Source organism: Elephas maximus, chromosome 4 (assembly GCF_024166365.1).
Source record: "Elephas maximus indicus isolate mEleMax1 chromosome 4, mEleMax1 primary haplotype, whole genome shotgun sequence".
NCBI classification, from domain to species: domain Eukaryota; kingdom Metazoa; phylum Chordata; class Mammalia; order Proboscidea; family Elephantidae; genus Elephas; species Elephas maximus.
The window spans coordinates 170,956,080-171,100,258 of record NC_064822.1 but is presented as its reverse complement, the minus strand read 5'-3'; the positions used below and the strand labels follow the sequence as shown (position 1 = coordinate 171,100,258).

Genomic DNA, 144,179 nt, shown 5'->3' with positions numbered 1-144,179 from the left:
TTAGTACAGAGATTCTGAACTTGGATCCTGGAGCTGGCTGCTGGGTTGGAATCCCACCCAGCTCTACCAGTCTCTGGCGTATGACCATAATCTTCTAAATGCCTCCGTTTTCCTTCTCTGCAAAATGGGGCTAACAATACTGATGGCCTGACAGAGCTAATGTGTACCAAATGCTGATGCCTGGTACTTAGTAAGTGCTACGTATGTCCGAACTGTTGCTGTATTTCATTTGTAAGGTGTACCATTATTTTACGTACCACTAAAAAAGAAAAAGAGTCCTGGTGGAGCAGTAGTTAAGAGCTGCGACGAGCTATGGCTGCCAACCAAAAGGTTGGCAGTTCAAATCCACCAGCTGCTCCTTGGAAACTCTATGGGGCAGTTCTACTCTGTCCTGTAGGGTTGCTATGAGTAGGAATTGACTCGATGGCAACAGGTTTAGTTTTTGGCTAAAAAAGAAAACACTGCCAACCAAACTATGATGCAATGCTTTCTTAGCTCTGAAAATTTTATTTTAGGCTATTGAAAGTACTCTTTTATACTATTTTAGACATAGATCATTATTGCACGTCACCCTTAGGCACACCTACAAAGGAAAATGTGAGTAAAATTAATTGGTTAAGGTATTCCCAACATTTTTTCACAGAGTTTAACTCTTCTTAGTGACTTTTCATCTAAATATTGTCCATGTTCACATTTTTCAACACAAAGTCACCTGCTGGGCCATCAAATGCATTCACGAGGAAGTTCTTACAAGGGTATGACACTCAGGTCTCTTTGGTGGGAAGAACGGGGTTTCTTCCGAGTTGCTGACACCCATCCTGCAAATTGTGTTGCTGAGATTTTCTGGATCTCAGCTTGTGTTGACAGTGATTATAAGATGCCATTAAGGCTTGGTGGTGGAAGGGTTAAGCACTTGGCTACTAATCAATAGGTTGGTTGTTCAAACCCACCCAGCAGCTCTACAGGAGAAAGCCCTGGCGATCTGCTTCTGTAAAGATTAAACCAAAACCAAACCCAGTGCCGTTGAGTCGATTGCGACTCATAGCGACCCTAAAGGACAGCTTAGAACTGCCCCATAGAGTTTCCAAGGAGCGCCTGGCAGATTTGAACTGCCAACCCTTTGGTTCACAGCTGTAGCACTTAACCACTACACCACCAGGGTTTCCCTGTAAAGATTACAGCTGAGAAAACCCTATGGGGCAGTTCTACTTTGTAACACATGGGATCACTATGAGTTGGAATCTACCCACCAGCGCCTAAAACAACATGGATCTTAAGACACAATTATACAGCTGCTAACAACTGTGGGCGTGCTTGTGGAATTGTATCTTTAGAATCAATGAAATATGTTAATATTATTATATTCTCATTCTAGACAGAGCAAACAAAACCTATGAAATGGTTGAATCATCGATGCCCATGCCTTCATGTAATTGTAGGGTTAAGAACTATTAACCTTGGTCAGGATCTCAACCAGTTATTCAAATACATCTTTTGAATATATTACATTGTATTCAGTGAGGGCACAGTTTTCTGCTTGGCTGTTTAATTTTGACCCAAATTACGTTCCTGCAAAACTTCCCGGAAGTTTCTCCTGAAATGTATGGTCACCGTCCAAGCAGCTCTGAAAGGAAACTTCAAGTCATTTTTCACCGTGTGCTTGATCATACATTTGAAGGAGAAAGAAGCAAGCACCATGTTGATTCCGTTCAGTTGGTCTTTTCTCTTTACCTGCTCTGGGCTGTCCTTGCCCATTATTCCAGAGGCACAGGCTTAAATATGCAGTAAGTAGCCCCCTGACTCACGGGAGATACGTTCCAAGACCTCCCATGGATGCCTGAAACTGTGGGGAGTATCAAACCCTATATACACTATGATTTGTCCTATACATAATATCACACGCAAGCAAAATTTTGCTGAAGATCATTCAAAAACGGCTGCAGCAGAATATTTACAGGGAACTACCAGAAATTCAGGCCAGATTCAGAAGAGGACGTGAAACCAGAGATATCATTGCTGATGTCAGATGGATCCTGGCTGAAAGCAAAGAATACCAGAAGGATGTTTACCTGGGTTTTATTGACTATGCAAAGGCATTCGACTTATGTTATGTGGATCATAACAAATTATGGATAACATTGTGAAGAGTGGGAATTCCAGAACACTTAATTGTGCTCATGAAGAACCTTTACATAGATCAAGAGGCAGTTGTTCGGATGGAACAAGGGGATACTGATTGGTTTGAAGTCAGGAAAAGTGTGCGTCAGGGTTGTATTCTTTCACCATACCTATTTAATCTGTATGCTGAGCAAATAATCCGAGAAGCTGGACTATATGAAGAAGAACGGGGCATCAGGATTGGTGGAAGACTCATTAACAACCTGCGTTATGCAGATGACACAACCTTGCTTGCTGAAAGTGAAAAGGACTTGAAGCACTTACTAATGAAGATCAAAGACCACAGCCTTCAGTATGGATTGCACCTCAACATAAAGAAAACAAAAATCCACACAACTGGACCAATGAGCAACATCATGATAAACGGTGAAAAGATTGAAGTTGTCAGGGATTTCACTTTACTTGGATCCACAATCAACAGCCATGGAAGCAGCAGTCAAGAAATCAAAAGATGCCTTGCATTGGGTAAATCTGCTGCAAAGGACCTCTTTAAGGTGTTGAGAGCAAAGATGTCACCTTGAAGACTAAGGTTCGCTTGACCCAGGCCATGGTATTTTCAATCACATCATATGCATGTGAAAGCTGGACAATGAATAAGGAAGACTGAAGAAGAATTGACGCCTTTGAATTGTGGTGTTGGAGAAGAATATTGAATATACCATGGACTGCCAAAAGAACAAATAAATCTGTCTTGGAAGAAGTACAACCAGAATGCTCCTTAGAAGCAAGGATGGTGAGACTGCCTCTTACATACTTTGGACATGTTGTCAGGAGGGATCAGTCCCTGGAGAAGGACATCATGCTTGGCAGAGTACAGGGTCAGTGGAAAAGAGGAAGATTCCTCAACGAGGTGGATTGACACAGTGGCTGCAACAATGAGCTCAAGCATAACAACGATTGTAAGGATGGCTCAGGACTGGGCAGTGTTTCGTTCTGTTGTGCATAGGGTCGATATGAGTCGGAACCGACTTGACGGCACCTAACAACAACATAATAAAGTTTAATTTATAAATTAGGCACAGTATGAGATTTACAACAGTAACTAATAATAAAATAGAACAATTATAACAATACCAAAAACAGAACAAAACCCATTGCCGTCGAGTCAATTCTGACTCATAGCAACCCTGTAAGACAGAGTGGAACTGCCCCCACAGAGTTTCCAAGGAGCACCTGGTGGGTTTGAACTGCCAACCTTTTACTGTAATAAAAGTTATGTGAATGACGGAGCAGGGCAGTGTGAGATTTCATCATGTTACAGACTCATTTAACCTTGGAAATTGAAAACACGCATAAGGGGGAGCTACTGCTGTAGTCACACTAGAACAATGGTGCTCAAATTTGGGTGGCAGCACAGTCACCTGGTGAGCTTGGTTAAGAGTTCAGATACAAATACCCACTCCCGAAGAGGACTAAACCAAACTCCCTGAAAGGAAGACCTGGGAATCGGCATTCTAAAGAGCTATCCTTCTCTCTGTGATTTTGATTTACGCCAAGTTGGAGAATCACAGCTCTGGGGAAAAAAATGGTATGAAAAAGGTAGGAGGGAAAAGAAGTCACAATGCTTAGGGGGCCCTGTGCTTCTGTTAAAGGTGATGGGAACTTTGGGGACACATAGCGGTGATAGTGGAATAACATGGTGAAAGTAATTAATGTCACTGAACTATACATATGAAGATGGTTGAAATGGCAAATGTTTTATTATATATGTATTTACCACCATAAAAATCAAAAAAAATTTTAAGACAGGAGGAGGGATATGGAGGAGAGGGGGACATAAGGAACACATCCTCAAAAAGTGGTGCCTTTTCAATACTTTTCAAAGGTAATATGTTGACTTTATAATGTTAAAATGTGATGAAAGGGTGTGGAAGAAACCGGGGCAAGGTTTTGGGGTAAGATGCTTCCTGCCTCAGTCAAGAGCCCAATCCCAGCCATATGGAACAATTAGGAAATACTACACAGGCTTACCCACAAGGAGGCGGGCAGTTCACTAAGATCATGGTGGACATTGTCCCTCTCTGTCCCTCCACTCTGCCATACACAGCCGCAGCTTCATCCAAACACTGGACCCTCATGGTTGGAGGGTTACTGCCAGTGAAATCAGGGTACTATGCTCCCAAGCAGACCCTGGAAAATGGCAACTACCTGGTTCACTTGCTCAGAAATTATTGTAGGGCATTCTTTAAAAGACAGAAAATATGCTATAGAGTCCACTATAAAGTGCTTTAAGTATACTTTTAATTGTTCATAATTCTAGCATTCTTACACAGTAATTATTTTCATTTATTAATAATGCACTTCCAGTTTTAAGTCATATAAACTCACATGTTTACACAGTTATAATTTATCTATCTATGTATATTGGAGCCCTGGTGGCGTACTGGTTAAGAGCTATGCCTGCTAACCAAAAGGTAGGCGGTTCAAGCCACCAGTCGCTCCTTGGAAGCCCTGTGGGGCAGTCCTACTCTGTCCTATAGGATTGCTGTGAGTTAGAATTGACTTGACCGCAACGGGTTTGGTTTTTTTGTTTATATATATATGCGCACACATATACATATGTATATATGTATAATTTTGCATGTGCCTTTTTCTCTCATATTTTACAGTCACTTTTAATTTTAAATAACAGCATGGCAGTGCTTCGTATTAATACAGTACAGTTTACTTAACTAACCTGTCTGAGTTATCTAGTGCTGCTCTAACAGAAACACCACAAGTGCGTGGCTTTAACAAACAGAAATCTATTTTCTCACGGTTTAGAAGGCTAGAAGTCCAAACGCAGGGCGCCGGCTCTAGAGAACAGGCTTTCTCTCTCTGTCAGCTCTGGGACAAGGTCCTTGTCTCTTTTGAGCTTCTGCTCCTGGTGATTTTCATGTGGCTTGGCATCTATTGTTTCTCATCTCTGCTTGCTTACTCTGTTTTTAAATTTTGTAAGAGACTGACTCAAGACACACCCTACACTAATCCTGCCTCATTAACAAAATGAAGACAACCCATTCTGAAATGGGATTATAACCACAGGCATCCAAAAAAAAAAAAAAAAAAAAAGTTGCCTTTGAGTCCATTCCAACTCATAGTTAGGATTTACAACAGGGCTTCTTGCATTTCTACCCCAGATATACTGAATCGGAATCTACATTTTAACAAGATCCCCAGGCGATTCTTACCCCAGCAGTATTATTATCCCCTGAGAACTTGTTCGAAATGCAAATTCTCAGCAGGGGTTCAAACCAGAACAAACCGGATGGAGGCCCTGATTCACAACACATATTTTTGGTGAACACAATTCAATCCATAACACTAAACTACAAGATTTCTTCCAGTTATTCACTGTTCTAGGCAATGCCATGATGAAACTTTTTTTTTTTGGCTTCCATTTGTCTATTCTTTTTTTTTTTTATTATTATTAACTTTTATTCAGCTTCAAGTGAACGTTCACAAATCAAGTCAGTCTGTCACATATAAGTTTATATACATCTTACTCCGTACTCCCACTTGCTCTCCCCCTAATGAGTCAGCCCTTCCAGTCTCTCCTTTCGTGACAATTTTGCCAGCTTCCAGCTCTCTCTATCCTCCCATTCCCCCTCCAGACAGGAGACGCCAACACAGTCTCAAGTGTCCACCTGATATAATTAGCTCACTCTTCATCAGCATCTCTCTCCTACCCACTGTCCAGTCCCTTTCATGTCTGATGAGTTGTCTTTGGGGATGGTTCCTGCCCTGGGCCAACGGGAGGTTTGGGGACCATGACCGCCGGGATTCCTCTAGTCTCAGTCAGACCATTAAGTATGGTCTTTATATGAGAATTTGGGGTCTGCATCCCACTGTTCTCCTGCTCCCTCAGGGGTTCTCTGTTGTGCTCCGTCAGGGCAGTCATCGACTGTGGCCGGGCACCAACTAGTTCTTCTGGTCTCAGGATGATGTAGGTCTCTGGTTCATGTGGCCCTTTCTGTCTCTTGGCCTCTTAGTTGTCATGTGACCTTGGTGTTCTTCATTTTCCATTGCTCCAGGTGGGTTGAGACCAATTGATGCATCTTAGATGGCTGCTTGTTAGCATTTAAGACCCCAGATGCCACATTTCAAAGTGGGATGCAGAATGTTTTCATAATAGAATTATTTTGCCAATTGACTTAGAAGTCCCCTTAAACCATGGTCCCCAAACCCCCGCCCTTGCTCTGCTGACCTTTGAAGCATTCATTTTATCCCGGAAACTTCTTTGCTTTTGGTCCAGTCCAATTGAGCTGACCTTCCATGTATTGAGTGTTGTCCTTCCCTTCACCTAAAGCAGTTCGTACCATGATGAAACTTTTGCATATGGCATTTTTACATACCTACTGCATAAACTGGAAACCCTGATGCCGTAGTGGTTAAGTTCTACTGCTGCTAACCAAAGGGTCAGCAGTTCGAATCCGCCAGGTGCTCCTTGGAAACTCTACGAGGCAGTTCTACTCTGTCCTATAGGGTCACTATGGGTCGGAATTGACTCGATGGCACTGGGTTTGGGTGTCTTTTTTATTACTGCATAAACTAGTTTTCATCCTGAGGAAGACAGAACTTTCCCAGGAGCCTCCAGCCAACTGCTTCTCAACCTCATTGCCAGAATTGGGTCACATGTCTGTTCTGGAACCAATCACAGGAAGGGGGTGAGCGCGTCTCCTAAGAGCAATCCCAGAGCTACCCAGAACAGTGTCTGGCCCATAATAGGGTCTCAATAAATATTGGTTGAATGAACAAATGGGTTATTAAACAAGACAGACAGCCCAGTACCAGTAAGCAAGTACGTAAGAGCAGCTTAGACTCTTGCGCTCTAAAGTTGTCCCCTTGGTTTCTGGCACACTCCTTGCCCCCCTCCCCAGGCCTCTGGCTATAGGGTACTGGATCTGAGGGAGGGGGGTGTTGAGAAGCCAGGGCTGGAAGGGGACTGTAGCCCAGGTTAGGTTCTTTAGGGCTCTGCCAGGCCTGTCTGGGAGTTGCTGCTTTCTACCTGAACAGGGACTCAGTGTAGGTATTCTTGTCTCAGCAATTGCTCTTTCATGCTTCTAACATCCTGCTGGACCCTCCAGGCAGTGGGCCCCTCTCAAGCCTTTAACACTTTTGTTTGCAGGGAAATCTGAGAAAGAGTTGCTAAACCGGCCAGCCCACAGCTCATGGGGTCCTTGCAGGCTCTAGGCTCTGAAGTATCTCTCACTGAAAGAACAAAACGCCCCACAGAACTGTCTAGCTGAGCTGAGCTGAGCTGCTTGGAGCTGCAAACCCCTCTGTTGGCAGCTGTAAGCAACTGTACGTTCTGAGCACCACCTAGTGGTGCCCAGAGCCCTGGCGTTTGACTTCTTAAATCTGACCTGGAGGAAGGGATTGGTTCCTAAGTCCCTTCCTCTGAGGTCTCTCCAGGCAGAACTGAGTTAGGTGGAGCTAGAAAGCCCCCCAGCCTTTTCTAGCTCCAGGGTGCTCCAGAGAGGCCCAAGGACAGTTGATTCCCCAAAACTCTGTGGGCTTCAATTGGGACTGAGCCATCCCAGGTTCCACCTAAGGGTTAAGAGGCTGGTTCTGGACTGAGGTACACCAAACCTATTGCCATCAAGTCAACTTTGACTCATAGAAACCCTATCGGACAGAGTAGAACTGCCTCAGAGGATTTTCTAGGAGCGCCAGGTGGATTCCAACTGCTGACCTTTTGGTTAGAAGCCAAGCCCTTAACCACTGCGCCACGAGGGCTCCGGGCTGAGGTATAGAATAATGCTTTTTGTCATTTATCAGCTATGTGAGAGCAGGAAAGGCCTGTGGAAGAATCAGCATCCCATTTAAATGTGAGAAGATTTAATAGAAGAAAGTGAATTTTAAAAAGTGAGTTGATCTGCACCCCACTTTGAAGTGTGGCATTTGGGTCTTAAATGCTAACAAGCGGCCATCTAAGATGCATCAATTGGTCTCAACCCACCTGGATCAAAGGAGAATGAAGAACACCAAGGTCACATGATAACTATGAGCCTGAGACAGAAAGGGCCACATGAACTAGAGACTTACATCATTCTGAGACCAGAAGAACTAGATGGTGCCCAGCCACAACCAATGACTGCCCTGACAGGGAGCACAACAGAGAACCCCTGAGGGAGCAGGAGAACAGTGGGATGCAGACCCCAAATTCTCATAAAAAGACCAGACTTAATGGTCTGACTGAGACTAGAAGAATCCCGGCGGTCATGTCCCCAAACCTTCTGTTGACCCAGGACAGGAACTATTCCTGAAGACAACTCATCAGACATGGAAGGGACTGGACAATGGGTTGGAGAGAGATGCTGATGAAGAGTGAGCTACTTGTATCAGGTGGACACTTGAGACTGTATTGGCATCTCCTGTCTGGAGGGGAGATGGGAGGGTAGAGAGGGTTAGAAACTGGCAAAACTGTCACGAAAGGAGAGACTGGAAGGAGGGAGTGGGCTGACTCATTAGGGGGAGAGTAAATGGGAGTATGCAGTAAGGTGTATATAAGCTTATATGTGACAGACTGACTTGATTTGTAAACTTTCACTTAAAGCACAATAAAAATTGTTTTTTAAAAAATAGTGAGTTAAAAAAAAAAACTATTGAGAACACACATACATTTGACATTAGATGAAAGGGACTGCTTCCTTGAAAAACACAAACTACCACAACTCACCCAATGTGGAACAGACAATCTGAATAGCCTTATAAACTATTAAGGAAATTAAATTTGTAATTTAAAAATACCACCTCCCCCCCGCAGAAAAAAAAATCCAGATCCAGGTGACTTAACTAGAGAATTTTAACAAATGTTTAAAGGAGAATTAACACCAATTCTCTTCGATTTCTTCCAGGAAATAGAAGAGAATGGAAGACTTCCCAATTCGTTTTATGAAACTAATATTACTCCAATAACAAAATCAAAGACAGTACAAAAAGGGAAATCTACAGAACGAATATGAACACAAAAATTCTTCACAAAATATTAGCAAATAGAATTCAGCAATAGATAAAAAAAATTGTATACCATGAAAAAGTGAGGTTTATTCTAGGAATGCAAGGCTGGTTTAATAATTGAAAATCAATCAGTGTAATTCACAATATTAACAAGCAAAAGAAGAAAAATCACATGTTTATATCAATTGATGTAGAAAAAGCATTGACAAAATTCAACACGCACTTAGGAGAAAAACTCTCAGAAAAACAGGAATAGAGAAGCATTTTCTTAACTTAATAAAGAGTGTCTACAAAACACCTGCAGTGATCATGGAAGCTCCGCAGACACATCCAAACTCCCTGAGGGACCGAATTATTGGGCTGGGGGCTGTGGAGACCATGGTCTCGGGAAACATCTAGCTCAATTGGCATAACATAGTTTATAAAGAAAATGTTCTACATTCTTCTTCGGTGAGTAGCATTTGGGGTCTTAAAAGCCTGTGAGCAGCCATCTAAGATATCCCACTGGCCTCACCCCTTTGGGAGCAAGGGAGAATGAAGAAAACTAAAGATGCAAGGAAAAGATTGGTCCAAAGGACTAATGGACCACAATAGCCACAACCTTCACCAGACTGAGCCCAGTACAACTAGATGGTGCTTGGCTACCACCACTGACTGCTCTGACAGGCATCGCAATAGAGGGTTCCAGGCAGAGCTGGAGAAAAATATAGAACAAATTTCTAACTCATGAAAAAAGACCAGACTTACTGGCCTGACAGAGACTGGAGGAGCCCCAAGAATATGGCCCCCAGACACCTTTTTAGCTCAGTAATGAAGTCACTCCTGAGGTTCACCCTTCATCCAAAGATTAGGCAGGCCCATAAAACAAAACAAGACTAAAGGGGCACACCAGCCCAGGAGTAAGGACTAGAAGGCAGGAGGGGACAGGAAAGCTGGTAATAGGGAACTCAGGTTCGAGAGGGGAGAGTGTTGACATGTGGTGGGGTTGTTAACCAATGTCATAAAACAATATGTGTACTAACTGCTTAATGAGAAGCTAGTTTGTTCTAATAAACTTTCACCTAAAGTACAATAATAAAAAAAATTATATAAAAGCAAAGAAAGAAAACAGCTACTATGCACCGTTGTTGTAAAAATGAGATAAGATGATAGATGCAGGACACTTTGAAAATAAAAAGTTGCTAGTCAAATGCATGAACTTATTAAATCTTAATTTTCACTTTGTCATTCTGTTATGGGGATGGACATTCTATATAAGGAAGATTTCTGTTTTTGTTTTTGTTTTGCCTGAATTCCATTTTTGGACAAAACAGAAAATAAATGTAAAGTTAATGTCAAGAAAAAAAAAAAAAAATCCTGCAGTTAACATTATACTTAATGGTGAAAAACTGAATGCTTTTTCCGTAATATTGGGAACAAGTCAAGGATATCCTCTCTCACCATTCTTTTGTTGTTGCTGTTATTGAGAATATACACAGCAAAACATACACGAATTCAACAGTTTCTACATGTACAGTTTAGTGACACTGATTATATTCTTTGAGTTGCACAACCATTCTCACTCTCCTTTTCTGAGTTGTTCCTCCCACATTAACATAAACTCACTGCCCTCTAAGATTCCTGTCTAATCTTTCAAGCTGCTCTTGTCAATTTGATCCCATATAGATAGTTCTTAAAAGAGCATAATGCTCAAGACAGGCATTTTTTACTAGTAAGCTAAAATAATATTTGGTTTTAAGATGATTTCAGGGATATTTTTGGTTTAAGGTTTAAAGATTATCTCAGGGCAATAGTTTCAGGGGTTCATCCACCCTCCATGGCTCCAGGAAGTCTGGAGTCCATAAGAATCTGAACATTCCGTTCTTCATTTTTCCCCTTTTGATCAGGATTCATCTATGGAATTTTTGATCAAAATGTTCAGTAATGGTAGCCAAGCACCATCTAGTTCTTCTGGTCTCATGGCAAAGGAGGCAGTTGTTCATGGAGGCAATTAGCCACACATTCCATATGTTCCTCCTATTCCTGACTCTCCTTCCTCTGTTGCTCCAGGTGAATAGAGACCAATCGTGCCTTGGATGGCTACTTATCAGCTTTTAAGACCCCACGCATTACACAATGAATTCAGAGGTAGAACAGAAGCACAAAACATATTGTCAGGCCAATTAACTGGGATGTCCCCTGAAAGCATTACTCTAAACCTTCAAATCAAGGAACCAAATCCCACTGGATGTTTGGTTGTACATAAGCAGACTCGGCAGCTAATCTTTTTTTTTTTTTTGTCATCGTTGTAAATATATCTATCACAGAACTTTTGCCAGTTCAACTTTTTACAGGCACTGTCACCACTCTTATTCAACATAGTGCAGGAAGTTCTAGCCAGTGCAATAAGGCAAGAAAAGGAAATAAAAGGCATACAGATTGGAAAGAAAGATGATATAATTACAGACGATATAATTTCTACATTGCCTATGTAGAAAATCTCAGGGAATCTACAGAAAAATAGCCTAGAAATAATAAACGGGTTTAGCAAGGATGCAGGATATGAGGTACACGTACAAAAAAAATCAGTTATATTTCTATATACTAACAGTGAAGATGTGGATACCCAAATTAAAAATACAATACCAGAGGCGGAGCCAAGATGGCGGACTAGGCAGACGCTACCTCGGATCCCTCTTACAACAAAGACACGGAAAAACAAGTGAATCGATCACATACATAACAATCTACGAACCCTGAACAACAAACACAGATTTAGAGACGGAGAACGAACTAATACGGGGAAGCAGCGATTGTTTCCATAGCCTGGAGCCAGCATACCAGTCAGGTACGGCACAAGCACAGAGACCTGCTCCACCCCCCTGAACTAACCCCGGGAGGGGGACTAGCCGGTTCCACGGGCGGCGTGGGACGCAGCCGTTAGGAGAAGTCCCCGGGAGGCAGTGACTGATCTTGGAGCAGAAAGAGTAGCATCCGAGCCGGGGAACCGTCCCACAGGGATTTGGACTACACGCAGGTACGCCATAAACACGGAGAGTTGCTCCACCCCCTGAACTAACCCCGGGAAGGTGACCATCCGGGTCGCGCAGGCGGCGTGGGACGCAGCCGGTAGGAGAAGTCCCCGGGAGGCAGCGACTGGTATTGGAGCGGGGAGAACAGCGTTCCAGCTGGGACACTCGGTCGCGGCACAAGCACGGGGAGCTACTCCACCCATCTGAACTAACCCCGGGAGGGGGCCCACCTGGTTCACGGGGGCGGCACGGCCACGCGGCTGGAGGGACGAGAAGTCCCCGGGAGGCAGCGACTGATTTTGGAGTCGAGAGTGCACCGTCCCAGTAGGGGAGCCTTGACGCTGGGCGTGGGGCTGGAAGCGGAGGATCTGACCGTGACTCCAGCGGGCCAGACCCCCCGGGGGCAATCTCCACACAGACAGCACACATAGGCGACGCGCCCGCGGGAATCTCAGATATAAGAGTCATTCAAAGCAAGACAAGCAACTCTGGCTATATTCTGAGGTGCTACTCTCCTATCTCTCTGTTCCCTCCCCCACCCTCCCCAGGCGGCTTCATTAACATCTGAATAGCCTGAGCCAGAGGGAGAACTCTGATAGGGATCTGACTGCAGTTTTTTTTTAGCGGATTTTCTGGAAAAACTAGTTTCCCAGTGATGGCTCGGAGACAACAATCCATATCAAACCACTTAAAGAAGCAGACCGTGACAGCTTCTCCAACTCCCCAAACAAAAGAATCAAAATCTTTCCCAAATGAAGATACAATTTTGGAATTATCAGATACAGAATATAAAAAACTAATTTACAGAATGCTTAATGATATCACAAATGAAATTAGGATATCTGCAGAAAAAGCCAAGGAACACACTGATAAAACTGTTGAAGAACTCAAAAAGATTATTCAAGAACATACTGGAAAAATTAATAAGTTGCAAGAATCCATAGAGAGACAACATGTAGAAATCCAAAAGATTAACAATAAAATAACAGAATTAGACAACACACTAGGAAGTCAGAGGAGCAGACTCGAGCAATTAGAATGCAGACTGGGACATCTGGAGGACCAGGGAATCAACACCAACATAGCTGAAAAAAAATCAGATAAAAGAATTAAAAAAAATGAAGAAACCCTAAGAATTATGTGGGACTCTATCAAGAAGGATAACCTGCGGGTGATTGGAGTCCCAGAACAGGGAGGGGGGACAGAGAAAATAGTTGAAGAACTTCTGACAGAAAACTTCCCTGACATCATGAAAGACGAAAGGATATCTATCCAAGATGCTCATCGAACCCCATTTAAGATTGATCCAAAAAGAAAAACACCAAGACATATTATCATCAAACTCACCAAAACCAAAGATAAACAGAAAATTTTAAAAGCAGCCAGGGAGAAAAGAAAGGTTTCCTTCAAGGGAGAATCAATAAGAATATGTTCTGACTACTCAGCAGAAACCATGCAGGCAAGAAGGGAATGGGACGACATATACAGAACACTGAAGGAGAAGAACTGCCAACCAAGGATCATATATCCAGCAAAACTCTCTCTGAAATATGAAGGCGAAATTAAGATATTTACAGACAAACACAAGTTTAGAGAATTTGCAAAAACCAAACCAAAGCTACAAGAAATACTAAAGGATATTGTTTGGTCAGAGAACCAATAATATCAGATATCAGCACAACACAAGGTCACAAAACAGAACGTCCTGATATCAACTCAAATAGGGAAATCACAAAAACAAACAAATTAAGATTAATTAAAAAAAAAATACACATAACAGGGAATCATGGAAGTCAATAGGTAAAAGATCACAATAATCAAAAAGAGGGACTAAATACAGGAGGCATTGAACTGCCATATGGAGAGTGATACAAGGCGATATAGAACAATACAAGTTAGGTTTTTACTTAGAAAAATAGGGGTATATAATGAGGTAACCACAAAAAGGTATAACAACTCTATAACTCAAGACAAAAACCAAGAAAAACGTAACGACTCAACTAACATAAAGTCAAACACTATGAAAGTGAGGATCTCACAATTTACTAAGAAAAACGCCTCAGCACAAAAAAGTATGTGGAAAAATGAAATTGTCAACAACACACATAAAAAGGCATCAAAATGACAGCACTAAAAACTTATTTATCTATAATTACCCTGAATGTAAATGGACTAAATGCACCAATAAAGAGACAGAGAGTCACAGACTGGATAAAGAAACACGATCCATCTATATGCTGCCTACAAGAGACACACCTTAGACTTAGAGACACAAACAAACTAAAACTCAAAGGATGGAAAAAAGTATATCAAGCAAACAATAAGCAAAAAAGAAGAGGAGTAGCAATATTAATTTCTGACAAAATAGACTTTAGACTTAAATCCACCACAAAGGATAAAGAAGGACACTATATAATGATAAAAGGGACAATTGATCAGGAAGACATAACCATATTAAATATTTACGCACCCAATGACAGGGCTGCAAGATTTATAAATCAAATTTTAACAGAACTGAAAAGCGAGATAGATACCTCCACAATTATAGTAGGAGACTTCAACACACCCCTTTCGGAGAAGGACAGGACATCCAGTAAGAAGCTCAACAGAGACACGGAAGATCTAATTACAACAATCAACCAACTTGACCTCATTGACTTATACAGAACTCTCCACCCAACTGCTGCAAAATATACTTTTTTTTCTAGTGCACATGGAACATTCTCTAGAATAGACCACATATTAGGTCATAAAACAAACCTTTGCAGAGTCCAAAACATCGAAATATTACAAAGCATCTTCTCAGACCACAAGGCAATAAAACTAGAGATCAATAACAGAAGAACGAGGGAAAAGAAATCAAATACTTGGAAAATGAACAATACCCTCCTGAAAAAAGACTGGGTTATAGAAGACATCAAGGAGGGAATAAGGAAATTCATAGAAAGCAACGAGAATGAAAATACTTCCTATCAAAACCTCTGGGACACAGCAAAAGCAGTGCTCAGAGGTCAATTTATATCAATAAATGCACACATACAAAAAGAAGAAAGAGCCAAAATCAGAGAACTGTCCCTACAACTTGAACAAATAGAAAGTGAGCAACAAAAGAATCCATCAGGCACCAGAAGAAAACAAATAATAAAAATTAGAGCTGAACTAAATGAATTAGAGAACAGAAAAACAATTGAAAGAATTAACAAAGCCAAAAGCTGGTTCTTTGAAAAAATTAACAAAATTGATAAACCATTGGCTAGACTGACTAAAGAAATACAGGAAAGGAAACAAATAACCCGAATAAGAAATGAGAAGGACCACATCACAACAGAACCAAATGAAATTAAAAGAATCATTTCAGATTATTATGAAAAATTGTACTCTAACAAATTTGAAAACCTAGAAGAAATGGATGAATTCCTTGAAAAACACTACCTACCTAAACTAACACATTCAGAAGCAGAACAACTAAATAGACCCATAACAAAAAAAGAGATTGAAACGGTAATCAAAAAACTCCCAACAAAAAAAAGTCCTGGCCCGGACGGCTTCACTGCAGAGTTCTACCAAATTTTCAGAGAAGAGTTAACACCACTACTACTAAAGGTATTCCAAAGCATAGAAAATGACGGAATACTACCCAACTCATTCTATGAAGCCACCATCTCCCTGATACCAAAACCAGGTAAAGACATTACAAAAAAAGAAAATTATAGACCTATATCCCTCATGAACATTGATGCAAAAATCCTCAACAAAATTCTAGCCAATAGAATCCAACAACACATCAAAAAAATAATTCACCCTGATCAAGTGGGATTTATACCAGGTATGCAAGGCTGGTTTAATATCAGAAAAACCATTAATGTAATCCATCACATAAATAAAACAAAAGACAAAAACCACATGATCTTATCAATTGATGCAGAAAAGGCATTTGACAAAGTCCAACACCCATTTATGATAAAAACTCTTACCAAAATAGGAATTGAAGGAAAATTCCTCAACATAATAAAGGGCATCTATGCAAAGCCAACAGCCAATATCACTCTAAATGGAGAGAACCTGAAAGCATTTCCCTTGAGAACGGGAACCAGACAAGGATGCCCTTTATCACCGCTCTTATTCAACATCGTGTTGGAAGTCTTAGCCAGGGCAATCAGGCTAGACAAAGAAATAAAAGGTATCCGGATTGGCAAGGAAGAAGTAAAGTTATCACTATTTGCAGATGACATGATTATATACACAGAAAACCCTAAGGAATCCTCCAGAAAACTACTGAAACTAATAGAAGAGTTTGGCAGAGTCTCAGGTTATAAAAGAAACATACAAAAATCACTTGGATTCCTCTACATCAACAAAAAGAACACCGAAGAGGAAATAACCAAATCAATACCATTCACGGTAGCCCCCAAGAAGATAAGATACTTAGGAATAAATCTTACCAAGGATGTAAAAGACCTATACAAAGAAAACTACAAAGCTCTACTACAAGAAATTCAAAAGGACATACTTAAGTGGAAAAACATACCTTGCTCATGGATAGGAAGACTTAACATAGTAAAAATGTCTATTCTACCAAAAGCCATCTATACATTTAACGCACTTCCGATCCAAATTCCAATGTCATATTTTAAGGGGATAGAGAAACAAATCACCAATTTCATATGGAAGGGAAAGAAGCCCCGGATAAGCAAAGCACTACTGAAAAAGAAGAAGAAAGTGGGAGGCCTCACCTTACCTGACTTCAGAACCTATTATACAGCCACAGTAGTCAAAACAGCCTGGTATTGGTACAACAACAGACACATAGACCAATGGAACAGAATTGAGAACCCAGACATAGATCCATCCACGTATGAGCAGCTGATATTTGACAAAGGACCAGTGTCAATTAACTGGGGAAAAGACAGCCTTTTTAACAAATGGTGCTGGCATAACTGGATATCCATTTGCAAAAAAATGAAACAGGACCCATACCTCACACCATGCACAAAAACTAACTCCAAGTGGATCAAAGACCTAAACATAAAGACTAAAACGATAAAGATCATGGAAGAAAAAATTGGGACAACCCTAGGAGCCCTAATACAAGGTATAAACAGAATACAAAACATTACCAAAAATGATGAAGAGAAACCCGATAACTGGGAGCTCCTAAAAATCAAACACCTATGCTCATCTAAAGACTTCACCAAAAGAGTAAAAAGACCACCTACAGATTGGGAAAGAATTTTCAGCTATGACATCTCCGACCAGCGCCTGATCTCTAAAATCTACATGATTCTGTCAAAACTCAACCACAAAAAGACAAACAACCCAATCAAGAAGTGGGCAAAGGATATGAACACACATTTCTCTAAAGAAGATATTCAGGCAGCCAACAGATACATGAGAAAATGCTCTCGATCATTAGCCATTAGAGAAATGCAAATTAAAACTACGATGAGATTCCATCTCACACCAGCAAGGCTGGCATTAATCCAAAAAACACAAAATAATAAATGTTGGAGAGGCTGCGGAGAGATTGGAACTCTCATACACTGCTGGTGGGAATGTAAAATGGTACAACCACTTTGGAAATCTATCTGGCGTTATCTTAAACAGTTAGAAATAGAACTACCATACAACCCAGAAATCCCACTCCTAGGAATATACCCTAGAGATACAAGAGCCTTCATACAAACAGATATATGCACACCCATGTTTATTGCAGCTCTGTTTACAATAGCAAAAAGTTGGAAGCAACCAAGGTGTCCATCAACGGATGAATGGGTAAATAAATTGTGGTATATTCACACAATGGAATACTATGCATCGATAAAGAACAGTGACGAATCTCTGAAACATTTCATAACATGGAGGAACCTGGAAGGCATTATGCTGAGCGAAATGAGTCAGAGGCAAAAGGACAAATACTGTATAAGACCACTATTATAAGATCTTGAGAAATAGTAAACCTGAGAAGAACACATACTTTTGTGGTTACGAGGGGGGGAGGGAGGGAGGGTGGGAGAGGGTTTTTTATTGATTAATCAGTAGATAAGAACTGCTTTAGGTGAAGGGAAAGACAACACTCAATACATGGAAGGTCAGCTCAATTGGACTGGACCAAAAGCAAAGAAGTTTCCGGGATAAAATGAATGCTTCAAAGCTCAGCGGAGCAAGCGCGGGGGTCTGGGGAACATGGTTTGCGGGGACTTCTAAGTCAATTGGCAAAATAATTCTATTATGAAATCATTCTGCATCCCACTTTGAAATGTGGCGTCTGGGGTCTTAAATGCTAACAAGCAGCCATCTAAGATGCAGCAATTGGTCTCAACCCACCTGGAGCAAAGGAAAATGAAGAACACCAAGCCCACATGACAACTAAGAGCCCAAGAGACAGAAAGGGCCACATGAACAAGAGACCTACATCATCCTGAGACCAGTAGAACTAGTTGGTGCCCGGCCACAATCGATGACTGCCCTAACAGGGAGCTCAGCAGAGGACCCCTGAGGGAGCAGGAGAGCAGTGGGATGCAGACCCCAAATTCTCATAAGAAGACCAAACTTAATGGTCTGACTGAGACTGGAGGAATCCCGGCGGCCATGCTCTCCAGACCTTCTGTTGACACAGGACAGGAACCATCCCTGAAGACAACTCATCAGACATGAAAGGGACTGGTCAGCGGGTGGGAGAGAGACGCTGATGAAGAGTGAGCTAATTATATCAGGTGTACACTTGAGATTGTGTTGGCAACTCTTGTCTGGAGGGGGGATGGGAGGATAGAGAGAGAGGGAAGCCGGCAAAATTGTCAAGAAAGGAGAGACTGAAAGGGCTGACTCAAGACGGGGAGAGTAAGTGGGAGTAGGGAGTGAGATGTATGTAAACTTATATGTGACAGACTGATTGGATTTGTAAACGTTCACTTGAAGCTTAATAAAAGTTATTATAAAAAAAAAAAAAAAAAATACAATACCATTTAAACCAGAAAAAGATGAAATACTTAGGTGTAAATCTAGCAAAACGTGTATAATACTTGTATGCTGAAAACTACAATACACTGATAAAAGAAATCAAAGAAGAACTAAACAAATGGAGAGACATATCATGTTTATGGATTGGAATACTCAACATAGTGAAGATGTCAGTTCTTCCAAAATTGATGTACAGATTTAATGTAATTCCTATCAAAAGGCCAGCAAAAATTTTTGTAGGTGTAAACAAGATGATACTAAATTTTACATGGAAAGACAAAGGAACTAGAATAGTTAAAACAGTTTTTTAAATGAAGAATAAAGTGGGAAGAATCAATCTACCCAATTTCAAGACTTATAAAGCTACAGCAATCAAGACTGGGAGGTATGGTGGAGGAATAGAGATTCAGATTACTAGAACAGAATAGAGAATTCAGAAACAGATCTTCACAAATACACCCAATTGATTTTTTACACTGGTGCAGAAATAATTCAATGGAGGAAAGATAGTCTTTTCAATAAATGGTGCTGAAGCAATTGGACATCCACATGTAAAAAAAATAAACTAAACCTTACACTTTATACAAAAATTAACTCAAAATGAATCATGGACTTAAACCAAAATGTAAAACTATATGTGAGCAGCCATCTAAGATACATCTATTGGTCCCATCTCACCCAGGGCAAAGGAGAATGAAGAAAACCAAAGACACAAGGAAAATACTAGCCCAAAGGACTAAAGGACCACATGAACCAGAGACTCCACCAGTGTAAGACTAGAGAACTAGATCGTGCCCAGCTACCACCAATGACCGCTCTGACAGGGATCACAACAGAGTCCTGGACAGAGCAGGAGAAAAGTGTAAAACAGAATTCAGATTCACAATAAAAGACCCAACTTACTGGTCTGATTGAAACTGGAGGAACCCCTGAAACTATGGCCCCCAGACACTCTGCTAACCCCGAACTGAAACCATTCCTGAAGGCCACTTTCCAGACAAAGATTAGACAGGCCTATAAAACAAACAATAACACACATGAGGAACGTGCTTCTTAGTTCAATCAAATATATGAGACCAAATGGGCAGTTCCTGTCCAAAAGCAAGAGGGCAGGAAGGGACAGAGACTAGATGAATGGACACAGGGAACCCGGGGTGGAAAGGGGAAGTGTGCTGTCACATTGTGGGGACTGCAAACAATGTTACAAAAAATATATGTATAAATTTTTTAGTGAGAAATTAACTAGAGCTGTAAACTTTCACCTGAATTACAATTAAAAAATAATAAAACTATAAAATTTTAAGAAGAAAAAATAAAAAAACAGAGGCAAAATCTTCCGAATCTAGAGCTAGGCAAAGAGTTCTTTGACACCAAAAGTAGAATTCATTAAAAAAAAATTTATAAATTGGACTTAATTGAGATTAAAAACTTCTTGCTCTTCAAAAGACCCTGTTAGAGAATGAAAACAGAAGCTACAGAGTGGGAGAAAAATATTTGCAAATCACATATCCAACAAAACACTGGTATCTAGAATATATAAAGAACTCTCAGGACTCATCAGCAAAAAATACAAGCAATTCCTGAGCTCCCGTTAAGGGCGATGGAAAAATTTAGAAACGGATAATGGCAATGGTTACACACATGAGAAATACAATTAATGTCACTAAATTCTACATGTGAAGAATGTTGAAATGGCAAGTGTTTTGGTACATGTATATTTACTACACTTTTTTTTAAAAAAGCTATCCAATTTAAAAATGGGCAAAAGACCTAAACAGACATCTCATCAAACAGGATACACAGATGGCAAATAACACATGAAAAGTTGTTTAACATCAGTAGACATTAAAAAAAAAAAAAAGACATTAGGGAAGTGCAAATTATAACCACACGAAGATATTGTTACACACTCATCAGATGGCTAAAAGAAAAAATAGTGACAACACCAAATGCTGGCAAGGATGCGGAGAATCTGTATCACCCATGCCTTGTTGGTGGGAATGTAGAACGGTACATCTACTCTGGGAAACAGTTTGGCAATTTCTTTAAAAACTAAATGTAGACCTACCATATGACCCAGCAGTTGCACTCCTGGGCATTCATTTTAGAGAAATTAAAATTTATGTTCACACGAAACCCTGTACATAAATGTTCATATCAGCTTTATTTGTAATAGTGAAAAACTGGAAACACAATATAGGTATCCCTCAACAGGTAAATGGTAAACAAACTAGTAATCCATATGAAATACTACTGAGCAATATTGAGTCTCCAGAAAATTATGCTGAGTGGAAAAAAAATCCCAAAAGTTACATACTCTATGGTTCCATTTATATAACATTCTTGAAATGACAAAATTAGAGAGATGGAGAACAGATTGTGATTGTCAGGGGTAAGCAGGGAAGAAAGTAGATATGGCTATAAAAGGGCAACATGAAGGATCGTTGTCTTGATGGAAATGTTTATCTTTTTGTTGTTGGTGAGAATATACACAAGAAAACATATACCAATTCAACAGTTTCTACATCTAAAATTTAGTGACGCTGATTACATTCTCTGAGTTGTACAACCATTCTCACCCTCCTTTTCTGAGTTGTTCCTCCCGCATTAACATAAACTCAATGCCCACTAAGATTCCTATCTAATCTTCCGAGTTGCTGTTGTCAATTTGATCCCATGTAGATAGTTCTTAAAAGAGCATAATGCTCAAGGCAGATCCTTTTTTCTACTAGTTAAGCTAAACTATTATTTGGCTTTAAGAAGATTTCAGGGGATATTTTGTTTAAGGTTTAAAAATTATCTCAGGGCAATACTTTCAGGGGTTCATCCACCCTCCATGGCTCTAGGAAGTCTGGAGTCCATAAGAATTTGGAATTCTGTTCTGCATTTTTCCCTGAAAAGAGACCAATTGTTGTGCCTTGAATGGTTGCTTGCAAGCTTCTAGGACCCCAGGCACTACACGGTGAAATGGGAGGTAGAACAGAACCACTAAACACAATGAAACCATGACCCTAGACCTTCAAACCAAGAATCCAAATCCTATGAGGTATTTGGTTGTACATAAGCAGACTCAGTAGCTACTCTTTTTTGTTGTTGTTTGTTTTGTTTTTTTGTCATTGTTGTAAATATATCTACCATATAACTTTTGTCTGTTCAACTTTTTACAGGTGTACAATTTATTGACAGCAGTTACCATAATCTGTACAAATTTACCCTCTATTAATGCTATCTTTTCATCATGATTAACCCCCTTTTCCTCCTACCTCCTACCCCTGGTAACCACCAATAAACTTTGGTCTCTGTACATTTGCCTTTTCTTATCTTTTATATAAGTGAGGTCATACAATATTTATCCTTTCATGATTGGCTTATTTCACTCAGCACAGTGTCTTCAAGCTCCATCCATACTGTAGCATGTATTAAGACTTCACTGCTCCTACTGGCTGAGTAGTATTCCATTGTATGTAGGGGCCACATTTTGTTTATCTGTTCATCTGTTGATGGACATTTAGGTTGTTTCCATCTCTTGGCTATTATGAATAGTGTTGCAGTAAACATTGGTGCACGTCTCTGTTTGAGTCTCTGCTTTCAAGTCTTTGGGGTAGATACTAAGAGTGGAATTGCTGGGTCACATGGTAGTTCTACTTTCAGTTTTTTGAGGAACTGCCATGCTGTTTTCCACAATGGTTGCACCATTTTGCATTCCTACATGCAAAGGATAAGGGTTCCAATTTCCCCACATTCTTGTCAACATTTGCCATATTCTGTTTTGGAGGGGGGGTTGTTTGTTTTTATCTTAGCCATCCTAGTGAGAATGAAATGGTATTTCACTGTGGTTTTGATTTGCATCTGTCTGATGGCTAATGACACTGAGCATCTTTTTATGTGTTTGGTGGCAAAATGTTCTGTATCTTAACCACATCAAATGTCAACTTCTAAGTTGTCCCTCTGTCATTAACATAAACTCACTGCCCCCTAAGGTTCCTATCTAATCTTCCAAGTTGCTGTTATCAATTTGATCCATATAGATAGTTCTTAAAAGAGGTTTCCTTTGGGGGAAACTGAGTAAAGGGTACATGGGTTCTCTCTCTATTATTTCCTATAGTTGCATGTGAATCTCCAATTATCTCAAGATAAAAAGTTCAATTTAATTTAAAGCTGCCCGTTCCTACAGAGAGAATGGAATCACCTGGGAAATTTTTTAAAACTATCAAAGCCCAGACTCCACCCCCAGAGATTCTATTCTCATAGTCCAGGGTGGAGCCCAGCATTTGTATTTTGTAAAGCTTTCCAAACCAAAACCAAACCAGTTGCCACTGAGTTGATTTCAACTCATGTCAACCCCATGTGTGTCAGAGTAGAACTGTGCTCCATAGGATTTTCAAGACTGACCTTTTGAAGTAGATTGCCAGGCCTTTTTTCTAAGGCACTTCTAGGTGGGTGTGAACCACCAACCTTTCACGTGGTAGTCAAGCACTTAACCATCTGCACCACCTAGGGGGACCCTAAAGCTCCCCAGGTGATTCTAATGTACAGCTGAGTTGTGAAACACCATGCTAAATGAAGAAAAAAAAAAAAAAAAATGAAGAGCCCCCACAAAATGCCTCAGAAGGGCGCTTCTCCAAGTGTGGTCCCTGGCCGGGCCAGCAGCACCAGTGGCATCAGCATCACCTGGGAGCTTGTTAGAAATGCACATTCTCCAGCCCCTCCCCAGACCTGCTGAGTCAGAAGCTCTCGGGTTGGGACCCAGAAATCTGCGTTTTAACAAGACCTCTGTGTGATTCTGATGCCAGCTTGAGTTTGAGAACCTCTGCTTCAGGAGGGAACTCTGTCACTACACGCCAGCAGCAGACTCACCCACAAGGAAGTACCTGTGGTTAAAAAGCATCAAGAACGTTGTTCAAACTTCAAGGTGATCAAAAAAAAGACAAGAGTGAAATCCCATTTTACAGCTGTCAAATGAGCAAATTTAAAAGGAAATCAAATAAAAGACAATAATACTTCATACTTCCCTTTTCACAAGACTAGGGTAGCCAACCAACCACGCTAGTTTACCCAGAACTGAGGCTGTTCTCGGGACATAGGACTTTCTGTGCTAAAGCAGGGAAAGTCCGAGGCAAACTGGGACGAGGTTGTCGACCTACATAAGACAAGGTGGACATCCTACACACACACACAAAAAAAAAATTTTTTTTTTGGATCCGTCTAATTACTGCTTTCCCCATTAGGCTCTAATCCATAAGGGCAGGACCTTGCATGTCTTGTATTATAGCCTTATCTACATACAGCCTTTCAGACAATAGATGTTAGTTGCCATTGAGTAGGCTGAATCCCCAGGACCTGTTGCCTAGCACAGAGGAAGCACTCTGTAACTATTTGTTGAACGACTGGTTTTAATGAGTACAAATATTTTTTTAATCCCAATTGTCTATCAGTGCCCAGACCCACCTCAGCTCTGGTCCTGCCCTTGACAAAGAGGCTCCCAGCTAAGTCCTTCCTGTTGGGTCATGAACCAGGAAGCAGAATGGTCATAAACAAAACGGCTCCACCTGTGAACCCTCCAGGGCTCCTCCTCTCACCTGCTCCAGTTGACTTGGGAGATAGCAAAGAAAAAGAGAACGTGCTGGATTAAATAGGCAGGAGTCTAAATTGTCTCTTTTTAAATCATCGTCCTTCATTACCAGCGTAATACAAGAGCACCTTTGTCCTGGCTTTTCATTAGCATTAACACGTTCTCTCTGCTCTGAAGCGCTAAATAAGCTTTGTTGTCTTTGCATGGGGTTAAGGGTGATGGAGGCATCCACCCAGAATAGAGTGCTTGGGAAACCAGTCAAGGCTGAATTAGCGCCTGTCTTCACTTTCACTCTGCCTCCCAGAATCAGTCATCCCTCCTGTGTGTATGCCACCAACAATGCTTTATCAAGCTTATTTGTTGATCTGTTTCCCCTTTCAAGACTGTGAACTTTTAAAGGGAAGGGGCCCTGTTTGTTCACATTTGTTTATTGAGCCCCTACCCACCACCCATCCGTCAGTTTGTTGTACTGACTGTGTTGCTGTGACGCTGGAAGCTATGCCACTGGTATTTCAGATCCCTGCAGGGTCACCCACCATGGAAAGGTTTCAGTGGAGTTTTTAAGCTATGACGGTCTAGGAAGAAAGGCTTGGTGATCTAATTCCAAAAACTGGCTGGTAAGAACCCTATGGATCACAACAGAACACTGTCCAATATAGTGCTGGAAGATGAGCTCTCTAGGTTGGAAGGCACTCAAAATACACAGTGGTCACAACAATGGACCAATGATCGTGAAGATGTTGCAGGGCCAGGAACACTTGGTTCTGCTGCACATGGGGTCACCGTGAGTCAGAGCCAACGCAACGGCAACGAACAACAACTCACGAGGTACCAGGTACTATGATTCTACACACTGGGAAGACAAAGATGAATAAGACATAGTCAAAGCCGTCGAGGAGTTTACAATTTAGGAGCCCATGTCTTGCTCATTTCCGTATCCTTGGCATTTAGCACAGTGCCCGGCAAATAAAAGGCATGTTTGCTGAAGGAATGGATGAAAATCCTGAAATAGCCCCAAATAAAGCTGCAGAGAGTGCCACCACTAAAATCTGTCTCAGCACTGTGGTGGTCAATCCTGGCCCCCAGCACCCAGGGAGGGGGAGTGATGAGGACAGGACAGCCTCGGAGCGCCACAAGGACAGAAGGTGTCCTTTGTGGCGCAGGTCAGTAGCCAGTCAGCAAGCTCGCTGTCCATCCTGACAGCCCTATGCTGTCCTTTGCATAAGGAAGAGTTGCAAAAACAGAGAAATGTTTTTCCAGGAGTGGAAATGTCTCAGCAAGTGTTCTTTGTTGTTTTATTTTCTCCTCTTAATAAGAATGGGATCATAGGGTACCAACCAGTTGCGTGAGATCGACTCTGACTCATGGTAACCCAATGTGAGTCAGAGCGGAACTGTGTTCCAGAGGGTTTTCAGTGGCCGATTTTTCAGAAGTAGATTGCCAGGCCTTTCTTCCGAGGGACCTCTAGGTGGACTTGAACCTCCAACCGTGTAGTTAGCAGCCAAGAAATTTAACTGTTTGTACTTCCTAGGGACTCATTCTTTTGTAACTTGGGTTTTGTTTTTTTTTTTTTCCACTTAATAGCATATAATGAATATTTTTCCATATTACCAAATTTATAAGTCAAGCACTGGTTTATGCTATAATGAGCATCTTTATGCAGATGGTGCGGTTGCATAGTGTTCCACTGTATTACTGTATCAGCCTTTATTTAATGAGTTTATTTAACTAGTTCCCTGGTTTGGGATGCTTATGTTTTTTTCCAGGTTTTCCTATGATGACTACCCTTAAAGCTAACTCCTTAGGAGTATGGGTTGGCAATTTTAGACAGGTCCACAGCCCTTACCCAAAACCCTTAAGGACAGAGGTGTTTAGGAAGTCAGAATTTCCTGGGTTCTAGAGAAGTACTAGAGCCCCAGCAGTACAGTGGCTAAAAGCTCAGCTGCTGACCAAAACGTCAGCAGTTTGAATTCAACAGTCACTCCTTGGAAGCCCTATGGGGCAGTTCTACTTTGTCCTGCAGGGTCACCATGAGTCAGAATCGACTCGATAGCAATGGGGTTTTTTTTGTTTGTTTTTTGTTGTTGTTTTTTTTTTTTAGAGAAGTGCTGGAGTCCCTAGGTGGTGAAATGGCTAACACAGCCACGGAAGCAGCAGTCAGAAAATCAAACAACATGTTGCGTTGGGTAAGTCTGCTACAAAAGACTTCCTTAAAGTGTTAAAAAGCAAAGATGTCACTTCGAGGACTCATGGGTACCTCATATCGCCTCATATGCAGGCGAAAGTTGGACAATGAATAAGGAAGATGGAAGGATTGATGCCTTTGATTTATGTTGTTGGCAAAGAATACTGAATATACCATGGACTGCAAAAGAACGAACAAGTCTGTCTTAGAAGAAATACAGCCAGGATTCTCCTTAGAAGCGAGGCTTCGTCTCACGTACTTTGGACGTGTTGTCAGGAGGGACCAGTCCCTGGACAAGGGCATCATGCTTGGTAAAGTAGAGGGTCAGTGAAAAAGAGGAAGGCCCTCAACAAGATGGGTTGACACAGTGGCTACAACAATGGGCTCAAACATAGCAATGATTGTGAGGATGGCACAGGATTGGGTTGTGTTTCACTCTGTTGTATGTAGGGTTACTATGAGTTGAAACCGACTGGGAGGCACCTAACAACAATCTTTATGGGAGCAGATCACCAGGTCTTTTCCCCCAAGGAGCAACAAGTTGGTTCCAACTGCCAACCTTTTGGTCTATAGCCAAGAAACCCTAGGGAGCAGTCTACTCTGTAACACATGGGATTGCCATGAGCTGGAATCGACTTGGTGGCAATAAGTTTTTTTTGTTTGTTTGTTTTGGTTATTATCTTTGTTATCTAGTGCTGCTATAACAGAAATACCACAAGCGGATGGCTTTAACAAAGAGAAATGTATTTTCTCACAGTCTAGTAGGCTACAAGTCTAAATTCATGGTGTCATCCCCAGGGGAAAGCTTTCTCTTTCTGTCAGCTCTGGAAGAAGGTCCTTCTCATCAGTCTTCCCCTAGACTAGGAGCTTTTCTGAGCAGGAACCCCAGATCCAAAGGACGCGCCCTGCTCCTGGCGCTGCTTTCTTGGTGGTATGAGGTCCCCCGGTCTCTCTGCTTGCTTCTCTCTTTTATATCTCAAAAGAGATTGGCTCAAGACACAATCCAATTTTGTATATTGAGCCCTGCCCCGTTAACATAACTGCCACCTATTCCACCTCATTAACAACATAGAGGTAGGATTTACAACACATAGGAAAATCACATCAGATGACAAAATGGTAGACAATCAGACAATCCTGGGAACCTTGGCCTAGCCAAATTGATACACAAATTTTGGAGAGACATGATTCAATCCATGACAGTTATTATTATGAAGAAATCTGTGGGTGGTGCAAATGGTTAATGGACTCAGCTGCTGACAGAAGGGATGGAGGTTCAAGTCCACTCAGAGGTGCCTCAGAAGAAAGGCCTGGCAATTTGCCTCTGAAACATCAGCCCCTGAAAACCCTATGGGGCACGGTTTTCCACTGACACACATGGGGTCACCTTGAGGCAGCGTCCACTTGATGGCAGCTGGTTTTTATGTTATTAAACTTGCCCAAGTAAATGGTGGAAGCCCTGGTGGTATAGCGATTAAGAACTACAGCTGCTAACCAAAAGATTGGCAGTTCAAACCCACCGGGCGCTTGGAAACTCCGTGGGGGCAGTTCTACTCTGTCCTATAGGGTCATTATGAGTCGGAATTGACTCAACGGCAGTGGGTTTGGTTTGGTTTTAAGTAAACAGCAAAGCAGGGAACTCAAAGCCCCTGCTTTTCCTGCAAAGCCAGGAGGGGTCATTTGAACCCTAAGATTCTTCCAGCCTGTCAGCCCCCAGAGTTGGTGCTCAGAATCCTTGCTGTAGCTCACCTAAGCAGAGGGTCCAGAGATGTGGGTGGAAGGAAGGGCCCCACAGGAACCACTGTGAATTTCTCTCAGTGGCTCCAAGTGCCTCTGCCCACCGTGGTGGCACTGGGACACTGTGTCTCCCTGGCCCCTTTGCTGGGTGGGGCAAGGCCCCAGCCAGCTGTGCCTGGTCCTCCACAGAGACCTATTTTGGAGTCCCAGAATGTGGTTGTTGCAAATGAAGGCCGGACAGTTCAAGCTGCAGGTCCAGGAGCAGGTCAACCAAACACCTGGGCAGGACACCAGCAGGTCTCACAAGTAGACGCATTGTCTCCTTAAGGACACCTCCTCCCTGCAGCAGAAGGTGTGAGGTGTGAGAATGAGCAAAGGTTTGCTTTCTGTAGAGTGCTGGTATCCTCTGTCAGACCACAGGTGGGCACTGGGGTTGGGGGGACAGGACAGCGGTAAGGGCAGCAGGGGTGGCTGGGGTGATGGAGGTCTGGCCCAGCAGTGACAGAGTGGGTGGGGGGGACAACGCAAGACCTCCCTCCTCCAGGTCCCACCCTCGCAGACCTGGGGGAGCCAAACTACACCCCTGGGTTGTTTGTTTACCAAGGATGCAAAAACGAGGAGAGGGAACAAACTGGGAAATGAAAGCCTAAAAGGCCTCTGTTGACTCCCTGCTGTTGACGAAGTTTCACCAGCAGGGATTATAGCGCCTCAGTTGCTGGAGGCTCTTTGCAATAAGAACGCTTTCTGAAACGAGGCTGCATTTGCCAAGAATAATTTTGCCAAGGCCAGAGTTGTCTTCCACCAAGAAGTGGGGAAGTGGAAATTTTCAGAAGCCCCCTCTCCAATGGGGCCTTTCACAGCTCAAATAGACCCTGAAAAATGGCAAACAACTGGCTCATCTGTTTAGAAAGTACTGCAGAGGTATTGCAGAAACCACTGTAAGACATTTATCAAAGAAGTTTTTTTAATTGCTCAGAAGCCCATTAATTTGACACGGCAGTAACTTTATTTCTAAATGTGTTTTCTAGTCTTGGTCTACGTGTTTACATATGTACACGTTTTAATCACAGTGGTAAATTTCATCTGTACCATTTTCATTTAATAATATTCCATAAATACTTTTTCATGTTTTTATAGTCCTCAGATTCATTTTAATAATAGGATACCAGCTCATTGTATTGATATACCACAGATTTCTTAACGAGACTATAAAAAACAGCTCTTTATTATTATAAATAATGCTGCAATGTACATCTTTGTGCATATGGTATTTTCAAATACCTACAACTTAAATTAGTTTTCAGTTATTTATTCAACATATAAGGAGCCCTGGTGGCGCAACAGTTAAGTGCTCAGCTGCTAACGGAAAGGTTGGTGGTTCAAACCCACCCAGCAGCGCCAAGGGAGAAAGACCTGGCAATCTGCTCCTGTAAAGATTAAAAAAAAAAGCCTAGAAAACCCTCTGGGGCAGTTCTACTCTATAACATTGCGTTGCTATGAATTGAAATCATCTTGGTACCAACAACATTCAACATATGTTTATTGAGTACCTATTATTATGTTAGGTCCTGTGGATAAGTGAACAAACTAGACACAAACTCTGCCCCAAAGGGTAAACATTCTGTATTTAATAAATTTCAGATCCTCCTGGGTGGTGCTCAAACGCATGGATCATCCTCTGAACTAAAAATTGTAGATTTGGGCCTGCTGGCTTCAGATGGCACACAAAGGTACCAGAGTTGGGGACTAATAAACAACACCCCTGTCTTGCCCACCCCACCCCTGGAGCCTGTAGGAGTCACAGGGATGGCAGGAAAATGGTAGCTCACTTCTAGAAGAGCTAGGTTGGAGGACTAGAGATGGCGCATAGTGCTCCCCCCGCCCCCCACCCGCCACATGCACACACAGGCAGCCTGCCCCGCTGGGGAGTGGAGGGAGAAGGAAAAAGTTGGCTTCCTGTGGTCAGGCCGGCTCCCAAAGGGAAAGTGGACTAGGCGTGCTCAGGTCTTTCTCCTGGACCCCCTACTGAGATCACTCACTCCTCTCCTGACAGAGGCCAGGGTGACAGAGGCCCCTCTGAATGTCATCATAGGAATGGTGACCACAAAGGCAGTGGAGGTTGTCCAATTGCTTCTGCTCCCTGGGGGGTGCAAAAGGTTAACACACTTGGCAGCTAACTGAAGGGCAGAAGTTTCCAGTCTACCCAGAGGTGCCTCAAAAGACAGGCCTGGAGATCTACCTCCGAAAGATCAGCCGTTGAAAATCCTATGGGGCACAGTTCTACTCTGACACACAGGGAGTTGCCATGAGTCAGAATCAACAGCAGTTGCTTTTCCAACCCCAACACCAGCTCCTGACACGTGCCTCCTCTCAAAGGCCAGCTGCTATGACTCGGCCTTTCAGGGGCTCCAGGACTTTGTCACCCATTCTGCTTGACCACTGAAGTCTTGATCAACTGCTTATGCAGCACCCACAGGCTGAGAGCTGATTGGAAGCGGCCAGAGATGGAGGAAATGGCAGAATTCCTTACAAAGGTGAGGTATCTGCTTCCCACTCACACTTTGCCAGGGTCTGCCATTTAGTGAGGGTGATGGATTACGAGACAGTCAGGAGGCAAACCCTTCTCCCTCTGCCGCATGCTGATTGTTTATTGAGTTATTGTTGCCAAATTAACTTATCGAGCCCTTACCAAGTGCCAGGTATGGTGCCAACCTTCTTCCATCATTTTTCCTTTTAATCCTCTGAACAGCCCTTGACCCAGGAGCATTTACCATCTCTACTTTACAAATGAGGGTGGATAACTTCCTCAAGATCACACTCCTAAGTAGCAGCAACTGGGTTCGAATCCAAATGTGTCTGATTCCAAAGTTCAGGTTCTTGGCCATTTGCCATGCTGTTTAGAAGGCACCGAATCAATTGGACGACAGGGCTTTGGTTTTTTGGCTTAGATAGCACATGGTGATCCTGAGTTTCTAGTGCCATCCTTTTTGAATGTGCTTGGGTTACCAAAGACAAAAGAAAGTAGTGCCTCCTGACAGACCACACAAGACATTCATGGTTGTGGCCAGGAAAAACCCAGCATCTTCCAGTTGCCAGAACTGCTACCAGCTGTTGGTTCAAATGTAATCATCGCTGACACTGACATCCCCTTACTGTGTACCAGCTCCTGTTCTCAGTATCTTATGTAAGTTAACTCAGTCCTCATGACATCCGTACAGAGAGGTACTAATGTTACCACCTCATTTTACAGCTGAGGAAACTGAGGCACAGAAAGGTTAAAGAACCAGTCCAAGGCCACTGTTATAGATAGAATTGTGTTCTGCCAAAAGATGGGTTAAAGTCCTAACCCATGGCACTGTGAACATCACCTTGCTTGGGAATAGGGTCTTTGAAGATGTTATCCATTGGGTCATACTGGAGTACGGTGGGTCCTAACACCAATCTGAGTGGTGTCTTTATAAAAGAGGAGAAGAGATACAGAGGGACAGAATGAAGATGGCCAAGTAACTCCTGGAGCTTCCAGAAGCTGGAAGAGACAAAAAAAGATCTTTCCCTTGAATCTTCAGAGAGACTTCGGCTCTATCAACACCTTGAATTCGGACTCCTAGCCTCCAAAACTGAGACAAAAAATCTCTGTTCTTGTAAACCAGCCAGTTTGTAGGACTCTGGTACAACAGTCCTAGGAAATTAATACCATCCCACTACTGTACTTAAGCTAGGATTTGAACCACTCAGTCTAGCTTTGGAAGCTATTGGTTTAATCTCCCTCCTATAATACCTGTTTCGCTGAGGAAGAACAAAAAAATCCAGTCCATTCAGAGTATCAGGCCACTATGGTAGTGGTGGTGGTGGATTTTCCCTCAGCTCCTTTGTCATAAACCCCTCTAGAATTTTCCACAGAAGAGACTCTGGGAAATGTCCATATTTCCTAAAATTGGGGCAGTGCAGCAGAAAGGGGTAGGCTATGGCAGTCGCATTTTATTTCTCAGCCAATGAAGTCTTGGTCAACTTATTGTCATATACAAGTACTCAATCCTTCTCAGCCTTTTTATTGACCCTTCCTGATTCTAAAATGTCTCTCTGCATAAAATACTCTATTTCCATAATTTGGCGTTCCTTACTCGTGGAGACTTCTCTTTCTTGCAAATATTGACAGAGTTTTTTTTTTTTTTCCCGCTGCTGTTGCATTAACACACACCCCAGCCCGGTCAGCCTTCGTGATGCCTAGGTACCCCCTGAAGTGCACCCTGGAGGTTTTTCACTGATTTTATTTGCAGAAAGAACTGACTGATCCCCGCTGCACTGAGAACAAAGAGTAAACAGAACAGAGGGATCACAAGGTTTTTAAAGCAAACGCTTAGATTGCTTAATGACAATTTAACCCAAATCCAAACCTTCTAACAAATGAGAAAGGTAAAAAATAACAACAAAAAAAAGCCGGCTGCTTCAGGACAATTCATTTTGCTTTCTCTTTTGGCAGCTCCGATATTCTGAACGATGGCTATAAATTGTGTGGCACATTAGGAATTTCTTTCACATACGCAATCTTCTTAGTCCTACAACAGCTGTGGGGAGAGATGGAGGCTGTAGGAGGGTGGCAGTCATGAAATAAAGATCAATTTCTTCCCTGCCGCACTCTACCAGCAAGGTAGTCTATGGTTGTTTTACAAGGTGTACACTGTTGTTTGCTAACTCATGCTACAGACTAGAAAAACTAAAAACTCTCTTTCCCAGCCTCCCTTGCAGCTAGGGGTGGCCATGGGACCCAGGTGTGGTCAATGAGTTGAAAGCGAAAGTCCACCAGGGCATGGCTGGGCTGTATAAAAGGTAAAGAAGCAATTGCACCTTCCCCCCTCTTCTTATGCCTTGAGTAGTGACCTGATTGATGCCTGAAGCTGCAGCAGCCATTTTGTGACCATGAGGGAAAGACCAAGAGAATTGCAAAAAATTGGGCTCAGAACCCTGATATCACTGAGCTGCTTCTCTAATGGCGACAACCACCTGTCTTGGGACTTATCCTTATGTGAGAAAAACAAACATCTATTTACTTAGGCCCTTGTTAGTGGGTGTTTGTTACTTGCAGCCAGAAAAAGGCTCCTAAACAATGCACTTGAGTGTTCTTATCTCCATCATTCAGGAGGAAATTGAGACCCAGAGACACTGAGTGTCTTGTTCAAGTTCCCACTGCTAATCAACAGGACTTAAACTGAAGTTTTCTGATGCCTCTTCCTGGCCTCTCCCCATTATTCCACAACTGTTTCCACAGGCCTGGCATAAATTCCATGTAGCTGAAAAATCTGACCACAAGTGACTAGGGCTTCATTCAAGCAGTTAATGTGTTTTCTTGGGTCAATGGTCCAATTGTTTGTGTGCAGCAATAGTGCTCTCTGTCTTAATTAATCATTAGGCATTAACCGGTTGGGGCTTTGGATACAGAAAGAGAAGAGTAAACTGTCTTAGCTGTTGGAAGCTTTAGGATGTGTTCTTTAAGTCCGGTTTCAGGAAAACTCAACAAGGTTTTCCTTCCGACCTTACAGGTATACTTGAGTGCAGCTACTGGTACTTCTGGGTCCTGGCCGCCACCTTGCTATGTGATGGCAGAGAAAACAAACAATCACTCTGTGACCAAAGAGGACGTTTTGACCTTTAGCGTCCATCTGCCTGAGTAAATACTCACGTGGTCTCATCCATGCCAGGTCAACCATCAAGTCTTCTCTAATCGAACCTCTCCTGCCTCCAGCCTGTGCTGAGGGGCTTTCTGGATGACTGTCCCCACTTCCCTGTGCCTGCAACCCCCAGGCTATAGTGGTTCCCCTGTTAAAGTACCCTAATACTCTTAAGTCGTTTGTATAATATTTTGTATCACTTATCAATATCAAAATTGTAACTAAATAATTATTTATGCAATTATTTGTTTAGCACATGGGGTCACCATGAGTTGGAGTTGACTCAATGGCAATTGGTTAGGGGTGCCTGAGTGGTGCAAAGAGTTAAATGCTCAGCTACTAACTGAAAGGTTGGTGGCTCAAATCCACCCAGAGGCACTTCTGAAGAAAGGCCTGGAAATCTACTTCTGAAAAATCACAGATATTGAAAACCCTATGGAGAAGTTCTACTCTGACACATGGGTCATTATGAGTTAGAATCAATTCTATGGCAAATGGTTTCCCCCATTAGACTGCAAACTCCATGCGGACAGGGAACCTGTCTGTCTTATTCACAGACATAACCCTCAAGTCTCGGACAGAGCCTGGACATAGTAGGTTCTTGAGGATGGTCTTTGAATGAATGAATCAGCAGATGACCAGATGGTTTCACTGGCTCTTTCTCCTTTCTGCTAATTCAAATGAACGCCTAATCTCTGCATCTAGCTCTGGAAATTGACATGTTCTCCTGACAGCAGCCATGTTTTTCTCCTCTTCTGATTTAGTTTTTGAACTAGGTGTTGGTAGTACAGAGATGAATAATGATAATAATAATAGCAGTTTACATTTATCAAACACTTAGTACAGGCCAATAGGAGTCTCTGGGTGGCACAAATAGGTAAACACTTGGCTACTAACTGAAACGTTGGTGGTTTGAATCCATCCTAAGGCTCCTTGGAAGAAAGGCCGGAGATCCACTTCTGAAAAATCGGCCATTGAAAACTCTGTGGAGCACAGCTCTATCCTGACACACATGGGGTCACCACAAGTCAGAATTGACTCACTGGCAACTAGTTCATACAGGCCTGTGTTCAGCACTTTATAAATATGATTTCATCGAGCCCACATAACAACCCTCTGAGGTAGATATTACTACTCTTTCCATTTTGTGGAGGAGGAAATTGAGGCACTGAGAAGCTGTTTTTTTTAAGGTCACACAGCTGGTAGGTGACAGATCCTAGATTCAAACCAGATTCTGGGCTTCAGGCTCTCCACAATTCTCTTCACCTCTCCAGAGAATGTAGACCCAATCATCTTGGATCTTCTGGTCTGGTGGGGAGAAAGACATTCCTCGAATAATCCGAGCATGATCAATGCTTTAAAAGAAAATTCTGAGGGAGAACTGCTGTGATACTCAAATGCTTTGCAGTATGGTGTCTTAGGCTGGGTTCTCTAGAGAAAAAAAGTGTGTGTATATATATATATATATTTATATGAACCCTAGTGGCACAGTGCTTAAGAGCTCGGCTGCTTAGCAAAATCTTGCAAGTTCAAATCCACCAGCCACTCCTTGGAAATGCTATGAGGCAGTTTTGATTCGACAGCAAAGGGTTTGGTTTTTATATATATGTGTATATACATAGAGAGAGGTTTATCTATTTCAAGGAAATGGCTCACCTGGTTGTAGAGGCTGGCAAGTCCCAAGTCCATAGGTCAGGTATCAGGCTGGAGGCTTCTCCTGACTCATATAGCTGCAGAAGCTGAAGAACCCAGGATTGGCAGGTCAGACAGCAAACTGCTGGCTCACAGACTGTAGAGGCTGACAAATCCAACATCAAGGGTTTAGACCGCAGGACACTAGGCCATGGGCTGTAGGGGCTGACAAACCCAAGATCAGCAGGTAAGATGGCAGGCAATTGGCTTGAGTCCCAAGAACCAGAGGTCAGATAATGATGACCCAGATTATAGCATCCCAAACAAGCAAGTGAGCTTTGCCAGAATGTCCATATATATATTGGACACAGGCCACACTCCCAAGGAAACTTCCCTTACAACTGATTGGGTGATCACATCAGATCACATCATGGAGGATGGCCACATCATTATATAAGTGCCCAACGACATCATTGCATAACTGCCAAACCACTGAGATTCACGGCCCGGCCAAGTTAACACACGACCTTCTCCATCATACTTGGGAAGGACCTGCTGAGCACCAGGGTTGTAGCTTTTTAATGCCCTCCTTGGTTCAAGCCACAGAGGACCCAGACAGAAGCTCTTCACGAATAGCTTCTCAGCTTGGACTCCTTCTCTCCCTAGACCAGAACACAACCCATGGGGCAGGGTGGAAGATCTCTACCCTGAAGGCCAGTGAGATGCTGCCACAAAACTTCCTCGCTTCCCCTCCCCTCTGGGCTGCCTCTTTTGCTCACATTTTCACAGACATGGGCTCTTCAAAGGCCCTACCATGGTCATCTTTCATTCAGGTCTCCAGGCCAGCTCTCTAGACAAGACTTCAACCCTGCCAGGAGCCTTAACACCTGGAATTCATCTTAGAATCTTTCCACAGTGTAATGTAAAGATGACTGTTAAATTTAAGCTACATCTAGAGTGGCCAACCGCCTCTGTCAGGGTTCTCTAGAGAAACAGACCAGTGAGATATATATATATTATTTATTTATTTATTTTTACTTCAAAGAAGCGGCTCACAAGATTGTGGGTGGCTGGCTATTAAGAGTGAAGAGTAAGAGTGTTCTGAAAAAGTGTCTATTTATAACTTGGAGGCAGAACACACCCTAGGGAAACTCCCTTTTTGTTCTTAAGACCTTCAACTGATTGACTGAGACCCACCCACATTATGGAAGGCAATCTGGTGGCGCAACAGTTAAGCACTCAGCTGTTACCTGAAAGTTGGCAGTTTAAATTCCCCCAATGGCTCTGCAGGAGAAACATGAGGCAATCTATTTCATAAAGACTACAGCCTAGAAAATTCTATGAGACAGTTCTACCCTGCTATATAGAGTCATTATAAGTCAGGCTCTGCTCAACAGCACCTAAAGAAAACACAACAACCTGCTTTACTTCAGGCCAACTGGTTTAATCACATGCAACTACTTTATAACAGCCCATAGGCTAGTGTTTTACCAAACACCTGGGTGCCATAGCCTAGCCAAGTTGACACATAAAATTAACCAGCATGGGAGTTCAGGTGGCATTTAATGAAAAGTCTGCACTCTAGAGGGACTACTACACATTTTGTCTGTCTTCATCCCTGCTTCATACTGGAATTTTACTATTTAGCAAAAACAAATGTTAGAAATTGGTTTAGTTGGTGAAATTAGTGACTTTTCAATGAACCAATGGCCTTTTAGACATCACAGGTGCTTGAAAAATCTGATGGAAGCTACACACTATCTCCCTGGGAAATATACACGAGCGTACAATTCTGCATAAAGTTGCAGGGGTTTCACGAGGCACCTCCGAGGATGCAGAGCCAAATCAGGAATATCCCGGTTGGAGCTCTCTAAGGCTGCTTTCAACTCCAGCTTCCTGGAGTCTGCTCGGTTCCTGAAGCAATGCTGGCAGCTGTGGGGGAAACCGAAAGTCAGGGCTAGGATGCAGGGTCCTGGGGAGAGGAAGAGTCAATGTGGAAAAGGGGACAGCCTGAATAACACCATCACAGAGTGGGAAAGGGCTTCAAAGAGAAAGTCTCCCTATGCTTCCTAATCCTCTTTATCAGAGAGAAGCCTCAGGCTTCGGATCTCCAGTAGGCAACAGCAGATAGCCAGAACTGAAAGCCAATGCTTTATTTTTATTGTATTGTTTTCAAAATTTTATTTCAATCCACAAGCAAAAAGTATCAATGGGAATATATAGGAATAGTCACTGAAAGTCACCCCTGGCCCCCAGTCCCTGTCTCCAGCCACCGGTTTTTCTCTCCATAGGTAATCACTACGCATTTTCTATGTGCCTTTCTAGAAATATCTTGTCCATATGCAAGCATATATGAATATGTAGTTTTGTATTTATTCTTAGGATTAATCTTTATTTATGGAAAATGATACTGGTGGTTTTGATATATGATTTCCTTTTCAAATAAACATGCTTACATTTACAATTAGGGGAATCATTTTAAAGTATGTTAAATAAATACCCCTGAGGGACCGAATTGCTGGGCTGAGGGCTGTGGGGACCACGGTCTTGGGGAACATCTAGCTCAACTGGCATAACATAGTTTATAAAGAAAATGTTCTACATTCTACTTTGGTGAGTGGCGTCTGGGGTCTTAAAAGCCTGTGAGCAGCAATTTAGGATACTCCATTGGTCTCACCCCTTTGGGAGTGAGGAATAATGAAGAAAACTAAAGATACAAGAGAAAGATTAGTCCAAAGGACTAATGGACCACATCTACCACGGCTTCCACCAGACTGAGTCCAGTAAAAAAAGATGGTGCCCAGCTACCACTACTGACTGCTCTGACAGGGATCACAACAGAGGGTCCTGGACAGAGCTGGAGAAAAATGTAAAACAAAATTCTAACTCAAAAAGAAAGACCAGGCTTACTGGCCTGACAGAGACCAAAGAAACCCCGAGAGTATAGCCCCTGGACACCCTTTTAGCCCAGTAATGGAGTCACTCCTGAGGTTCACCCTTCAAAGATTGGACAGGCCCATAAAACAAAACGAGACTAAAAGGGTACACCAGCCCAGAGGCAAGGATTAGAAGGCAGGAGGGGACAGGAAAGCTGGTAATAGGGAACCCAAGGTTGAGAAGGGAAAGTATTGACACGTCATGGGGTTGTTAACCAATGTCATAAAACAGTATGTGTACAAACTGATCAATGAGAAACTAGTTTGTTCTGTAAACCTTCATCTAAAGTCCAATAAAAGAAATTAAGTATGTTAAGTAAATACAGAGACATGACAAAAGTTGTGAACAAGGCATGCAATGACACACATAGGGAAGCTGTGAGACCCACAAGTCTGCTCCCAGCTCTACACTCTGCAAGGGGGAGCAAAGTGTCCACTCCCACCCTCCTGACCAGGGAGGAAAGGTGCTTTGTTTAGAGTCAGGCCTCCTGCTGAAGAGCAATGCCCCTCAGAGGCCTCCTCTCCTGGGAAGAAAAGAGGGCCCAGACAGAGGGCAGGGACCCTTCCTAAGAAGGCTCCCAGCCATCCCAGGCATCTGTAGGCAGGACCTGATACTTCTCGACTCCTACAGAACATCTGGAGTGAACGTCTGGGCTCTGAGTCTCTATGGTTACATCCAAGTGCTGGAGGTTTGTTTAGATCATGCCTAGTGTGGATTTGCTTCCAGAAAGAAAGTGTTGCCTGGACTCTGTCCTTCCTCCTGCTGTGTGAGAAGCACCTGTGTATGTGTGTTCAGACATGTGTGCAAAAGTGCTTGTGGGTACAGTGTGTGTGTGCGCACAGGACCAGAGAAGCAGCAGAAGTGGAGGAATGAAACAAAGCTCACTGCCCCCAGCACAGTGCTGGTCTGCCTAGCAGAGCTTCGTGGTTATGAATAAAATATTAATTCATTTTATTTATGCACTAATGAATTTCATTATAAATACAACTAATGATCTCCTTCTTCTCAGATACAACACCTTACGAATTTAATGAACAAAGTTTAAAGATAGCAACCTACTGTCATATTTAACTAAATTCAGATTTCAGGAGATACATGCAAACTTTCAAAATTTGCCCTTATACTGTGGCAACCATGGTCTCAGGGAACATCTAGCTCAATTGGCACAGCATAGTTTATAAAGAAAATGTCTACATTCTACTTTGGTGAGTAGTGTCTGGGGTCTTAAAAGCTTGTGAGGGGCCATCTGAAATACTCCACTGGTCTCACCCTGTCTGGAGCAAGGGAGAATGAAGAAAAAGAAACAAGAGAAAGATTAATCCAATGGACTAATGGACCACTAACTACCATGGCCTCTACCAGACTGAGTCCAGTACAACTAGATGGTGCCCAGCTACCACCACTGACTGCTCTGACAGGGATCACAATAGGGGGCCCTGGACAGAGCTGGAGAAAAATGTAGAACAAAATTCTAACTCACAAGAAAAGACCAGACTTACTGGCCTGACAGAGACTGGAGAAAACCCGAGTATGGTCCCTGGACACTCTTTTAGCTCAGTAATGAAGTTGCTCCTGAGGTTCATCCTTCAGCCAAAGATTGGACAGGCCCATAAAACAAAATGAGACTAAAAGGGTACACCAGCCCAGGGGCAAGGGCTAGAAGGCAGGAGGGAACAGGAAAGCTGTATTAGTCAAGAAGGGGAAAGTGTTGACACGTTGTTAGTTTGGTAAATGATGTCACAAAATGATGTGTGTACTAATTGTTTAATGAGATGCTTATTTGTTCTATAAACCTTCATCTAAAGTACAATAATTAAAAAAAAAAAAGCCATCTCAAAAAAAAAAAATTTTGCCCTTGTAACTCAGAAGCACATACGATTCTCATAAACAGTTTTAGGAGTCATGTTAAATTCAAAAGAGGTGGGGTATGTTCACCATTGCACAGAAGAAGTTTGATTTCAAAAGGGTTGTGGCCTAAGACCTAAAATTAAGGCCCAATATTATGTGCTGGGAGCCCTGGTGCAGTGGTTAAGAGCTACAGCTGCTAACCAAAAGGCTGGCTGTTCAAATCCACCAGCTGCTCTTTGGAAACCCTATGTGGCAATTCTACTCTGTCCTATAGGGTCACTATGAGTCGGAATCGACTTGACAGCAATGTGCTTGGTTTTTTTATGTGCTGTCTTGACATCTGGTAAAATCGGGAGGGCCATGAATGGCCTAACCACAAGACCTCCCCACCCTCCAATCCCCATTCCCCCAACCCCCCACCCAACTCTGCTCCAGAGGATAAGGTACCTGAGCCAAACAACTCTTCTTATCAAGGGGCCCAGGAGCAATTCCTTCTTATCTCAGAGTGGCAGGTTTCAGTTCTTTGCCAGTCCACAGAATTATTCAAACAAACCAATCACATCCTCCTGTGGGAACCAGGGGACACCTCACCCTCTTAATACTACAAAGTGTGCCTCCAACAGTCCCTGGCTGTTCACTACGTTCTCAAGTGCCACACCTATGGCTCTGCATGGCGTGTGGCGTCCTCCTCCTCCAGGCTGTGAGTATATGAATCTAATAAACTTCTACCAACCTCATCTGCCCAGTGTCAGGTGTCATGTGTTCGGCATCCCTATAAACCTGGGGCTAGAATTCAGCTCTCACCAGCAAGGTGAATAATAACAACAATAAAAAAAAAAACTCTCATTGCCATCAAGTCGATTCTGAGTTAGCACCCTATAGGACAGAGGAGAGCTCCCCCATAGGGTTTCCAAGGAGCAGCTGGTGAATTCCAATGGCTGACCTTTTGGTTAGCAGACGAGCTTTTAACAACTGCTCCACCAGTGCTCTAACAAGGTGAATAGGAGGTGATTAAAACTAGGGTCAAATAAAAATATGCTCAGAAATGCATGCACTTGTCATAAACAGTCACTGTGTACATGTCACCTGATAGTAATTTACATAGTGGTGCTGTTGTTGTTAGCTCTTGTTGAGTCCATTCTGACTCAAAAAACCTGTTGCCGTGGAGTCAATTCTGACTCTTAGTGACACTACAGGACAGAGTAGAACTGCTCCCATAGAGTTTCCAAGGAGTGCCTGGTGGATTCGAACTGCCGACCTTTTTAGTTAGCAGCCGTAGCACTTAAGCACTACGCCATCAGGTTTTCCTTCCAACTCATAGCGACCCTATACACAGCAGGACGAAACACTGCCTGGTCCTGCACCATGCCCACAGTCGTTGTGCTTGAGCTTATTGTTGTAGCCACTGTGTCAATCCATCTCGTTGAGGGGCTTCCTCTTTTTCACTGACCTTTGACTTTACCATGCATGATGCCCTTCTCCAGGGACTGATCCCTCCTGACATGTTCAAGGTATGTAACACACAGTCTCGCCATCCTTGCTTCTTAGGAGCATTCTGGTTGTACTTTACATAGTAACAGGCTTGATTTTCACGTGATCAGGGGGTGCTCATTCATTAGGGGGAGGGATCACATGATTCTCATGTCCAACTGAACATGAGGGATATGTACCTGAGCATTTTATATAGAGAGATAATCACAAGGAGACTAAACTCCAAGCCCCAGGCGCTGCCTTCAAATAAATGTGTGGACCTCACAGTAAGCTTTGAGAAGGTCGAGGCCACATCACAGAAAAATGTGTGGTTCTTGCGTGTTCAGTTTACATCTATAGAGTTTTTATATCCTGCTTTTTTTTTTAACTGAGCTATACTAAGTTTTTTTTATACTTTATAAGCTTTTTCTCATTAAATATGTTCTGAAAAAGATTTAAATGGCTATGTTAGTTAGAGTGGGGGCAGTGGTGGTTCAGTGGTAGAGTTCTCACCTTTCATGCAGGAGACCCAGGTTTGATTCCTGGCCAGGGCACCTTGTTATGGATTGAACCGTTTATCCATTTGGCTGGTCTTGATTCCTGATATTGTGTGATTGTCCACCATTTTGTCATCTGAGGTGATTTTCCTGTGCGTTGTAAATCCTATCTCTGCGATGTTAATGAGGTGGGATTAGGGGCAGTTATCTAAATGAGGCAGGACTCAATCCACAAGGTGAGATTTTATCTTAAATCAATCTCTTTTGAGATATAAAAGAGAGAAGCCAACAGAGAGACAGGGGGACCTCATACCACCAAGAAACAAGAGCCAGGAGGATAGCACGTCCTTTGGACCCAGGGTCACTGCACTGAGAAGCTCCTTGACTGGGGAAGATTGATTACAAGGACCTTCCTTCAGAGCCGACAGAGAGAGAAAGCCTTCCGCTGGAGCTGGCACCCTGCATTTGGACCTCTAGCCTCCTAGACTGTGAGAGAGTAAATTTCCCTTTGTTAAAGCCATTCACTTGAGTTTCTGTTATAGCAGCACTAGATAACTAAGTGTTTTGCTCTATTGTGCATGGGGTCATTGAGTCAGGTGCCAACTTGACAGCAGCTATGGCTGCTAACCAAAAAGGTCTGCAGTTCAAATCCACCGGGCGCCCCTTGGAAGCCCTATGGGGCTGTTCTACTCTGTCCCATAGGGTCTCTATGAGTCAGAATTGACTTGATGGCAATGGGTATGGGTATGGGTATGGGTAGATAACTAAGACACACCTCTTGCAAAGCCACCGCCTACCTGTCTGCAGGGGCGGCTTGCGTGTTACTATGATGCTGAACAGGTTTCAGTGGAGCTTTCAGATTAAGACAGACTAGGAAGAAAGGGCTGCAATCTACTTTTGAAAGTCAGCCAGTGAAAGCTGTATGGATCACAAAGGTCTGATCCACAGCTGATCAGCTGATCATGAGGATGGCACAGGACCAGGCGGTGTTTCGTTCTTCTGCACATGGGGACGCCATGAGTTGGGGGCCAACTCAACAGCAGCTAACCACAAGAGTAGTTACAGTACAGGCTAAGCTGCTACGTCAGGACCCAAACGTGCTGCATCTTCAAAGAGAGTTCAAATAAGATACACATTTCTTTCTCTTCTACAGAAGGGAGGTGGACAGGGTGCTCCAGGGCACGGGTCATCCAGGGACCTTTGTTCCTTCTGTCTTGCTGCTTGTTGTTTTCATCTGCTGGCTCCTCGGCCCCCCAGAGTGGATGTCAGGATAGTCACATGCTAGGGTTAAGTGTGAGCAAGCAATTTCTTTATAAGAAAGTGATGTGGAAGTTGAACAAATCACTTCCACTTCTATTTCATTAGCGAAAACTTAGTCACAAGGGCACAAGGAACATGGGATGTGCAAGTGCATTGCTGAAATGTGTGTGTGTGTGTGCAAGGGGAGGGGTGTTCTATTAGCAAAAATAAAAGGAAAAAAAAGATACCAGGGAACAACAATCAGATCCGCACAATCATTTGGACAGTCTTCCTCCTATGGTTGCATATCTCAATTGTTTTCAATTTTTTTGAGTATAAATAACACTGTGATGAACATCCTTACACAGCAATCTTTAACTAAAACCTATAGTAGTTCATTAAGATAAATTTTTTAATGTGCAATTACTAGGTTGAAGGGTATCAATGTTTTTAATATTTTATTGTGTTTTAGGTGAAAATTTACAGAGGAAATTAGTTTCCCATTCAACTAATTGTACACAAAGTGTTCCACGACATTGGTTGCAATCCCTACACTGTGTCAACACTCTGCCTCGTTTCTACCCTGGGCTCCTCCCTTTCCTTTCGTCTGTTTTTCCTACCCCTTCCTGCTTTCTTTTCTCTACTTTTGGGCAGTGTTGCCCTCTGGGTCTCGTATAATTGTTCTATGGAGCACGTTCTTTTTGGGTGTTATTGTTTATTTTATAGGTCTGTCTATCACTTGGCTGAAATCCGGTTTCCGGGAATGGCAGAAGTTCCAAGTCGGAGAAGTGTCTTAGGGCCACATTCTTAGGGGTTCCTCCAGTCTCTATCAGGCCAGTAAGTCTGGTCTTTTTTTATGAATTTGATTTTTTTGTCCTACAATTTTCTCCCATTCTGTCTGGGACCCTCTATTGTGATCTCAGTTGGAGCAGTTGGTAGTGGTAGCTGGGCACCATCTAGATCTTCTGGTCTTGGGGTCATGGAGGCTATGGTGCATGTGGTCCATTAGTTCTTTGGACTAATTGCTCCCTTGAGTCTTTGGTTTTCTTCGCTCCCCTTTACTCTGGACAGAAAGAGACCACTAGTTGTATCTTAGATGGCTGCTTGCAAGCTTTTAAGACCCCAGACGCTACTCATCAAAGTAGGATGTAGAACATTGTTTTTATGCACTGGCATGAATGTTCTAAAGCTATTTATACATATTTCTAAGTTACTTTCTAGAAAATTCACAGGCTGGTTCTCAGTAGTTAGATAGCCTTTTGCCACCCTGACCTCTACAATCCGGCTCAGAAGGTCTGTCCCAGCTGTTTGTTCCCAGGTTTTGAGACCTCTTGCCCCCCTGGATGGGCCCCACCTGGGAGGCATGATCAGTGAAGTGATTTTCTTGTGGGCATCCCACGACAGTCAGGGGCTGCAGGATGCTGGGTGACCTCCCTGGCAGGGCAAGCCCACGTTCTATGGATGTGCTACACAGGACTACCACCCTGAGGTCTTTCTCAAAAATGGGGCGATAATGTCCTCCTCTAGGGTTCATTGGGACTGAAGGGGATGGTGCATGAAAGTGCCTACGAGGGTGTGTGACAGAGTGGGGGCTTTTATTATTTCAGGGGCTCAGGAGAGAGCAGAGTTTATGCTGTTGTTAGCTACCACAGAGTTAACCCTGACTCATGGCAGCCTCATGCAAAACCAAAAACCAAACCAAACCCAGTGCCGCTGAATCAATTCCGACTCATAGTGACCCTATAGGACAGGGTAGAACTGCCCCATAGAGTTTCCAAGGAGCGTCTGGTGGATTCGAACTGCCGGCCCTTTGGTTAGCAGCACTTAACCACTACCCCACCAGGGTTTCCAGGCCTCATCCATACCAGAACGAAATGCTACCCAATCCTGTGCCATCCCCAGTGGATCAGACTGTTGTGATCCATAGGGTTTTCACTGGCTGATTTTCGGAGGTAGATTACCAGGCCTTTCTTCTTGGTCTGTTTTTGTCTGGAAGCGCCACTGAGACCTGTTCAGCATCACAGCAATACATAAACCTTTACTGACAGGTGGGTGGTGGCTGCACGTGAGGTGCATTGGCCAGGAATCAAACCTGGGCCTCCCAGGTGGAAGGTGAGAATTCTACTGCTGAATCACCACTGCCTCCCAGAGTTTGTGACAGGACACTACGCACTTACAGAGCACAGCTCTTGAAATCCTGCCTGTGGCAGTGGGGTGCCCCGCCCCTCCTGCCCCAGTCTCCTGGAGCTCCAGACTCCACACCCACCAGAATGAGCCCTGGCAGGCCCAGCCCTCCTCAGTGGCTGATGGCCGTTTCTTCCCTTCCTTTGATTAATGGGCCTGAATATGCGCCCCAGCAAAGTGCCACCGGAATCCAAAAGAGAAATGTAAAACTAAGCAATCGTTCAGCTGCGGGGGCCACACAGGAGCAAAGCAATTCCATTCCTCATCATTTTCCTGTCTCCCAGCTTCACCTTGAGAAATGCATTTCACTAACTATTAGCTCAAATTCACTGCAGCTGAGAGGGAGCCAGGTAAGGGAGGTGTCTGTGAGGGAGCCAATCACTATTAGAGGAGGGACTGGTCCCCCCATATCCTTTTCTAATGGGCTGTCTCCATGCCAGGGCTGGGTGGGAAGGCTGATTCACTCCTGCTAACAGCCACCACAGCTATCGCCTGAAAGGGTTCTGAAATGGAAAGAGACACTGCGAGGTTGTCAGGTACCAAGGCCTGTGTGGGTTCTGTGTGGATGGTGAGGGCCAGAGGTGGAGAGGCCTGTTATTCCCTGGCCCTTAGTAGGCAGGTCTTTTCTTCAGGTCTCCCTCCTGCTGGCCCACCCTCAACCTTGGTTCACCCTCACACATTAGGGCCTCCACGGGGGCTTTGAGCCACACTTCATGTTGGCTCAGACCCAAACCGGCTCAGTCACTTGGGAGAGTTTTCACAATGCGGGCCCTCTCCCTTCCCAGACCAACAGACTGCCTGGCCTGGGGCTGAGGAACCTGATTTTTACCAGTTCCTGACAACTGACATTTGGAGGCTGCTGCCAAGGTCCCTGGGTGGCACAAATGGTTTGTGCTCACTACTAACCTAAAAGTTTAAAGTTTGAACTCACCCAGCCACGGAAGAAAGACCTGGTGATCTGCTTCTGTGAAGACTATGGCCAAGAAAACCCAATGGAGCAGTTCTACTCTTTAACACATAATGTTGCCCAGAGCCGAAACTGGCTCCATGACAACGGGTTTTGTTCAGTTTTTTTTTTTTTTTTTTTTGCCATGGGTGGGGTAGTCCCTGGGTAGTGCAAACAGTTAATGTGCTTTTGTCCATCCAGAGGTACCTTGGAAGAAAGGCCTGGCAATCTACTTCCAAAAAATCAGTCACTGAAAACTTTATGGAGCACAGTTCTGCTCTGATACACATGGGGTCACCATGGGTCAGAATCAACTAGACTGGCAACTTGTTTATCTGCTAAACTGTGTTTCTTTCCCCCCTGATTTGCAAACCCTATAACTTTTTAGCTCTCTGGCCTTATTCACTCAAGCCCAGAGTTCTGCTTCACTAATAAGTAACTAACTGATCATGGCCATCAGGTGAAAGGGGCAGCCTGCTGTTCACATGGCTGGACACCAGGGGGCACACTTTCTCTCTGGCTTTAGAGTGGCCTGTTCTGCTTACAAACCATGTGAGCTTGGGCAAGTGATCGAGAAGGACTCTGTACCTCATTTTTCTCACCCAATCAATGGGTATGACACCAGTTCTGGAGGTTCTTAAGGGCCTTTGACGTACAATTCTTTCTTTCTCCTCGCCCTCCGCTCCCATCTCTAACGCCTCTGCTCTGCATTTCCTCTCAGGGCCATTTTAACAGTTTCCTTCCCCTATGCACTCAGACTTCCAGGGCTGCCAGCCCACATCACTCTGGACTTGGAGACGCATTCCCTTCCCATGTTAAATATAATTTGTTTACTAACACATGGGAATTGGATCCAGTTGCGTTTGATTGGTTGAAATAATATTATGTGGGCATTTAAAGATTTGTTCATTGTAATTTTACCGTTGAAGAGTTGAAAAGCAAAGATGTCCCCTTGAATACTAAGGTGCACCTGACCCAAACCATAGTGTTTTCAATCACCTCATATGCATGCGAAATCCGGACAATGAGTAAGGAAGACAGAAGAAGAACTGATGCCTTTTTTGGACTGCCAGAAGAACTAACAAATCTGTCTTGGAAGAAGTACAACCAGAATGCTCTTTAGAAGCAAGGATGGTGAGACTTTGTCTCACATACTTTGGACATGCTATTAGAAGGGATCAGTCCCTGGAGGACATCATGCTTGGTAAAGCAGAGGGTCAGCAAAAAAAGAGGAAGACCTTCAACAAGATGGATTAACACAGTGGCTACAACAACGGGTCTAGCATAACAAGAATTGTGAGGATGGCACAGGACCGGGCAGTGTTTCGTTCTGTTGTACATAGGGTCGCGATGAGTTGTAACCAACTCGACGGCACCTAACAGCACCAATTTTACTCTCTTTTTTTCCCTCATATTTGGAAGCTTTTTTTCCCCAAGGCTTCGAACATCTTTGTAAACAGTAGTAAACACTAGGCCCTTTGCTTGTGGTACTCAGTGGGTAAAACAGCCCTTTCTCCTCTAGCTTAGTAGCATTAGCAAATCTCAGGGCTGCCGTTAGCCCTTCTCTGTTATTACTGACTCAGGCCCATTGTCTCTCCTCCCTTCTGAGGGGTCCCACCTTCCCATCTTTGGGTTGGAGGATCCCAGCCAGTGACCAGCCAGTGCCTACAATGAGGATGCAGAGTTTTCCAACATAGAGGCCAAGAACACGGAATCCCTGGGTGGTGCGAACAGTTAACATGCTTGCTGTTAACCAAAAGGTTGGAGGTTCAAGTCCACCCAGAGGTGCCTTGGAAGAAAGGCCTGGTGATCTACTTTTGAAATCACCCGTTAAAGAGTAGCAGAGGAAGAAGGATAGTCAGGAACTGGAAGGGAAAATGCTGCTACCATGAACATCTGCCTCTTACGCCATGAGACCAGAACTGGGTGGTGCCCAGCTATCACTACTGAACTTTGGATCTGAGATTCGGAACAAAAGTTGGGGGTAAGGGTGGAACAGAATTACAAATTCTCAATGGAATCTAGATCTTCCAGAGTCACTGTGGCTTGATGAACACCCGAAACGAATGCCCTGAGATAATCTTTAAAGCTTAAATCCTTGAAGAATGTAAACAAGATCACTAAATTGTACAAGAATTTATTTTATTGTGCTTTAGGTGAAAGTTTATAGCACAAATTAATTTCTCATTCAAAATTTATACCAATTGTTTTGTGACATTGGTTGCAGTCCCGCCATGTGTCAGCACTCTCCCCCTTTCCACCCTGGGTTCCCCATGTTCATTTGCCCAGTTTTCCTGTCCCTTCCCGCCTTCTTGTCTTTGATCTTTGGGCAGGAGTTGCCAACTTGGTCTTGTATACGGATTGAATTAAGAAGCACGTTCCTCACGTGTGTTACTGTTTGTTTTATAGGCCTGTCTAATCTTTGGCTGAAAGGTGGACTTTGAGAGTGGCTCCGGTTCTTCGTTAGCCGGGTGTCCAGGGGCCATAGTCTCAGGGGTTCTGTACATGTAAAATTTGTTGACACGATGTATCCTTCACTGTTAATGTTTTCACAAAAAATAAAATTTAAATAAATAAAATTGTGCTCCAGCCTTTAAAAAACAAAATAACAATAAAAAAAAAAACTTTATGGAGCATAGTTCTGTTGACATACATGGGGTTGCCATGAGTCAGAATCAACTTCACAGCAACTCATGGTGCTGGTGGATGAGCTATAGAGTAGATGCTAAAATACATTAAAAATATAAACAATTAAATAGTGATGAAACAAATACACGAGGCCAGTACTTAGTTTAATGGAAATGAAACTTTAAGTCTAGTGTCCCCTTCCTGATTCCATCCTCTGCTCTAGCCTTTCATAAGCACCCACCATCTTGAGTTTATCATTTTCAATTTTCATTATCTTGTTTTTCCCTATGGTTTTGCCCCAATTGTGTCTCTAAACACTATCTTCTTAGTTTTGCCTGTTTTATTATGAATATAAAGGAGTCACTGTACATATTCCTTTGTGACTTTCATTTAACACTTTATTTCTTAGATCGATCCATTTTGTTATACATTTTGCTGCTAGTCTCCCATTATATGGATAACACAATTCACTCATTCTTGTGATGATGGACATTTGGGTTGTTTCCAGATTTTTTTTTCTATTACTAACAGTGCTATGAACATTTTTGTATCTGTCTTTGGTGCACAGATGTGCATTTGTGTCAGGTATGTACCTGACATTGGAGTAGCTGGCTCATACGTTACGCATGTCTAACTTTACTGTTTTCCAAAGTGACCTACCAATTTACACCCCCACAGGCAAGAAGTATTCCAATTCCTCCACATCTTTGCCCATATTTGAGTCTGTCAGACTCGTAAAATTTGCAATATAGTAAGTAAGAAATGGCATGTCACTGTAGTTTAATCTGCATTTCCCTTCATTGGTGAAGTCGATCTTTTTCTTTTTTCTTTTGAAAATCAATTGACTATAGATGTATGGGTTTATTTCTGGACTCTCAATTTTATTCCACTGATACAAATATATGTAGTACATATATAGTATATATATCTTTATACGAAGATGTATTTTTTAAAAATAATACTTTATTGTGTTTTCAGTGCAAATTCACATAGCAAATTACATTTCCATTTAACAATTTCTATACAAATTGTTCACTGACATTGGTTACATTTTTTGCAATGTGACAACATTCTCATTTCTGTTCTGGTCCTCCCAGTAATCTATTTTCCCTGCCCCCCCCCCCCCATAACCTTCTCATCTTTGCTTTAGAGTAAATGTTGACTGTTTGGTCTCATACAGATGATTTTTTAAAGGAGCAGTGTTCTCACGGGTGATACTGTTTTATGAGCCAATCTGTTATTTAGCTGAAAGGTGACCTCTAAGAGTAGTTTCAGTTCAAAGTTTAAAGGTTATCTCAGGGCCATAGTCTTGGGGGCTCAACCGGTCCAGTTAAGTCTGAACTTTTTAAGGCCCCAGACACTACTCCCCAAACTAGGATATAAGCTTTATGAACTCTATTATGCCAATTGACCGAGTTGTCTTGTGAGACCACGGTCTTAAGCCTTCAAATCCAGTAAACCAATCCCTTGGGGTATATGGTTATGTCTAAGTGTTCGTAACTGTGCCCCCATGTGATTTATACATATGAACATACATGCAGCACACACACACATATATATACATATGCCTATAGGTACACGCACACATACATACACACATATACCTGCATCCGGCCAAAGTATCTGTCAACTTGTCTAGGTCATGATGCCCACTTTTGTAGGACTGTGTACCATTTTGTCATCTGATTTCCTATGTGTGTAAATCCTATCACTATGATGCAATGAGATGGATTAATGGCAGTTACATTGATGAGATCTACAAGATTAGATAGTGTCTTATGCCAATCTCTTTTGAGATATAAGAGAAGCCAGCAGAGAGACATGGGGACCTCATACCACCAAGAAAGCAGTGCCCAGAGCAAAGCGTGTCCTTTGGACCTGAGGTTCCCGTGCTAAGATGCTCTCAGATCTAGGGAAGACTGATGACAAAGACCTTCCTCCAGAGCCAACAGACAGAAAAAACCTTCCCCTGGAGCTGACGCCCTGAATTTGGACCTGCAGTTTACTCAACTGTGAGAGAAATTCGTTAAAGCCATCCATTTGTGCTATTTCTGTTACAGCAGCACTAGATGACCGAGACACCTATCTATACACATATATGCATACATGCCTACATGTAACCATACACATAGGTTGTTGTTGCAAAATTGTGTATATTATAAAAAATCCATTGCCATCAAGTTGATTCTGACTCATAGTGACCCTATAGGACAGAGCAGAACTGCCCCCTAGGGTTTCTGGTGGATTTGAACGATCAATCTTTTAACTAAGCAGCCATAGCTCTTAACCACTGAGTGAAAAACATTCCTTAATCTTATGTACTTCTTAGTGACATAATTTACCTCGGTCAAGTTGTACATACTTCATCCACATTTGGTGTTACCTTGCCCATCATCACCAAAAGCAACAAACGTCTACTATCTAGAGAGTAATTTCCCCTCCCTCCCCCATCCCTGGTAACCACCAGTGAACATTTGTGTCTGTGCATATACCTATTCTTGTCTTTTTATAAAAGTGAGATCATACGGTATTTATTCTTTTGTGATTGACTTATTTCACTCAGCATCATGTCCTCCAGATTCATCCACATTATATTTTAAGAACTTATTATACTGGCTGCATAGTATTCCATTGTTATATATGTACCACATTTCGTTTACCGATTCATCCACTGATGGGCACTTAGATTCTTTCCATCTTTTTGCTATTGTGGAGGTTGACCGTTCTTATGTTTATTGACCATTAGATTCTCCTCTCCAATAACAAACTGCCCTTTCCACTCCATTAACATTTGAATCAAAGGTTCCTGATGTAACAGGAAGAGGTTAGTTAACAGGCTCCCTACGTGGCCACCTCTGGTAGGTCCAATGGATCTGCCTGCCAACCTAATTACATGAATCTTTTAGGCACCTCCATCGTGCCAGGCCTTGTGTTAGAAGCCGTGGGTCACGCAGAGGTAAAGAACCCTCATTATCCGGTGCTGGAGAAAGAAGCATAGACGTCTCCATAGAGTGATTCTAAGTCTTGCTCTAGAGAAAACGCAGAGTACCAGGGTAGTATAGGTAGAGGGAGTTCTTGCCAGAGGCAATCCAGAGCGAGTGACCTTTAAGGGAGGCTAGGAGTGGAGTGGAAACCCTGGTGGCGTAGTGGTTAAGTGCTATGGCTGCTAACCAAAGGGTCGGCAGTTTGAATCCACCAGGTGCTCCTTGGAAACTGTATGAGGCAGCTCTACTCTCTCCTATAGGGTCGATATGAGTCGGAATCGACTTGACGGCACTGGGTTTGGTTTTTTTTGGTTTAGGAGTGGAGTGGATTTGAGGACAGACAGCAGGTGTGGCCAGAAGGGACAAGTGAAAGCAGAGGTTAGTTCAGCAGGGGACTATGGGCCTTGGGAAGACCCTGAGTGTTAGGTGCAAGGGAAGTCTGAGCAACAAAGCCCTGGCTACAGTGTGGAAGTCAGCTGACAGTGGAAAGACTAGTTAAGAAAAGCATTAAGATGTCTCACACACAGTCTTTATTAACCATGCAGACAGCACTGCTCAACAGCATGTAAACAATAATGAGTCCCCAGAAGTGACTAACTCAGCATCCCTGAAACTCCCATTTGTCATAGATGAATGGGAGGCAGTTGGCAAGGCGGCTAAGTGGGCCTCTGAAGTCACAGACCTTGCTCTGGGTTTCAGAAACTTGCTGCATCACCAACTAGTTGTGTAACCCTGAGCAAGTGACTCACACCTGAGTCTGTTTCTCTATAAACAGGTAGGAGCGCCTTACTTACAGGGCTGTCCTAAGAATTAAGTCAGCCAAGTGTTGAGCACAGTGCCTGCCCGCACATGACCTAGTAAACACTCAGATGGTAGCTGTTACTGTCTGCAGTTATACTAAGGGCCAAAGATCTTCGGTAAGGATGAACACAGAGCTTCTGCTTCAAAACCGGTGCATAAGAAAATTAAGCGCACATGAGTGAATAATCCAAACATGACAATCAACATTTTTGTGAACATTTCTTCAACATCTACTATGTGCCTGGTACTGCCAGGAACTGGGGGACTGGGAATGGCTATGAACCCGTTTATACCCTAAGGCACTCAGTCCAAAAAGGATGGAAGGCTTAAAAGACCCCCACGGTCCTGCACGGGGCAAGTGCAGAGGGAAGCAGTGACGCAACAACAAAGTGCTGGGACTCCCAGAGTGGAGTTTAGTGGAGTGGGTTGGTACTGCCTCCCTAAAGACCAAGGCTGATGGGTCAAATTAGGACAAGCTAAAAGGCATAATCTGAAGAGCCAATGTCTCTAACACATAAACCTCAGCAGATACTGACCAGGCCTAACAGCATCACTGAAGCTTCCTCAGCAGCTGGTTCTTATTATCTTCCATACAAAACCTTCCCTGGGATCTATTCAAAACTCATGCAAAGGCTCCCAAGACATCATTCAATAAGAAGGAACACAGGATGGATATTAACATCTTTTAATGTTTCACATTGTTTTGTTTTGTTCTCAGAAGATTTAGTATGGGTTTCAGTACACTGGGAAGTTACAAACCTAAACAGGAGAAGTCTATGAAGTATAATTCTTGTGGGGGCAGAACATTCCATTTACTAAGAAGACAGAATCATAACATGATTAGGCACGGTCATCTCATACTGCCTGTTGTTTTAATTTCAGAGACTGGCAGACTGGGGGAAAACAATTAATAATAATAAAACTTATCACAGTCAACTGCCTCAAACCCCCTCTTGTTGATTCCTTTCCCGTTTTCTCCACGTAACCACATGGGATGAGAAGCGAGACAGTGCCCTGTGGGAAAGGGCAGGTGCTCGCTGACCAAATGGCAGGCAGATGCAGGCGCTCCCTGAGGTGGCCCAGAAATGTCCTGTGAAATGACCACTCAGTGCCTCAGCGAGAGCTGCAAGTTGTGGGAGGGAGTGAACAAGATGCTACAAGCAGTGCTGGTGGGAGGCCTGATGTCCACAGCACTGCCAAAACTCAACTTACACAGTGAGCAAAGACGGCCTACAAATAATCCTTAGTCAGCACACTTACATAGAGAGAACTAACCAAGGACTTAATACCGTTTTGCAATAATACAAGTTGGAATGGTAACAAAGCATAAACATTCCTACAAAAATTCCACCAGGTACAGGTGTTCTTTCAACAGAGAAAGTCAAAACCATTTGGTTTTTAAATGAAAATCCTTCACACATCCACCTGTGTTCAAAAATAATAATAATAAGTTATGATATTAACAGCTTCCTTTAAAAAGCAATTACCACAAAAGATTAAATCATAAATGTGGGAAGACCTAGTTTCCTAGGAATGTAGTTCTCAGGAAGGGGCAGATACTTAACACACAAGAAAAACAAAGACGTGATATTGTGTACTTCTAGCTTAAAGTTAAAGCTAGTAAACAAAGAGGTTGAAACAAGTCAAGTGTCTTCCATTGCAAAAGACCTCAGTTCACTCAGACTAACACACAATGGACTAAATAAAATACATTTACTGTTTTTCCCCTTGCATCTGCCTCCATGACAAATAATGGTGGAAATCATACCGTATGACCCAGTTACGTGTTCTGTGCCACTTGACCTGTGCAATGAGTGTTACTTCAAACAGGCTGGCCAAGTGGTCATTTCGCTTCCTAAACAGAACTTAAAAGGATAACAACCAGTGATGTAGTACATGCAGGCAGGTTTGGCCAGGGTCGTTCACAGATTTGCCTGTTTTGGATATACGACTTATAATTTATTGAACAGACACTGCTAAGCAGTTCTATCAAGTGGAACAGTACATTCTAATCCTCTGAAGCACATGGAGGAGAGCGCTCTTTCATGGGATGAGCCCAGACAGCCCCCAAGGGGGCCAAGGCAACAGGACACCTTATTAGGGTGTTCTAGCCTTGACTCGCTTTTGGACAAAAATCAGCTGCTAACATTCTTCACCTCTAGTGTCATTAACACTATGGAGGAAAATACAATCAACATGTGGCACTGGGTTTTTTTGAGAAAGCTTGACATTGAGACTAGTGGAAACTCACAAAGGAAAGGTCATGCCAAAGCTGATTCGACAGCTGTTCCATCACCGCCCCCCACATGGGCTTGAGGCCAGTGACTTCATGGATGCATCCCTCGATGCGCTGCCAATATCAGCTCTGAGTCCATCACGGTGACCCCAGTGTGATGCTGACTGCCTGCTGTTTACCACCTCCTACCCAAGAGAGATCCAAGAGGGCCTCGGGTGGTAAGCACAGGGCATGCGGTGCCAAGACCCCAAGGGCCTTCCTGAAAACTCTGCCTTGGATCTGGGCGAGGAAACAAATCAGTGGTATAGAGTCTGGGCAGCAGCATTCACACTGGGGCTTAACCTCAGCAGCCGGCCTGGAGGATGCTTCCCCCAGAGCGCTTGGTCACCGAAAGCGTTGTAAACACCTGCAAGGGAGGAGAGAGGATAATTTCAGAAACCCGAGGAAATGAGTAAACAGGGAGTAGTTCAGAAAACGTGTCAGGAATGACTTAGGTGACCACTTAAATGATCAAAACAGAGAAGTAATATGACCCAAAATAATCTATCTCCAGAGGATAAAAAGGGAATACATTTTGAAACCAAGGAGAAAGAGGAAAAAAAAAAAAAATTAGATTATAGCTAATGGAGAGTTCTGTTAGCATAAGAACGATGAAAACAAATCAGTTATCTTATTAGCTTGTCAATTTTCTAAAAGAAATTCACCATGAAATAGTTTGGACATATAAAAAGGCGATATAAAGGACACCATTACAAATACCCTAATGCCCACCCAGCTCAAGGAGCATTACGAATACAGTTAGAGCCCCATGTGTGCCCCTTCCTTGATCGTCTTCGCGCCTCCTAATTGGGGCTTATTGTTCCTATGCATTTCTTCATGCGTTTATTTTGTATGTTTTCGAAAACTTTACAAGTAAATGGCAAGACAGTGTATGTACTCTCTGCCACCTGCTTCTTCGGCTCAATACTGCATTTCTGTTCACCCACGTGGCTACACATAGCTGCAATCCTTTCATTTTTCACCAAACAGTATTCGATTACTATATATTACACAATACATATATACTAAACTCTGGTGGCACAGTGGTTAAGAGCTACGGCTGGTATCCTAGACATCGGCAGTTCGAATCCACCAGCTGCTCCTTGGAAACACTATGGGGCAGTTCTACTCTGTCCTATAAGGTCGCTATGAGTCGGAATCAACTTGATGGCAACGGGTTTGGGTTTTTTTTTAAACTTAGTATAGCACATACCTACATGGTATAGTATATTAGGGGTCCCTGGGTGGCACAAACAGACACTTGGCTGGGTAGGCGCTTCAAGCCTACCCAGAAGCATCACAAAGAATGGCCTGGTGGTCTACTTCCTGGAAGTCAGCTATTGAAAACCCTATGAAGCGCGGTTCTACTCTGACACACATGAGGTCGCCATGAGTCAGAATCAGCAACTGGTTTATAGTACATATACTAATACAATAATATTCAATTATTCAAATAGTGAGTATATTATGAATTACACATCCAGACTTTTGCTGCCCATCCAGATGTTATCGACAATTTAAAATAGGCTACTACTTTAAAAAGCAGATGTCACTTTGGTGACTAAGGTGTGCCTGACCCAAGCCATGGTGTTTCCAATCGCCTCATATCCATGTGAAAACTGTTGCTGTTGTTAGATTCCGACTCATAGCAACCCTATAGGACAGAGTAGAACTGCCCCATAGGGTTTTCCAAGGAGCGGTAGATTCAACTGCCAACCTTTGGTTGGAAGCCAAACTCTTATCCAAGATGCCACTAGGGCTGCATGTGATAGCTGGACAGTGAAAAAGGAAGACCTTTGAATTATGGTGTGGACGAAGAATACTGAATATACCATGGACTGCCAAAAGAACGAACAAATCTGTCTTGAAGGAAGTGCAACCAGAATGCTCCTGAGAAGCGAGGATGGCAAGATTTCATCTTGCTTACTACTTTGGACGTGTCATTAGGAGGACCAGCCTCTGGAGAAGAATATCATGCTTGGTAAAGTACAGGGGCAGCGAAAAAGAGGAAGACTTTCAACAAGATGGACTGACATAGTAGCACCAACAATGGGCCCAAACACGCCTACTGTTGTGAGGATGGTGCAGGACTGAGCAGCATTTAGTTCTGTTATTCGTAGGGTTGCTATGAGTTGGAACTGGCACCTAACGGAACTGGCACCTAACAACAACTATGGCATTGTAGTATGCTTCCCTGCGCACACAGAGCTGGAAGCACAACTACTGGGCTGAAGGGTGGCTGTGGACCTGTACTAGAGCCTTAACAGCTTCACAGAGCTTCTCCTTGCTACTGTTTCAGACTGCCTACACATAAATCAATGGTTCCAGACTTTAGTGAATGAACACCTGCTCACATTGATTAAATGTGTAGAAATCATACTGAACTTAATTTGGCAGATCCAGGGTAGGACCCAGGTGATTCTAAGACAGGCTGTCTACATACCACATACTGGAACTCCTTGATGAAACACCAGTGTAGGTAATACACTGTGGATTCCTGCATGGTAAACTAAATATCAATTGCTTATCTTTGTAGTTTTATCAAATAGGAAACCTTTGGTATTTTTAAAAATACTCCTACCTTAAAAAATAGATTTTCATTCCTGGGCATGATAGAGTAATTAGTACCAAACCCGCTCACTCTTCCCTCTTAAACAATCAGAAAACTAGACAAAATATATGAAACAACTATATTAAACACTGGGCAACTGGCAGCAAACTGTGATCCCCCAAAGAAGGGAAACAAACAAGGTGAGCCTTTAACAGGTTTGGCTTTCTACCTGGAGGCATTCACCAGACCCTTGGTAAAGGGAGAGGGACCCCAGGGACAGCACAGATATATCACTGAACTAGAAGAGACAGGCTGGAGATTGGTGAGGCTGAGGGGGCTAGAATTTGTGGGGCAGAGCACCTGAGAGGAGGGAGGTATCCAGAGAAAGGGCTCCAGATATCTGCATACAGGCCCCTGGAGTCTTTGACTGAATCCTAAGCTACATATGCCCAGGAGGCAGGACCCAGTGAGGCCTGGCACAGGACAACTCAGGGCCTGTGCACTGAACAACCACCAGAGCTCCTAAAGGGTTGAGAGATCTTCCAGGTCTGAACAGCTTGAGTTGAGAAGCCCCACTGAGCACCTGAGGCATTCAGTAGAGGCCCCAGAAAGCCACATCTTAATGGCAGGACTAGCAATACTAGCCCTAGAGCCAGAACACTAGCCCACCCTAACAAAACTGAAAAACAAGCCTCAAAAGGATAAAACCAAGCCACAAGTAAATCAACTGCCTGCCACAAGAAAACACAGCGTTCTTTAAAGGAAGACAACAAAACCCAGGTTGAAAGAAAAAAACAAAACCCTGTGAAACCTACAATTCCACAGCCAACAAAAATATCCTTCAGCGAAGAAGGCAAAACAAAGCATTTTCAGACAAACAAAAGCTAACAAAATTTGTCACTAGCAGATCTACACTACAGAAGAATGCTGAATTATCTTTTAACAATTAAAACATGAACCCTAAAGAAAGCACGGATAATTCACATCCAAAAAAATAATTATCAGAGGTTCGTTCTTGTTAGCAAAGACATGTAAAATTCTTGAAGTAGTTATCACTTTTATACGTATTATAGAAAAAAATATATTACACTGAATTTTGAAACATTATAAAATCAACGCTGATGATATTGTAAACCAGTCCAAGTCTTTTGAAAAGAAATAAAATTCCTTTGTTTAAAAAAATGTGTGACTGTGGATGTGAACAGGAAGACAATATGTAATAATGAAAATGACTGTGTTAGGACGATGATATAGGCAATTTAAAACATCATCAAACATGCTTTCATTTCAATTTTTAAAAAGGAAGAAAAGAAAGAGCTAGGGGATATACTGAAACAAATTTCAGGTTTGTGAATATGCAAGCTTACTTCCTATTTCTCAGGAATTAATTTAGAAATCAAACTTATATGAGATTTCCATTAAAAAAAAAAACTAAATCCATCAAAAAGGAAAGCAGACAAAAGTTATTACCTATTTTTCTTATACTGATGACATGCTTACATTCAAAGATGAAGGAAGCCAAACTACTATTAGTCAATCTAAACAAAAACACTGATGGGGTCCATGTTTACAAAGGTTTCATTTGCACACACCTGCTTTAAAATTTTCATAAAGTCATGCCTTTTTAAAAAAGAACATGGAGGCTGCACCTTTATACTCTCTATCCCAATACACAGAACACCTACAAAAGGTCAAGTGCTCCTGTGTGCGTTCACCTGGGGCATTCATACCTGGTTCAACACCGCCCAGCCTCAGAAGACTTCCTTCTCTGTGTTATGCTGACTACTGAAACCAACAAAAAAAAAATTTGATGTCTAGCACTAACATTTCAAAGCTGTCTTTTTAAATTCTCTTTGCTCTTGAGCTATTATTTTTCCCCTACAAATAACCCTGATTAGTTGAAATTGCTGCTCAAAATTATGTGTAATCAGTTTCCTATTCAGTTATTGCTTGCTGCTCAGATGTCCAGAATAAATTATCACTATACTATCTTCGGAAACCCTGGTGGCATAGTGGTTAAGTGCTATGGCTGCTAACCAAGAGGTCGGCAGTTAGAATCCGCCAGATGCTCCTTGGAAACTCTATGGTGCCGTTCTTCTGTCCTATAGGATTGCTATGAGTCGTAATTGACTGGACGGCAGTAGGTATACTATCTCCACACTGAATAATACTAATGTATTACTGGTGTTCCAGGTGTTAAGTCTCCTTTTTCTATCTACACCAAAGGGAGCTTCAGTCAAAACAAGAGCAATTTCAGAAGGAAACCCTTTGGAAATTATTTTGCTCCAAAGAACCAACTCAGGAATTTATCAACTTTTGTGAGCAATTACTCCTCAGAGTCACAGGTTGCTCTCAACTGCCCAGGTTATTTATCAAAACGGTACAAAAGTGTTCATTCAACGATTCATTCCACAAACCAACCATAGCTGGCCCAGGAGCGACAGCTATTTCTGAACACTTTAAAGCAAGTGCTCAGGACCAGTTTTTATATTATTATTTGTAATTCAACCAGTGGGCTGATATTTGTAAAATTCAATAAACATTTAATAAAATCTCAAAAGGCATACAAAATGCAATCCTAACTTTTTATTACTGGATCGGGTATTGTCGATTTGCTCTTAAAGTGTCTAAATCTTTCCTCTTCTCTACTATCCTTATCATGGAACACTAACCAACTGTCTGTGGTCTATACTCCGAGCAGCTCCCTTTTATAGTACATGGCCAGACAGCAAATACAGTAGGCTCAGCAGCAAATCCAATTACCATCCAAGTCAGAATCCAGCATTTAGCACAGAGAAGAGTCCTTAAAAAATCCTCTAACTGAAATGCAAATCGAAACCACAATGAGATCTCACTTCATCTCCACTAAGATGCCTGTGATTAAAAAAGAAAAAAACCCAGAAAAAAACAGGCGTTGGCAAAGGTATGGAGAAATGGGAACCCTCATTCACCACTGGTAGGACTGTAAAATGTACAGCCTCTTGGCAGTCTAGTGGGTCCTCAGAAAGTTAAACATAGAATTACTTTATGATCCAACAACTGCACTCCTAGGTGTATACTCAAGAGAAGTGAAGGCAGGAACACAGATAGGTACACATACACCAGCACTCATGGCAGCACTAGTCACAATAGCCAAAAAGGTGGAAGTAGCCTAAGTGTTCATCAACAGATGAATGAATACAAAAAATGTGGTATATACATGCAATGCACTGCTATTCAGCCATGAAGAGAAACTAAGTTCTGATACATGCTACAGTATGGATGAACCTTGGAAACATTATGCTGAGTGAAATAAGCTAGTCACAAAAAAGAGGTATTACATGATCCCACTTACATGAAGATACCTAGAATAGGCAAATGTGTAGAGACCAAAGTTTGTGAGTGATTACCAGGGGCACAAGGGAGGGGAAAAGAGGGAGTCACTGCTTAGGGGGCTCTGGGCTTCTGTTAAGGGTGGCAGAAAAGATTTCCATAATTAAGCATCAGGCGGCCTCTGACTTGCCAAAAACTTTTCTAGTTTCTAAGCAAGTAGTTTATAACCAGGAGCTTTTCCAAAGTATACATCTCTCCCCATCTCCCATTAAAAATACTGAATGATGACCTTTTAGTCAAGTCACACCTTCTATAATGAAATACTCTGAAAAAAGAGCTAATAGATGTGGTTACCAAGTATCTTCCAAATGCCAGAAACTCGAGACACTTAACACATGGCATTTCTAATTAGGCCTGAGGAGTTAGATATTATCCCGATTTTATGTAATGTGGAAACTAAGCTTCTAAAAAGTTGGGTGACATGGCCAGGTCTGTGTCTCTACTACACTCACGCTGTCACCAAGAAACCATTTCCAATTTTTCAATTCTATGCCAAAGTGTGTAAGAAGGTCTGTGAGAGCAGACCATCATCTGTACAGTGTGGTGTCTCTGGAGCCAGACTGCCTGGGTTTGAATCTCAGTTCTGCCATTTCCAAGCTGGGGAACTGTGGGCAAGTTACTCAGCTTCTCTGTCCTCAGTTTCCTTACCTGTCATACAGAGATCCTACTACCACCTACTTCACAGAGTTCCTGTAAGAACCACCCGGCACACACAGTAAGCCTCATACACATCATCACTGTTGTCATCCTTATTCCTCTCATGCTCCTCTTTCTACCTCCTACTCCAGGTCACAAATAGGAATCACTCTCAGTTCTTCCTTCTTCTCATTTCCAATCAGTTGGCAAGTATCAACTCCATCTCCTAATTCTCTCTCAAATACATCGATTTTTTTTCCAATTTTCACTGCCACTACTCTAGTACAGTCTCCCACCATCGTCTCCTCTCTTGTCTATTGTGACAGCCACATAAGTGGACCTGCCTCTAGACTTGTCTCCTCCAGTCCATTTTCTACACTGTAGCCAGTTATTTCTCAGAGCAATGTATCTGATCATATTATTCCCCTGCTATAAACCTTTCAGGTGAATCCCACTGCCTCAAGGACAGTCCCATGACCTTCCCAACTACTTCCCCAGCATGGTCTTTTTGCCTCTCTAAAACTCTCTTGGGTTATGGTGTTGGCAAAGAATATTGCATATACCATGTACTGCCAGAAGAACAAACATTTATCTTAGGGAAGTACAGCCAGAGTGCTCCTCAGAAACAAGGATGACGAGACTTCATCTCACATACTCTGGATATGTTATTAGGAAGGACCAGTCTCTGGAGTAGGATGCCATACTTGGTAAAGTAGAGGGTAAGCAAAAAGGAGGAAGACCCTCAGCAAGATAGGCTGACATGGTGGCTACAACAATGGGCTTGAACAAAGCAATGATTGCCAGGGTGGCATAGGACCACACAGTGTTTCGTTCTGTTGTACACAAGGTTGTTATGAGTTGGAACCGACTCAATGGCACCTAACAGCAAACTCTTTAAGCTACAGCATTATTGAGAGTCTTCTCGTTCCCTGAATGAGCCATGCTGCCTCTGGAATCACCCTGCCCCAATATCTCTTCCCCGTAGACTGTGGAGGTGTCACCCTGAAACTAGAACTCATCACACTGAATTGCAGTTGTTACTTCACTTGTTGGCCTCCTGTGCTCTGGAGCTCATATTAAATCACTGCTGTAACCCAGTGCCCGGCACAGTGCTGTGCACACAGCTGGGCAAAAAACATGTTAATGGAGTGAGATATCACCCTTTTTCTTAAATCTCATTAAACAGCCACGAGATTGGAGGGGGAAAAGGCCATTATCAAAGCACTGGAACATTTAGCTTCTGAGCTTCAAAGCTGGAAGAGGCCTAACAGATGCAGCAGCACAGCGGCAAATCCTTAAAAGGGTCCCAAATGCACCACGTGGACCAAGAGAACAGGCCTCTGCTGACTTCCCTGCAGGCAGAAGCTTCAGAAGTACATTGTGTACTGCCTCTTGGCCACACCTTTCTGCCTCATTGGCAGTCACCCTGCCAGATGCCACCGTGTCCACCACTGCTGGGCAGCAACACAACTTCCAACACCAGGGGGCTGAAGTCAAAAAACGGGGCAGTTTTTTTTTCAACCAGTCCACTGAAAGCTGAATTCACACAATAAACTAGACACTCTTATATTCAAGCTGGGAAATTACTTTTCGCTCATTCATATCAGTGATGACGGCTGCAGCTTATAAGCACCTTGGACTGGCATCTAAATTTTTTAATGTACTCACCAAAAGTGTTTTTGAAAAAAATGAAGTCAACTGGCTCCTTCCCTAGGCAGGTAGTCTTAGTCATTACACTGAATAAAAGACATAGCACACAGTCTTTACAGGCTGTAATCTAAACTCTTTTCAATTTTCTCATTTTATTTTTGAAGCTTAGTTTTATTTCATTCACAAAAACAGCATTTATGAATGATGCCCCAATCTCTAAATGTGTTAACACCTTATGCTTCTAAGGTGCTTATTCATATAGAGAAAGAGAGCATTCTTAGTCAGAAAACGCAGAACAAAAGGAAGCAAAAACACTTTTTCTGGTCTCAAAGCTGACATTTCATAGACTCAGCAAAGAGCCAGCTGTGCAAGGGCAACCAGGAGCAGAGATTAACCAGTTAACAAGCTGCTCAGTGAGGTCTGGCATGAATGTGCACACAGGTACATGTATGTATGTATGTGTTTGCAAGCACAAAGCACAGCCCTGTAAACCGCTGAGTATGGTGACCAGATAACATCTGGATGTTTAACTCCTTTTAAGCTGGTACAATGCAAGGTACCTCCTCCCGACCTTCACCAAATTCTCCAGTGTAGCCGCGTTTTTGTTTCCCACCCCTATGTGGTATCATGATAGTCAACTCTTGGATGATCACTGATAAACGTGAAGAAACACTAACACCCAGAGGTCAATTTCCAGTTTTCTTGTCATTTGCTTGATCTTTCAAATCACATGCTTTGACACCAAATGCTAAACAGGCAGACAACATCATTTAGCCTGCAGGTGGCTCAGGGGTAACTAGGATTGAAGCTCTTTCAGGATATGAATGGCATTATTAACTGATTATCAGGAAAATAATTCAGGAGACGTGATAAATAAAAGATTTAAAGACTATCTCTACAAATCATCCTTATCATTTTTGATTGCATGACAGTGATGACCAGTTCGCACAAAGGGCAATAAATACTTGAAAGAGGAAAAACTGTTTCTAGAGACAGGCCTTCTTTGAGGTGTTCTCAGTCATTAGTAACCTGTAAGGAGATGCAGAAGTAGCTTGAGTACAGCAGAAGGAACACCAGATTCAGAGTACTAGGTCTGCCACTTAAGATGCTCATTTATAGTGTGCATTTTTAAGCAGAACCGTGAAAGCACTGATCACTCACCTCTGCACAGACGGGGTGGATTCCAATGGTGCTGTCCAGCTGCTGTTTGGTCAGTCCACACTTCAGCGCAGCTGCAAAGCCCTGTGTAACTTCTCCAGCGTTTGGGCCCAGTACGTGGAAGCCCACAACACGTTCCTAAGATATAGAATAAAGTAATACAACTGAGCTGAATTTTTGTCTTCTCTTCCTACACAGCCTAGAACACTTTCCCAGTCTTTTCTAAAAAACTCATTACAGAAATGGCAAAGGACTGAGAAGTCACTTAGGATGAAGACTCCCCTGCAGAGAAATGAGGCCGATACAGAAAGCTTCGTGTTCAAACTTAGTAGGGAGGCAGAGACAAGTGCTGATGTGAAAATCATTAAAAGCAAAAAATGTCCATAGCTCCTTAAGCAGCACAATTTCTTGAAAATGTTACTGAAGGGCAGTGATTTTCTCATGTCTACTTGGTTGTCTCGATGCTCCAGATAAACTGTCTGCGGTAGCTCTAAGAGCAGACATTCAAATTTTAAAAATTTTCACTAAGGTCTCAGTTACAACACTTAAAGACTAAGTACGAGTATGTTGATACTTGTGTCCTGGGTTACAATGTAAAATGTGTTTCTTATTGTATGGGCAGCAGTCAGAAAAGTTTGAAAAACGCTGATTTTGTCATTCAAATTCCTCATTTTGTAGAGAAGGAAACAAACTCTGTGAGGTCAAGGAGCTTACCCACACATAGGCTTCAGTTACCAGGTGTTACATGGGGCAGCAGGCAATGAAATCTTAAATCAGAACCCAGTAAACAGCTCTTCCCATTACAGCCTTCTCATTAGTGCCAGCTGTTTAGGACTCAGACTTGCATTACTCTTGTTCTTTCTTGCTGTTCATTATTTTTAGATAGTGGATGACTTCACTGTTCTTCCTTTTATAAGCACAAACACATATGCTTCCTTTGGTCCATCCATTCAGTAAGCGTTGACTGCCTGACTACCACAGGTATGGCCTTGTGCCAGTGAAGGTGGAAAGAGACACAGCAGTGGAGCCATGGTCCCTGGAAGACCTCCCTGCTCTCTGATCATTTCTATGCAGCTGGGGAAGACAGGTAAAATACTAAAGGAATACAATGTGTATTATGTGATGAAAACACAGCTACATATTAAAAATGAAATGAAATTATTGGAAGGCATTAATGGGAATTGCACTTACATTGTCTTTGATGTTACAGACAATTTTTGCATAACATTTGTTGTTATCTCTGGATGGAATGGTCCACTCCAATGGCCAGAAGTAACTATGGTAAACCTAAGGAGATAAAAGCACAATTTAGACCCATTATCTTAAGCAGTGTGTTCTCTAGACACTAGGTGTAGTGCAAAGACAGTGGAGGCTTTTAATAATTAGACTTTCATTAAATAATAAAATTCATGGATTAAATAGGAATTTGGTCCAAAAGTAAGTGACTTTAAACTCCTCATTTTGAGGCCCTTTCACTATAAGCTCATTCATTAATTGTATCTCAACCTCAAAACAGAAAACCTCAATTAATCATTATCAACAACAAAGACCAAGCGAATAGGAAGACACATAATTACTTGCTGTCTTGCACTAAAAACAAACACTGACTTATTATTTTATACCCCGCAAAACAAAAAAACCCACTGTCGTCAAGTCGATTCTGATTCATGGCAATCCTACAGGACAGAGCAGAACTGCCTCATAGGGTCTCCAAGGCTGTAAATCTTCACAGAAGCAGACTGCCACATCTTTCTCCCATGGAGTGGCTGGTGGGTTCGAACTGCCGACCTTATAGTTAGCAGCTGAGCACTTTAATTACTGTGCCACTACAGCTCATTTGTTATCTTATAGAAATGACAATTTGGGCAAGAAACAAGTGAGGTGCCAGGAACAATTAAAGCAATTATCCAACTCTCCTTCTTGATGCTTCCCAAAGACATGTGCTCCTTTGGAATTATTCACTCTAAGTATTAATATTTATATTAAGAAAAGGAAGAAGAGAAGGGGAAAAGAAAGAAAATGAAACAAAGATACAAAAGAAAGAAAAGGGAGGAGGGAAGGAAGGCAGGACACCCTTACTGATGTTTCATAAAGTTCTGGATGACAAAGAGTATTTTTTTTTCTCTTCCAACTCACACTGCTAGCCTCAGTTCAAAACATATAGTTAGCTACCTTTTAAAGACACTATAAGTGTTCATCTATGCTGTAATACAATGTGAATTTTTTGAAAATGTGGATTACAAAATTAAATCTACCTATTGCAACAATTATATAGGAAAAATATGATTAAAGCAATCAACCCAAATTGCTACCAACTACTGTATTATAGACACAGGTCTATGAGTACTTTTTTCCTATTTACTTATGTTTTTCAAAATGTCTTCAACTCATCTGCATGCTTTTATAGTGAAACAGGCAAACTGTAATAAAAATGGCTTGTCTAAAAAGAACTACAGCAATATATGTTAAGAACCTTAAAATTTAAATACCTTTTGACAGGAATCTAGTCTCAGAAAAGATCCAGAGAAACAGATAATGAATTACAAAGATGTTCACTACTCTATTTATAATCGTAAGAAACTGGAAAAAATCTAGTAAAATAATGGCTGAAAAAAATATAATATAGCAGCCCTAAAAAGAATTACTACAGTCATTTTTTTTTTAATGGTGTTGATTTTAGAGAACTGAAGGGCAAAGGAGAATGCCTATAACATAAAATTAATTGTAAAGTATGATAGAGAACTGCATGTTACTTAATCACAATTTAAAATGTATGTACCTATAAAAATTATATACAATATATACATGTGTATACGTATAATATAAAAAAAAAAATACAAACACATAATTATTTAGAAAAAACAACTGGAAGAAAATATGCCAATGTGTTATCAGCAGTTACCTCTTCATAAATTAATTAAAATTTCCTTTATATTTTCCTAATTTTTCAAACTTCCTGTAATGAGCATGTACTAGTTTTATAATCAGAAAAAATGTCAATAATGTGTTAAGAGACCAAGATATTACATGCTACTACTCATGAACAGAATAAAGAAAAAGAGTACAAGATATTTAAATTAGGCTTTTATATCATAGAATTGCCTCCGGTTCACAAATCTGGCCTTTAAAATGGTTTTACTGGAAACTTTTTCCAAATGATTTAAAATAGGAGTCCCTTTATATAGCTTTTTGTGTATATATAAAACAGTGTATTCCACGTGCATCTTCTTTGACTACATAAAAGGTAAATGGCAAAATTGTTATAAATTAGAGGCTAACACTAGAAGAAGACCTAATATTACTAACGGTCAGGTCAATAGAAATGTATTTAATTTTTTTTTCTTTGCATTTTCCTGTATATTTCACATTTCCAACAGCATTGTCTCAGTAATAATAATAATAATTAAAAAAAAAAAAAACCCACTATATGTGGTTTTAAAAAGTAGAAGGAAATATCACTAACTTCCCTAAAAGTGGTAACTTTACTGTGGTTATAAAATAAAAAAGGAAATACACACTGAAGTATTTAGGGGTAAAGGGGTATTCAACTCATATTTCAATGGTTCAGGGAAAAAAACAAACACACACACGTATGCACACAGAGACATGCATACAAATATAGAAAGGGAGAAAGAAAGAAAGAATACAAAAGTATAATGCAAATGGGCAAATGTTAATATATGAATCTGGACAACTGTATATGGAAGTACTATGAACTATTTTTCACCTTTTCTGTAAGCTTGAAATTACTTACAAAATTTGGAGGAAAAAAAAGTAGTGCTTTAGCATAAGAGTAAAGAAAAAATATATATAAATAACTTACCTCAATATTTTCTTCCCCAAATTTCTCCACAGCTTTCTCTTCAGAAAGGCCACAAGCACCATATTCCAAAGGAGTAAATACAGTTGTTGGAACATTTTCATAGTCACACTGTTTCATAATAGAAAGAAAGAGTTATGACGGGGCAAATTATAACTCAAAGAAGGGGTGTATTTCAAAAAGGTTCAAAACTAGGCGAGGAAAGCAGACTCATAAATCTCTACTGAAAACACTGGAAGTCACAATCCCAGATAGTAATCTACTACACTGATAGCCATTAGCTTATGTGATAAAGTTATAACAAAATTTAAGGTTAAGGCTGACTATGACTAAATGATTGGTGTGGCTTCTCCATCCATCTACCAATTGCTATACCAACAATGTACGTTTTCTTTCCTCAATAAAGCAGCCAAAAACAATACTCAATGCTGATAAGGGTACCAAATGCTGGCAGTCTCATATTATCAGTGACAGAAATTAATAAACTTCTTTGAAAAATCAGTTAGGTAATACATACTAAGATTCATAAAAGTATTTTATACCTTCTGGTGCAATAATCCCATTTTTTGAAATATTTAATGAGAAAAATAATATAACACGTGGAAAAATAATTTAACATGTGGAAAAAGTTACATTACTGAGTATTAACTGAGCATTATGGCAGTACTCATCAAAAGTGGCAATATAATATTATAATATATAGCACATACATTGTATAATATGTTATAATATGCTATCATAATATCTTGTAATATCTAAGTTATTGTTAGGTACTGTGGAGTCAGTTCTGACTCACAGCAATACTATATGACAGAGCAGAACTGCCTCACAGGATTTCCTAGGTTGTAGTCTTTATGGGAACAAATTGTCAGGTCTTTTCTCCCATGGAGCTGCTGGTGGGTTCAAACTACCAACCTTTTCAGTTAACAGCTGAGCGCTTAACCATTGCATCACCAGGGCTCCTTATCTTATTTATAACATTATGGAGCCATTAAAATAGTAATGAAGATCATAGAAACAAAAAAACTTAATGCTTATAACAGTATTTTTCAAAGCACATTTTATGATGTTAATAAGTATAGATGACAAAAAGGGTCCCAGAGTCAAACCACTTTGTGAAATGCTGGATTAAGCAAATAAACAAGTTTCTCTACTATCAGATTTCTCAGAGCCTTTAATACTCTGCAGTGAATTATGAAAAATGTGTTATGTAAATGCCAAATCTATCTGTAAATGCTATCGGGAAAACCCTAAGTCACATCTGTATACAGAGGCGAGCATTTAAAACATGAGAAATGCAATTTTCACTCTCAAAAACAGGAGGGTGAAATGTTTAAAATGTGTCTCCCTACTTAAAAAAAAAAAAAAAAACTCATTGCCGCCGAGTCGATTCCGACTCATAACGACCCTATAGGACAGCGTAGAACTGCCCCAAAGGGTTTCCAAGGAGTGCCTGGGGGATATGAACTGCTGACCTTTTGTTTAGCAGCCATAGCTCTTGACCACTATGCCACCAGGGTTCCACTGCGCCTCCCTATAGAAACAATAAATATCCTTTTCCTCTAAAAAAACAGAAACCCTAGGAATTCTCTGATTCAAAGGTAAAGGCAGATATTCACTTGCAGCCATAGTGTCATAATACTAAGAACCAGATTTACCTTCCTGCTTTAAACAACTAGAAAACTGGAGAAAATATGGAACAGTGTGATACTGGACAACAGGCAGTGTAGGATTGTGACCCCTGAGAAAAGGGAAACAAACAAGGTGAGCCCAAGGCCTGCTCCAGTTTACTGCCTGGAGGTGGTTTCTAGGCCTTAGTGCAGGGAAGGGGAAACCCAACCAGAGTCCAGCAGTCTTTCTGAGTTATGGAGACAGAGACTGCAGTTCTAAGAAGTCTAGGTGGCTTGAAGTTGCAGGGAAGAATGCCAAAGAGGATGGAGCTGCACAGAGTTCTTAAGATTTTAAATAATAATAAAAAAGCAAACCCTTTGCCATCGAGTAGATTCCAACTCATAGCAATCATATAGGACAGAGTAGAACCGCCCCATAGGGTTTCCAAGGAGCTACTGGTGGATTCAAACTGTTGGCCTGTGGGTTTCTAGCCCAGCTCTTAACCACTGTGCAACCAGGACTCCTTAAGATCTATAGAGGGGTCCTTTTCAGATTACGGAAACCCTGGTAGTGTAGTGATTAAGAGCTATAGCTGCTAACCAAAAGGTTGGCAGTTCGAATCCACCAGGTACTCCTTGGAAACCCTATGGGGCAGCTCTACTCTGTCCTACAGGGTTGCTATGAGTAGGAATCGACTGGACAGAAGCGGGTTTGGTTTTTTTGGTTTTGAGATTATGGCTGAGTACTGACTGTGTATGCATGACAGAAAACTACTCACAAATGAGGAAAGAACCACTAAAGAAGGCAGTAGGTCCAAGAAATGACCAGAGTTTACACAGGACTCAAAATAGTTCCTGTTTCCATAAGCCAATAGTAAGAATGTATAATACAAGAGGAATAGGGTAGTCCTCAGAAGGGCATCTCTTTAAGCAAAAAACCAAACCAAACCCGTTGCCATCGAGTCAATTCCAACTGTTAGCTGACCTTAAAAAGCTTAAAAGCAAGTTACAAAAAAATACAAAACTAATCCAAAGTAACTTAACAGCCTGACAAAACAAAGTCCAACACTATTTAAAGGAATACAACAAAATAGAACATCCAACAATGCCTGCATCCATTCAAAAGTAGTAAGACATGCAAATGGGGCAAGAACACATCAGTAGAAACAAACACAGAAATAACAGTGATGGAATTAGCAGACAAGACCTTCAAAAGAGCTGTTCTAAATATGTCCAGTGTATAAATATGCCCTGTGTATAAATATGCCCTGTGTGTTCAAGAAGGTAGAGAGAACCATGAACTTGCTAAGAAGAGAAATGGAAAATATATTAAAAAAAAATTAAACTTGTAGAGATGATAAAAACAGTATGTGAAATGCAAACCACACTCAACAGGATTAACAGTACAATACCCACCAAACCAAACCCGCTGCCGTTAAGTCAATTCCAACTCATAGCGGCTCTACAGGAGAGAGTAGAACTGTGCCACTGAGTTTCTAGGGAGTGCCTGGTGGATTCGAACTGCTGACCTATTGGTTAGCAGATGCAGCTCTTAACCACTATGCCACCAACGTTCCCACAGACATTGGAAAAGATCAGTGAACTTGAAGACGTATCAATATACTATAAAAAATGAAGCATGAAGTGAAAAATAAAAAATCATGGACACAGCATCAGAGACCAGCAAGACAGTATCAAGCAATCCAACAGTCATATAATTGGAGGCCCAGGGAGGAGGAGGAGAAGGAGAGGAGACAGAAAAAAATAACTGAATGGCTGAAAGTTTTCCAAATTTGACGGACACTATAAACTGATGAATCCAAGACTCTCAATAAACCACAAGCAGAATAAATACAAAGAAAAACACACCAAGGCACACAATAATCAAATTGCTAAAAAAATCACTGATAAAAAGAAACTCTTAAGAGCAGTCAAGGGGCAGGAAACGTAAATGAAACCACAACCATTTATGACGACATATCTACTAAAATGGCTGAAGAAGAAAAGACTGACTACACCGACTACTGACAAGGACACGGAACAACCACAACTTTCATACGCTGCAGGAAGGGGTGCGAAATAATACCGCTTTGGGAAAAAACTGGGCAGTTTCTTTTAAGTTAAACATGTCCTCACGATATAACCCAGGAATTTCACACTTAGGTACTTAACCGACAGAAGTCAAAATATGTCCACAAAAAGGCCCACAAGCAAATGTTCACAGCGGCTTTATTCAAAATAGCCCAAAACTGGAAACAACCCAAACATTCATCAAGTGGTAAATGGACAAATTGCGGTAGAATATACAATGGAACATCATGCACCAATAAAAAAGGAATGAATTACTGATACACAGAAAAGGGATAAATCTCAACAGCATTAAGCCAAGCAAAAGACCGTGTGCTTTGTGACTCCATGACATGACAGTCTATAAAATGCAAACTATGAGGACAGAAAACAGACCAGTGGTTGCTGGGAGCTGGGGATGGCTGGGGGGTGACGGAACTGACTACAAAGTGGCATGAGGGAGCTTTCTGGTTGATAATAGAAAGGTTCTATTACCATGACTGTGGTGGTTGTCACATGACTATATACATTTGTCAAAAACGCAACTAAATGCACACTTATGAAGAGTGAATTTCATCATACGGAAAAATCACCCCTATGGATCTGATTTTTAAACTTGTCGTACACTTAAATTTTGTAAATTTTACTGGATATAAATTATACTGCCATAAAGATGATTTTTTTAAAAAATAAAGTTTCATATATAACTGGAGCCTTGATGTACATGAGCATCAAGGATAATAATCAGACACAAATCTAAGACTAAAGGAACAATTAACAGGATGACACATCATCCAGCCAAATTTTAAAGCACTTTTGTTTCTGTAACGAATCTAAGACATGTCTCTTCTGGGTCCCAAAATCCAGCTGCCAATTGGCATAAACGGCTTGCTGGGGCCTACCCTGGGAAACGTACCTAGGATTTTTAATACTTTTATGAAGAAAATGCTTTCCAGCTTCCACGACAATCAACTCAATGAGCTTTTAGAATACAACTCATTCTGAAGCTAAAGATACCTATACTGTGGTTTCCCTCGTTTCCACACAAAATATTTTATATTTAGTATAAACTTATAAAATACTACTCGTGGTATTAAAGATGTTAATGTTTACTATTTGTAAAAATAAATAAAAGTATTTCAAGTGTTTGAGGCATGACAATGGCCATCCTACTAAGTGCCCATCAGGCTGGGCTTTAAGGCTGGTATGCGTGTCTTGCGACTGACTAATTTCACTCAGCATAATGCCTTCCAGATTCATCCATGTTTTGAGATGGTGGTATGTGTGTCCTGTTGCTGGGCCTCTGAGAGAGTTCAGCAGAGAATCTGTCATCTGCAGTGTGACTCAGCTTTACAGTCTGCTCCCTCTCAGTGTTTTCAAAATGATAACAACACTGTTCTTCATTCCTACACTTCTGTTCCCAAAATAACGATGAAATAGTCTATTTAGTGGCAAACGTTTTTAGCAGCTTAGAAAAGGACTTTAACTCAATCAAACTTACAAATTTTCCAATATATTTCTCATCTCGTTTTATTTAGAAAAATCATAAACTACCGTGGTCCCGCATCACCTACTCTTACATAGCCCGTACTTCCCAAATCTTCCTTTTCAGGCAATAAATTATCATGGTTAACAGAACACTACCTGCAATTGAATCTGGATTTGATTTCTGCCTTGCCTGCCTACTACCTTTCCCACCTTGGACAAGTCATCTAATTGTCATCAATCTCCACACAGCTGTCCTAAGAACTGAATGAGATAATGAATAGAAGGCACTTAAGCATGGAGCCAGGCATGCTGGAAGCACTGAAGTAGCTGCCCTTTGTCTTCTTTCCCCCCCAAAAGTATTCTAGTAAAACAATGGAAAAAAAGGTATCAGTTTTCAAGGAAGGCACAAATACCCATTATTCAATTTGGGTTCTCTTAAGATTCCACAACTGACATAATTTAGCCAGGTGCTTGTTTGGGCTGTATTTTGCAACAGAGAGCTGTGAATGTTTCATTAATGCATGCTAATCAAAATTAAAGGGCTCAAGCAGTTCTGTTTAACAAAGTTACGTAATTTCTACAAGTATTAATTAAGCTAGGTACCGACTGACATTTTGCTTTCTGCACTACACTGAAGGGTAGACAGGTGAGAGATCTCAAATGCAAAGACTTGAGCTGCTCCCATCTATTCTGTAGTACAATAAAGCCCCGTCACGCTAATTAGACTAAAAACAAGGCAAAAACAAACAAGCAAAAAAGCGTGCTTTAATTTCGACTTATATTTAATTCTGATGCTGACAAAAGCTTGAGGCATTCCAAGAAAGAAGCTAGTCTACCTGGCACCTGTTAGCACACAGTACTAAGCCCACACATGACGAGCTATGCCCAAGGTAGGTGAAACGATCCAACAAATTTTTTAAAAAACGTTGCGCTACAAATGATTTCAAATGTACTTAGGTACAGCCTTTTGCGTGTTTGCTCTTTAGTTTTTGTTGGTATATTAAAAATATCTCTATCTCAGAAATAAAGTCAAAAACAAATTAAATGTACCTCAAACTATATTTCTAAATGCCTATCCTTGGCTTACCAGATACTCACTGCAACAACACATACAAGGTGTAACTTACTCAAAGAAAAACCTTGTTAGGTATATTCTAAATAGTAATATGAACCAATTAAAAAATCAGACAATCTGGTATTCAAAAAACCCTTTGTCTCCCAAATCCCCAAATCCTGTTAATTTCAAAATATGGGATTTTACCACACTATATCCAAACTGACCCAGGTACAAATTAATTGAAAATGCTTGGCATAAATACGTTTTACTACCATCATCCTTGAGGTTTTCATTATTATAGCCTACTGTAATCAATCCACTATGACTTATGCACGAGGAAAACAGGAAGTAGCTGAATTCTTTACAATTGTTTCTAGAATATTTTTAAAAAATAATTAACTAAAACCAAAGCCACTGCCGTCAAGTGGGATTCCAATTCACAGCAACCCTATAGGACAGACCAGAACTGCCCCATAGGGTTTCCAAGACCGTAAATCTTTACGGGAGCAGACTGCCGCATCTTCCTTCAGTGGAGCGGTTGATAGGTTCAAACCGCTGACCTTTTGGGTTAGTAGCTACGAGCTTTAACCACTGTGCCACCAGGGCTCCTTTAAGACTATAACTAAAAACTACTAGGGTACGTTTATTCTTTTCCTGCCATCTAGTCCCATGAAACATATCAAAGAGTTTCAATTTCCTATACTTTAAAACGTTAATATAAAATATAACACATTCAACATCCTAAGAGTGGAAGACGTTCTTTTTAGAAATGACAGGGGAAGAAAGCTTGACTACTGATTTAAGCAGCTCTGCATATTAACACAATTACCTAGATCATCTAATCCTTTTATAGACTGGATAAACCCACTGCCATACAGTTGATTCTGACTTGTAACGACCCTATAGGGCAGAATATAACTGCCCCATAGGGTTTTCAAAGAGCAGTTGGTGAATTCGAACTGCTGACCTTTTAGTTAGCAGCCATAGCTCTTAACCACTGCACCACCAGTGATCCAGATCCTAGATTAAAAAACCACACCCAAAACCAAAGCCACTGCCGTCAAGTCGATTCCGACTCATAGTGACTCTAAAGGACAGAGCAGAACTGCCTCACAGGGTTTCCAAGGAGCGGCTGGTGGATTCAAATTGCCGACCTTTTGGTTAGCAGCTGAACACTAAACCATTGTGCCACCAGGGCTCCAGATCCTAGATAGGGGCGTTAAAGAAGATTCAGAAAATTAGCCTTAAATTGGTAACATTACATTGATGTAAAATGCAACTTTTAAGCATATAGGAACATACACAAGGGAAAGATTGGTCCAAAGGGCTAATGGACCACGACTACCACATCCTCCACTAGGCTGAGTCCAGTACAATTAGATGATGCTTGGTTACCAGTGCCAATTGCTCTGACAGGGATCACAGTAGAAGGTCCCTGGCAGAACTGGAGAAAAACGTAGAACAAAATTCTAACTGACAAAAAAGACCAGACTTACTGGCCTGACAGAGACTGGGAAACCCTGACAGTATGGCTTCCGGACACCCTTTCAGCTCAGTAATGAAGTCGCTCCTGAGGTTCACCCTTCAGCCAAAGATTACACAGGTCCATAAAACAAAACAAGACTAAAGGGGCACACCAGCCCAGGAGCAAGGACAAGAAGGCAGGAAGGGACAGGAAAGCTGGTAAGAGGGAAGCCAAGGTCGAAAAAGGAGAGTGTTGACATGTCATGGGGTTGGTAACCAATGTCATAAAATAATATGTGCACTAACTGATTAATGAGAAGCTAGTTTGTTCCACCAGTTTGTTCTGTAAACCTTCATCTAAAGTACAATAATAAAAAATTTTTTTTAAAAAGTATGGAAAATAATGCTGAAACTTCATCAGTCAAGTTGTTTTCATTCTTAGTGTGGTACCAAGTGTGACAGTTTTCATAATAAAGTCACAATGTGCAGCAGACTTAGTAACATGCTTAGGACACAGCTAATAAAGCACACCTAGGGCGTAACACACGGGTTCCCATAAGTCAGAGCTGACTCAACAGCAACTTTTTTTTTTTTTTTTAATAGGATGTCATCACCAAACTAACTTAATTATTCAAAACCTGGAAAACTTCCCATGTGCCCTCTAAATAGAGACCTGAGAATATGACTAAGGACAGGATCTCAGTAGACAACAGCCACAGCACTCACCTTGACATGGGAGCCGGCATAAAGCCTCTGGGCCAGCAATCTTCCCGCCTGGATTGCTACTGGGGTTAGCTCCAGCTTATCCTCCAATATATCACCAATGGCATAGATATAAGGCACATTGGTCTGCTCCTCATCACTGACAGGTATTTTTCCAGTCCTGCAAGTTCATTCAGTTAAAGTCATCAGTCACCATTATTAATTATGTAGAACAAAGTCCCCTTTCTCCCAAGGAAGCCCATAACTGTAACCCTAGCTGAGGGCCACGTTCTAGTGTATTTAAAAAAACAAAAACCATCCAGAGGAGCCAAAAAGCTTAGTGACAACTCTGTCCATTATGATGAAAAAATCAAAGGTCTAAGAAAGCTGTAAGAAATCCTAGAATGGGAGAACTAGAACATAATGGTCGATTATAAAAGATTCTAAATTGTAATAGCCAGTTTTGCTAGTTATTACCTCTCTCTATGCCTCAGTTACCCTATCTATAAATGGAATAACAGGAATGAGAAAGAGAATACCACCATCTACCTTAAGGGGTTGTGAGGACTGAATGAGAAAGTGTGTAAAACATATAGTACAACAGCCCACAGCTCACGGTTAAGTGCATAAATGTGAGCTATGTTAAGTGTATAAAACATATTGTACAACAGCTCACACTTAAGTGCGTGAATGTGAGCTATTAACATTATATAAAATCTAACACTTGGACCCAACTGGAAACAGGCTAGAAGGTTACTAAGAAGATCGAACACTAGTCCGCTAAATCTTATTGGTGGCTTTCCTAACTTCTTTGTCTCCTCACCCCAGTGCAAGCAAAAGAAAGCAAAAATCATCACAGTGATCTTAGGAGATCTGTCCTCCTGAATAAATGTTGTTCCTGGAAGAAAAAAAATTATTGTACTTTCCAAAGCAGCTTGCCATTCACAGCACTTGTTCCCACTGGATGTAAAAATGATGATACTGGGAAATAACTCATGCTGTCCCCAAAAGCAGACACCATAGATTCTCAGTTATCCGGTGTAGCGGTATGCGCCAAGGGATTTTAACTTTAACAACCCCCCCAAAAATTTAAAAATTTGATACTTGTAACTGTCGCTGGAAATGTAGTCATCACCCTCATGATTCTAAAACTTGGTTCAAGTTCACATAAAGAAGCTCAAAGCACATACCTGCAATTACTGTGGGGCTGTACATACAAAGAAGAAATAAAATGCAAGCCACTGTATTTCTTATTTAGATTTTGAAAAGGAAAAAAAAAAACAAAGAGGAAATCCTAATTTGAGTGGCATTGAAAGAAAAGTTTTCAAAGTTTAAAAAGGGAGCTTTCTAACTGTGGTAAAATTAACTTTAACAATCTAAAGCTCTAGTATTGATCAATTTTGTAAATAACTGAAATAATAATATTCAATGCAACATAATATTTTTACTTACTTTTCATTTATCTTTACTCCCACGGTTTCTAAACCAATTTTTCTTGTGCAAGCATCTCTTCCTATTGCCAGCAATACCTGAAAAGTTGTTAATACAGTGGTGACTATTAACAAAAAGGCTTTGCATGAGTTCTTTAATATTTTCCTCTGCTTGTTAAAGACAATCCAATTTCATTCTCTAGACCGGGTTAAGAATTATTTCATTAAGAAAATAATGTAAGAGTTTAATAAACAAATGAAGGTCTTTTTAAAAAAGAAAAACCTTTGACCACGATGCAGCAGAAATCCTTTCCTATTTCTTCATAAGGAAAGGGGACTTTATTCCTTAATAAACCTTGCCAAGTTTAGGGGCAAATATAGCACACAGTATGACCGAATGAAGTGACTTTTTAAAATGGTGGGCTGGGGAGATGCAAGGGCGGGGAGAACATGGGACAAAGGAATTCTAGCTCACTGAAAAATTCCAGTACCTTTTTATAGCCATCTGACAAACAATATTTAAATGACAGTGGAAAAATCTGAAGCTACCTCTCTATCAAAACAAACTATAACATTACAAGTAACAAAGATGGGAATAGAAGCAGTGCATTTTGGAAACAACAGATAGCCAGTAGCCACAGTAAGTGACCAGAAGATATCCAATAAGCACGTATTTACTTTCTAATGAAGTACTGACTTGGGTCCATTCCTTACCGTATTATACTCTCCTTCAATGGTTTCCTCACTATTGGTGGACTGCGCTACCACCCGCAGTCGGCCTGGTGTCCCTGCTTCAATTTGTTCAACCTACAAAAGTGACAAAGTTTTGCTCTGAAATAAAGGCATATATCAAGGGAGACAACTATGTCCTCACCTTTTATCTAGTTAACTCAAAGTGAAAACATAAAATATGGCTCTGAAAGGTCTTTTATGGCCTATCTCCCTTTAGGATGGCCCATCAACATCTTTAAGATGATAAATGATTCTTTTTTTTTATTCCCTTCTTTCTCGCTGCTTAAATGTTGTTTCAAATAGTTGTCAAACAATTAAAATTGAGAGAGAGAAGTAGGAAAGAAGAAGGGCAGAGAAACACACTACAAATGTTCGTGCTGGAGTAGGTAATACAGGTAACAGCTGGCAGGTCTAAAAATCATAGTGGGCAAGAAGATACTTGTTTACCACAACCAGGGATTGTTAAGGATGCAGGGAGGAAGGAGCCAGCCCTGGTACCTGTGCTAAGCAAAGGAGACTGAACACGCTAACCTACTGCACAGAGATATCAACAATAATCTACAGCCTGGGTAACAATGGCTTAGAAATCCTGTCACTTGGAGGCGTCTCTATGTATGCTGAGTTACCTTGGATGTTTAAAGGGCAGACAAATCACACATTTCTATAAAACATCTACTGGGAGAAACCCATAAAATCACCTGCAATTTTTACTCTACCTTTAAAATACAACCTCTCTGTATAGGCAAACTGTCAGGTCTCACATTATTTTCAACATCAATAGATAGTAAAAATTTCCTTTTAGAATTCTCTTTCTTTCTGATATAGTCAAACCCCCTTTGAACATGCTAAAAATGTCTTTCCTGTTTAACTTAAATTTAAACATTCTAATATTTTAAGAGGAGCCCTGGTGGTGCGGTGGTTAAGAGCTTGGCTGCTAACCAAAATGTCAGCACTTCAAATCCACTAGCTGCCCCTTGGAAACACTATGGGGCAGTCCTACTTGGTACTTACAGGGTCCCTTTGAGTTGGAATCAACTCGACAGCAATGGGTTTGGTAATCTTTAAAGATGTAAATTCGTCCACGACTTAGATTTATTTCAAAATGGTGAGTTAAGGGCCTCATCCTACCTCTATTCCTTCCTGCCTTGCTCAGTTTTGTGCTCTACTCTGACCTTATTGGTATCTAGAACAATCCCCCCTCCACTCCTACACACACAGTGTCATTTTGTACATGTTAATGTTCTCTCATATGGGGTAACTACGAGTTGGAATCAACTCGATGGCAATGGGTTTGGTTCTTTTTTTTTTTTTGGCTTAATCTTCTCTATCCAAAATGCACTCTGTCGTCTCCAGTCTCTTAATGCCTTTATTTGCATTTCAGCTCAAATGTCACCTCCTCCAAGAAGCCCTCCCTGAAGCTCAGATTAGAGAAAGTCTACCTGCTATGCACTCTCCTAGTCCCCTCTATTCTTCCTTCATAGCAAAGAAAATAGTTATTTATTACTTGCTTACTGTTTAATTTCTCCAGACTGTAAGTTTCATAAGAAAGAAAAAGGCCAGTGTCTCTTGTTCTCAGCTATACTGCCAGTGCTTGGCACAAAGTTGGGGTTCAACAACCATCTGTGGAGTGACTACATTTCCCCGTGCACCGCGGAGGCATACAGCATCCAATCTCCTGGATATACTTTCTAATAAAGTAACCACACCACTAAAGTAGTGTTCTACCAAGTCTTTATGATTTATATTTAGTTTGACAGGATTTGAAAAATAGCCTTCATATGCAAAGATGTCACTGCAGTGGTGTGAACCAAAGTACTCCTCACAAGTGCCACACATATACATATTTCATATTCCAACGATGTCAAGGGTTATCGCCACGTTTGTGGAATAAGAATCAACTTAATCATATTACAGGATGTGGCGCAGTGGTTAATAGCTTGGCTGCTAACCAAAAGGTCGGCAGTTCAAATCTACCAGCCACTCCTTGGAAACCCTATGAGGCAGTTCTACTCTGTCCTATAGGGTCGCTATGAGTCAGAATTGACTTGACAGCAATGGGTTATGGATTCTAGTTTTCAGGTACAAAAGAGGTCATGTACCTAATCCTTCAATAGACTCATCAACTAAAGGAGCATGAGAGAGGCTAAGTAAAGTGGACAAGGTCACAAAATCGGCAGCAGTGTTGCCTAGACTCCTTGCCTGCAGAAAGCTCCTTCCACCCAGTCACTATAGTGCAACAGGCTTTCTTAATCTGGCTATGAGGAATTGGGGATACCCTGGTAAACCAAGCAAAATGTTATGTACACAGACACATCCTCTCAAAGGTTCACAACCTCCCAAATGTTAAGATGCTCTATAAGATGATGTTACTTTTTACCAGCATAGCACATACTCCAAGTACAGCTGCTGTTTCCTAATCATAGTCCTGATGGAAACATACATAGCCCTACTCCCAAAACACAGCTAGTGATCAAGCACTGATAACTTCCAGGAAATGCATTACTTAATCCTCACAACATCTAATGACTTTGTAAGTGCTAGCTAACGCAATCCTCACAAGAATCCCAAGTTACAGCATTCCTGATTACTTATGTTGCCGAAAGGATGCTTCCCACCACCCACTCCAACTCTCTCTCTTGCGTTTTAACATGGGTACAGAATCGACAAACCTATAGGCAATCCCCACTTACTTTTATTGGTACAAACTGTCTTATAAACTTGATGCCATGTTCTTCCATGTGTTCACCAATTTTGTTGGCCATGTCCTGGTCAAATCCTCTAAGGAGAATGGACCGTACCATAACAGTGACATCTAAACCAGTACCAGCGAGAAACCCAGCACATTCCAACGCGACATAGGATGCTCCAACCACCAGGGTCTTACCCGGGGAGTAAGGTAAGGAGAAAAGATCATCACTGAAAAGATATTTAGGAGAAAAAAAGAAAGAAAACAAAAAACGTTCATATGCGAATAACGAGCAACTCAAAGCAGGTATTTTTATTTTCCTAAGATTAAAGATTAAAAACATTCTGTTAACACAACGTAATATGAGAAATTTTTATAAACTCTTGGACGTGCCCACTTTCTTGCCACTCGGGTGCTTTGGGTATAGCTTCAGGTACTTCTGACGTGAGTCCAACTAAGACAATTTTAGAGTATTTAGTTATTTAATAACTCAAGCTATTTATCAGATGTGCCAAAGTCAAACAAAATTATTTTGAACTGTTTGAAATAATTCTATACTAACCCGACGGCAGTGGGTAATGTGTTTAAAACCACACATGTGTATACAGTTGCAAAACCAAACCCACACTCTCCCACCACTCAGGTCTCTCCTGGTGGAAAAACCTACTACTTTTCACTTGGCACATCAGTTATTAAGAATGGGGAGAAAGGTTGAAAGAATTTTCAGTATCTTGCTTTTCTAATATGAAAACCAACTATAACAAGTAAAACCTTACAAAAGCTTCTAGTCTAGTGAGGAATATACAAGACATAGAGACCACAAAAGCACTGTTGGGAATGAGTTTTTAAAAACACAAAAAGGGAGCTTACCCACAGCAGCAATGACAGCAGTTGCCATCTGAGCTGCTTGCCCCTGGATGAGGCCACAATGGATAAAATTATAGCACATACACAAACAAAAAAGGTCAGCAATGTTATCACTTGATAGGCAAAAATAAATCACCCTGCAAAACCTTCTTGTCTAACTCACAAATTTCAGAAAGGTCTCTCTGTACTGACACTGACCATTTCAACAGCAGTGAGCAGAGGCTAGGACCTGATGGATCTAAATGGCCTGCCAGCCTCTAATTCTTTTAACACCTACTTTGCAAGTCTCAATGGGTAATATACTTACTGTTTGTCAAAAACAATGTATATACACACAAATCATTTATAAAATACTGTTGACTACCAATCTAATTTACGTATTATACATTTATAATATATACTCACACACGTGTAAATAAGTTTCAAGTACAAATATAAATAATATACACATATTTCTATATACAAACATGAGAGTAGTGATAATAATATTAACTCAGGGTGGTAAGATAACCAATGTTAGTCTCTCCTTTGCAGTACTGAATTTTCAAAATGTTCTCTTGTTAAAACAAAATATGGCAAAGAACTTGGCGCTCCAGGACATAGACTAAATGGATTCGGGGAGAGGGGGAACAAAAGCAAAAATCCACAATGGGTTTTTTCTTTTCTTTCCTGCTTTGCTTTTTCCTTACCTGCTGATGCAGTACTCTCTGTCGCCAGGGATGCCCAAGTAACGTGGCCTTTCACCAGTGGCAATGAGAAATCTCTCCGCTGAAAAAATTTTTTCTTTGCCTTTATTATTGGTTGCCTACAAAAGAGCCAATATGTCAACTTTTAGTTATTATCCCACAGAATTGCTAACTTTACAGTCAATAAAGGCTGTTCACCATATTATCTAATTTGATCCCCATAAAAAGTTGGTAATATCTCTTAAAGAAAGAGATATTAAGGCTCTGAGCTGTTAATGGACTTGCTTAACATCACAATGTCAGAATGTTGGCAGAGCCAAGACTCAAATTCAGGTAGCCTGGCTCCATATCCAGCACTCTTACCACTTTACCCCACCACAACGGAAGGCCCTGTGAGTAGGCATGGCTGCAAAGGCACCAAACTGCACCTTCTGGGTCATGGTGGCCATTGTTACTGTTATGTGCAGTCTATGTCAACTCATAGCAGCCTCGTGTGATGGAACAAAACTGCCCCATAGAGTCTTCTAGGCTGTAATCTTTACAGGAGGAAATTGCCAGGTCTTTCTCCCACAGAGCAGCTGGGTGGGTTCAAACCACCAATCGTCCAGTTAGCAGCCAAGCGCTTAACCGTTGCACAGTCAAGGGTCTATGCAGGCCATTATTTTTATTATAATCATCTCCTTTTCTCCCATACCCCACGCCTAACAAAATAAAAGCTAGTCCAGGTTATTTTACCTTAACTCTATGAGGACCAACAAACTGCCCATAAGCATTCTCATAGGTGACTTTTTTCTCCCGCAGAGCGACCCGGTAGCCCCAGTTCAGTGAGCCGATGTAATTCTGTACAGCTTCTGTCATTTTTTCCCAGTCGTGTTGAACTGTGTAAGAAAACAGGGAACGTTTAGATTTTCACCTACCTGGCAGAGATCATTTCTCAATAACTTTTCCCATGGACTAGAAAGAGTAATAAGTCCCCAGGTTACCAATGTCCAAACTCGTACTTGCCCTTTAACATTATATAAATTTGACCTAAACTGTAATGACCGAACCAACTCCTACTGGCACTAAAGTAAAGCAAAATAATTTAAGAATCATATCCACCTATTTCAACTTACCTACAAATTCGACTTAAAGGCACAGTTAGGAACTGATCTCGTTCATAACCCAGGGACTGCCTACATCGGTCTAAAACAATAAGGCCTTCATTTTGAGCACATAAAACACTTTTTATCTTCAAATATTTTTACCCTTTTAGAAAACTACTGTAACAATTAACTAACGTGAGGCTTCCTAGCAATTCTAAGACTTAAAATAATACACTAACTTTTTTCTTCTTTATCTAGAAATGAACTGGAATTTTACTTTGGATTGTAAATACTAACTGCTGGGATATGGGGTATGGTTTCAGTCCTAGGATTCTGTATTTGTAACAAACTCTATGGGATTCCGATGTAGCCTGGTTTGGGGTTACTGAATTGGTAACACTCTTTAGACCAGGGGCTGGCAAACTATGGCCCACAAGCCAAATCTCGCCAGTCACCTTTTCTGTAAATAAACTTTTATTGGAACAGTCGCATTCCTTCATTTACACATGGTCTATGTCTGCTTTTGCGCTATAATGGCAGAGTGGAGTAGTTACAAGAGGCCATATGATCCACAAAGCCTAAAATATTTACTATCTGGCCTTTACAGAAGAAGTGCCAACCCTTGGTCTAGACAGAGCATTTTCAGAGTCAATCTCAACTGCCTACGCTCCAACTCTGCACCTCACCAAACAGCGTGAGAGTTCTTGATTCTGTAACTTAATTCTTGAGAGTTAAGACAATATGATCAGTATCAAATTTCAAAAACCTTACAAAAGAGATAAAAAAAATCAGTCTTCTGCCATCATTAATTAATACCTTATCATAAATTAATGTCCTATCAATGACTAAGAAATAAACAGGCTACAGGTAAAATACATTGATTGGTGACGGGAAGAAGACAGTTTCTGAAGAAATTGTGGTTTGTTAGGAAGGAGAAGAAAATTAGCATATATTGGAAGGAAGAACCTAAGTTTAAAATGATTAATGCAGCCACACAGGAAGTGGGGGAAACAAGGTCTATAGAATCTGTCATGAATTGAACTGTGTCCCCCAAAATATGTGTCAACTTGGCTAGGCCATGATTCCCAGTCTTGTGTGGTTGTCCTCCATTTTGTGATCTGATGTAATTGCCCTATGTGTTGTAAATCCTCATCTCTGCCAGTGGTTGATAAGGCAAGATTAGATTATACTACAGAGAATTAGGGCGGGATGCAACACCCTTAATCAGGTCACAGCCCTGATGCGATATAAGGGGAACTTCCCTGGAGTGTAGCCTACATCACCTTTTATCTTACAGGAGATAAAAGGAGAGAGAACTGAGCAGAGAGAGGGACCAGACTACCACCAAGAGAAGAGCCAGAAGTGGAGCTCGTCCTCTGGACCTAGGATCACGGTACCAAGAACCTCCTAGACCTAGGGGAAGCCTGATACCAAGACACATGTAGATCTCCAAGGAATGCTGGGCCCACAAATGCTGAAAGGAGACAAAGACCTTCCCGTAGAGCTGACTGAGAGAAAGCCTTCCCCTAGAGCTGGCTCTTTAAACTTGGACCTCTAGCCTCCTAGCTGTGGAATAAACTTCTGTGTGGTAAAGCCATCCCCTTGTAGTATTTCTGTTACAGCAGCACTAGATAACTAAGACAGGATCCAGTGGCCACCAATGCTGCCCCTGATCTGTCCCATCCTACTATAGAGAACCAGGCCACATCCTTAGATTTGACAACAGTAATGAAACTAACAGAACCACCTATCAGCTTCTAACATGCTCAATACATCTTCTTATTTGAATCTCAAAGCATCTGAAGGGGCAGGAATTACACCCCTTACGTGCACAAGGAAATAAAGAAAAATGACCTGCCCGAGCTCATGTACCAGTTCAGTGTTGTATGTAAAATATCAAGTGTGTGGTAGGAGATTTATGTCCAAAACCACAAGCCCCCAACTGCAAACCAATGACTTTGCTTTCCTTGTATAATGGCCATAAGATCCTAAAGCTTCTCAAATACTTAGTTTTTCAAATGCACATTTAATTCTTGAGCATAAGAATTCAATAGATAAATCTGAAGAATATAGAGCCAGTAAATCTTCTAAAAAGGGCTAAATCATCCACTTCAAATGGCTGAGCTCAAGTGATTTTTCTTAAGGCCTGAGACTTTCTCTGTACATTCTCAGTTTGGCGCTTGGGGAAAAAGGCCTATCACAGACTGAGTGCTGGACCCGCCAGCTGTGAGGGTGACATCACTAGGCAGAGTCAGCTGTCCTGCCTGGGTCCCTTTCTTCCCTCACCACCCTGGAAGCTATCCCCAGTGTCAGAGACTGTTTTCCTATAAAAGAGGAGGGCTGTTCTTTGGTCAAGGACATGAAATTAGGTGTGTTTCTAGTCTGAAAATGCAAACAAGCCCTCAAGCTTCATCAGTTGAAAGACATGGATCAGCAGCCTTTACGGGCTTCGATTTTCTTATCAGAAAAATACACCTTCAAATTTCTTTCTAGCTCTAAGACCTAAGGACACAAAATAACGCTTGCCTAAATCCACTGTATGCTTCACCACAATTATTTTACCACAAAAAGGAGGGCAATAACTTTGGCTCCCTCAGTGGTGGCTCCCGGCAGGCACAGCAGCCCCCTCCCAAAGCCCAGCTCTGGTTCTCTCAGCTAGGCCACAGCTTATTTCAGAGGGCCAAAGGCTTAATTACTGAGAACAGCTGAAGATATAACAAGAACCAAGCCAACAGGCTTCCATTTATGAAGAGTAAAAGTATTTAAATAGCTCTCAAAGACTACGGGGTTGCTGCTGATGCCGACGAATACAAGAAGTGGAAGGTACAGAAATAGAAAACTGTATTTCCACCTTCAAATCTGGAGAAAGGGAAGAAACACAAAGGAGGCAGAACCGTTAAAATAGTTGGATAAATCATTTATCTAAGGATAGAGAAATATGATAATTTTGACTTGGTTCAAGTTTTAAAGTCCCATGAAATTTAAAAAAGGCCCAGGTCTGGATTATGCTAGTATTGGCTTTTTATTACTTCACTGGTAAACTTACTAATTCTTGACTATATAATTTAGAAATAAATTCAACTTAAAAATAAGCATTAAAAAAAAGTTGCCATAAAGTCAATTCTGACTCATGGTGACCCCATGTGTTAGAGCAGAACCACTCCATAGGGTTTTCTTGGCTTTACTCTTCATGGAAGCAGATTGCCAGGCCTTTCTTCCATGGCACTGCTGGGTAGGTTCAAACTGCCAACCTTTCGGTTAGAAGTCGAGCACAAACACTAGCATAGCTGATGTTTATTACCAAATGACAGCTTCAGAGATCTTCTTTTTCTGCATAGATCTGTCAATTCACCAAGTTATATTTCACCACCCACCTGACTGTTGAAGTCATTAGAATTATACTTACTTGGCCCTGTTAATAAAATGCATATTCAGCAAAGGCCTGTATTTTTCACCTTCAACTTACTAACCTGATGCAGTAATTAAACCACCAGCAGTTTAATAGCCTAAAAACCCACTATACATTTTCTAACTGAACTAGTAACCCTGGTTCCATATTTTTTATAAAAGTTGGTAGTTTAGGGCTAACATCAATGAGCACTGCACACAAATTTTGAGTACTAGATCCTATCCAGATAAATAAAAACTTTATGGGTCTGAGTTACATCTCTCTAGCACTGTTAATTACCTAGATTTAAGAACCAGTGACACTCATTGGCAAGAAGACAGTATATGGAAGTTAGAAAACTGCATAAATCAAAATCTGCTTGGAACAACCTTGCTTTTTCCAAAGTTAAATTCTAAACTTTCTCAGATTAATGCTCTTATTATCATATTTTTTGCAAATAATGCACCCACACAGTAACACATGGTATAACTCGCTTATAAAAATAGCAAGGGGGGGTTGGGTGGCTGGCAAAAAACTTACAATGTATGTGCTATGTGTGTAAAAATATGGTATGTGGCATTCTCTTTAACAGAGAGCTAACTTGGTTCAAATATACAACTTCCTATGGTATCAGTAAATGTTTTTATACATTAAACAAATAACCAAGAAAATGCTTGGCAGAATCCACTCCAGTTTATGAAACTCTGATTAAAGAATTAAAAGCAGCAAGTCCTGGGATAGCGTCTTCTCCTCTATAGGTATGGGCTTCAAATTTCTCTCCCCATTTTCTTCTGCCCCAATCCCTAGAACCCACTAAAGGAGGTACCCACAAGCCCTTAGAAAAATTGTACAGCTCGCTAAATTCATCTACATTCCACCCAAACCACCCAGCGTGTTTCTGCCCACAGCACAGTCCTCCCACCCATTCCTCATACGTGTTTCCCACATGCCCCAGGCTCCAGACACACCAGGGTACTTGCTATCTTCAAATATAAACCTTGGTCATCCTCTTCTCTCTGCCTGAATGGAGTGACCTCCTCCCCCCTGCTGACTGTCAAGGACATAATCCATCTGAGAAGACTCTTAGATTTACCAATCCCACCACTGTGCTCCCCGGGTACTGTGGTGCGCACATCAACGATGCATCAATGGTAACAGTGGCATCTGTGCACCTACAAGATTTGGATTATTTACCTCTATATTTTCCTAGCACCGAATCAAGTGCCAACAGTAGACACTTGAGATATAACTTCACCAGTAGGATTTCCAAAATGCCTATTAAGGAGTCTAATAAATTAATTGAAGGGAGACCCTGTTGCTAACTGGGTGCATTAACAGTAGTCTTCCAGGAGGGTAAAAAATTGCATTAATGGAAGATTTAGTTGAAAGGCATTCAGACACTCCAAGGGCATGACAGCTGGGGGATGTGGGGGCGTAGCGATGGACTACAGGTAGATTATACATTAAATGCATGCTCTGCAGGTAAAAAGAGTTTGCTTTAAATTCATGCGTCATGTTCCACACGTCAAGAGTCTGCTCAACTGCCCTTCCCTCTGGACAAGAGAAAAGGACGTGGGCAAGGCACCTCTGAGCCAGATAATGATGCTCTCAGGGCTAGCCTCAATTCTCCAAGGCTCATGGGCAGAAAGCAGCCTTGGAAAGGTTTGGGGACACAGGTATAAACTGTTAAGCACCTGAATCTTCTAGGATGCCAAACTTGAAAAAAGTACTTTTAGTCTTAAGTGGGAAGTAGAAGCATCAACAAAGGAAGTATGACTAGTTTTAGTGGGAGCAAACTTTTTGAAAGCAAGTATTTTTCCCTTGTTTTTTTAAATCTTGAATTAAACTACCCATTTAAACTCACAGAAAGCCACAAATGGTTTACCTTACTTCCTGGCTGGACAAGTGCACCCTCAAATGCCCCACCCCACCCCCACCCAACAGATCTCAAAACTAAAATCAGTTAGGGGTTGGAGTTTCACTCGCAAGGGCACAGTGAGATCTGTCATTAATTAGTCACGACGCTGTGCCAGGCCTCATTTCATTCTTCTACCAGGTAATGCAATTTACGTCATAAAGTCGACAATTCCCTGTTCAATTTTTTAGGATTTCATGAGTACTCTAAATATTTTTAATGCAACAAAGACTAATCTCCCCGCAAACGCTCTCGCTCCCCCTCAAAAAAAAATCAGCTCACGCAACAGTCTTTCTTCTTTGGAGAGAAGAAAAAATGTAACAGCTTCAAAAGAATGCAAACATAATTTATCCTTCCTTATGATACACCATATCATCAAGAGAATTTTAAGGAATTCTGGTTTTCTATTACAGGGAGATTATATTTCAAGTACAATGTCTATTCTTACTATAATAACTATAGTTGACTGACACACAATAACTAACGATTTTATCCATAAAAAATTTAAATAATAAAAACTTCCAAGTTAATTCACTAGCCTCATAAAAAAAGATAACACATTACAAGATGACAGTTCACACCCCAAAAGCACAAAGAGTAGCTTTCCCCTCCATACCTGTGTCCTCGACTTTCCATCCATAGTTGCGAGAGTCTCGCAGGGCTTGTCCTAACAAAGCTGCCTGGTGCATCAGTTTTTTAGGTATGCAACCCACATTCACACACGTTCCTCCAAGACCTACAGCAACATTGAGAAATAACTTATGCCATACTTTACAATCCTTCAAAGGAAAAGGTCAAAAATTATTACAACTCCCGAACATAATTTATTTGCTTAATGTGGCCGATACTGTTGCTGTAAATCTACTCCTATGTCTCCCAACATCTTAAGTTCAAAGGGCCTTATATACAAAATAGTGACATCATCCTAAAACAAAACAAAAATAAGGGGCAGATTTCCACATATTACAAAGATTCAAAATTAACTGATTGCTGATAAAGATGCCAGAAAAATTGAAATTGCATTATGTACACAACGCTATGCTTATCACCGGACCTATGCCTGAACTGATAAACTAGGCATGGTTGGAATGTAGTGTGTCTGAAAGTACATATAAAATCTAATGTATACGTGCATTTTCCTAGAGAGATGGCTCATGGCTTTCACTGGATTCTCAAAGGGATTTATGATCAAAAAACTTCAGCATCCCTGAATTTAAAGAACACGGGCATAGGCTGTTTCCATTAGAATAAAATGCAAGCAGGTGTGGAGGACAAACTGACACGGGAAGAGTGCAAGATGGTACTTGCTATTCTTTACGTGTGAACCTTGGTCATTCTCTTCTCTCTGCCTGGATGGAGCAACCTTCTTGCCTTTGCTGATTGTCAAGGACACAACCCATCAGAGAAATCATCCCAGTCACCTCTTAAACCAGATTAACAATCCTATCACTGTGATACATCCACAGATAAAAAGTTTAAACTTTCAATAATTAAGCCCCTAAGTATACTAACCAAAAAAAAAAAAGTATACTAGGTTACTCAAATTTTTACCTTCATATCATCATAAAAGCATGTAGATAAGGTTTTTAATATTTTAACTCTGTACCAAAGAACCAAAATTTTCATCATTTTTTAACCTGAGCCCATTTTAACTTAGCTCACTTTAAAGAGGTATACTTTTTCATTTAATTTTGAAATTTTTAATTTGGGTCCAAGATCCATTTAGACCAGTGCCATGGAAAATCCTCCTTTCTTACAAATTCACTTCTAAAATGTTTTAAAAGCTTACCCCATCTAGTTCCAAGAGGGGTTGGAGTGACAAAATCCAGGACCATCACCTTCTTGTCATACTTGGCTGCCTCCTGGGAAAACAAAATTATTAAATTTAGTATGTTAAAATGCATGGAAAAGGTTAACATGATAGACTAGAAATGGACAGCTAAAAACCCATGCTGTTTTTATTAAGCTATAATGCCTAAACCTGGAAACCCTGGTGGCGTAGTGGTTAAGTGCTACAACTGCTAGCCAAAGGGTCAGCAGTTCAAATCTGCCAGGTGCTCCTTGGAAACTCTATGGGGCAGTTCTACCCTGTCCTATAGGGTCGCTATGAGTCGGAATCGACTCAACGGCACTGGGTTTGGTTTTTTTTTAATAATGCCTAAAGGACAACCAGTTATTAACACCTAGGAATTTCATATGCCAGGGTGATTCGTGCAACTCCAGGATAAAAATAGAGAAAGACTCAGATAGCTCCAAGGGCAGCTTTAGAAAATATGCATATTACTGTTGTAGAACTGTCAGAATCTGTTGGAAATCCTAGAATCCTCTGACACAGGTCTAATCAAATAACAACAGACTAAGCAAAAATCAGAAAAAAATGTAGCCATTTTTCAAGCAAGTGATAAGCAGCAGGAAAGCAAGCAATAGCTCATAGTCCTTGATTCAGTCTATATCCTATAACGGAATATTTTAAAAAATATTATCTATTTTGATTTAATTTAGTTTATAAGCAGAATATGGAAAGAGCTTTTCTTCTGAAATTATGAGATTTCCTAAAATTTTCATATGAGAAGTGCATGGAAAAGCTGGCTCTATCTAAAATAACCCAAAATATCACATCCGTTGCCACTGAGTCAATTCCGACTCATAGCGACCCTATAGGATACAGAACTGTCCAATAGGGTTTCCAAGGAACAGATGGAGGACTCGAACTGCCAACCTTTTGGTTACCAGCTTGAGCTGTTAACCACTGCATCGCTAAGGGTCTAACAGTATCTAAGAGATTTCCAAATCTTCTTTTTTAGGGGAATGAAAACTTTCAGATGTTAGAAGTTCACTTCGTAGAGTATCCTTTACCTTTCTCAGAGAATAAGTTTTGCGTGTTGGCAGCCAGGTCGCCAAAGATTACTGAAAGGACTGAGTCTATGTGTCATTCACAAACATCACTGCTATAGTAAAATACATCATGTATTACTCCGGAATCACTTTCAGCAAAGCACTGCTTGATACTAGACAAATGGCGTTCACTGGGAGTTACTTTTGGTCGGTTCTGCTCCTAAATTTAGACAGCTTAATTTGAATGGGCCTTACTGATTCACCACAAGCTACACCTTAGGGCAGCAGAACCACTTCATCTTTTAAAGTACCCATTGGGTAAGGGTGATAGGCCCAAGGGCCCATCAGATCCAGGGTCAAGAGTGTCACTCCTACCTCCCTTATTTACGCATCCTCTTCACCATCACCCTCAGGCCACTGAACTAGTTACTTTCTTAGAACTCCTCATATACAGGAAGCAAGACATTTTTTATAAATAACTTTTTAAAAAATCCAACTTCTCTCCATCTTTCCATTGGGTTAAGAATAGGGAAACGGTCAACGTGGGGAAAAAAATGGTAAAGAATTAGAATTGTATTTAATTTCAAGCCAATACCTCTATTATCTTTGAAAAATCAACCAAACTTAAAACGAATAGGAATGTGTTCCAAAATACTAGGCCTGCACAATAAAAAAAAGGAAAAACTAAGAAACCAGGCCTGGTACTTGTATATAAAGAACATGCCACGTTTCAATTTGGAAAAATGACTTACAAAGTGGTCCCTTAACAAGTCCTGTCCAAGTTAATGGGCAAAATGCCACACCAGCGGATTAAACCAATTCCACAGAGATTGAAGAAATTAGTTCTGACAGGAATGTGAACATTTAAACCATAATCCAGATAAACACAACACAAGTAGCCTTGCCTTAGCAGCTGCCAGTCCTCCTGAGCCGCCTCCAATGATGATAAGGTCATAGTCATAGGACTCAGGAAGATCCTCAGAGCCATTCATTTTTAGTAGCTTTTGAAGTCTGCCCTCCTGATATGCCTAAAGAAGAAAAACAACGGAAGGGAGAATAATTTAACTTAAAGCAGCGATGACCTGATACATGCTATGACATTGATGAAACTTGAAAACATTATGCTAAGTGAAATAAGACACAAAAAGATAAATATCATATGATCCCACTTACATGAAATAGCTACAACCGGCATATGTATACACAGAAAAGTTTACAGGTGGTTATCAGAGGCTGGGAAAGGGAAAGAAGGGAATGGGGAGTTATTATCTAAGGGTACTGAGTTTCTGCTGGGGTGATGAAAAACTTTTGGAAATAGATAATGACAATGGTTGCACAACATGGTGAATGTAATTAATGTCACTGCAGTGTACACTTAAAAATGGTTAAAATGGCAAAACTTTTTGTTATATATGTTTTACCATATAAATAAAAAACTCTGTAAGGAAATCTTTCTCTAAAGAAAAGGAAAAGGGATTTTCAAAGGAAAAATGTTGCTTGGTTTAAATTACATCACACAAACGGAAATATTCAAGCCTCTTTTATGTGGTGCCTTCTTTTAGGCACTACATCCCAATGCCTTTTCACTCCACTGCTAACTACTCTGCAGTGTCCACCTAGTACTTCTACACAAGATCCTAACGGCCCAACAAAATCAAGTTAGGCCTAAATTAAGTCTCATCATCAGTCCTTTCTTCCTGGAATTTGAGAACTAGGTTTTAAATTAGCTTTTGAAGAACATTTTATTGTGCTTTTTTCATGAAACCATCAATACGTTCTAGGAATCATCTTTACTTTCTAGCCAGAGGCAGAATAATGAGTGGATAAAGATCTCAGACTAAGATAGGGGCCTGGTACACATGGGTCTGGCTAATAATAAACTCAATACAGTCATTTAAACAAATCAGCCAAATATTTAAGATTTCTCTACACTGTTTACCTCTGACATAAAATCTAATTTCAGAACAGAATCATTAATTGACATTGACCTGCATGAAAAGGTAAATGGGAAGGCTGCAGCTTTTACAAGACATTTATAAGCATGACTCTGTAAAGCTCATTTCTCTAATGTGTATATGCATGAAGTCTCCTATATTTAGCATTTAATTTCCATGTACCTGGCATGTAACAAGTTTCAGGAATGTTAGATTTTAATTAAAAAAAATTTCATCCCACCAGTTTCTATACATACTAGTTACATTTCATATTGGCTGGGAACACTGTTTTGGAGCTATGTTTAATATCACCTTTTACTAAAACAAAAATCTGTGCTAACAAATCAAGCTGCTAGTAAGCACAATAAAATCTTAAAAAAAAAAAATCAAATCTTAACTTTAAAAAACCAAACAGCCTCCAAACTTACCAGCCCAGACTGCATATTTCTCTGCTGCCTACAGTCACAGGCAGAGGGTAAAAGGCAGAGGTGGGGGTCTGCAGCAGAACGGGGTGCCTGGGAGGTGGAAGGGGATGCGGTGGAGGAAGGTGGGGGAGGAAGTACAGCACTGTGGCTGCCCCTTGGCAGCATGGCGGGTACACGAGGTAGTTCACGGACTGAAGGGAAGACACCTGGAAACCAGCCGCAATACGGACATGCCCACATCACCCTGACAGTCTGTACAAAAGGGCTACAAGGGAAAGCCGGTAAGCACAGCCAGTATTCATCAGCTGGCATTATGACAGAAACTCGTCCTTCAATACAAGGCACTGTGAGGGGAAAAACAACTTGGTAGTAATAACCATGTAGGTCAAAGAATCAACGTAAGCGTCAGGTTTTAACAATCATCACTCCCTACTTGGTCTCACAGAGCAAGACACTGACTTGCTGGTTTGAAAGAGTTAATACATGCAGTTAGAGGTTCTGCTGGAAAAATAACACACAACCGTTTTTCATCTCAGCCTCATTTTATCGGCATTCTATCTATTTAGCAGATGGTAACAGAATACAATCACTGGCGGTGTAATTGTAAATGAGAACCTGCCCTCCTTGTAACCCCCTCCCCCAACAAAAGCAAATGCGTCATCATGCTGAAAAGCCGCTCACTCCCCGCAGCCAATATTTATAAGCTGCTCTTATTGAAATTCTGTATCAGACCTGGGTTTTTATGGTTCAAGCTTGAAGTCTAGTTATATAAGCCAGTGCACAGATTGTACAAAGAAAGCACTGAGTTAAGTCTGAACATTTTTAACTCCGAAAGGTATAATCAGTCAATTAAGACTACCACACATGGCACAAACAGTTAAGATAAGGCAACTGAAGCATTCAGCTGACCCCCAAACCAACCATATGTATGTTATGATAGTTAAACCCAATTTACTGCAACTATGAAATCACTGTCATTCAGCTCCAGATAAGTGGTATCTCACCTGAAATATAAAAAAAATCATGCTAAAGAAGCCAGCTGCCCTAGACAGTGTAAAAGGAAGGGGCATAAACATGAGGTAGCGGGCAGAGAAAAATGCCCCACTCTCCTCCAGCTGCAACCTTGGTGGCATAGTGGTTAAGAGTTGGGCAAAAGGTCGGCAGTTCAAATCCACCAGGTGCTCCCTGGAACTCCTATGGGGCAGTTCTACTAGGTCCTACAGGGTCGCTATGAGTCAGAATTGACTAGACAGGAACTGGGGGAAGGGGGGGCGGGGGGCGGGGCACTGGTTTTGGTTTTTCCCCTTAATGACAATGGCTAGAAACAGTGGCTGCTGACTGTAGTCATTGATGATACAGGGCAGGAGTTCTCAAACTTGCTGGTCTCATAACCCCTTTACAACTCTTAAATTATTGAGGGCCCCAAAGAGCTTTTGTTAACATGGATTTTACCTATTAATATTTCCTAAATTAGAAATTAAGGAGCTCTGGTGGCACAGTGGTTAAAGCAAAGGTTGGCAGTTCAAACCCACCAGCAGTTCCATGTGACAAATATGTGGCAGTCTGATTCTGCAAAGATTACGGCCTTGGAAACCCTATGGGGCGATCTATAGGGTCATTGTGAGTAGAAATCAACTCAAAGGCAGCCGTTTTGATTTGATTTGATGGGTGGCACAGTGGTTAAGCGTTCGGCTGCTAACTGAAGGGTCAGCAGTTCAAACCTACCGGCCGGTCCTTGAGAGAGATGTGGCAGTCTGCTTCCATAAAGATTCAGCCTTGGAAACCGTACAGGGCAGTTCTACCCTGTCCTATAGGGTAGCTATGAGTCAGAATTGACTTGATAGCAACGGGTTTTAAATTAAATGTAAGAGAAACTTAAAATATCTGTTAATAAATTTTAAAATAATAATATACCCATTAAACCCACTGCCATCGAGTCAATTCTGACTCATAGCGACCCTACAGGACACAGTAGAACTGCCCGATAGTTTCCAAGAAGCGCCTGGCGGATTCAAACTGCTGACTCTTGGTTAGCAGCCATAGCACTTACCCACTATGCCACCAGGGTTTCCAATTACGTATTAACATAAATAATTGTATAAAATAATTTTAAATTAATGAGACAAGTGGCATATTTTACATCTTCGTAATTCTCTTTTTAATATCTGGCTTAATAAATCAGCTCATATCTGTTTTTGCATCCAGTCCGTTTCAATATCACCTGTTATGTAGCACCTGCCACCTAATCCTTAGGAGATTTAATTTTCTAATCTTATAAAATTAAATTAATACACCCCTGCACAGTGGCTGGTAAGAAAGCTCTTTAAGTTACTAATTCTCCCTGGCCTGCAAACTCCACCGTAGACTCACAAGAGAGTGTGAATGAAAAAAAAAGAGCATCTTAGTATTATGAAAGTGAATTTGACCTCAGAGACCCCCTCGAAAGGGTCTGGAAGCGGGGGAGGAGGTAAAGGAACTCAGACCACACTTTGAAAACCACTGCTATGGCATACAAGTGCAGCTACACACACCCCACCTGCAGGCACTTTCCACTTTGTTCCCAGCCTTGCATACCGATATCCTTCCTTTCTCCCATCTGTCTCTCACAGCAATGCCTTCTGCCACCCCACCCCTGTAAAACACTGCTCCAGACTCCCCAAAAAAGGGCACAATACTGAAACCAATTCAAGTGTGAGAAATTTCTTTAAAATTAGAATCAGTAGCCCTATTCCTACCTCCTCCTTCCCCCCAAACAGGCTGATAGCCTTTGGCCACAGATCTGTACTAGCTTTTCCTACCATTATACAGAGACTCTGGAAGTCCCTGGGTGGTGCAAATGGTTAAGTACTCAACTACTAGCTGAAAGGCTGGCAGTTTGAACCCACTCAGAGGCACCCTGGAAGAAAGGCCTGGCAATCTGCTTCCAAAAGGTCACAGTGCAGTTCTACTCTGCAACATATGGGGTTGCCATGAGTTGGAACCGACTCGACGGCGACAGGTTTGGTTTTGGTTAAACATGGGCTCTGGAGTCAAACTGGCCTGAGTTAAAATACTTGCTCCACCACCTTCTAGATGAGGTGACTTGGGCTCATCACCTAGCCCAGTTTTCTAATGCTATAAAATGAACTCAATACACCCGTGCACGGTGTCTGGTAATAAAGAAGCTCTTTAAGTTACTAATTTCCCTCTTCCAGAAGAAGAGAAACTGCGTGGGGGCTGAGGCAACAAGCTTGGGAGTACAGATGTCCCCTGCTTCCCTGTACCACCCCTGCCCCCACCTGAAATGCCCTCTCTTCCTATCAAATTCTGACCCAGTATACAGCCAGAGTGGTACAACGGGACACGCTGTAGCATTTCTATTCGGTATACAGAAACACATTATCCTTTCTAAATCACTCCCTTGGGGAGTGGATCTCTTACCAATACTCTAAAACCCCAACTCTAACAGCACATGATGTCAGGGCATTTAGCGCAGACTGTATCAGGACCTGGGATGTCTGCCCTCTTGTTTACACACCAGGCCCTTTAATGACCTTCAAAACTTAGCTGAAAGCCTTACTTGACAGCCCCTCCTCACCACTGCTGAGTTGGATGTTCCTCCTTTGAGCACCTACTGTCCCATCAACTCTGCACGGACAGAGATCTTGTCTTTCATCTCTGCACCTCCAGTGCCAACCTTGCATGTGTGTGATATTCAAAAATATTTTTAGAACAAAACACAGTTGCTTGCTCCAATTCTGATATGTACACCTAGATGCTGGGCTTCAGTTTTCTCATTCACAAAAACAAACGCATGAAAACACTTGGAAAAAGTACCAAGAGGTATAGTGTGAGTTAGGAGCTTGGATTTAGTGCAAATCTGAACCTGACTTTGCCAGTTATGTGTGATCTGGGGCAAGGTGCTTAAATTCTCCTGCCTTGAGTTCCTTCTTTGCAAAAACAAAGGTGATAAAACATGTACTTCTTAGGGTCTGTCAGTGAATTAAGTGAGACAATTTGTGCAAATAGTACAGTGCCTATCACACAGTATGAATTCAGTACATTAACGACTACAGTAGGGACAAGAGTAGTATCATTGTATCCCAGAACACCAGTTACCAGCTGCCTCTGAGTCAACTCTGACTCATGGCGACTCCATGTGTGTCAGAGTAGAACTGCGCTCCACAGGGTTCTTAATGGCCGATTTTTCTGAAGTAGATCACCAAAAAGCCTTTCTCCCAAGATGGTGGATTTGAACGTTTTGGTGAGCAGCTCAGCACATAAACCTTTATGGTGAGTAGCTGTCAGTGTAGGTTTCAGATGGCAAAAGGAGCTAAGTAACAGATTTACAGCCACTGCTACAGGAGAATTCGTATTCCCAATATCCCAAATGTACCAAATTGTTTGAATTTCATGCTTTACACCCTATGTGCAAATAAACAGCCTGACTTTTTACCTATTGTGATGCAAGCTCACGTCTACAAATCCCAGCAGTGATTATGTAAACTACACCACATCAAACTGCTTGTTTCCTCTGAAATCTATGTTGCTGACTCATGCTGCAGTATCTTTTCTTTATCCACTGTAGTTGTACCTCCAGCCTGTCTTGCTCTGGAGAATTATGGGCCAGGAAAACAGCAAGAGTAAGTGATAGCTTAAACGCTACCAGGCTTTCTAGAATGGACTACGCCCCAAGCCTACGGAAGGGGATAGCAAACTACAGCACGCGGGGCAAATCCATCAGGCCTGTTTTATTGTTTTGTTTTACAGCCCCTGAGCTAAGCAATGATTCTCACTTTTTTACATGGTTGGGAGGTGGGGAGGGGGAGGGGGTGGAAATATCAAAACATTATTTCATGACATGGGAGAATTATACTATCCATAAATGGTTTTATTGGAACAGTCACACTCGTTCATTTCCATAATGCCGTGGGAGCGTTAAATAGCTGCAACAGAGACCATATGGCCCATCCACAAAGCCGAAAATATTTACTTTTCACAGAAAAAAAATTGACAATCCCTGGCCTAGGCAGATGCAGAATCGATGCTAATGGATGATACTAGATGAAAAATACCAAACAGTAACACTGGTATTACTGCAAATCAAAGAATCACCTTCCTGACCTGCTCAGGGCAACAGAGATGCTACTCTTTCTTCAAGAAGCATCATGGAAGGTGATTACCACCACGGCCAATTATTTATATCTTCAACCAGTATGTGCCTAAAATATCTAGAGCCAAGGTAATATTTCCACATTTACTTTGTATCAGGTATTCTGGTAAACAACTTATGATAAATTTCATTTCAAAATCCTCCCTGGAAGGCCTCCCCTTATACCATCCTTTCTGAGGTAGCCCCTCCCCACTATCCAGTTTTTCTTCAGAACCGTCATCATCAACAGGAATACTGCTGTCTCCCCCTCCACGGCAGGCTGAATAATGGCCCTGAAGGTGTTGAAGTCCAGAATCCCCAGAACCTACGAATGTTACTTTACATGGTAAAAGGGACGCTGCAGGTGTAATTAAGGATCTTGAGATTGGATGATTATTTTGGATTACCCTACTAGGCCCAATGTAATCACAAGTGTACTTATCAGAGGGAATCAGAGGAAGATTCCATTATAGTAGTAGTAGATGGACAGAACCAAGAGTGGCAGTGGTGTGAGAAATGGGTCACAAGCCAAGGAATGCAGGCAGTCTCCAGAGACTGAAAAGAGGAGGAAGCCAATTTCCCCCTCAGAGCCTCCGGAAGGAACCAGTCCTACTGACACCTTGGTTTTAGCCCAGTGAGACAGACCTTGGACTTTTGGCCTTCGCCTATAACATAATGAACTGCTGTTTTAAGCCATTACATTTGTGGTAATTTGTCACAGCTGCAATAGAAAACCAGTTTTTGTTGTTAGCTTCCACACTGCCTCTAAAACAGAAATTCCGTGAGAAATAGGCAACTTTCTGTCCATCACATTATCCCCAGTGTCTACAGCAGTGCCTGGCACAGTAAAAAAACAACTGCCGTCGAGTCGATTCCGACTCATAGCGACCCTATAGGACAGAGCAGAACTGCCCGATAGAGTTTCCAAGGAGCACCTGGCGGCTTCGAACTGCCGACCTCTTGGTTAGCAGCCATAGCACTTCATCACCACGCCACCAGGGTCTCCCCTGGCACAGTGGGCACTCAAATATTTGTTGAGTAAATTAATGAAGTGCCAATACCAATCACTTCCTAATGGATTCCCCAGAACAAACGCAAAGAGAAGAGTATGAGGAAACCATGTGTAGGCTCAAAGCAAAGTGATAAACCGTTACAGAGATGTCACCACAGATGGAAGTGACACCATTAAATTCGACATGACTACAATGAGCCAGATTCAGTGCTAGATGTTTTATTTACATTACCCAATTTAACCCCCTCAAAAGTGTCTTCCAAACAGATGTCATTTCCATTTCACGTACAAAAATGGAATCCAAAGTCTGTATGATTACAAATTTCTTGCTTTTTCCACTATATTACACCCGTTAATTCACATTTCAAAGTACTTCTAGCGTTTTCTAAATGAATTTCTAATTTAATTCTTACTGCAAACTTGAAATAGGATTATTCACACAATAAAGTTATAGTTTTAAAAAATCCTGTAATATTAAAGTTCATTTTATTTTATTAAACCTGCAAATTTTAAACCACTCTCTATAGTGCAAAACCAACAGATTTGCAGTTTGGTTCACACCTAATCTCTATAGCCAAACTTGTACCTCTCCATTGGTCAATTCTCCTTTGTTCTTCAATGTAAGCAGCACTTCAAAGCCATGAGGCAACTTCTGTGTTTTGATGACCAGTACAAATGAGCAGTCAATTTGATTTCTATTTTAACAGCTATAACTTATGGCCCAAAAAATCACCACCCCCGTAATCTTCACATTCTCCACTAATGCTCCTCATCATCAGTTAAGTGCCAAATACTCCTAGTAAAGAAACTAAAGCACTGAATAGGACAGTCTGGTGACAAGGAGCTGCAGCAGGGTCTTTTTCTACCAATTTATAAGGATAGCTTTTCCTCGAACAGCAGGTCTCTGGAGAGCCCAAGAAACGTGGTTGGCAGACATGCCGAAGTGAGCATCAGGACAGTCAAACGATGCTTCCATGACTGCTACACCAAAGGTGAGAGGCTGGGAAGGATTAGCACTCCTTCACATGAGAAAGGGGAAGGAATGACTAGTAAATAACTGAAAATTGTTTTTGCTAAAAATCCCCACTATTCCTGGTAAAGTAGCTTCCTCCACACACACACACACACACAATATCCTCCCTCCTCAATCCTGAATCCTGGTGTCATTCTTTTAGTCTGTGGATTGCCCTTCCCTATACCACACTGGAATTAATTTAACAGTTTTAAAAGTTTATCGCTTCTGCTATGTATAACAGATACTTACCACTTGCCAAGTAATAGGCATTTAATGGCAAAATTCCTTAACTACCCAAGACTGGGCTCCTACAGGGGTCAGGAAAAGCTTATGGTACACGTACTGCAGCTTCAAAACCTGTTCTCTTAACCACCCATATTTTTAAAAGAAATCTCCAGACCAGGTTGAAATTTTTATTTTTAAAGTTCAAGCAGCAAAGAGAAATATATACCGACCGAAGAACATTCGGATAAATTAGTCACTTATTTTCACTTAAACAGAGATTTAACCATACAGTCTCCCATGCATTTAGAGATCTATTAAGTAATGCAGAATAATATCGAGACAAGTATTCAAGGCTGTTACAAGACAAGCATCACTGATTCTGAATGACACTGTATACTAGCAGAAATTACAAATGCAAACTAGGAAGAGCCAGAGAAGAAAAAATATTTAACCACGTAGAGATAAAACCCATGATTAGATGTTACAAGATTTTGCGTCAGCCTGTCCCATCTTCTCCAATTCCTATTCATCTTTTATTACACAGTTCATGTCGTACCTACTACAGTAAAGACACTGTTATTTTGAGTCCAGGCACAGGGGAAATTCAGAATATGGACACCACTCACAGATACACCAAATCCTTTCTGTAAGAAAGCACGTCATCTTTTTTTACAGTCCTAACACCGCATATTCATTGTCCTGCCACGTCTGGGCTAACAATTTTTCTAACCCACTCTTCCCCCTACCGAGTTAGGCGCCCCTTACGTTCCCTTAGCTCCCAGTGAGAGGAAGCAATGCAGGTATGACGCAGCATCATAAATGGCTCTTCTGAAGCAATGCAGGTACGACAGAGCATCACAAATGGCTCTTCTGAAGCAATGCAGGTATGACGCAGCATCATAAATGGCTCTTCTGCAACCACATTCTAATTTATGAAATTCAGCACTCATATCTGTTAACATGGTCTCATACAGCATTTAAAAATACTTTTGGGTTTCCCATGAACACACAAGTGAATTTTCTTTAACAGCGGATCACAATCACTTTATAAACTACTAGGAAAAATGCATTAAATAATAAAACAATTTCTAATGTTCTTGAAAATAACTTTTTTTCACTTACAAGAGACACAATACATGCTTGTTAGGATTTTACTCTCCATTTTGAGACACTTTAGCAAAGCCACAAAATGCACACAGATACTAAAGACAGAAATCTTTACTCTTTTGTGATCATAGGCTTTGAAATTTGAAAAGTAGCCACGATATTTCTCCAGTCCTGTAAACTCAAAGATATAATTCCTTGTTTCATACCAGAGGGACCGGAATCATACTCCTCACCCATTTGGTTATTACTAACTGGCTGTAATACTGGCAACCTGTCTTGGTCAAGACTTATTCTTGCATAACCATCCCTTATGATAAAAGAAACATAAAATATATTCTCCACAGTGCGAGCAAATGAGTGTGGATCAACCACAAACTCAAAATAGGACACAGAAGAATTAGGGTGCATTCTAAAGTAAGTCTGCAACAGTCCCAAGATTCTTTCTACTTCTCTTTCTGTTGTTTCCTGATTATTATTCAGATCCATCCTCTTCAGCTTCTTAGGCATAGCGCTTTTTTCTTCCACGCTGCGAACTCGTCGTCTCCGTTGTCGTGGCCTTGGCACAGAAGGCTCTGAGTTAAATGACCCGAGCATAAAGTGGAATGTTTCAGCTCTCAATGTCCAGGATGCTGCTTTCCTCTGTAATGTCTCCCAGAAGTAACGAACTCTGCCTTCATCACCATCATCTAACCGATCATGCTTCTCTTCCAAGCCACTCACACCCACGAACGTGAACAGAAAGTCACAAAACGCTGCTTGATTAAAAAGGCTCACATCACTTCTTAACTGCCTTGATTTTTCTTTACCCAAATCAGCAGCCATAACAAGAAACTGGGCATCGAGGGCTGCTTCTCTCGTTCGCGTCACTCCATCAAACAAGCCATTAGCTTCTTCAAGTGCTTCTGTTAATGACTCGTTCGCTGTGTTCACTATGTCATGACGTTGATCTTGGACTTGATAGATGAGCGCCCGGTACTGTTTGCGGATACTCCGATATTCCTCTTCGTCACCTTCAGGCTCTTCGAGGGCTGGATCTAGGAATACCTTCCCAAAGTTGAAACTGTCTTTGCGGCCACTAGCCCTCACCGCCACCACATTCATTGAGCCTTCCCCCTCCGCACGATTCGGAGGGTACTCACTGCCGGTGATGGTCGGCTCTGGCTCCTGTCTTCTTTCTTCGCCTTCCTTCTGGGAATCTTTTTCGGTAGACATGTCAGCAACTGATGGCGCTCAGCTAACGGCTTCAGGCTCCGACGATGACGGCGGAAAAATGAACGCAGCTCCGGTGGAAAAATGAACGCAGCTCAAGCCGAGGAGTCTGACTGCCCATGCGCACTAGCTGCCCGCTCCGCCCCGCCCTGCCCTCCCCGATTGGCGCAGTGGCGGCCATCACCGCCCCGCCCCGTCCGCAGGCGCAGAACCGCCGGCGTTCTGCAGCAGAACGGCAGGCAATAACGGGGGCCAGTCGCAGTACCCGAACAAAAACGCCATTGCCGGCGAGTCAGTGCCGACTCATAAAAAAAAAAATAGCGACCCTATATATAGGGCAGTAGACAACTGCCCCATTGGGTTTCTAAGGAGCGGCTGCTGGATTCGAACTGCTGACCTTTCTGGTCAGCAGCCATAACTCTTGACCAAGGCGCCGCCAGGGCTCCACCTGCTCAAAGGACGACCTGTATTTTAGCGTTGACTCACAGTATAACAGCTTTGAAAGAAACACGTTTGGACATTATGACAAAATTTGCGGGAGACTGATGGTCTGCGCTTTAAAACAGTCGCTGCGATACACTGCAGTTAGGCTACGTTTTTCTTAATTACGATAATTAAAAGGTGTCTTTTTTTAAGAAGGGGCCTAAAAGATTATAAACTCCTCATAAGGCCAAGGAGGGTGAAAAGGCCCAACTCTCAGGGTTCATTTGCAAGGGGGTTGTTTGGAACTTGGTAAAGTTACCATACAATGTAAAAAGTGTTCATTATCTTCTCAGGCCCTCCAAAGCCAAAATACCCTCCAACCCTACCCACCATGAAACTCTAAGGAGGGAAGGAAGGGGCGAGACGCCACCCGGGTCTGTGTGCAGGGGGGAAGGGGGAGGAGGGTGGGCGTTACTCAAGAAATCTTTGTTTGACCACCACGCAAAGGTGTAAGAGTAGCACAGGTAGAGCCCTCTGCTAAACAGCTGTGTTTTTGGAAGTTTGCTAAAGGCTATCCCTTCTAAATGGATAGTAAATATGTACCCTAAAAGGTAAGCAAGGAGCCTGATTGTACAATGGTTATAGCGCTCAGCTGCTAACCCCAAAGAAAGGTCTGCAATTGCCGCTTAGCCAGAGAAAAGACCTGGTGATCTGCTGCCATAAAGATTACACAGAAAATCATTTCCATAGAGTCCATTCCGACTCTTAGAGACCCTACAGGGCACAGCAGAACTACAGCATAGGGTTATGGAGGCAGACTGCCAGATCTTTCTGCCGCAGAGCAGCTGGTGGGTTCAAACCACCGACCTTTTGGTTAACAGCTGAGCACTATAACCACTGCATCACCAGGACTCCTTACCATACAGATTACAGCCTAGGAAACCTATGGGGCAGTTTTACTCTGTCATATAGGGTCGCTGTGACTTGAAATTGACTCTACAACACATAATAACAACAAAAGTTGTGCAAAATCTAACACTGGATTAATCCAAAATTCTTATGGTACTACTATTTGTCCACAATTATTAAGTAGGGTGATTCAGGAAGAAACATAAGCATTTGTCAATAATACCATGCACTGTGGTTGTGTGTGTGTGTGTGTGTGTGTGTGAGAGAGGACAGTATGTATCCCTCCCCTATTAGACAGCCCCTCAAAAGCAAGGACTTAAGTTTTAAATCTTCCAAGCATAGCTGTTTTCATATGGAGGCACTCAAGTATGCACTAAATGAATGTTGATTAAAAACTTTGCTCCAGCACCTATTAGAAGTATATGGGAGCAAAAATTAGGTTCACAGATTAGTGGAAACTAAAAGACCCTACACACAGGAAGTTAAATTCGACAGCTTTTCAGAAAACAGTCAGCCTTACCCCACTCTGCAATAAAAGAAATAACCAAAGAAAACCACAGTTGGGACCCATGATCATTATATCCTTAAAAAAAAAAAAAATCCTTAAAGAGCCATATTTTACCCCAAGTTTGGCAAATTACAAAATAATGTTTACACCTCTTTTAAAAGACCCCGAACCAGACAAAAAATACCTTGCTCTTGGTTGGCCATATTCTTGGGAGCTGAGGGTTCCATCCTACTGATATGTACTTTAAATTCAATAAAAGCAATTTATACTTAAAAAAAAAAAAAAAACCCTCCAAAAGTGAGTCACCTCTTGCCAGAAGGTGCTCTATTTTCTCCTGGCTCAAAAGACGGAAAACAGGCTGACGCCAATCTACTCCATGCAGAGCCTTTCATCTTAGAATTTCAAAATGCTTCAGAAAAATTAATTAATTCTCCCAACCTACTTAGAAAGTATTAGTAATACCATTTACAGGGATTTCTCAGGCAATAACAGCCCACACAACTTGCTGGAAGCCACAGAACACAACAAGGCAAGCGACTCATTATTAAGCTGTGAATTCCAGGGCTGAATTCATTCCATGCCAGGTCCTTAACCCCAAAAATCTTAGTAAAATATAACTTAGATCATCCTCAGAAAGTCCTACTTGTATTATACTGTCTTGTTTATCTGTCTTTACAGTACAGGGTTTCAAATATTGCTACAAAATAGAATAATCTCAAGTCTAATCATTTCCCCTAATTACTTAAAGAATGGATTTCTATGATTATGAATCTATAAATCACTGAGCAGCTTAATCTTCTCCACAATACCCACATCATTTTTATTTCTTTGATAGTTTGCCTACTTGCTAAGTTTACAAATAAATACCAAGCTATTTACCTACTGCACAAAATAAGACATTAGCTAAATAGAATGTTAACTTTAGGTGCAAACTAAGGACTCATAGACATCCCTATACCGAGCATAAACTGTGTCCCTTTTCCCATGTTCTCGTCTAGTCCTTATTCATATGCGTTCACTTTTTGGTATACATGTCTTAACTTCTACCACCTGTACTCACAGAGCAGATTTTTACATTCTGCCTTTTTTTTTTCCCTTAACTTAGCAGACATAAAGATATTTTGTTTTATAATGAAAGTGAATTACTCTGTATTTGGAACCACGTAAAAATATTCATATGTGTAAAAAAGGACACCACCACGTGCCTGTCGTACTGTGGTGGCTTTCGTGTTGCTGTGATACTGGAAGCTTTGCCAGTGGGGTATTTCAAATACCAGATGGGTAGGCCTTGGTGGACAGGTTTCAGCAGAGCTTCCACACTAGGACAGATTAGGAAGAAGGATCTAGCCGTCTACTTCTGAAAAAACTGGTCAGTGAAAACCTTATGAATAGCGGGAGAACATGCCAGAAAATGAGCCCCTCATGTTAGAAGGCACTCACAATGCGACTGGGGGAAGAGCTGCCTCCTCAAAGTAGAGTCGACCTTAATGACATTGACGGGGTCAAGCTTTCAGGACCCTCATCTGCTGATGTGGCACGACTCAAAATGAGAAGAAACAGCTACAAACATCCATTTTAATAATCGCAACGTGGAATGTACTACGAAGAACAGAAGTCGTCAAAAATGAAATGGAACACATGAACATCGATATCCTGGGCATTAGTGAGCGGAAACGGCCTAGTATTGGCCACTTGGAATCAGACGATCATATGGTATACCCTGCGGGAATGACAAATTGAAAAGGAATGGTATCATGTTCATCGTCAAAAAGAACATTTCAAGATCTGTCCTCAAGTACAACGCTGTCACTAATAGGATAATATCCATACACCTGCAAGGAAGCCCAGTTAATACGACTATTATTCAAATTTATGCACCAACCACTAAGGACAAATTGAAGATTTTTACCAACTTCTGCGGTCTGCGATTGATCAGACATGCAATTAAGATGTACTGATAATTACTGGCGACTGGAATGCAAAAGTTGGAAACGAAGAAGGATTGGTAGTTGGAAAATATGGCCTTGGTGACAGAAATGACACTGGATATCACATGACAGAATTTGCAAGACCAACAACTTCTTCATTGCAAGTATCTTTTTTCAACAACATAAACATGTGGACCTCGCCAGACAGAATACACAGGAATCAAATCAACTTACATCTGTGGAAAGAGATGATGGAAAAGCTCAACATAATCAGAACAAAGACAGGGGCCGATTGTGGAAGAGACTATCAATTACTCATATCCAAGTTCAAGTTGAAGGTGAACTGAGAGACCACCTCAAGAACAGGTTTTATGCACTGAACACTAATGACCAAAAACCAGATGAGTTGTAGGATGACATCAAGATCACACATGAAAAAAGCATCATACATGAGGAAAGTGAGAGGTCATTAAAAAGACAGAAAAGAAAGAAAAGGCCAAAATGGATGTGAGAACAGACTCTGAAACTTGATCTTGAATGTGAAGTAGCTAAAGTGAAAGTCTACTTTCTTCATGCCATAAAAGCAGTTCAAGCTGCCATGAAACACAACCTGATGCCTAAGATAACTTAGCTCCCTTTCTCCCCTATTTTCTTTCAGGGATTGCTGCCCAGGGCATAATGTGGACCCCCATTCTTTCTTCTCTTCACTCTTTTCTCCTTTATCATTCTGCAGTCCTTTTCTTAGGCGTTCAATTTCATTAATTCCAAGCATTCTTAAGCTCCTTCCCACAACCCCTAGTGTTTCAACACAAACATGATAGGATGAATGACATGTTATAGGTCTCTCTATGGCCAAGTAAGAAAAGAAGTCACATAGGGTCGGCTATCTTTTCCAGTGGGCTTTTTATAGCAAGACTAACCTGCAACAAGTGGGTTTTTAAAAACACCCTTGAGTCAAATCCAGGAACCAATTAAGTTTGAATCCCACACTCTAACTAGATATCCTCATCCTATTCTTGGCTACCTCACTTCACTTTTCTGTTCCTTCTTTTATAGCGGCTTTCTCACCTGTGCCCATAGGGGGCTATTCAATAATGAGCTCTGAAGAGATACAATAAAAGCCCTAGTTTGATTTGGCTGAGTGGCAGGATGCTAGATATTTTTCTGACTTCTATTTCACCTTAATTTCCTCTACAGTTATGTTTGTGTGTGTACGTATTTTTGCTTTGTCTTGCTTTTTATTATTAAAGGTAAACTTTGCTATGATGAAGGCAGACCTGTCTTTTTAAACTGAGTTTCTGAAATAACCATGGACAGTGGAAGGAGATAAACCTAGGGTTCAAATCCTGATCTATTAGCTACTAGAATTATCTTTGGCAGGTTGCTTATGCTCTCAGTCTCTAGTTTCCTTATTTTTAAGATGGGACTACTACTACTACTACTACTACTACAAGGAGCCCTGGTGGCCCAGTGGTTAAGTGCTTAGCTGCTAACTGAAAGGTCAACAGCTAGAACCCACCAGTCACTTTGTGGGAGAAAAATGTGGCAGTCAGCTTCCAAAAAGATTAGCGCCTTGGAGAAACTGCTCTGACAGGGATCACAGCAGAGGATCCTGGACAGAGAAAGAGGAAAAATGCAGAACAAAATTCAAATTCACAAAAAAAGACTGGACTTACTAGTCTGAAAGTGACTGGGGGAACCCCTGAGACTATAGCCTCCCAACACTCTGCTAACTCAGAACTGAAGAGACTTTCGAAGTCCACCTTTCAAAAGGTTAGACAAGCCTATAAAACTAATGATGACACACCTAAGGAATATGCTTCTTAGTTCAATCAAGTATACAAAACCAATTGGGAAACACCTGCCCAAAAGCAAAGATGAGAAGGCAGGAAGAGACAGGAAAACTAAACAAAAGGACACTGAGAGCCCAGGGTGGAAAGGGAAAAGGGGAGAGTGCTGACACATTGTGGAAATTGCAATTAATGTCAGAAAACAATTTGTGTATAAGATTTTTGAATGAAAAACTCATTTACACTGTAAACTTTCACCTAAAACATAATTTAAATAGAAAAAAAAAATTACAGCCTGGGAAATCCTATGGTGCAGTTTTACTGTCCTATATGGTCTCTGGAAACCCTGGTGGCGTAGTGGTTAAGTGCTACTGCTGCTAACCAAAGGGTCGTTAGTTCAAATCCACCAGGTGCTCCCTGGAAGCTCTATGGGGCAGTTCTATCCTGTCCTATAGGGTCACTATGAGTCGGAATCAACTCGACGGCACTGGGTTTGGTTTTTGTTTTTGGTTTATACAGTCTCTATGAGTCGGAATCGACTTGACAGCAACGGGTTATAGGTTCACTACGAGTCAGAATCAACTTGATATGAGTTTGGTTTGGATTTTTGGTACTATTACTACTTATACCAGAAAGTTACTAAAAATATTGAATGAGAATTTTGTAATGTTTTCACCTAAAGTAGGTACTTAAGCCTGGTGGCACAGTGGTTAAGAGCTAAGGCTGCTAACCAAAAGCTCAGCAGTTCGAATGCACCAGCTGCTTCTTAGAAACCCTGTAGGGTAGTTCTACTCTGTTTTATAGGGTCACTATGAGTCGGAATCGACTCGAGGGCAACAGGTTTGGTTTTTGATTGGTGTAGGTAATAATTTATATCTTCAACGATCTCCAAAAGTCTTAAACACTAGCTAGAGGCCATCTAAGATGCATCAATTGGTCCCAACCCACCTGGAGCAAAGGAGAATGAAGAACACCAAAGATACAAGGTAATTATGAGCCCAAGAGACAGAAAGGGTCACATAAATCAGAGACTACATCAGCCTGAGACCAGAAGAACTAGATGGTACCCGCCCACAACCAACGACTGCCATGACAGGGAACACAACTGAGAATCCCTGAAGAAGCAGAACAGTGAGATGCAGACCTCAAATTCCCATGAAAAGACCAGACTTAATGGTCTGACTGAGACTAGAAGAACCCTGGAGGTCATGGTCCCAGACCTTCTGTTAGCCCAAGACTGGAACCATTCCCAAAGCCAGCTCTTCACACAGGGATTGGACTGGACTATAAGAGAGAAAATGATACTGGTGAGGAGTAAGCCTCTTGGATCAAGTAAACACATGAGACTATGGGGGCAGCTCCTGTCTGGAGGGGAGATGTGAAGGCTGAGGGGGGCAGAAGCTGGCTAAATGAACACAGAAATATAGGGTGGAGAGAAAGAGTGTGTTGTCTCATTACTGGGAGAGCAACTAGGAGTATATAACAAGGTGTACATAAGCTTTTGTATGAGAGACTGACTTGATTTGTAAACTTTCACTTGAAGTACAATTAAAAAAAAAAAAATTATCCCCCAAATAGCAAATGTCTAATAAACGTCACACACAAAAAAGAAAAAAATGTATACAACCCAGTAGTATCACTCCTGGATGTGCGTTAGAAATAAAAAAAAAAAGATGTTTTTAAAGGTTAAATTAAATCCATAAGGTAGAATACAGAAATAATACCCCATTGCAACAAACATCAGTGAAAAGAAAATTCCCACGTAACAATATGAAAATCTACTGAGGCTTCAACTAATGAAAGTGTGTCTAGTACTTTAAGGGGGTCAACTTCTAGAAATTCAGAAAGCAGGGCCATGAACAGTCTGACGTTGTATGTAAAATTTTGTCTGTATGTACATTTTCCTCACAAATGGTTCCCTGAATTTCAGCAGATTCTTAAAAACTGCAGTATCCAAAAGAGGCTTTGAATCACGGTTCTGTTCAAATAAGAGAGCATTATTTATTATATGTGAAGTAAAAGATATAATGAAAGTCAAGTTCCACAATAATTTGGATCCATACGCTGACATACTTTTAGAGATCGTAAAACCTACACCCTTGCTCTGTGGTCAAAGTCATACACTTAACTGACACTTCAGAAAACCCAGGGCTGGCTGACTTGCCAAGCCTCAAAAACTAATTTAAACAAGGATGTGAGATGAAGAGATCTTCTTAGGTTACAATAGCCATTTGTCAACTGTCTTGGGACAACTCAGATGGCAGCAATGACAGGAGCATCATTTTGCTAGAAAGACTAGAGGGACAAATACCAGACAGGTAGCACTGAGAGGCAGCAGAGTTGAAGGAATTTGGTTCTGGAGGACTGGGTTCAAATTAAAAAATGTGCTTTATTAGTTTCCACTTATCTTCTTCAGAGTTTGAGTTTCCTCATTTGTAAAGTGCGTATGTATACTAGATGTCTTACTCTGCCCCGGACTGGTTGTAACTATTGTTTTTAAAAATCATATACAAACATTTGTTAGCAAATGTATTTTAAAATATGTACATTGCCCTGCAGACTTGTGATAGAAATAACAAACGTAGTCCCCAGGTGGGACAAACGGTTAAGCACTCACTAGCAGAAAGGTTCAAACACACCCAGAGGTACCCTGAAGACAGGCCTGGCGATCTGCTCTCGAAAGATCACAGCCTTGAAAATCCTATGGAGCGGTTCTACTTCGCATAGTTGGAGTACCAAGAGTCAGAACTGATTCCACAGCAACCAACAAGAACAGCCCAATGTTGAGAACACAGGTGCTCAATACCCACTGCCACTGAGTCAGACAGTTCTGACTTACCGTGACCCTACAGGACAGAGCAGAACTGCGCCATAGGGCTTCCAAGGAGCAGCTGGTGGATTCGAACTGCTGACCCTTTGGTTAGTAGCCGTAGCTCTTACCACTGTGCCCAATGTAACTAAACAGATATAATGTGACTTTCTTCCCAAGTGACCTGGATATACCTGCATAGAATGCTGAAGGCAGGTGAGCTGCTGTCATACAGCTTTTTGAGACTCTTCACTGTGCTTCTCCGAATGCTACCTAGAATCTCTTCTGAACAGCTTAGAGCTTGGTCTCTGATACAGACATCCCACTTTCAATAAAATTAGACACCTTGCAGCTCCATTCCTTAATTAAGTAGTCTCCTGTGGCCCTACCACCATCCACTCATTCAATAAACATTTACAAAAAGGTATCATTCTTTGTAAGAAGCCCTGGTGGCACAGTGGTTAGGCGCTTGGCTGCTATTTCGAAAGGTCAGCGGTTTGAACTCACAGTGGCTCTGCAGGATATGACCGTCTGTCTCTGGATGGATTTACAGCCTTGAAAACCCTATGGGGCAGTTCTACTCTGCTATCACTTCGAGTTGTAATCAACTCTATGGCACTGGTTGTCATTCTTGTCCTAAAGGAAATATGCAATTTAGTAGACACAGAGGAATGCAGTTCAATTCAGCAAGCAGCTAGTGATGAATGCCTACTACATGCCAACACTGAGCTAGGAATACCAGGGTTGACATGGGCTCAGCCCTGAATCATAGGCATACATTCTTATCAGGGAGGTCAGGTATGTATCCTCAAAGCAGTACCAAAGCTGAGTGCCAGAAGTCTGAGTACACCAGTGTGAGCTCTACACGCATACAGGTCTGGGTTCCAATCTTGGCTCTGCCACCTAACTGGCTGTGTAATTCTGGGCATGCTGCTTAACTTCTCATGGGCCTCCACTTTCTTATCTGTAAAACTAGATAATACCACCTCAACTAAGTATTACAGCATTTAGAGTCTAGCACATAAAAGGCATTCAATACAAGTTAGCTACTATCATTAATAGGAGCCTGGTGGCACAGTGGTTAAGAGCTCGGCTGCTAACCAAAAGGTTGGCAGTTCAAACGCACCAGGTGCTCCTCGGGAACCATGAGGCAGTTCTACTCTGTCCTATAGGGTTGCTGAGTTGGGATTGACTCGACGGCAATGGGGTTTTTTTTTTAATAGACACAAAGATTAAGACTAGCTCTGCATCTCTGACATAAAAAAACCAAAAACCAAACCCACTGTCGTTGAGTCAGTTCTGACTATCCTCTGACATGGAAGCCAAAAAATTATCCCTGGCAGGATTCCTCCTTTTCCAGAGATAAGGAATTTCTGGGAAAGCTGTGAAAGAACAGAGGAGGCAAGGAGTGGCCAAACCTGACCTCGTACCCTGAACAGGAGCAGCTGAAAAAGTAGATTTGGGCAGAAAAATAAGTCAAGAATTGAAATAAAGAACAGAATAAAGGAGGAAAATTTTAGGGAGTATAGCTGCAACAGTCAGCCTTCCCAGGAGCCTCCAGTAAATGAGGGAGCAGAGGAGATAACCAGAAAAGCAGGCTGGGGCCAGACCCTGGAGGGTACAGAATACCAAGCGAAGGAATGTACACTCTATCCTGGATGGGATCGAGGGGCAGTGAAACAGCCATCAGGAAGATGACTCTGGCAGCAAAGGGAACAGAAAGGGAGGGAGATCAGAAGCAGGAGGCCAGTTAGAGACTGCTGAAATAGTTTAGGCAAGAGGAAATGAGGCCCTGAAATTGTCTGGGCAAAAGTTAATAGAGGCAACTCGCAGATGTGTGGGAAATAGTTGAGTCCTGGTAAGTGAACAAAGAGGAAAGGCAAGATCAAATGTGAAGCCCCAACCATGTAAGAATAATAACGCTACACAGCAAAGAGGTCTGTGTTGTCACTTGGTAGAAGTGGAAGAAGCGAGTACTTGATAGGGGTGTAACACTTTATACCTGCATAGAAGAACAGAGAAATATGCTACCTATGGCCAGGACCTGTATGTCCACGTGTAAAATCGAAACTGCAGAGCTGCTAAATGCTGGCTCTATGAATAGAGTTCAACGTGGATTTCAACATGGATTCAACCAGTAAAATTTTACTATTCTGTGTACCAGATAAATTTATTCACATTCCTAACAATCCACTTCCTCTTTTAAATCTTGTTTGTAGTCCTTATCCCCAAAAGTTCCAAATTCTTATTAAGGTAAGCCTTCACTACCACCACCACCTCCAGTTGCCCTCGAGTCGATTCCAACTCATGGTGGCCCCTGTGTGTCAGAGCAGAACTGTGCTCCACACAGTCTTCAATGGCTGGTTTTTCAGAAGTAGATTGCTAGGCCTTTCTTCTGAGGCACCTCTGGGTACACTCAAACCTCCAACCTTTTGCTTAGCAGCTGCGTTAGTTAACCATTTGCACCACCCAAGGAGCCTGTTTATTTCCTTTATCTTCTCCTTTAGGTCTCAACCCTAAACCAGGCCAAAAGCAGATACACTACTAATCCTCCACCACGGAAATGGAATTACCTCAAAGAATCAAAGGAAATCAAGTTTTCTGGAAGTTTGGTACAGTACTGAGTGGAGTGGCTGGAAAGTTATTCAAATACCACTTATTTCTGATGTCTATTCATTAACAGTCTGGTTTCTAGTAACTTTAGAAGCCAGACTTGAAAGGAGATCTACCTTTTGTTCAGTATCTACCTCCCTAGGCTGGAACGTCACACCGCTGAACCCGACTACAATATGATCACATCTGAGCTCCTACTCCGACTGCCTGCACAATTCATTTGGATGTTAATCACCCACTGTGTTGTATCTGTCATCTCTATTACTGCCTTAAAGAAATTATCTAAATTGTGCTACTAGTTTTAAGGCAGTTTTGAGACAAGTTACCTTAAACTACTAAGTCTTAACTCTGTCTGGCACTTAATATTCCAACAAGGACTTTTTCATTCAGTTCAACACCACCAATGGTCACTTATATGAGTGGTTTCGAAATCTGGAATTCTGAAGATACTGATCTACGTATGAGACTCCCTATAAGAATGCTTGTAATCTTGGGCTTAAAAACTAAGATGTTTATAAAAGTCAGATGTCTTTGAGCAATAGGAACTCTATTCATAGGTTCTAGCATTTAGCAGCTCCCCAGTTCTAATTTTACGCATGGACATACAAGCCCTGGCCCTTAGGTAACACATTTCTCTATTTTTCTAAGCAGGTGTGAAGCGTTACACCCCTGTTGAGTTACCATTTGCCATGGTGGTGCCACAGTTAAGAGCTATGGCTGCTAATCAGAAGTTTGGCAGTTCCAATCTTCTACCGCTCCTTGGAAACTCCATGGGGCAGTTCTACTCTGTCCTATAGGGTCACTATGAGTCAGAATCAACTCGACAACAATGGTTTTCAAACTACTATCTTTGTTTTCTCCAATTCTAATTATTTTATCAACTGATCTTGACCAAACTCCTCTAAAGCAGCCTCAAATTTGATATTCTTAAGAATTATCTGAGGGAGTTTTTTGAAAAGAAAATAAAGAGGGTCTATTCAAGAAGAACACAGGTAAAGCTCAGGTATAAAAAAAAAAAGGTATACACATTTAAAAAGCACTCCAGGGGATTCTACACTTTTTTTTAAACACACTTCTTTAAAGTCTTTATCCTTTAGGTAGTCATCTAGGCTCACCAGATCCTGCCTTTGGGATTCTCTCTCCCTCTTCTACAGTAGTGCACTGTGAAAGCAAGGTAGGTTTTGCTGTTGTTATTTATTGAGAAGAAGAGGGAAATGGACATGAAGGGAAGGAACAATATTAAAAGGAGAAAGGCAAAAAGGATATTCTAAAGACTCCCTCACCATTACTTGATTAAGCAGCAAGTAAAGTATGAAGTCTTAACTTAAAGGTATGAACTTTAAGATTAGGACACAACTTCTATAAGTACTCACTCTCCACTAATTAAATACACTTCTCCACTCAAACCCAAAGCTCCCTAAAGATTTATCACCGAATGTGGATAATAACTGGCTGGAAATCCGCAAACTTCAAATTGATAGTCCTTACCCCTGTTGTGTCTCTTGTTCCATTTCTTAGCACTCATCAAAAAACAAAAATAAATCAAATGATACATAGTAGAGTAGTAAATTTACTTAAAAGGGATGTGCTAAATGATTTTTGTTTTAAGTATGCCTTGGTGGTATGCTTTTCATTCATGGTATTGCACCTCATTAAGGATCTGAAATTAACTATGATCATATGGAACTGAAAACATCAAATCATGTTAATAAAGTGGGTCCCAAAGCTTATAAAAATGGTGATTCTTTTTACTCCCATTGATGTTAAAACCAGGAGCATCTGTAGAATTATATAAAGACCAAATGCCTATGTAACTTTTAAGCATAAGTTTATGACACAGGTGGATAGAATAGAATAATCTGACAGAAAGGAGTATTAATAGACTTGTCTCATTTTACTTGCAAACTAAAGGTCTGAGTAACAATGTATTTCAAACAAAGTTAAAAGTCTTCTTATCTCCTTTAATTATTTCCCATTCACTTGCTGTCTTTGAAGTCTAGCTCCATTCCCTACACCCATTCTTAAAAAGTTAAATGAGATTCTTTCAGAAGCAAGAAAAGGTAATACATAAAAATATAAATTGTTAATAATTTCTTAAAGGCACACACACCTAAACACATTCTTTCATTCAAATCAGGCCTCGGGTTTACTGCTAAGTAGACAATGTTCATGTATCAGTTCCATTTCTTAAAAACTACACAGCTACAAATGGATGAGGACTAGAACTTTCTAAAATGATAACCAGTAGAACATCACTCATACATCTAGCCTTAAACATGCATTTAGCTTCCATGCATTTTTCCAGCGGTCAGTGGCTGGTCATAAGGGGCGGAGGGTGTCCCATCCTGTCAAGAACCAAAAGGAAGATTTCTTGTTCCCTTTTTTTTTTTCCTCCACCCAATTGTTAGCTCTGGGCTAAAAAAAAAAGAGATTTCTGAAAAGATATATACTCACCCCAGGAGTTTTCTGGTTGCTTTCTTCAGTGAAGCCTGGGGGTTTCTGGCCCCCCCCCCCGCCCCCGCCCCCACCCCGGGGAACTAAAGAGGAAGAGACAGGGGTGACTTGAGGAGAATAAGAATTTCCTGACTCCCTTTTCACAGTACTTCCCTAAAAGACGCAAAATCAAAAGTTTACACAGCCGCTAAAATTTTTTAAGTTATTTAGACTGACTGGGAGGGAGGCAGGGGGAGAGGCAATTTTTTTAATTTATTTTAAAATATGAAAATTGTTACATATTCCCGTTTCAAGCTTCCCGTCTTTAAATTTACCCATCGTCTGATCAATGTGAACTAACAATGTTAGTTATCCCACAAGTGTTTCTTTGTCATTTTCTAAGGATGGGCTCCGTTTTCAGGTTCATTCACAGAACACTGCCTTTAACAGGAAGCTGCCACAATGGGCTCGCTGAGCTCATTCCTAGTTAAGGCGGGTAAAAGAAACGTCAGTATCTCCTACCTTCAAGGTCTGATCATGGCCGCCTATCTTTCTCTGTTTCACAAACACCACGGGCACTTTGGTTTCCAAGGTCAATGCCGAGAGCGCTCCTTCCAGGACCAGCCCGTCCTCTGTAGCACAAAAAAAGCAGACAGTGGAGTCTGTAAGGTCTTTCTTACAGCCGACCGAGGCGGGAACTGTGGAGGGGCGGAGCTTCCGGGGCCCGGGGCCTTCCAGTGCACTGTGTGCCCTCTGGAAAGGCGGCGGTGACTCCCCTGCAAGTTAGCATGACTTGCTCCATTTCTGACCATGACTAAAGCCTAGTCAGATTTGGATTTTGGACCTGGACAATCTCTGTATTAACTGAAAACATGGCCTCAAGGCTAGATAGAAACGTCAGTTAAATCATAGCAAGTCTCTGCTAAAATTAACCGTCCCGTTTTTCCAGCAAGAATTTAAGACAAAATTTTCTCAGCTTTCACAAAACGCTTCCCCATTTAATTGGGCTTTGAACTCTGCACCTATATAGAATGCCAAAATCCAGCTTCCAATGTTTTCTAGAAATTTGAAACCACGAAGCAAAATTACCAACACTGCCCATTTAGGGTGCTTTTACTTAAGAACTTCGAAGCACCGCATCAAAATTCTAGATAAGACCAGAACTAATAATTCAGTTTTACAAAGGGTGAACTGAGGCAGAGAATGAGTCAGTGATAGAATTAAAAACAATTCAGTTACAACGATGTCAGGGCCATTCATGAGACAAAATCAACACTCAAACGTACATTTGTTTAGCGTTAACAATAATGACAATAGCAGCTAACGCTTCCATAATGCTTTGTATGTATTAAACATTTAATCTTTACAACTAGCCTTTTGAAGTAGGTATTATCAAGCCCCAGGTCCATTTCACAGATACGTTAACTGAAACACAGAAAAGCTATGTAACATAACCAAGAACACAAAGCTAGTTAGGGAACAGCAAAACCAGAACGCAAACCCAGGGAGTGTGGCTCAGGTTTATGCTCCGAACCACTACCCAGTACTGCCTGATACACCGAGATAATAAACACTGGAGTCCAGTAGCTGCCGCACTTCATAATCTCTGTCAAACTGGGCAACTCACTTGAACTTTCTGAGCCTTGCTTTCCCCCACCTGTAAAAACATGGCGATTACATATGCTTTGCCAACCTCTCAAAATTTCTGATGATTAAATGATGTAAAACTTCCTTGGGAAGGCATTCTTACACATTTACACTTTCTTAATGCTGTCCAGGATCTGTCAATCTATTCATCGGATTATTATCTACATTTCAAGAGTCGTGTACTAAGAAATTATACAAAAACCCATTTTCTCTGATATTCTGCAAACAAGAGCTAGAGGAAGGAAATCATCAGCCGACAGAGTGCCAGCCTCCCCTACCATATGCTGAAGCGTTAACTGACCAAGATGAAACTCATCTCTGAACGCTGCCAAGAAGCTCACCTGCCTTAGAAAAGCCTCATCCCACTTTTGGGACCCGCCTTAAAATATCTCCCCTTTCCCTGGAATCATAATGCACCGCACAGGCACAAAGCTCACACTCCCTGCAAGCAAACAGTCTCCAACGTGCTCACAGGCTACAGGCCTAGCGCTTTGTCCGTTTTCAATCACCGCAGAGCTTACTATGTTCGAGCAGTCGGACGTCAGGCTCTTCCTCAGAAGGGCCACCTTAGACTCCGAGGCACATGCCGGACTGAGGCGAGCTGAGGTGAAAGGGTTGGTGGTTTCTAATAGCTACGAGAAGCCACGCCCTTCCCTGAGTCGGAGTGTTAGCAGCCAAAGTCAGAATGACAAAGCAAAAATCCACTTCTCGTGCAGCGTTGGCAAGCTAGTCTAATCGGTTTAGCAAAGTGGCATCTCCTAACTGGGTGACACCATATCCTCTTCCTGCTCACAGCCGCCCCCAACGCAGGAAGACAGCAAAAACAATTTAAGAAATGCTTGGAACCTGAACCAACACAAGAGTGTGTGTGTGTGTTTAACTGAACAAAACTGGATTATGCCCTAAGGCAGTAGCTCCACAATTTTGCTGCCGGTTAATGATCACGTGGGGGTCTTTAAAAAGTACTGAAGCCTAGCTCCCACCCCCCCAGGCCTTCTGATGTAATTGGTATGGGGTGTGGCCTGGGCATCAGTGTTTTTTAAAGCTTCTCAGGTGATTCTATTGAGCAGTAAAGTTTGGGACTCATTGTGTTAAAGTAATGGATTAGTCAGTTTGGCAATTCCCTAAAGGAAGTTATAAGGCTTTTGAAAGAAATGTCTAGGCCGTTCTGACTAATTCTGAAGTGACAAATTCTCACCAACACACAAATTACCTTTGGACTACTTCCTCCTTTTCCCTCTCAGGTTTTGGTTTCTCTTGTTTGCCTCAACAAAAACTGAGAATAGATTTAACTCCAGCCATGCCAAGCCACCTGCAGCTGCGGAAGTGAGCCATGCTCTCTAATACTTCCTTGGTCCTGCTGGCATTCTTACTCAGCACCTCACACTAGTAAGCGGCTACCAATATTTGTTAAATGAATGAATGAATAAATGTCTTTCCTACTTCTTTGGAAAATGCTGTACTCAAGCACACTCAGGTGAGAAGGTTGTTGGGCCCTTAGGGCTGTCAGAAGCCACACCTCTGAACCATAGCCAACTCCTTTGAGCCCCTTCTAAGGCTCAAGTTGGATGCTTGGGTTAGCCGATAGCCTTCTGAATGGCCTTCTGAATGCATGCACAGGCACACCAAGCTCAAGCCTACTGCCATGGAGTCAATTCTGATTCATAGCGACCCCATAGGGTTTCCAATACTGTAAATCTTTATGGAGACAGACTGCCACATCTTTCTCCCAGAGAGCCTTTGGTGGTTTCTATTATTTTAACCACTACACCACCAGGGTTCCTTACACACAGGCACACGCTGCAAGCTAAATTGGTGGGTAATAACTTGAGTTAATCAAGACAGCTACCTGGCCAACTGACTGGAAGAGATCGATATTTATGCCTATTCCCAAGAAGGGTGATCCAACCGAATGCAAAAATTATCAAATAATATCATTAATATCACAGGCAAGCAAAATTTTGCTGAAGATCATTCAAAAGTGGCTGTGGCAGTACGTAGAAGGGGAACTGCCAGAAATTCAAGCCGGATTTAGAAGAGGATGTGGAACCAGGGATATCATTGCTGATGTCAGATGGATCCTGGCTGAAAGCAGACAATACCAGAAAGATGTTTACCTGTGTTTTATTGACTGTGCAAAGGAATTTGACTATGTGGGTCATAACAAATTATGGATAACATTGTGGAGAATGGGAATTCTGGAAAACTTAATCGTGCTCATGAGGAATCTGTACCTGGATCAAGAGGCAGTTGTTCGAACAGAACAAGGGGATGCTGCATGGTTGAAGGTCAGGAAAGGTGTGCGTCAGGGTCATATCCTTTCACCACACCTGTTCAATCTGTGTGCTGAGCACATAATCCGAGAAGCTGGACTATATGAAGAAGAACGGGGCGTCAGGATTGGAGGAAGACTTATTAACAACCTGCATTATGCAAATGACACAACCTTCCTTGCTGAAAGTGAAGACTTGAAGAACTTACCGATGAAGATTAAAGACCACAGCCTTCAGCATGTATTGCAACTCAGCATGAAGCAAACAAAAATCCTCACAGGTGGACCAATAAGCGACATCATGATAAATGGAGAAAGGATTGAAGTTGTCAAGGATTTCATTTTACTTGGACCTACAATCAACACCCATGGAAGCAGTAGTCAAGAAATCAAAAAATGCATTGCATTGGGGAAATCAGCTGCAAGAGATCTCTTTAAAGTGTTACAAAGCAAAGATGTCACCTTGAGGACTAAGGTGTGCCTGACACAAGCCAAGGTGTTTTCAATAGCATCGTATGCATGCAAAAGCTGGACAATGAATAAGGAAGACCAAAGAATAATTGATGCCTTTGAATTGTGGTGTGGAAGAAGAATATTGAATATACCATGGACTGTGAAAAGAACAAACAAATCTGTCTTGGAAGAAATACAACCAGGATGTTCCTTGGAAACAAGGATGGCGAGACTAGGTCTCACATACTTTGGATGTGTTGTCAGGAGGGATCAGTCCCCGGGGAAGGGCATCATGCTTGGTAAAGCAGAGGGTCAGCGAAAAAGAGGAAGACCCTCAACAAGATGGATTGACACAATGGCTGCAACAATGGGCTCAGGCATAGCAACAACTGTGAGGATGGGGCAGGACCGGGCAGTGTTTCGTTCTGTTGTGCATAGGGTCACTATGAGTCGGAACTGACTCGATAGTACCTGACAACAACAACTTGAGTGCTTCACCTCATTCTGCGTCCTTAGAACAGAGGATGGATCTAAAAAAAAAAAAAAAAATTTTTTTTTTTTTTATCTAGCACATAGACATTACAAGGTGATTTAAGGAATAAAAAATGAAAAATGTGATGAAAGGAAAGCTGAGGCTAAGGGAGAACACTGACATTTATTTATTCCTGGCTGCTGTGCCAACCTTGTGTTAACCATTTTTTATGTCTTATTTTGTCTACACAATAACCGATGAACCAGAGTCATAAACGCCTCACTCTAAAAGTATATATAGGAACTACAGCTTATTTCAAAAGCATGTCTGAGGAAAAAGGGATTTTAAAATCATTTAATTTGAAATGATGTACTAAAGGAAGTGATAAGGACTGATTTCAAAAAGCCTTTCCACAGACAGCACCTTGTAGGCACAGACAAGTCAGGGTTGCTATGGTTAATATTTTCTTTTTTTTAATAGCATACCAAAAAAAAGCTAAATAAGGCTTTTTAACTTCACATTGTTCTTCAGTGAGCAAATTAAATAGCAAAAACCGTCAGAGCAGCTCATGCATTTATTCTAACAAAGAAAAAAATTAAATTAAAAAAGAATCACCATTTTAAAACACATTCTTCGCTTCTTCAAACCATTCTTGCTGCTGTTAAGGAGACCCAAGTGTCTTACCCTTGTCACGAAATATAGAGTAGAGCTCAGTAGTTCTATTAGTTGCTGGTTAATGGAAAAAGAGCTTCATCCTCAACTATTTTTTATTATGCAGCATTTGTTCTAGTCATACATTCTCACATCTCCTAACTGTGCTCATTTTACCCCCTCCCAGCCCAAAATTATCTTCCCTCCCTAAGGGCCTACTCCATCAAAGCTCATCTAAAATGTCACCTCCTTTTCAAGGGCTTCCCTGATTACCATCTACTGTTAATCAATCCTTTCTTCTTCTATGTCCACACACACACAAAAAAACCATTGCAGTCGAGTCAATTCCGACTCCTAGCAACCCTTTAGGACAGAGTAGAACTGCCCCATAGAGTCTCCAAGGAGCACCTGGTGGATTCAAACTGCTGAACTTTTGGTTAGCAGCTATAGCACTTAACCACTATGCCACGAGGATTTCCCAAGTACCTAATAATAATTACAAATCTTCTAAATCCATGAGAGCTTTAGGAAAGCAAACACCTTGTTGTATTTATCTTGTCACCTCAGAACCTAGTATATAGTAGGTACTCAGAAAATGCTGAAAAAAAGACTCTTTGTACTTGAGTTGTCATCTACACACACTTATAAACAGAACTATGCAGGTGTTTGAGCAAGTCGTATTGCATTAAACTACTATTCCACCTATAATAAGCCTCTCTCTCACACATGCGCGTGCGCACACACACGCATCACTGAGCTGAAACAATCTTCCTGACACCCAAATTTTCTCTGCTTAAACCTAGCTAGGGTTCAGAGCTTTCTAAGGCCTGTGGGGTTTACATTAACTTTACCCAAAGAATTTGGTCTTTGTCCTAGGTTTCTAAGAGATAACCTCTAAAACCTTGAAAATTCTCCATTGATTATCTTTTATGAAGCATCCAGACTACACCTGAGGGTTTACGCTAATTAAATGCCTTCTGGGTGGGGCCTAGGCAGCTCAAAAAAACCAGTGAGTGACATCAACTAGGGAGGGTTGGGGCATGATTAATCAATCATGCCTACGTAATGAGACCCCAAGAAAGGCTCTGGGCACAGAAGCTTCACAGGCTTTCTGGTTGCACATGGGAGGGTAGCCCGTCCTTTGGGACACGGAAGCTTCATGATGGGAATCCTCCCATACCTTGTCCTATGTGTCTCTTCTTTATATTGGTCCTGAGTTGTATCCTTTTTGCTGTAATAAAACCGTAATCATAAGTGTACTGCTTTCCGTGAGTTCTGTTGAATCATTCCAGCAAATTATCAAACCCGAGGGAGTAGAAGTAGCCAGTAGGTCAGAAGTGAGGCTAGGGACCGCCAGGCTTACAGCTGGGTAAAGGGAACTACCCACATTTATAGCCACAGGTCAGAAGTGAGTGTGTTGGCTGGACTCCCAAGCTTGCAACTGGCATCTGAGGTCTTGGGCAGACCTGGCAGTCTGAAAGATTGTGCCCTTTACCTTGTGAGGTCTGACCTAACTCCAGATGGTTAGGGTTAGAGGAAGAAGTACTGCATTGCTGCTGGTGTCAAAACAGAAGTGGAATACACTGCATTGATCAACATAGCTCCTGTTAGAGAAGTGGAATTTGATGTATCCTCATAGGCGCTCAAGATAAAGTCCAAACTCCTCAACTGTACTGACATGGCAAGGCCCCTACTCTTTTTGAACCTAGCCATCCACATAATACTATGACTCCATGCCCCCCTACCCTGCAGTTACCACTCCATTTCATTGTTCCCTGTAAAATGGTGGCAGTAGTAATAGCACCAGAACCTATCTAACTTCAGAGGGATAATGACCAGGACAGCCCAAAGGTGATCCCTATGAAGTGGAGGTCAGGCATACCTCCACTCTCTAACCTTTTTAGCAATTCCGACACCAGTCATCCTTCCCAGGCACTCTCTACTTCTTTGCTTGGTTCAGTAATTCATTACAATGGCCAAACAAAACTCAAAGACTATACTTACAGTTAAGTGATTTATTAAGGAAGTAACAGGGTACAGTACAACTCAGGATCAGGATCAGGAAGCAAGTAGACAGTCTTCCTTCTCCAGTACAGGACAGCTCTCTCAGCTACACTTGGTCTTGCAGGCCTCCTCTCAGCCCCCTGAGGACAGGCTCCTCTCAGCCCCTTCAGAATAGACTTCTCTCATCCCTTCAGGATAGGATCCTTTTGGCCCACTTAGGACAGGCTCCTCTAGGCCCCTACCATCTGTTACCACCAACGGCTGCTAGGCCTCTTCCAGGTGTGTTGCTGCCTTCAGTGTTGGAACACTTGACTCATGTTACAGCTCTTATAGGAGGTTCCTTGCCTCCTCTTTCTCTTTCTTTCTCTGCTTCTTCTTTCTTCCTACTGCTTCTCTTCCTGCTTATTTCTGTCTGAAAAGACCTCTGTGGGGCTGGCTGCTTAAATATACAAACTTCTCATAAATTTCAACGTATGGCATTCCCACCAGGGCCACCAACTAATCAAACCCCTCTCAGAAGGCCACACGCACTTCATTTGTATAGTAGGCTACAAGCTACCTTATTTCCATAGTCTATTGACCAATCCCTGGAAGGTGCATGCTAATCACAGGACAGGCTGAAGCCCAAGACCAGATAAAAAGTATCAAAACCAAGTTGTTTACAGTTTACCTAGGAAATGTCAATCATCCTGGACAAAAGTAGCAAATACTCTGTGGTAGAAAACTAGGGCAAAGGTAACTCCTCAGAGTTTAGGGGAAAAAATATCTCTCAAGCTGTTTTTTCAAACAACTGAAACAAAAGGCCACACTAAGGACTTACACTCCTCTTCACAGAAGGACAAAAATTTTTTTTTGTTTTGAAAGAGTTTATGATCTTTTTTTTTATGATCATTAAGGTTATGTGTCAAATTAGCTGGGCCATGATTCTCAGTGGTTTGGCAGTTATGATGTACTTTGGCAGCCATTTGATGATGTGATCACTTCCATGATGAGATTTGATATAACATGATCACCTCCATGATGGGATCTGCTATGAGTAGCCAATCAGCTGGAAGGGAGTTTCTGTGGGATGTGGCCTGCATCCAAATGGGTGGACTTTCTGGCAAGGCTCATGGGCTTTTGCTGGCTCTTGATCCTACAGCTGGCTCCTGTTCACCTGACCTCTGGCTCTGCATTTGGCCTGCCAATTTGTAGGTCTTTGCAGCCTGTGAGCAAGAGCCCTGCTATCTGACCTGCCCATCTTGGGTTCTCCAGTCCTTGTGGCTACATGAATCAGGAGAAGCCTCCAGCCTGACCCATGGACTTTGGACGTTCCAGCTTCTACAACCACATGAGCCATTTCCTTGATATAAATCTTTTTCCATGTATATTTATATGCTTTACTGGTTTTGCTTCTCTAGAGAACCCAGCCTAAGATAGAGTTCTTTGCACACTGAAGAATAGTAAATTAGGGTAGAGTGGTCAGATTAAGAATGTGACACTTGAGCAGGGACCAGAGTGATAACGAGGAAGCAAGCCAAGAGAGTATATAGGGGGAAGATCTTTCTAAATAGAGGGAACAGTAAGTACTAAAGCCATAAACTGGGAGCCTGCCCCACCTGCCCAAGAATCTGCAAGGTGAGCAAGGGAGAAAGTGATAGGTAGTGAGGTCAGAGGAGTAGCCAGGGGTTGAATCCCAAAGTTCATAGTTAGGACTTTGGATTTCATTCTAAATGGAATAGGAAGCCAGAGGATCAAGAAATGTGAGGGAAATGATCTGGTTTATATTTTTAAAGAATTGCTCTGCTGTGTGAAGAATAGACTAAGGAGGTGAGGAGTTAGAGTTGAGTCACATAGACCAATTAGGAAGTTACTGTAGTGGTCTAAGCTAGAGATAATGAAGGTTAGACTAGTGAGTTGAGAAAATATATTTTGAAGGTAGAGCTAACTGGCATTGCTGATAGAATGAGGGAGGTAAAAGAGAGATGAGAGTCTATGATGACTCCAGATTTTTGGCCTTGGAAACTAGGAAGATGGTAATGCTATTTAATGAAAGGCGGAACATTCAGAGATGAGGAGGAAAGATGGGGGTGGAAATTAATACTTTGGGATGAATCAATAGTGTGGTTAGAGAGATCTCTTAGATATCTGTCTTAGTCATCTAGTGCTGCTTTAACAGAAATACTACAAGTGGATGGCTTTAACAAACAAGTTTATTCTCTCACAGTCTCATAGGCCATGAGTCCAAATTCAGGGCGTCAGCTCCAGGGGAAGGCTTTCACTCTCTGTCGGCTCTGGAGGAAGGTCCTTGCCATCAATCTTCCCTCGGTTTAGGAGCTTCTCTGTGCAGGAGCCCTGGGTCCAAAGGATGTACTTTGCTCCCAGCACTGCTTCCTTGGTGATATGAGGTCCCCATTTCTCTCTGCTCACTTCTCTCTTTTATATCTCAAAAGAGATTGGCCTAAGACACTATCTAATCTTGTAGATGTCATTAATATAACTGACTCTAATCCATTTCATTAACATTATAGTGATAGAATTTACAATACATAGGAAAATCACATCAGATGATAAAATGGTAGACAATCATACAATACTAGGAATCATGACCTAGCCAAAAAAAAAAAAAAAGTTGACAGATATTTGGAGTGGGGACACAATTCAATCCATGACAGTATCCAAAGGCAGATACTGAGTAGGCAGTTGGATATATAGATGTGGAGTACAGTGGAAAAGATTTGGAATACAGCAGTAAAAATTTAGTAGTCACTTTATCACCACTCCTATTTAACATTGTGCTGGAAGTCCTAGCTAGAGCAATAAGGAAAATAAATAAATAAAGCACATCCAAACTGGAAAGGAAGGAGTAAAACTATCCCTATTCATAGATGATATGATCCTGTACACAGAGAACCTCAAAGATTTCACAAGAAAGCTACTGGAACTAATAGAGTCATCAGAGTAGCAGGATACAAGACCAATATACAAAAATCAGTTGGATTCTTATACGCCAACAAAGAGAACTTCGAAAAGGAAATCGGGAAAACAATACCATTTATAATAGCCTCTAAAAAGATAATTCTAGCTAGGGTCATAAAAGACCTATACAAAGAAAACTATAAAGCAGTACTGCAAGAAACTAAAAGAGACCTACATAAATGGAAAAACATAGCATGCTCATAGGTAGGAAGACTCAACACTGTGAAAATGTCAATCCTACCCAAAGCAATCTACAGATATAATGTAATCCCAATCCAAATACCAACAACATTCATTAATGAGATGGAAAAACTAATCATCAACTTCACATAGAAAAGAAAGAGGCCCCGTATAAGCAAAGCATTATTGAAGAAGGAAAACAAAGTAGGAGGCCTCACACTGCCTGATCTCAGAACCTACTATAAGGCCACAGCAGTCAAAACAGCCTGGTACTGGTACAACAACAGCCACATAGACCAATGGAATAGAATTGAGAACCCAAATGTAAATCCAACCACCTATATTGCCAGCTGATCTTTGACAAAGGACCAAAGTGCATTAAATGGGGAAAAGACAGTCTCTTTAACAAATGGTGCTGGCAAAACTGGATGTCCATAAAACAATGAAACAGGACCCATACCTCACATCATAAACCAAAACTAACCCAAACTGGATCAAAGACCTAAATATAAAACCTAAAAGGATAAAGATCATGGAAGAAAAAATAGGGACAACATTAGGGACCCTAATACATGGCATAAATAGAATACAAACCATAACTAACAATGTATAAACACCAGAAGATAAAATAGATAAATGGTAGTCTCCTAAAAAATAAACACTCATGCTCATCAAGACTTCACCAAAAGAGTAAAAAGAGAACCTAGACTGGGAAAAAAATTTTGGCTATGACATGTCCGACAAGAGTCTAATCTCTAAAATCTATAGAATACTTCAAAACCTCAACAACAAGAAGACAAATAACCCAATTAAAAAATGGGCAAAGGGCGGAGCCAAGATGGCGGACTAGGCAGACGCTACCTCGGATCCCTCTTACAACAAAGACACGGAAAAACAAGTGAATCGATCACATACATAACAATCTACGAACCCTGAACAAACACAGATTTAGAGACGGAGAACGAACTAATACGGGGAAGCAGTGATTGTTTCCAGAGCCTGGAGCCAGCGTACCAGTCAGGTACGGCACAAGCACAGAGACCTGCTCCACCCCCCTGAACTAACCCCGGGAGGGGGACTAGCCGGTTCCACGGGCGGCGTGGGACGCAGCCGTTAGGAGAAGTCCCCGGGAGGCAGTGACTGATCTTGGAGCAGAAAGAGCAGCATCCGAGCCGGGGAACCGTCCCGCAGGGATTTGGACTGCACGCAGGTACGCCATAAACACGGAGAGTTGCTCCACCCCCTGAACTAACCCCGGGAAGGTGACCAGCCGGGTCGCGCGGGCGGCGTAGGACGCAGCCGGTAGGAGAAGTCCCCGGGAGGCAGCGACTGGTATTGGAGCGGGGAGAACAGCGTTCCAGCCGGGACACTCGGTCGTGGCACAAGCACGGGGAGCTACTCCACCCATCTGAACTAACCCCGGGAGGGGGCCCACCTGGTTCACGGGGGCGGTACGGCCACGCGGCTGGAGGGACGAGAAGTCCCCGGGAGGCAGCAACTGATTTTGGAGTCGAGAGTGCACCGTCCCAGTAGGGGAGCCTTGACGCTGGGCGTGGGGCTGGAAGCGGAGGATCTGACCGTGACTCCAGCGGGCCAGACCCCCTGGGGGCAATCTCCACACAGCCAGCACACATAGGCGACGCGCCCGCGGGAATCTCAGATATAATAGTCATTCCAAGCAAGACAAGCAACTCTGGCTATATTCTGAGGTGCTACTCTCCTATCTCTCTGTTCCCTCCCCCACCCTCCCCAGGCGGCTTCATTAACATCTGAATAGCCTGAGCCAGAGGGAGAACTCTGATAGGGATCTGACTGCTGTTTTTTTTTAGCGGATTTTCTGGAAAAACTAGTTTCCCAGTGATGGCTCGGAGACAACAATCCATATCAAACCACTTAAAGAAGCAGACCGTGACAGCTTCTCCAACCCCCCAAACAAAAGAATCAAAATCTTTCCCAAATGAAGATACAATTTTGGAATTATCAGATACAGAATATAAAAAACTAATTTACAGAATGCTTAATGATATCACAAATGAAATTAGGATATCTGCAGAAAAAGCCAAGGAACACACTGATAAAACTGTTGAAGAACTCAAAAAGATTATTCAAGAACATACTGGAAAAATTAATAAGTTGCAAGAATCCATAGAGAGACAACATGTAGAAATCCAAAAGATTAACAATAAAATAACAGAATTAGACAACACACTAGGAAGTCAGAGGAGCAGACTCGAGCAATTAGAATGCAGACTGGGACATCTGGAGGACCAGGGAATCAACACCAACATAGCTGGAAAAAAATCAGATAAAAGAATTAAAAAAAATGAAGAAACCCTAAGAATTATGTGGGACTCTATCAAGAAGGATAACCTGCGGGTGATTGGAGTCCCAGAACAGGGAGGGGGGACAGAAAACACAGAGAAAATAGTTGAAGAACTTCTGACAGAAAACTTCCCTGACATCATGAAAGACGAAAGGATATCTATCCAAGATGCTCATCGAACCCCATTTAAGATTGATACAAAAAGAAAAACACCAAGACATATTATCATCAAACTCACCAAAACCAAAGATAAACAGAAAATTTTAAAAGCAGCCAGGGAGAAAAGAAAGGTTTCCTTCAAGGGAGAATCAGTAAGAATATGTTCTGACTACTCAGCAGAAACCATGCAGGCAAGAAGGGAATGGGACCACATATACAGAACACTGAAGGAGAAAAACTGCCAACCAAGGATCATATATCCAGCAAAACTCTCTCTGAAATATGAAGGCGAAATTAAGATATTTACAGACAAACACAAGTTTAGAGAATTTGCAAAAACCAAACCAAAGCTACAAGAAATACTAAAGGATATTGTTTGGTCAGAGAACCAATAATATCAGATATCAGCACAACACAAGGTCACAAAACAGAACGTCCTGATATCAACTCAAATAGGGAAATCACAAAAACAAACAAATTAAGATTAATTAAAAAAAAAAAATACACATAACAGGGAATCATGGAAGTCAATAGGTAAAAGATCACAATAATCAAAAAGAGGGACTAAATACAGGAGGCATTGAACTGCCGTATGGAGAGTGATACAAGGCGATATAGAACAATACAAGTTAGGTTTTTACTTAGAAAAATAGGGGTATATAATGAGGTAACCACAAAAAGGTATAACAACTCTATAACTCAAGACAAAAACCAAGAAAAACGTAACGACTCAACTAACATAAAGTCAAACACTATGAAAGTGAGGACCTCACAATTTACTAAGAAAAACGCCTCAGCACAAAAAAGTATGTGGAAAAATGAAATTGTCAACAACACACATAAAAAGGCATCAAAATGACAGCACTAAAAACTTATTTATCTATAATTACCCTGAATGTAAATGGACTAAATGCACCAATAAAGAGACAGAGAGTCACAGACTGGATAAAGAAACACGATCCATCTATATGCTGCCTACAAGAGACACACCTTAGACTTAGAGACACAAACAAACTAAAACTCAAAGGATGGAAAAAAGTATATCAAGCAAACAATAAGCAAAAAAGAAGAGGAGTAGCAATATTAATTTCTGACAAAATAGACTTTAGACTTAAATCCACCACAAAGGATAAAGAAGGACACTATATAATGATAAAAGGGACAATTGATCAGGAAGACATAACCATATTAAATATTTACGCACCCAATGACAGGGCTGCAAGATATATAAATCAAATTTTAACAGAACTGAAAAGCGAGATAGATACCTCCACAATTATAGTAGGAGACTTCAACACACCACTTTCGGAGAAGGACAGGACATCCAGTAAGAAGCTCAACAGAGACACGGAAGATCTAATTACAACAATCAACCAACTTGACCTCATTGACTTATACAGAACTCTCCACCCAACTGCTGCAAAATATACTTTTTTTTCTAGCGCACATGGAACATTCTCTAGAATAGACCACATATTAGGTCATAAAACAAACCTTTGCAGAGTCCAAAACATCGAAATATTACAAAGCATCTTCTCAGACCACAAGGCAATAAAACTAGAGATCAATAACAGAAAAACGAGGGAAAAGAAATCAAATACTCGGAAAATGAACAATACCCTCCTGAAAAAAGACTGGGTTATAGAAGACATCAAGGAGGGAATAAGGAAATTCATAGAAAGCAACGAGAATGAAAATACTTCCTATCAAAACCTCTGGGACACAGCAAAAGCAGTGCTCAGAGGTCAATTTATATCAATAAATGCACACATACAAAAAGAAGAAAGAGCCAAAATCAGAGAACTGTCCCTACAACTTGAACAAATAGAAAGTGAGCAACAAAAGAATCCATCAGGCACCAGAAGAAAACAAATAATAAAAATTAGAGCTGAACTAAATGAATTAGAGAACAGAAAAACAATCGAAAGAATTAACAAAGCCAAAAGCTGGTTCTTTGAAAAAATTAACAAAATTGATAAACCATTGGCTAGACTGACTAAAGAAATACAGGAAAGGAAACAAATAACCCGAATAAGAAACGAGAAGGACCACATCACAACAGAACCAAATGAAATTAAAAGAATCATTTCAGATTATTATGAAAAATTGTACTCTAACAAATTTGAAAACCTAGAAGAAATGGATGAATTCCTGGAAAAACACTACCTACCTAAACTAACACATTCAGAAGTAGAACAACTAAATAGACCCATAACAAAAAAAGAGATTGAAACGGTAATCAAAAAACTCCCAACAAAAAAAAGTCCTGGCCCGGACGGCTTCACTGCAGAGTTCTACCAAATTTTCAGAGAAGAGTTAACACCACTACTACTAAAGGTATTCCAAAGCATAGAAAATGACGGAATACTACCCAACTCATTCTATGAAGCCACCATCTCCCTGATACCAAAACCAGGTAAAGACATTACAAAAAAAAAAAATTATAGACCTATATCCCTCATGAACATTGATGCAAAAATCCTCAACAAAATTCTAGCCAATAGAATCCAACGACACATCAAAAAAATAATTCACCCTGATCAAGTGGGATTTATACCAGGTATGCAAGGCTGGTTTAATATCAGAAAAACCATTAATGTAATCCATCACATAAATAAAACAAAAGACAAAAACCACATGATCTTATCAATTGATGCAGAAAAGGCATTTGACAAAGTCCAACACCCATTCATGATAAAAACTCTTACCAAAATAGGAATTGAAGGAAAATTCCTCAACATAATAAAGGGCATCTATGCAAAGCCAACAGCCAATATCACTCTAAATGGAGAGAACCTGAAACCATTTCCCTTGAGAACGGGAACCAGACAAGGATGCCCTTTATCACCGCTCTTATTCAACATCGTGTTGGAAGTCTTAGCCAGGGCAATCAGGCTAGATAAAGAAATAAAAGGTATCCGGATTGGCAAGGAAGAAGTAAAGTTATCACTATTTGCAGATGACATGATTATATACACAGAAAACCCTAAGGAATCCTCCAGAAAACTACTGAAACTAATAGAAGAGTTTGGCAGAGTCTCAGGTTATAAAATAAACATACAAAAATCACTTGGATTCCTCTACATCAACAAAAAGAACACCGAAGAGGAAATAACCAAATCAATACCATTCACAGTAGCCCCCAAGAAGATAAGATACTTAGGAATAAATCTTACCAAGGATGTAAAAGACCTATACAAAGAAAACTACAAAGCTCTACTACAAGAAATTCAAAAGGACATACTTAAGTGGAAAAACATACCTTGCTCATGGATAGGAAGACTTAACATAGTAAAAATGTCTATTCTACCAAAAGCCATCTATACATTTAACGCACTTCCGATCCAAATTCCAATGTCATATTTTAAGGGGATAGAGAAACAAATCACCAATTTCATATGGAAGGGAAAGAAGCCCCGGATAAGCAAAGCACTACTGAAAAAGAAGAAGAAAGTGGGAGGCCTCACCTTACCTGACTTCAGAACCTATTATACAGCCACAGTAGTCAAAACAGCCTGGTATTGGTACAACAACAGACACATAGACCAATGGAACAGAATTGAGAACCCAGACATAGATCCATCCACGTATGAGCAGCTGATATTTGACAAAGGACCAGTGTCAATTAACTGGGGAAAAGACAGCCTTTTTAACAAATGGTGCTGGCATAATTGGATATCCATTTGCAAAAAAATGAAACAGGACCCATACCTCACACCATGCACAAAAACTAACTCCAAGTGGATCAAAGACCTAAACATAAAGACTAAAACGATAAAGATCATGGAAGAAAAAATTGGGACAACCCTAGGAGCCCTAATACAAGGTATAAACAGAATACAAAACATTACCAAAAATGATGAAGAGAAACCCGATAACTGGGAGCTCCTAAAAATCAAACACCTATGCTCATCTAAAGACTTCACCAAAAGAGTAAAAAGACCACCTACAGATTGGGAAAGAATTTTCAGCTATGACATCTCCGACCAGCGCCTGATCTCTAAAATCAACATGATTCTGTCAAAACTCAACCACAAAAAGACAAACAACCCAATCAAGAAGTGGGCAAAGGATATGAACACACATTTCTCTAAAGAAGATATTCAGGCAGCCAACAGATACATGAGAAAATGCTCTCGATCATTAGCCATTAGAGAAATGCAAATTAAAACTACGATGAGATTCCATCTCACACCAGCAAGGCTGGCATTAATCCAAAAAACACAAAAGAATAAATGTTGGAGAGGCTGTGGAGAGATTGGAACTCTCATACACTGCTGGTGGGAATGTAAAATGGTACAACCACTTTGGAAATCTATCTGGCGTTATCTTAAACAGTTAGAAATAGAACTACCATACAACCCAGAAATCCCACTCCTCGGAATATACCCTAGAGATACAAGAGCCTTCATACAAACAGATATATGCACACCCATGTTTATTGCAGCTCTGTTTACAATAGCAAAAAGTTGGAAGCAACCAAGGTGTCCATCAACGGATGAATGGGTAAATAAATTGTGGTATATTCACACAATGGAATACTACGCATCGATAAAGAACAGTGACGAATCTCTGAAACATTTCATAACATGGAGGAACCTGGAAGGCATTATGCTGAGCGAAATGAGTCAGAGGCAAAAGGACAAATACTGTATAAGACCACTATTATAAGATCTTGAGAAATAGTAAACCTGAGAAGAACACATACTTTTGTGGTTACGAGGGGGGGAGGGAGGGAGGGTGGGAGAGGGTTTTTTATTGATTAATCAGTAGATAAGAACTGCTTTAGGTGAAGGGAAAGACAACACTCAATACATGGAAGGTCAGCTCAATTGGACTGGACCAAAAGCAAAGAAGTTTCCGGGATAAAATGAATGCTTCAAAGCTCAGCGGAGCAAGCGCGGGGGTCTGGGGAACATGGTTTGCGGGGACTTCTAAGTCAATTGGCAAAATAATTCTATTATGAAATCATTCTGCATCCCACTTTGAAATGTGGCGTCTGGGGTCTTAAATGCTAACAAGCAGCCATCTAAGATGCAGCAATTGGTCTCAACCCACCTGGAGCAAAGGAAAATGAAGAACACCAAGCCCACATGACAACTAAGAGCCCAAGAGACAGAAAGGGCCACATGAACCAGAGACCTACATCATCCTGAGACCAGAAGAACTAGTTGGTGCCCGGCCACAATCGATGACTGCCCTGACAGGGAGCTCAGCAGAGGACCCCTGAGGGAGCAGGAGAGCAGTGGGATGCAGACCCCAAATTCTCATAAGAAGACCAAACTTAATGGTCTGACTGAGACTGGAGGAATCCCGGCGGTCATGCTCTCCAGACCTTCTGTTGACACAGGACAGGAACCATCCCTGAAGACAACTCATCAGACATGAAAGGGACTGGTCAGCGGGTGGGAGAGAGACGCTGATGAAGAGTGAGCTAATTATATCAGGTGTACACTTGAGATTGTGTTGGCAACTCTTGTCTGGAGGGGGGATGGGAGGATAGAGAGAGAGGGAAGCCGGCAAAATTGTCAAGAAAGGAGAGACTGAAAGGGCTGACTCAAGACGGGGAGAGTAAGTGGGAGTAGGGAGTGAGATGTATGTAAACTTATATGTGACAGACTGATTGGATTTGTAAACGTTCACTTGAAGCTTAATAAAAGTTATTATAAAAAAAAAAAAATGGGCAAAGGATATGAACAGATACTTTAGCAAAGAAGACATTCAGGCAGCTAACAGACACATGAGGAAACGCTTTGGATCATTACTCATTATCAAATCAAAACTGAGATATCATCTCACTTGGCATTACTGGCACTAAAAAAAAAGAGAACAGAAAATAACAAATGTTGCAGAGGTTGCAGGGAGATTAGAACTCTTATGCACTACTGGTGGGAATGTAAAATGGTTCAACCACTATGAAAAACAATATGGTGCATCCTTAAAAAGCTAGAAATAGAAATGCCATACAATCCAGCAATCCCACTCCTAGGAATATATCTTAGAGAAAAAAGAGCCGTCACATAAATATACATATGCACACCCATGTTCACTGCAGCATTATTCAAAATAGCAAAAAGATGGGAACAACCTAAATGCTCATCAACAGATGAACAGATAAACAAATGGTACATATACACGATGGAACACTATGCAAGGATAAAGAACAATGATGAATCTGTGACACATCTCACAACATGGATGAATATGGAAGGGATTATTCTGAGTGAAATAAGTCAATCACGAAAGGACAAATATTGTATGAGACCATGATTATAAATACCCAAGAAACAGTTTACACACAGCAAAAAACAATCTTTGATGGTTATGAGGAAGGGGAGTGGTAGAAAGTGGAAATCACTAGTTAGACAAATGTTAACTTTGGCGAAGGGAAAGACAACACACGGTACAGGGGAAGTCAGCACAACTTGACAAATGGACATAGAGAACCCGGGGTGAACAACGCAAGTGGGAGAATGCTGACACATTGAGGGGATTACAACCAATGTCACAAACCATTTCTGTATACGTTTTTTATTTCCGCTCTAAACTTTCACCTAAAACACAATTAAAAAAAAAAGACATAAAGAAATTTTGTAGTCAAGTATAAATGATATAGGACTAGATAAAATTATCCAGGGAGTAAGCATATTTAGAGAAGTGAATATAGCCCAGGTCTGAGCCGCAGGACACTCAAACTGCAGAGTAGAAGAAGGAGCCTGAGAAGGAGCTAGGGAAAGGTAGGAGGAAAACCAAGGGAGTGTGGTGTCTCAGGAGCCAATGAAGAAGTGCTCCAACTATACCAAGTGCTGCTGAGGAATCTTGTAAGATAAGAACTGAGTCATGGAGGTCTTTGCTGGCTTTATGAAAATGATGGGAGGAAAGAAAGTCTAGTCAGAGAGGGTTCAATAAGGAATAGAAAATAAGGAAGTTGAGGTAGCAAGAATAGCCAATTCTTTCAAGGAGTTTTGCTTATAAAATGGGACAGTACCTGAAAGGGATGTAGGACCAAAGAAGGTTTTTTGTTTTGTTTTGTTTTTTTGTTTAAGAAGGAAATTATGATAGCATGTTTTTATGCTGAGGGAATATCTAAAACAAAAAAAACCCAAACCTGTTGCCGTTGAGTAGAATTGCCCCATAGGGTTTCCAGGGAATGCCTGGTGGATTCAAACTGCCAACCTCTTGGTTAGCAGCTGTAGCTCTCAACCACTACGCCACCAGGGTTTCCGAGGGAGTAATCCAGTAGAGGGAAATTTGGTAAGCAGGAGCGAGAAGGTGACAGTTGCAGAAGCGAAGTCACTGAATGTATATCTATTAGCAGCACAGACTTTGAAGTCAAATCCAAGTTCCATCACTGACTAGAGGGTCAAGTAACAGCCTCTCAGCTTCTTTATCCTCTTTCTACAAGGCTCTCTGTAGTCTGTTTACCTTTTCATCTCAGCCAAACCTCCCCTCCATCCCTATGCCCCAACAATTAGCCTTCTTTCAATTACTGTGCTCCCTCCACCCACAGGGCTTTGCTCAGACAATTTCTTCTGCCTGGCATTCTCTTCCACACCCTCCTTACCAAAAAATCTAACCAAACCCATTGCTGTCAAGTCGATTCCAACTCACAGCAACCCTACAGGACAGAGTAGAACTGCCCCACAGGGTTTCCAAAGAGCAGCTGGTGGATTCAAACTTTAAACCAACTCCCAATTATTCTTCAAATCTTAGTTCAAACATGTCTTCCATGAGGAAGCTATCACAGACATCCTTGTTTAGGCCAAATGCCCCCTATTAAATGCTCTCATGTTACCATGTATCCTTTCTTCTTAGTTCTTATCACAACTGCAATTCTATTCAATTATGAATTGAATAGAATTCAATTATGAATATTTGATTAATATTAGCCTCTCCCCTAGAGCAGTACAGTTTAACAGAACTTTCTGTGATGATGGAAATGTTCTGTATCTTCACTGTCCAACCTGACAGCCAATAACTACATGCGACTACTGAGCACATGAAATATGCCTAGTGCGACTGAGGAATTAAAGTTTTTATTTTATTTAAGTTTAATTAATTTAAATAGCCACATGTGGGCAGGAATCAGGATTGCTTATGCTCACCACTGGCACTTAATACAGTACTCATACATGGTAATTGCTCAATAAATATTTGTTGAACAACACGGTCTATAAAATGGGGATATTACTAGTTCATTTGTGGATCCCAGCAGGTAGCTGGGATAATAAATAACAGCATATTGCGTGCCCTGAATGAAATCTGTAATATGCTTAGGAGTGGGCCTAGAATATAGTGAAAAAAAATAAAAAGCCAAACCCACCGACATCAAGTCGATTCCGACTCATAGCAACTATCTTAGTCATCTAGTGCTGCTATAACATAAGTACCACAAGTGGATGGCTTTAACAAAGAGAAATTTATTCTCTCACAGTCCAGTAGGCTAGAAGTCCGAATTCAGGATGCAGGCTCCAGGGGAAGGCTTTCTCTCTCTGTTGCTCTGGAGGAAGGTCCTTGTGATGCATCAGTCTTCCCTCGGCCTGAGAGAATCTCACCGCAGGAACCTCAAGTCCAAAGGAGGCGCTGTGCTCCCAGCACTGCTTTCTTGGTGGTATGAGGTCCCCCTCTCTGCTTGCTTCCCTTTCTTTTTATCTCTTGTAAGATAAAAGATGGTACAGGCCACACCCCAGGGAAACTCCCTTTACACTGGATCAGGGATGTGACCCTAGTAAAGAGTGTTACAATCCCACCCTAATCCTCTTTAACATAAAATTACAGTCACAAAATGGAGGACAACCGCAAAATACTGGGAATCATGGCCTAACCAAGTTGACACATATTTTGGGGGGACACAATTCAATCCATGACGGAGACTCTATAGGACAGAGTAGAACTGCCCCATAGGTTTCCAAGGAACCACTGGTAGATTTGAACTGCTGACCTTCTGGTTAGCTGTCAAGCTGTTAACCACCATACCATCAGAGCCCCTGGAACATAGCAGGTGCTCAAAAAGTAGTGGTCTATAAACTGCAATGTGTACACAGAAAAAAAGTAAATAATGATGTGGGAAAATCGAAGAGGGCTTCACAAAAGAAGTGATCTTGAGGAATAATGAAGGTAGTACTTGGTGGGAGTGGGAGTAATACCTAAGACTTTTTCAGTGCTTACTATGTGCCAGGCATAAATCTAGGTCTTTATACGATTAATTTAATCCTCATAATAATTCAGTGAGATAGGTACTATCATGTTTTCCATTTTACAGCCAAAAAAAGAAACAGAGGTATAGAGAAGAAAATTATCTCTTCCTCATGGTCACCTAGATGAAAAATGGCAGAGCTGAAATTGACACTCAACCTGTATTCTTACCACCACGCTGTTTTACCTCTTACACTGAATTGTTCTAAGTAGATGGAGCAAGACACAGAGTAGGGAAGAAATGGTATAAACAAAACTTACATGGGAACTCAGAAGCATAAAAAGAGATGAAATAATAGATAGGTTGGATTTAATATGTAATGGGCCTTAGGGTTCATAACACCTCTTCCCACATATTCTTAGATACTTCTCAAAATTACCCAAGTGTTATATCCACATTACAGAATTAAAAACTGAGGTTCTAAGAAGTTAAGAATCTTGCCAGAGGTCACAAAGAAGGGAAGTGGCGTGAGGTGTAAATCCAGGTGTGGGTATCTCCCAGTCCATTGTTTGTCTTACAATTAAGAATGTGTAATGAAGTAATTAATGAAATAATGGCTAAATAGAGGGAAAAGCAACATGCTATAGGGACAGAAAAAATAGTAACTTTCTGACAAAGACCAGGGAGGACTTCATCCACGAAACATCTGTCCTGAAAACTCATTCATCATTTGAAATCCTGTTCAGAGAACCATGATCTCTGTGAAGCTTCCGTGATCAAACACACAACGAATCCCTCCTTTATTTCTTATATCAAGCTACATTTGTTTACATGTATGCCACCCTTAAGAGCTGTCACTTATTGAGCACCTCTGTGCCAGGAGCTTTTCATGTTCTCTTTAATCATCTCAACAACCCTTTGTTGTAAGTATTATCATCTCCATTTATAGATGAATAACCCATGGCTAAGTGACTGGCCCAAGGTCTCCCAAGTAGTCCAGGATTTAAGCCAGCCTGCTCACTCTTTTCTCACCATCACGAAATTCTTTTCTTGCAGATCTGGTTTTTGTATCCTCAGCACCTGGCATACTGCCTTTGCATAGCAGGCACTCGATCAAGATTTGAACTCAACTGGCACTTCAGCAGGCTTTTGAATGTCACTGAAGTGGAGAAAAGAGGAGAGTCTCAGGTATGCTGGTACATAGATTTTCTAGGAGGAGTTGGAGAAGCCCGGAGGTGCAGCATTTACTACTGTCTGTGGTATAAATACTGTTCTCACCTTGACTGATTTCATGCTACCAACCTGCTTTCACAATTCCTGAATGTTTAATAGTAGCTTTCTAGAGCTGGCAGAAGCCAGCTCCAGTACACCACCCAAAAGCTCAAGGTCATCAAGAGGTACGAGCTACTATCCCCACTACAGCTCCTCTTCACCGCAGCTCTCTGTACTTAAGACTTCAGTGCAGCCTCAAAAGACAAGGATTAGATAGAAGGAAAAAAAAGATACAGAAATAACTGGATACCCATTTGCAAAAAAATGAAACAGGACCCATACGTCACACTATGCACAAAAACTAACTCCAACTGGATCAAAGACCTAAACACAAAGACTAAAACGATAAAGATCATGGAAGAAAAAATAGGGGCAACCCTGGGAGCCCTAATACAAGGCATAAACAGAATACAAAACATTACTAAGAATGACGAAGAGAAACCAGATAACTGGGAGCTTCTAAAAATCAAACACCTATGCTCATCCGAAGACTTCACCGAAAGAGTAAAAAGACCACCTACGGATTGGGAAAAAATTTTCAGCTATGACATCTCCGACCAGCGCCTGATCTCTAAAGTCTATATGATTCTGTTAAAACTCAACCACAAAAAGACAAACAACCCAATCAAAATGTGGGCAAAGGATATGAACACGCACTTCACTAAAGAAGATATGCAGGCAGCTAACAGACATATAAGAAAATGCTCTCGATCATTAGCCATTAAAAAAAAAAAAGAGGAATGCAAATTAAAACTACGATGAGATTCCATCTCACTCCAACTAGGCTGGCATTAATCCAAAAAACACAAAATAATAAATGTTGGAGAGGCTGCAGAGAGATTGGAACTCTTATACACTGCTGGTGGGAATGTAAAATGGTACAACCACTTTGGAAATCGATTTGGCGTTTTCTTAAAAAGTTAGAAATAGAACTACCATACAACCCAGAAATCCCACTCCTCGGAATATACCCTAGAGAAATAAGAGCCTTTACATGAACAGATATATGCACACCCATGTTTATTGCAGCACTGTTTACAATAGCAAAAAGCTGGAAGCAACCAAGGTGACCACCAACGGATGAATGGTTAAAAAAATTATGGTATATTCACACAATGGAATACTACGCATCGATAAAGAACAGTGACGAATCTGTGAAACATTTCATAACATGGAGGAACCTGGAAGGCATTATGCTGAGTGAAATTAGTCAGATGCAAAAGGACAAATACTGTATAAGACCACTATTATAAGTTCTTGAGAAATAGTATAAACCGAGAAGAACACATTCTTTTGTGGTTACAAGAGCAGGGAGGAAGGGAGGGTGGGAGAGGGTTATTTACTGATTAGTTAGTAGATAAGAACTACTTTAGGTGAAGGGAAGGACAATACTCAATACAGGGAAGGTCAGCTCAATTGGACTGGACCAAAAGCAAAGAAGTTTCCGGGATAAACTGAATGCTTCGAAGGTCAGCAGAGTAAGGGCAGGGGTTTGGGGACTATGGCTTAAGGGGACTTCTAAGTCAATTGGCATAATAAATTCTATTATGAAAACATTCTGCATCCCACTTTGAACTGTGGCATCTGGGGTCTTAAACGCTAACAAGCGGCCATCTAAGATGCATCAATTGGTCTCAACCCACCTGGATCAAAGGAGAATGAAGAACACCAAGGTCACACGATAACTATGAGCCCGAAACAGAAAGGACCACATGAACTAGAGACTTACATCATCCTGAGACCAGAAGAACTAGATGGTGCCCGGCCACAACCGATGACTGCCCTGACAGGGAGCACAACAGAGAACCCCTGAGGGAGCAGGAGAACAGTGGGATGCAGACCCCAAATTCTCGTAAAAAAGACCAGACTTAATGGTCTGACTGAGACTAGAAGAATCCTTGCAGTCTTGGTCCCCAAACCTTCTATTGGCCCAGGACAGGAACCATTCCCGAAGACTACTCATCAGACATGGAAGGGACTGGACAATGGGTTGGAGAGCGATGCTGATGAAGAGTGAGCTACTTGTATCAGGTGGACACTTGAGACTGTATTGGCATCTCCTGTCTGGAGGGGAGATGGGAGGGTAGAGAGGGTTAGAAACTGGCAAAACGGTCACGAAAGGAGAGACTGGAAGGAGGGAGCAGGCTGACTCATTAGGGGGAGAGTAAATGGGAGTATGTAGTCAGGTGTATATAAGCTTATATGTGACAGACTGACTTGATTTGTAAACTTTCACTTAAAGCACAATAAAAATTATTTAAAAAAAAAAGATACGGAAAAAAATCATTTCAAA

The 144,179-nt window shown here is 41.5% G+C and overlaps 2 protein-coding genes across 3 annotated transcripts; both read right to left on the bottom strand.

The window, feature by feature from the left end:
* Positions 1-54,083: 54,083 nt before the first annotated feature.
* TXNRD1 (thioredoxin reductase 1) lies at positions 54,084-120,719 on the bottom strand. 2 transcript variants are annotated; one of them, XM_049884216.1, is made up of 15 exons: positions 120,528-120,719; positions 118,882-118,991; positions 93,794-93,916; positions 91,843-91,915; positions 90,670-90,789; positions 84,401-84,543; positions 83,669-83,784; positions 82,117-82,342; positions 79,409-79,501; positions 78,717-78,793; positions 77,289-77,445; positions 68,880-68,987; positions 66,248-66,343; positions 65,060-65,194; positions 54,084-56,056 (listed from the first exon to the last, which is right to left on the bottom strand). In XM_049884216.1, exons 3-15 carry the CDS (start codon positions 93,878-93,880, stop codon positions 55,994-55,996), a joined length of 1,494 nt encoding a protein of 497 aa, XP_049740173.1. In that variant the 5' UTR covers positions 93,881-93,916; positions 118,882-118,991; positions 120,528-120,719; the 3' UTR covers positions 54,084-55,993. The 2 variants fall into 2 exon arrangements, with proteins under 2 accessions (XP_049740173.1, XP_049740174.1); XM_049884217.1 differs by lacking the exon at positions 120,528-120,719 and adding an exon at positions 120,348-120,509.
* EID3 (EP300 interacting inhibitor of differentiation 3) lies at positions 94,880-118,875 on the bottom strand. Its single transcript, XM_049884218.1, has one exon. The coding sequence runs from the start codon at positions 104,947-104,949 to the stop codon at positions 103,849-103,851; it is 1,101 nt and encodes a 366-aa protein (XP_049740175.1). The 5' UTR covers positions 104,950-118,875; the 3' UTR covers positions 94,880-103,848.
* Positions 120,720-144,179: the final 23,460 nt, after the last annotated feature.

Coding starts and splice junctions, on each gene's coding strand:
- TXNRD1 (XM_049884216.1), bottom strand. CDS start 93,880: ATGAATGGCTCTGAGGATCTTCCTGAGTCCTATGACTATGACCTTATC. Junction 84,544..90,669: donor ATGGAAAGTCGAGGACACAG/GTATGGAGGGGA, acceptor TTTCTTACACAG/TTCAACACGACTGGGAAAAA. Junction 78,794..79,408: donor TTGAAGGAGAGTATAATACG/GTAAGGAATGGA, acceptor ACAACTTTTCAG/GTATTGCTGGCAATAGGAAG.
- EID3 (XM_049884218.1), bottom strand. CDS start 104,949: ATGTCTACCGAAAAAGATTCCCAGAAGGAAGGCGAAGAAAGAAGACAG.